This window comes from Rosa rugosa, chromosome 1 (assembly GCF_958449725.1).
Source record: "Rosa rugosa chromosome 1, drRosRugo1.1, whole genome shotgun sequence".
Taxonomy (NCBI): Eukaryota; Viridiplantae; Streptophyta; class Magnoliopsida; order Rosales; family Rosaceae; genus Rosa; species Rosa rugosa.
In genome coordinates, this window is record NC_084820.1 from 35,329,266 (window position 1) to 35,473,444 (window position 144,179).

The window sequence follows — 144,179 nt, forward strand, 5'->3', positions numbered from 1 at the left end:
AATCTGCTCTGTAGTTGGGCACTTAAATCCCTTGACATAGTAAAGATCCTTGAGGATTCTTATTTGTTCTGGAGTAGGAATCCACCTGGTACGGCTTCGCCAGAAATCCATGTTGGCACTACTTCCAGCTGCTTGGGTGTTTCCTCCCTCCTCTGTTGGTTGCTGTTGTTGTGGTTCCATTTGTTGCGGGGTTTGGAGCTCCATTAGTTGCAGAGTTCGTGGCTCTTGGGTCATGGGGTGAGAGGATGTGGAAATCGAGGAATACATGGTTTAGTGTTTGAGGGAGATTTTGTTAGAAGGATTGGAGTTGTTGAACTGGTGATTGGAGATCTGAGATTCTCAGAGGAAAGATGAGATCGAATCTTCAAATGGAAGAAAAGATCTGAGAAAGAAGGATTGAAGATTTGGAGGAAAATATTGAAGATCTGAAAGTTCAGAGGAAAGATGGGATTGAATCAACTAGATGGGAGAGAAGATCAGAAGAGAAGGATTGAAATTGATGAAGAAAGGATTTGAGAAGAGAAAGGCTGAAGAGTTGAGAGAGAAAGACTTGAGCTCGGAAGAAAATTTCTTTCTTTTGGAGTGAACAGTTTTTCTCCAGAATGCACCTATTTATAGAGCGAGGTGAGCAGATCTCCACCGTTGGATGAACGATTCCTGTGATTCATTCTACGCGTTGGATTAAAGTCGCCCCGAAACCCGGAAAAGCTGTTGGCGCGTGTTGAGCGTGTAAGGGGACAGGCCGAACCTCGAGACGCTGTGGCAGACAGCTTTAGCCGAAAGTGATTTGCTTTCCGTAAATCACGGAAGAGACGTGTCGTGGCACGTGGAGTGTACCGACAGTTTGTTGTTATTCTATCGCTTATGATAGAATAAATAAAAGAAGTTGCATGGATAGTAACGAGAGCAGCTGGTGCTCTAGTGGTTGAAGAGCAAGGCTCATGTACAAGAGGTCAGAGGTTCGAACCTTGCCTCTCGTTTATTTTTATTATGTTCGCTTATGACATAATAAGTAAAACATTTGTACACATTATATTAAGCACAGCTTGTGCTCCAGTGGTTGGTGGGCAAAGCCCTTGTGCAGCAGGTTAAGGTTTCGAACCTTGCCTCCCCCGTTATTTTATTTATGTCGCTTATGACATAATAAATATAACACGTGAGCATATATTAATGAAGGCAGCTCTTGCTTCAGTGGTTGGGAGCAAAACCTTCGTGTTTGAGGTCGGGAGTTCGAACCTTACCTCTTACAAATATTTTTGGATCTCGTATATGCTTGATATACGACGTATATACGGTATGTACGGTATACATACGTATATACGGTCTGTACGGTATGCATATGAATATACAGTTGTACGGTATGCATACGTATATACGATCTGTACGGTATGCATACGTATATACGGTATGTACAATTTCATACCGTAGCCGAGCTGGAAGTTGGTGGGCCGATTGGTAGGCCCAAATAGTAAGCCCAAATAGTAAGCCCAAATAGTAAGCCCGAATGGTAGGCCCAAATGGTAGGCCCAAATGGTAAGCCCAATTGTTCGGCCCGAATAGTAGGCCCAAATGTTAAACCCAAAGTGGTTTGGGCCGGTTCGAAATGTGGATGGTCCGATTTCTTCAGGCCCAATTGGCCAGCCCTAGTGCTTAGTCCAAGGATTGAGCAAGCCCAAGTCATCATCATTGGGTGACATAATTTATTGGCGTGCTTTTGGGGATGATTTGTTTTGAGTGATGCATCTCTATGGTTGTGAAGAGTGGTGCATGCTTAAGTTTTACTATGGAGATTTACCGTGATGCTAATTGAGTAGCGAAACACTTTGTGGGAGTGTTTACTGTGCTTGTATGCCAGTACAGAGTGATGATCTATGTGAAGATCTATGTGATGATCTATGTGAAGATCTATGTGAGGATCTATGAGATGATCCATGTGACGATTTTGTGTATGTGATGTGGAGTGTTGTTGAGCAGTTGTTGTGTGAGTTTACGTTTGTGATGAAAGGATTTAGTGGCCATAGGAATGTATTTTTATACAAAGGATTGTGGCTCTGTAGATTACTACAGATTTGGAAGAGATGGAGATTCTATGGTTAGGTCAACCTTAATCGAGAGGAATTGACTTACGCTCAAATTTCGGGACGAAATTTCTTTAAGGAGGGTAGACTGTAATACCCCGGAAAATCCAAATTAAATTCCGTGGATTTTTAGAAATGATTTCACGATAGTGGGAGCGAGTACGAGGCTCGGAGAAGTTGTGGAATTAGTTCGAACGATTTTATTTTCGAAAACGAACGTTTTTAGGGGGTCAACAAAGTTGACTTTTTATACGTTCAAAATTTGGGAAAACTTCCTTCATGAAAGTTGTAGAGCTCGTCGATACGAGTTCGTGGACATGTGGAACGCAATATTCGGAGTTCGTATGATTAAGTTATGAATTTTTGAAAATTGGGAATTTTCTATAAATAGGAAAATTCTGATTTTATTTTTCATTCAAGGACAAAAAATTCCTTTTTTTGCGGAATAGTCCCCCCCCCTCTCTCTCTCTCTCTCGCGCAAAGCCCTCCCCACGCTTGCCGACCCGCCGACCCGACCCGACGCCAGCGGCGCCGTCGCTCGTCCTCCGGCCACGACCCGGCCCTCCCCGAGGTCGCCTCGAGCCGCCCAGCCGCTCCCTGCCACCGCCTTGCCCCGCCGCTGCCCCCAGATGGAGATCGAAGCCCCCCCCGAAGCTAGAACCCGACCCGACCGGAAAACCACTTTTCCGGCGTTGCACGGGCCGATCCTCCCCATTTTCGTGATCTCCTCCTCCCCCTGATTATCCCCATGTAAGCCTTTCATCACGATTTTGTGTATAGAACGCTAGATCATGGTTTGACTTTTTCGACGTCCCTGATTTAATCTGAATCTGATCAGACGCACGAGATTAATCCAACTTCAACGCTTGATCTAGGACGATCTAGGCCAAACCAGACTTAGCTCCAGGTATGGAAGTCGATCACCCTTTCATTTTGAACCAGTTTGTAGTTGGTCACTTTGCCATCTGAGGTGGTTGACCGGCGTTGACCGCCGCGTTGACCGCCCACTGACCACCGCTTGTGGCGGCGCATCAGACCATATTTCGAGTTTTCATTATCTAGGCGATGATCTATGCATCCATACGAGCGTTTTGATATATAACATGGTCATGTTAGAAAAAGTTGATAAATAGTGGATTTTCGTTTTGACGTTACTATTTAACGTTTTTACGTTTATCTTCGGTTTACGATCTGTGAAGATCTGACCATCGGTTTTGCTTCAATTTTGGATATGTTGATCGTATGACTGTCCCGGTGACTTTGTGAGGTCACGGGCGAAGATCCGACCGTTGGATCTTCGTATAATTGAGAAATAGTGATTCGGAAGGCGATTCGTGAGAATCTGACCGTCGGATTTTCATATAATTTTGTGGAGATGTTAGTAAAGGCGATTCAGGAAGATCTGACCGTTGGATCTTCGTGATAATTTTGGAGGATGATCCTAAAGGCGATCCGTGAGGATCCGACCGTTGGATCATCATTAAATTCAGATCCGACCGTTGGATCATCGTTTAATTTGAATCTGAGCGTTGGATCGTCGTTTAATTACATATTTGAGTTGTTGGCTAAGTCAAGATCATTATTGGACTAGGTGATTGACGGTTTGAGTTGGTGGACGATTGTGGATCGTATTTTGAGCTGAATTGAAGACGCAGCGGGATTATCGAGGTGAGTAAACCTCACGTGGTTCATATTACGAATCCAATACAATTAATTGCTTTATTTTGTTGCAATCATATGAACTATTGTTGGTGTTACTAGACATTCCTGTGTGAATGTCTGTATATATATTATTACGTGAAATAATATGTATTGTTGGAGTTGTGTTGAGTTATTGTTGAGAAACAATATATTGTGAGAGATATTGAGTTTATTGTTGAGAAACAATATATTGTGAGAGGTGTTGAGTTTTATTGTTGAGGAACAATAAATTGTTGTGATCTGTGGAGATCACTAGGTCACGAGGTGACCATGGCATCTATTAGTGAATCACGCTCTCGTACCGGGCTGGTGGTTATTAATAGTATTAAATCGTAATCACGTCTGTGGCCGGACGAGTGGTTACGTTCAGTTAGAGCTCTAGTCTGTCTGCCAAATGTGGAGTGACCTTATGAGTGAAATTGAGAGTAACTCATAAGTGTCAATATATATATGGTAACCTTATGAGGGAAATTGAGAGTAACTCATAAGGGTCTATATATATATATGAGTCTGTCTACCAAATGTTGGGAAATCTTATGAGCGAATTTGAGAGTAACTCATAAGTGTCTATATATATATATGAGAGTGAGGGATCTTATGAGCTAAATTGAGAGTAACTCATAAGTGTCTACATATATATATGAGAGTGAGTGATCTTAGGGCAACTCCAACCATGGGATTCATTTGGGGGTGCTATTCTCATTTTAGCACCCCCTTGTTGCACTATTTATTGAAGACTCAATTCTCATCTCCAACCATGGGGGGTGCTATTTTCACTATTCTTGACTAAAATATAATATGAGTATAATTTTGATGAATATTATATTAAAAATATGTTAATTTAATTAAATAAGGTAAAAAAAATAATTTAACATTTTATCATAATATTTAAAAATTATGATAATTTATTTAATGAGCATTTTTTTTTGTTTTGTGCTTTCAATAAGTGGCCATGTTGTCATGATAAGTGGTCATGGCCTACTTTGGTTGTATTGTTGTGTGGTATGCTTTTACTTTGTGTTGTGTGCTTTTTATTTGTGTGGTTTGCTTTTATTTATAGAATTTCCTATAATTCACTGTTCCAACGGGTATATTTTTTCCCCCAATTTTCTGGTAATTTTTTTTATTTTTTTTGGAACAAAAAGGAAATAATAACTCTTCAATTAATAAGAGCCGTTCATCACTTTTTTTCCAAATAATCTGAACCATTGGATCTTGAATAGATCCGTTACAGTCAAAAAAAAAAAAAAAAAAGAGGTAACATCGGACCGTCCAAATTGATTTCTGCAACATCTGGACCGTGCATTTCATGACCGTTGGGGGTTCCAACGGTCACCAGGGGACAGCTGCGCAGGCGAGGGGCCCACGGTTGCAGACGGAAAGCTCGGAATCTTCTCTCTCCAGCGCGCGTTCCGAGCGTGCTCTCTCTTCCTTCTCCCTTTGGCGCGCGTTTCCTTCAATTTCTTCGTTCCGCGCGTTGGTTCGGCATGTGGGCTGAGACAGCAAGTGGGCTGGCCCCCATGCACAGTAATCAGTTCTGGTCTTGGAAAAGTCTCATATTTGAGACTACAAATGAGTCCAAGTCCTATATTTATAGGACCAGACCCCCCAAAAACAAAGGGTTGGAGATCAAAAGTCTCAAAATGGCCCAAAAATAGGTTTGGCACCCCAAGGTTGGAGTTGCCCTTATGAGCTAAATTGAGAGTAACTCATAAGTGTCTATATATATATATGAGAGTGAGAAAGTAACGTGGGTTTGTGGTAGTCTTGAAATCTAATAAATCAACAGTTCTTTCTTGTTTACTCATACTGGCTGTAAAAAGCTTACCGGGTTTTGTGTTGTTGCAACTCCCGGTACACTATTCAAATTGTGTAGCGGGTAATCCTACAGGACAGGAGAACCAGGACGGTGATCGTGCGGTTAGAGCAATTGTTAGAGTTTTACAACAATTGTAAGTTGTGAGGTGTGTTATGCTCATTTGAGCTTTATAATATATTGTGAGAGTGAATTGTAATAATGAACTCGAAGTTTCGAGATTTGGTTTTTTTGTAATTGTAATTATTCAGGTTTCGGATTTGAATTTATCATTCAAAATCCGGGGCGTGACAGTACCGTCTGGCTGAAAGACGTTAAATTCAAGCGCTGCTTGGGAGGCAACCCAATTCAGAAGTAGCTGTGAATGAGTCTACCTACACAGATTTGCTTTCTCTTTCCCTATTTCTTTTTATTTTTCAATTTTTTCTCTTTTGTTTTTATTTTAGGATTTGTTTTCATAAATGCCTTCTATCTATGCTTACTTGTTTCATTGCATGCTTATGATTGATTACATTGAGGACAATGCAATATTTAAGTGTGGGGGAAGGGATTTATACTTTTATCTTGAGTCATATATATTGAAAAATACAAAAAAATTGAAAGATGTCAAAAATTAAAAAATTTAGTTGCTTTTGTTTTTGTTTTGAGTCTTAGGATGCCCCTTCAACTGTCTAGGATGATTCTATATCTCTGAAATTATGGCTAAAAGAGGATCACAATGTTGAGATGATTTTAACATGGTATTCTTTGGTTAATTGAGATATATGAAAAATGTATGCATGTGTAGTGGATATGGATTTCGTGACCTTTGATAGGAGCATTTTAATGCGACGTTTTACTTGTTTTTCCCTACATTTTCTGCGCCATTTCCTTGAAAAATCCTTGTTTAGGAAAGTTTCCATTCTTTGATTGGGAAAGTTCCTATTTGTGTAAAGTTTCTATTTTCGTAGTTTTCATTTCTCATTTCTGGCAAGTTTCCATTTTCAGTTTAGGAAAGTTTCTATTTTTCATTTTTAGTAACTTTCTATTTTTCATTTTTAGTAAGTTTCTATTTTTCAAATTAGGAAAGTTTCTATTTTTCTTACTAGTTTCTATTTTCAGGACCTCCGAGCTAAAAAGTGGAAATGAACACACGAATGGAAAGAGGAGCTTGCGAACGTCAAGGGGAACAAAAATGAAGAACATTGGACCACACATTTGAGCAGAAATGAAGAAACAAGCTTTCCTAGTGCAACCAGGAAACCCTGCGAACTGGAGGAGAGCTTACCAATGAAGTTTCCAACGCAACTATGAAAAGAAATGAAAGAAATGAAGTGTTTTGCGTTGGAACATATGAAGACTTGAAGATGAAGCAACGTGGCCCAAGAACTCTCAAGAATGAAGTGGATTTTCGGCAAAATGGATCATGGCCCATCAAGGTCCAAGGGATTAGGGTTTGTGACGCATGTGAGAAACCCTAGAGGAGTTTTGCCGTCCAAAATGAAGAGAGAAACAAGGAAGTGGCGTCCAAAAATCAGAAATTAAAAGGAGATTTTCTAGGGAGATTTTCTAGGGCTATTTTTATGGAAATACATCAAGAGATAAACCCTAGAATATCTTTTGCCGTCCAAGCCAAGAGGAAAAGAAGGAATGAGCCGTGAATTAAAGAAGAAACCCTAGAGATTTCGGCAAGATGTTATTCTCTAGAGAGTTTTAAGGAAAGAAAATATGTGTGGAGACCAAGAAAAGGGCTACATGGCGTCTAGATACATTCCTAGAATCTCTAAGGGAGTTTTGGCCGAAATAAAAGAAAGAAAAATCAGAAATTATCTCAAGGATTTTGACCAAGATTATTTAGGGAATTAATATTGGAATTTTGTGATTGGTTGAACCACCTCATAGGGCTTATGTGGCAAGCAAGCATTGGAGGAAATTATGTGGAGCAAGCATCACATGCCGTGAGGTTTCTTAGGGTTTTACACGGCCTTGGAGACCAAGAAGCCGTCCCCTATATAGTCTCCCCTCTTCTCAACGTCAAAAGTTCCCACTTTTGCGTTTTACAACTTTAGAAAAAAATTCAGAAAAGCTCTCTAGCCTAGCCGTGCTCTTCTCCATCCTCTAAGGCAACCACGAAGTGCAAGCAAGGCCAAGGAAGAAGAAGACAAGCCGTGAACACCATCCATCCTCCACCTTGAAGATTGCTTTCGAAATTCAAGAGATCACATCACCTTTTGGTTCATCACCATCTCCATCTCTTGGTGTAATTCGATTCTTCCTTGTAACTTTGTTTGTATTTTCGTTGGTTATGCCTTAGTTGACACATATGTTTGAACAAGTATTGTTTTCTGAAATTTTATGATTAATAGTTAATTTTCAGATTCATACTTTGCGAATTATGGTTGCTTATGTGTGAGTGTTTGATTAAATTTGCATGATAGAAATCTTTTGTATGTTAATCTTAAAGGGTTCGAAACTTTTAGGGTTTTTATATAATTGGTGCTACGAATTTAAGAACATGAATCAACTTTTTGGTTTTGTGTTCTTGAATCAATAAGTAGTAAAGGTTTTGTACAAAAACCGAATTTAATCAAAGAAGATTGCAATTAGGTGGACTTTTTCATACTAAGTTGCACATTTGAATTGATAGCCTTTCTAGATGCTTAATGCGTTTAACATGTATGATTGACTAGCTTTCTAGGGCTTGAATGCATGTTTGATAGGATTAGTCTATGTGCTTTCACTTAGATTAATTAGCGTTGAAAGTAAAATATGGGAAATTGTTTGCTTTGAACGTTTCACATGATCAATTCCTCTTGCATGACTATGATGAACGATGATGAACTTGAATTAATTTTAATCATATGTTTCGATTTTGATCTTTGTTCTTGCATTCCATTTGTATTTTTTATGTTTTAGCATTTTAATTATTTTGTTAACTTAGTTTTATTTTCAGAAAAACCAAAATCAAAAACCCCCTTTTAATTCGTAAATAATGTGCATATATGTAAATATTATACTTTGTTTTAATTTTAATTGTCTAATTGTTTGACAATGACAGGTGTACCCTCAATCCCCGGAATAGAACGATCCCTACTTACTTATACTACTAATGACATTTCAGGGTTAAATTATGCGCTTGCTTTTAGCGTATCAATTTTTGGCGCCGTTGCCGGGGATTGAAAAATCATTTGTCATATTGTGAATATATTGTTTTGTTTATATTGTTATCGTAAAAAAAAAAAAAAAAAAAAAAAAAACAAAAACAAAAAACAAAAACAAAAAAAAAAAAAAAAATTTCGGAAAAAGCACTTGTTTATATTTGTACGAAATTTAGTTAGTTAATTACTTAGTTAATTAATTATTTAGGTTGTGATTTATATTGTTGAATACTAGTTTAATTGTGAGTTGTAAATTAAAGAAGGAATAGGTGAAGTCGTGTTTATTAATAATGGCCTAAACCCCTTATTGGTACCTAGTTCAGGTCCCTTAAGGTTGAGGGCGGCCTTTATTAACATTCATTGAACTGTCTTCACACTTAGGACCTTTTATATCCAAGTAAGTATAGCCTATGTGGGGTGGTGTCTAGGCTGGGGACAACGTTCATGACGGGTTCTGGATTCAGAAGTGCTACAAATGGGCGTAAACCTCAATGAGGGAGTAGCCTATGCCAAAATGGATCCTACCTCTTGTGTTCGCCCTCCCCTACCTGGCCATTTCAGTAAGGTTGCCCAACGGATGTAGGAGGGACTTTGTGTCTAGACGATTATACTTGGGCCGCACGTCCACTTGATTTACCGCTTGGAATTAAATTTGATATCAATAGTATTTATAACAAAAAGAAAATGTAAGAAATTGTTGTGGCACTTAAGGTATATTGGATTAAACATAATCTTGGAAGGGTAGCTGTTTCAGCCCCATTGCACAACGAGATTCCCTGTTCCCGTACCTAAGTGTTGAAAATAATTGTAAATAAAAGATTCAAAAAAAAAAAAAAAAAAAAAAAAAAAAAAAAAATTGTGAATAGTGACGTTTTGTATTTGTTTGGTTTGAAAGTTTTGTCTAATTTTACTTGTAAAGAAGAGGAAAACAATGAAAATTGAATTATGAATATTGTTATTTAATTGTTGTGAGTGTGTAAAATCGTATGAGTAGACAAGGGCCCTTTTGTTAATATTGGCCTTAACCCTTCATTTGTACCTTTCTAAGGTCTTATGAGGTTGAGGGCGGCCTTTATTAGCATTTGGAGAACAGTCTAACACATGAGTACTTTCCAAACTGAGTAAGGGGCATTACAGATGGTGTCTTAGGTTGAGACCCTGGGTGATGGGTTCAATTGGATCTCAGAGATACTATAGACTGTGCGTAAACCACAATGTGGAAGTAGCCAATAGGGGCGTAAACCTCAATGAGGGAGTAGCCTCCGTAGTATCACCAAAATGAGTCCTCCCTCTCACTTACCTCTTAATCTGGCTATCTGGCCTTCTGAAACCACGGAAAGAGACTTATGTCTAGGCGACTATCCCTATATCGTAGCTCACCAATAGTAGTGGTTTCTATTGGGCTCGACTTACAACTTGGAATCAATTGAGTTATTAACTATGTTTATAAGTTCTAAAAAAAATAAAATACTTGTACATACCCTTCACTTGTAAATTGGTTTGTTTCATACTTCTCTTACTTGTACAAACTTTGTAAGTCTCTTTTGTTGCATTGTGAATAGTGACGTTTTTGTATGAAAATATTAACTTGTATTTTGTTTGTTTTCGTAAGTCACTCACTTTTGTACATCTTAATGTTGTTTAGGAATTCCATGAATGTCCGAGTCCTCTAAACTCCCTACCATACGAGAGATTGAAGAAAGGCTCGCTCGTTTGAAAAATCCTCCTACACTTGAGTACAGAAGACCTTCTTCCTTGCAATTCAAAGAGTACAAGTTTAACGAGCAAGGGAAGAGAATCTATCCTTCTGAGGAATCTACATCACCTACACCTACCCCATCTCCTCCTTCACGTTCACCTTCACCTGTGATTTCGTCTAACTCTACACCACCACCTACACCACCACCTGAAGAAGTTCAAGAAGAGAGAATGGCATCCATTAGGGAACTATCCACAGCAACAGTTGAGGGAGGACCCCCTATAGGTATTGTGTACCCTGCCCCTGCTGCAGGAAGAAATGCAGAGTTTGAGCTGAAGAGTGGATTATTGCACCAACTCCCTAAGTTTCATGGGCTTCCTATGGAGGACGCCAACAAGCATCTTAGGGCATTTCAGGTTGTGTGTTCTAATATGCAACCACAAGGAGCAGATGAGAACATTCTAAGGATGAAAGCATTTCCATTTTCCTTAGCTGACAGAGCCAAAGATTGGCTATATGAGATTCCTGCTGGACGTATCACCTCTTGGGACACTATGAGGAAGGCCTTCTTGGAAAGATACTTCCCAGCTTCCAAGGTCATCACACTCAGGAAGAAGCTTAGTGGAATTGAACAAGCTCCAGATGAATCCTATTCTGCCTATTATGAGAGGTTCAATTCCTTACTTGCTCAATGTCCTCAACATCAGATGAAGGATGAGACCCTACTGACATGCTTCTATGAGGGACTCTTACCCTTAGAGAGGCAAATGCTTGATGCTGCAGCTGGAGGAGCTTTTGTGGACAAGTCGCCTGCAGAGGGAAAGGAACTTATTGAGAATCGTGCCCTCAACAGTCAACAATACGAGGGTGTAGGGCACTCCATTCGAAAGGTACATGAAGTGGGTAGGAACAATGCCATTGAGGATCAACTGAATAAGCTCACCTTGCTCATGAACCAAGTCATAAGTTCCAAAGGACCTAGTGCATCCATAGCTTGTGGGGTATGCTCTATGCAAGGGCATGTTACTGATCAATGCCCTCAACTCAATGAAAATGGAGGATGGGAATCTGCCAATGCTATTGGAGGATACCAAGGGGGATTTCAAGGAGGATATCAGGGAGGACCTCAACGTCCTAGACATGACCCTTATTCCAATACTTATAACCCAGGATGGAGGGACCATCCCAACTTCAAGTGGACCAACAATGACAATGTTCAGAATCCTCTTGGTGGGAACTTTCAACGTCCTCAAGGGCCTACTTTTCAACGTCCTCAAGCTCCTTACATGCCTCCTCCTCAACAGAACTCTGGGAATTCCAATTCCCATTATGATAAGACGTTGGAAGCCTTGACTACTTCTACACAAGCCTTGACAAACTCTACTCAGGCTTTGATCCAAGGACAACAGACCCATACTAAGGACATTGCAGAACTCAAGAAGCAGATGGGCCAAGTTGTGGATTTCATGAGCAAGATTCATGAGAATGGGAAGCTCCCTAGTATCACAATACCTAATCCTAAGGGTAATGTGGAGAATGCATCAGTTGTGACTACAAGGAGTGGAAGGCCATTTGTGGATCAACCCAAGCCACCCAAGAAAGCCCAAGTAAGCATAGAGATTGAGGAAGACCATGAACCCACAAAGTTGGGTATTGAAAAGGACCCTGCAACGTCCAAGGAAGAAGTCAAGGCGTCCTCACCACAAAAGGCCAAACCGGATATTCAAGGTATTAATTCTAACTTATCCAATTCGGTTATTACTAACCCTTCTTCTTCTTGCATGCCCTTTCCACGCAGATTTGCTAAATCCAAGAAGGATGAAAGTGACCAAGCTATCTTGGAAACTTTCAAGAAGGTACAAGTAAACTTACCCCTCCTAGAGGCCATCAAACAAGTCCCTAAGTATGCCAAGTTCCTTAAAGAGCTTTGCACTACTAGGAGAGTGAACCGTGAAAAGGAGGTGGTAAAGTGATAGGAGCATTTTAATGCGACGTTTTAACTGCATTTCCCTACATTTTCTGCGTTATTTCCTTAATAAAACTCTGTTTAGGAAAGTTTCCATTCTTTGATTGGGAAAGTTCCTATTTGTAGAAAGTTTCTATTTTTGTAGTTTCTATTTATCATTTTTAGTAAGTTTCCATTTTCAGTAGTTTCTATTTTTCATTTTTAGAAAGTTTCCCATTTTCAGTTTAGGAAAGTTGCCATTTTTCATTTTAGGAAAGTTTCTATTTTTCTTACTAGTTTCTATTTTCAGGACCTCCGAGCTAAAAAGTGGAAATGAACTCATAAATGGAAAGAGGAGCTTGCGAACGTCAAGGGGAGCAAAAATGAGGAACAATGGACCACTGAAATGAGCAGAAATGAAGAAAAGAAGTTCTCCTGCTTCAACCAGGAAACCCTGCGAAAGGGAGGAAAGCTTACCAATGAAGTTTCCAACGTTACCATGAAAAAGAAATGGAAGAATGAAGTGTTATGGCGTTGGAATGTATAAAGGCTTGAAGTTGAAGCAACAAGGCCCAAAAACTCTCAAGACTTATTGGATTTTCGGCAAAATGGATACAAGGCCCACAAAGCCCATGCAATTAGGGTTTGTGACGCATGGAACAAACCCTAGGAGAGTTTGCCGTGAAAATCAAGAGAGAAACAAGGAGTTTGCCGTGAGAAAAATCAGAAAATAAAAGAAGATTTCGGTTGAGATTTTCTAGGGCAAATTTTTATGGAAAGAAAATATTTTTGGGACACTTAAGAGTCTTTGCCGTGCAAAGAGAGAGAGAACAACGTGAGAATCAAGAAAAATCAAGAAGAAAACGTTGGGAGAAGAAATAGGGAGAGTTTTAAGGAAAGAAGAAGTGTGGACATCAAGAAAAGGTTCAAAACGTGTCTAGGTTCATCCCTATATTCCCTAAAGGAGTTTTGGCCGAATTTAAAGTATAAAATCAGAATATATCCATGGAATTTCGGCAAGATTATTTAGGGAATTAAATTGGAATTATATGATTGGTTGGACCACATCATAGGGCTTATTTGGCAAGCTATCATTGGAGGAAACTATGTGGCATTTTCAGATTAATTCCATGGAAAATAAAGAAGAAATACACGGCTTGGAGACCAAGTTTGCCGTCCCCTATATATTCCCTCTCCATTGTGACGTTTTAGCTCCTCTCCATACAATTTACAACTCAGAAAAATCAGAAAATCCCTCTAGCATAGCCGTGAGTTCTTCCATCCTCTAGAGCAAGCCACGAGTTCAAGCAAGGCCAAGGGAGAAGAAGAATTGCCGTGAGCATCATCATCCACCATCCACCATTGAAGACTTGCTTTCAAGCTTCAAGAGACCACAACGTTTATCATCCATCTTCATCATCATCCACGGTGTAATCCGATTCTCCTTTGTAACCTTTGCTTTGTATTTCGTTGGTTTTGTTCTAGTTGACATATGTGTTTGAATGATTATTAAATTCTGGAATTTTTTATGATTAATTGTTAATTTTCAGATTCATGTTTTGCGATTTATGGTTGCTTATGTGTGAGTGTTTGATTAAATTTGCATGATAGATAACTTTTGTATTTTAATCTTATGTGGTTGCAAACACCTAGGGTTTTTATATAATTGGTGCTACGAATTTAAGAACATGAATCAACTTTTTGGTTTTGTGTTCTTGAATCAATAAGTAGTAAAGGTTTTGTACAAAAACCGAATTTAATCAAAGAAGATTGCAATTAGGTGGACTTTTTCATACTAAGTTGCACATTTGAATTGATAGCCTTTCTAGATGCTTAATGCGTTAGACATGTATGATTGACTAGCTTTCTAGGGCTTGAATGCATGTTTGATAGGATTAGTCTATGTGCTTTCGCTTAGATTAATTAGCGTTGAAAGTAAAATATGGGAAATTGTTTGCTTTCTAACGTTTCACATGATCAATTCCTCTTGCATGACTATGATGAACAATGATGAACTTGAATTAATTTTAATCATATGTTTCGATTTTGATCTTTGTTCTTGCATTCCATTTATAATTTTATGTTTTTGCATTTTAATTGTTTTATTAACTTAGTTTTAATTTCAGAAAAACCAAAAATCAAAAACCCCCTTTTAATTCGTAAATAATGTGCATATGTGTGAATATTATACTTTGTTTTGATTTTAATTGTTTAATTGTTTGACAATGACAGGTGTACCCTCAATCCCCGGAATAGAACGATCCCTATTTATTCTATACTACTAATGACATTTCAGGGTTAAATTATGCGCTTGCTCATAGCGTATCAATTTTTGGCGCCGTTGCCGGGGATTGAAAAATCATTTGTCATATTGTGAATATATTGTTTTGTTTATATTGTTATCGTAGAAAAAAAAAAAAAAAAATTTCGGAAAAAGCACTTGTTTATATTTGAACGAAATTTAGTTAGTTAATTACTTAGTTAATTAATTATTTAGGTTGTTATTTATATTGTTGAATACTAGTTTAATTGTGAGTTGTAAATTAAAGAAGGAATAGGTGAAGTCGTGTTTATTAATATTGGCCTAAACCCCTTATTGGTACCTAGTTCAGGTCCCTTAAGGTTGAGGGCGGCCTTTATTAACATTCATTGAACTGTCTAACACACTTAGGACCTTTTACATCCTAGTAAGAATATCCTATGTGAGATGGTGTCTAGGCTGGGGACAACGTTCATGACGGGTTCTGGATTCAGAAGTGCTACAAATGGGCGTAAACCTCAATGAGGGAGTAGCCTATGCCAAAATGGATCCTACCTCTTGTGTTCGCCCTCCCCTACCTGGCCATTTCAGTAAGGTTGCCCAACGGATGTAGGAGGGACTTTGTGTCTAGACGATTATACTTGGGCCGCACGTCCACTTGATTTACCGCTTGGAATTAAATTTGATATCAATAGTATTTATAACAAAAGAAAACAAAAGAAAATGTTGTGACACTTAAGGTATATTGGATTAAACATAATCTTGGAAGGGTAGCTGTTTCAGCCCCATTGCACAACGAGATTCCCTGTTCCCGTACCTAAGTGTTGAAAATAATTGTAAATTAAAAAAAAAAAAAAAAAAAAGGAAAAAAAAAAAAAAAAAAAAAATAATTGTGAATAGTGACGATTTGTATCTGTTTGGTTTGAAAGTTTTGTCTAATTTTACTTGTAAAGGAAAAAGAAGAGGAAAACAATGAAAATTGAATTATGAATGTTGTTAATTATTTGATTGTTATAAGTGTGTAAAATCGTATGAGTAGACAAGGGCCCTTTTGTTAATATTGGCCTTAACCCTTCATTGGTACCTTTCTAAGGTCTTATGAGGTTGAGGGCGGCCTTTATTAGCATTTGGAGAACAGTCTTACACATGAGTACTTTCCAAACTGAGTAAGGGGCATTACAGATGGTGTCTTAGGTTGAGACCCTGGGTGATGGGTTCAAATTGGATCTCAGAGATACTATAGACTGTGCGTAAACCACAATGTGGAAGTAGCCAATAGGGGCGTAAACCTCAATGAGGGAGTAGCCTCCGTAGTATCACCAAAGTGAGTCCTCCCTCTCACTTACCTCTTAATCTGGCTATCTGGCCTTCTGAAACCACGGAAAGAGACTTATGTCTAGGCGACTATCCCTATATCGTAGCTCACCAATAGTAGTGGTTTCTATTGGGCTCGACTTACAACTTGGAATCAATTGAGTTATTAACTGTGTTTATAAGTTCTAAAAAAAAAAAAAAAAAAAAAAAAAAAAAAAAATATATACTTGTACATACCCTTTACTTGTAAATTGGTTTGTTTCATACTTCTCTTACTTGTACAAACTTTGTAAGTCTCTTTTGTTGCCTTGTGAATAGTGACGTTTTCTTGTATATAATATTAACTTGTATTTCTTGTACTTTGCAATTTACTAACTTACTATGAGGCGTTTGTGGAGCATGAAGTGGAGGATGTACCCCTCCAAAACGCCCCACAACCAGAGGATTAAATGGAGGTACAAGTCTAGGCTGAAAGACTATAAACATTAAGCGCTGCTTGGGAGGCAACCCAATTCAGAAGTAGCTGTGGAGGAGTCATCAACGCAGATTTGCTTTCTCTTCCCCTTTTACTTCTCCATTTTCTCTTTGTTTTAGTAGTTATTTTCGTAAATTTCATCCCTATATGCTTAAATGTTTCATTGCATGCTTATTCTTGATTACATTGAGGACAATGCAATATTTAAGTGTGGGGGAAGGGATTTATATTTTTGAGTCATATATTGAAAAAAAAATACAAAAAAAAAAAAAAAAAAAAAAAAAAAATCGAAAAGTGTCAGAAAAATAAAAAAAAATAAAAAAATTTCGTTGCTTTTGTTTTTGGTTTTGAGTCTTAGGATGCCTTTCAACTGTCTGGGATGATTCTATATCTCTGAAATCATGACTAAAAGCGGATCACAACATTGAGATGATTTTAACATGGTATTCTTTGGTTAATTGAGATGTGTGAAAAATATGTGCCTTGTAGTGGATATGGATTGCATGACCTTGGTACAGAATATGAGCATGTTAAGATGAGTTGTGATTCATAAAGCCCATGTGAGATAATTGAGCCATGTCCCTTTTTCTTGGAGTGAAATGAAAATATATTCTTAATTTCTTGGCGATGTTTTGATGATCTCATTATTCTTTCATCTTGATTGACTGCTTGCCATAGATTAAGTTTAATGGACTAGAGAATGCTAGAATTCGCTCTTGTGCTTGTTGAGACGTAATATCAATACATGGCCCTGATTCTGGAAGGGATAGAGGTTCTCTAGGAATTACCACCATTGCCAAATAAACTTGTGTCCCCATTTGTACCCGTCGTGGGACCCCCCTAGATAAGCCCCTTTGAGCCTACATTAAGCCTTTTCGTTCATCACCTTTAAATCCTTAACCATGAAGCTTAGTATAGTTACAACTCTACCCTTTGTTCTAAGAACTTAGTGGAGCTATCTTTTGAGACATACTACATGGGTTTGGTGCTAAAGATGAAGATTGAGAAGAGGTGAAAGTTCAAGTGTGGGGGTAAAAGTGTCCATAAAGAAAAGATATGTGAAAGCCGTGAAAAATGAAAAGAAAGAAAGAAAAATGTGTACGGCTAAAAAAGAAATAAAAAGAAAAATATATGGACTTTAATCCCCCATACTTAGTGATTTTGGAGTTTATTTTGAATTGAAGGCCCACTACAGAAAAATTTGGCCTTTGTCCATTTCACTAGAGTCAAGGGAAGTTTACATTGAAGATTGGGCCCAACATGATGATATTTGGCCCTCTTATATTACCTCTATGGGGTAGTGACGTTTTTTTTGCAATGCCTTGGTGGAATATTTCGAGATCTCTACATTCATATGAGCTCTACTAGGTTTTTAGGACACTTTGATAAATCCTTACCTTTCGTTTCTTTAAACCTTGAGCCTGAGCCCCATTACAACCCTTGAGAGAGGACTTTCTTGATCCTTAAGATGGGACAGCCCTTGATGTGGAGATGAGTTACAAGAGTTGAACCTATGGCAGTCCATTCGTGCAAGTAGTTGATATCCTTCATGAGATTTTTAAAAGAATATTTATGTGTTTTCGTTTCTTTATATGTGATACACTTTGTTTATCTTTCACATATACATGAGTGAATAAGCTTTTAAGCATTGCCATAATCTGAGAGAAGAAAGAGGGATATACTTGTGAGATTTGAATCATACTTGTCTGAAGCATGCTAAGCTTGAACCCATCACCATTGTTACAACCAAGTCCTACTTGTGTATGTGTGGATTACATGTTTTAATTAACTCTCGAATGCCTAAACATTAATTCTTGGTTGAGTGCTAATCTTGGTGTTGTGAAAGTAAGAGACTGCTGAGAAAAAAAAAAAAAAAGTTGAAGGGCAATAGAGTCATTGTATCTGTTTGAGTCTTTAAATTTTCGTTGAGTCTTAGTGTGTGTCTTAGTGTGATTTTGCTAAGGGACTAGCAAAAGCTAAGTGTGGGGGAATTTGATAGGAGCATTTTAATGCGACGTTTTAACTGCATTTCCCTACATTTTCTGCGTTATTTCCTTAATAAAACTCTGTTTAGGAAAGTTTCCATTCTTTGATTGGGAAAGTTCCTATTTGTAGAAAGTTTCTATTTTTGTAGTTTCTATTTATCATTTTTAGTAAGTTTCCATTTTCAGTAGTTTCTATTTTTCATTTTTAGAAAGTTTCCCATTTTCAGTTTAGGAAAGTTGCCATTTTTCATTTTAGGAAAGTTTCTATTTTTCTTACTAGTTTCTATTTTCAGGACCTCCGAGCTAAAAAGTGGAAATGAACTCATAAATGGAAAGAGGAGCTTGCGAACGTCAAGGGGAGCAAAAATGAGGAACAATGGACCACTGAAATGAGCAGAAATGAAGAAAAGAAGTTCTCCTGCTTCAACCAGGAAACCCTGCGAAAGGGAGGAAAGCTTACCAATGAAGTTTCCAACGTTACCATGAAAAAGAAATGGAAGAATGAAGTGTTATGGCGTTGGAATGTATAAAGGCTTGAAGTTGAAGCAACAAGGCCCAAAAACTCTCAAGACTTATTGGATTTTCGGCAAAATGGATACAAGGCCCACAAAGCCCATGCAATTAGGGTTTGTGACGCATGGAACAAACCCTAGGAGAGTTTGCCGTGAAAATCAAGAGAGAAACAAGGAGTTTGCCGTGAGAAAAATCAGAAAATAAAAGAAGATTTCGGTTGAGATTTTCTAGGGCAAATTTTTATGGAAAGAAAATATTTTTGGGACACTTAAGAGTCTTTGCCGTGCAAAGAGAGAGAGAACAACGTGAGAATCAAGAAAAATCAAGAAGAAAACGTTGGGAGAAGAAATAGGGAGAGTTTTAAGGAAAGAAGAAGTGTGGACATCAAGAAAAGGTTCAAAACGTGTCTAGGTTCATCCCTATATTCCCTAAAGGAGTTTTGGCCGAATTTAAAGTATAAAATCAGAATATATCCATGGAATTTCGGCAAGATTATTTAGGGAATTAAATTGGAATTATATGATTGGTTGGACCACATCATAGGGCTTATTTGGCAAGCTATCATTGGAGGAAACTATGTGGCATTTTCAGATTAATTCCATGGAAAATAAAGAAGAAATACACGGCTTGGAGACCAAGTTTGCCGTCCCCTATATATTCCCTCTCCATTGTGACGTTTTAGCTCCTCTCCATACAATTTACAACTCAGAAAAATCAGAAAATCCCTCTAGCATAGCCGTGAGTTCTTCCATCCTCTAGAGCAAGCCACGAGTTCAAGCAAGGCCAAGGGAGAAGAAGAATTGCCGTGAGCATCATCATCCACCATCCACCATTGAAGACTTGCTTTCAAGCTTCAAGAGACCACAACGTTTATCATCCATCTTCATCATCATCCACGGTGTAATCCGATTCTCCTTTGTAACCTTTGCTTTGTATTTCGTTGGTTTTGTTCTAGTTGACATATGTGTTTGAATGATTATTAAATTCTGGAATTTTTTATGATTAATTGTTAATTTTCAGATTCATGTTTTGCGATTTATGGTTGCTTATGTGTGAGTGTTTGATTAAATTTGCATGATAGATAACTTTTGTATTTTAATCTTATGTGGTTGCAAACACCTAGGGTTTTTATATAATTGGTGCTACGAATTTAAGAACATGAATCAACTTTTTGGTTTTGTGTTCTTGAATCAATAAGTAGTAAAGGTTTTGTACAAAAACCGAATTTAATCAAAGAAGATTGCAATTAGGTGGACTTTTTCATACTAAGTTGCACATTTGAATTGATAGCCTTTCTAGATGCTTAATGCGTTAGACATGTATGATTGACTAGCTTTCTAGGGCTTGAATGCATGTTTGATAGGATTAGTCTATGTGCTTTCGCTTAGATTAATTAGCGTTGAAAGTAAAATATGGGAAATTGTTTGCTTTCTAACGTTTCACATGATCAATTCCTCTTGCATGACTATGATGAACAATGATGAACTTGAATTAATTTTAATCATATGTTTCGATTTTGATCTTTGTTCTTGCATTCCATTTATAATTTTATGTTTTTGCATTTTAATTGTTTTATTAACTTAGTTTTAATTTCAGAAAAACCAAAAATCAAAAACCCCCTTTTAATTCGTAAATAATGTGCATATGTGTGAATATTATACTTTGTTTTGATTTTAATTGTTTAATTGTTTGACAATGACAGGTGTACCCTCAATCCCCGGAATAGAACGATCCCTATTTATTCTATACTACTAATGACATTTCAGGGTTAAATTATGCGCTTGCTTTGAGCGCATCATAAAGGTAAGTGAGAACGTTTCTGCCTTGATTCAGAGGAAGATTCCTCCAAAGTGTAAGGATCCTGGAAGCTTTACTATTCCATGTACTATTGGTAACTCCAGATTTAAGAATGCCATGCTAGATCTAGGTGCATCTGTTAATGTTATGCCCTACTCTGTTTATGAAACCCTAGGTCTAGGGGAACTTAAATCTGATAATGTTATCATTCAGTTAGCTGACAGATCCAATGCATACCCTAGAGGTTTGTTGGAGGATGTGCTTGTGCAGGTTAACCATCTTATCTTTCCAGCTGATTTTTATGTGTTGGAAATGGAGGACTCCCCTGTGAGTTCCACTCCTTTGCTTTTGGGACGTCCTTTCTTAAGGACAGCTAGGACAAAGATAGATGTGTATGCAGGTTCTCTCACCATGGAGTTTGATGGTGACGTTATTGGCTTCAACATTTTTGAAGCCATGAGGTATCCTCTTGATATAAATGACTGTTATTCTATTGATATTTTGGATGACCTTGCCCAGAAAATGTTTGAGGCCATGAATGAGGATACCCTAGCCACAACCCTCGAACAAGGAGTAGGGTACACAAAAGGTGGTGTGATACGTGCAAAAGCATCGCCAATTTAAACCCTGAAAAATATCATCGTTAGTATAGAGCAAATAGGGTATCGTTCAAAACCGGGGATTGAGGGTGCTAACATGTGAGAAACATATTAAAGAGAAAGAATATACACATTTACGAAATTGAAAGAACACTTTACAAGTTTTACAAAAATTAGAATTTACAAGTTACAAGCATGCTTAGAATTAGAACAACAAGAGTTAGAGAGAGAGCACTTACATTTAACATACGAAATTAGAAGACAACAATGAACAAAGAAAGCAACGAAATCACATATATATACTCACACAAATCGAAGCAAACAAAGAAAACCAAGTTAGAATGGGTTTTGGAAATCCTACTCCTATTTATACACAATTTACAAGTCCATATCACATAGGGAATCCATATACAACAAGGAAACAAAAATCCCTAAAGAACACCACCAAAAATCCCTAAGAAACACAATTCCTAAAAAACACCAAAGAAATCCCTATTTTTTAGCAATCCCTAAAAAACACAAAACAATTTCCTAAAAACCACTAAATTAATTCCTAGAAAACACTAACACATATTTACTATTCACGGAGTTACTATTCACGAATTTAAAAACATTTTGTTTTATTTTATTTATTATTTATATGAACATGCTACCTAAAAACTCTAAGTTAGTTTTAATTATTTACACAAACAAGAAAACATAACAAACGAAACAAGGGGGGGTTTTTGAAGATTTAAACTATAATTTTCGAAAACAAATAAAAGATTAAAAACATTTTATTTACATAGGTGGGAAAAGAAGAATTTTTGGAAAACAATTTATCAAGAACCTTTCAAGAACAACATATTCATGCATCCCTTAATCTTGTTAATTACCATGGAAAGATATCAACCAAGAAACAAAGTTACAAGCGCCCAATGTCCCTTATATGACTTCCCTTTACGCAATTGATCGACGAAGCGCCAAACCAACATATTTCAAATGCAAGTATCACACAATCGAAGCGACTCATAATCTCATGCATTCAAATCATTAAGAGCAAGTGAAAGTTTAGTCAATAAACATGCAAATTCAAGTACTCGAAGCGAATCTTTTCATTACATGCATAATCTGATCTCGACCTTTGTACAAAGCCTTTACTACTATATCGAATTAGGGTCCCGAAGCGTTTTACCTAATTACTAGCTCCAATTACATGCAATCATCCTAAGTTTCGAACCAAAGAACAAGAACATGCAAAAGTTATCTATAAAGCAAAACCAGATTATCAATCCATATTTCGGCAATTAATCAAGATCAAGAACACATAAACACATCAAACATAGAAAAGCATATCAAAATTGCATCCAAAAATCAGAAAGTTAACTCATGGTTTCGGTTTTACACATAAAGAAATCAAAACAGAAAAATACAAATACAAGAACACTAAACCGTAAAGAAAACATAGGGAAGATGGTATGAACAACCCTTGACTACGTCCCAAGGTCCAAAGCAGATCCAAGGCAGCAACACAAGGTAGAATTCACGGCTAGGAACTTGTAGATGCAAAAACCTGAAACTCAAGAGCAAACCGGTGAGAAACGAAATTGTGGAGAATAAATTGTTCCCCTTGAACGTCTAATACACAAGGTATATATAGTAGAACGTCCTAAGGCACTCCCAATTCGTTTCTACTTGGTTTCTCCAAAGTTGTGTTGATTTAGGACTTGTTTGGCACAAAGTAGATTTCCGGCAGTCTTGACCTCAGTGTACTAAAACGGCCATAACTTCCTCTAGAAAATAGATATCGACGAGCTGTAAAAAGTTCTAGAAACTAGACATCTGTAGCTTTCCAACCATATATAGATCATAATTTTCTGAGCTCTGAGTGATTTATGACACTCCGTTGAAGTTGACTGATCTGCACAGGCAGTAATCCGAATCTGTAATGGATTTGACTTTTAAAGCTTAACTTGAGTCCAATTCGAATTTCCTTCACATCACATGCCTCTCACATGTCTTCCACGCCTTGTTGAAGAATGAAACGTCAAGAACTCCCTAGAACCTTCAAGAATCTCACGGCAATTCCAATCCATACTCAACTAGAAATCCAAACTCCACATTGCTTTGAAATCCGAATTCCTTGTTGCTTTCTCTTCCATGTGCACGGCATATGATCTTCTTGAGACTTCTAGATTCTTCATGAACGTTCCAAGGCTCTCCTAGTATGAGTAGAACTCCATATGCAAGTAGGTTTCCTAGTTGAATCCTGCTTCCTTTTCCGAGATGCTTCTACACTCTTCCGGAACCTTCTTGAGTAATCCTTATCCAACAAGGACTCCTTGTCACACTAGTATTCCTTATCTGAGTAGAATTGGGTTTCCTTGTCCAACAGGGACTCCTAGTCCAAGTCAGCTTCAGACTCCTACTTCAACTGGGATTCCTTTTCCTAGTCAAACTGGGAAAACTTCCATTTCTTCATTTTTCTTCATTTCTGCGCCACTTGTTCCTTCCTTAGCCATTTTTGGACTTTGAGACTCCATTTTACCTGCAAAACACTAACTAAGTTAAATTGATCAAGAATAAGGAAATAACTTAGCAAAATATAGGGTTTAAACATTATAAACGTCGCATTTTATGCTCCTATCAAATTCCCCCACACTTAACTTTTGCTAGTCCCTTAGCAAAATCAACATAACAAACCAAAAAGACTAAGAAACAAAACAAAACAAAGAACTAACGAAAATACCAAGTATAGAAAACGAAAAACACAAGGACTCAAGACTCAAGAAAAACGTCAAAAACACTTAAACAAAATCAACACAAAAACATCACAAACAAAGACTCCAACGTTGACACACACAATGACTTCTAAGCCCTTTAACATATTGTCTCAGCAATCTCATACTTTCAAGTCGCCAAGATTAGCACTTAACCAAGCATCACATCTTCAAGATATTCGAGAGTTAATTACAAAATATAATCCACATATAAGCATGTAAGACTTGGGGGTAAACAATGGTGATGGGGGTTCTCAACACATTTCAAACAAGTCATGATTCAACCTCACATAGATATATCACTCTTTCTTCTCTCAGATTCAAGGTTCATGCTTAAAAGCTTACCACTCAAGTATATGTGAAAGATTACGAAGTAGATCACATACATAAGAAACGAAAGCATATATATTTTTTTCCAAAGATCTCATGAAAGATATCAACCACATGCACGAATGAACCCAAGCCATAAGTTCAATAGTTATAACTCATCTCCACATCAAAGGCTGTCCCATCTTAAGGATCAAAGAGGTCTTACAATCAAGGGTGTAATGGGGCCAAGGCTTAAGGTTAAAAGAAACGAAGGGATAGGAAAATCACAAAGTAACCTAAAAACCTAGCAGAGCACTTGTTGATGTAGAGAGACTATCTTCAAAATCCACCATGCTTAGCAAAACGTCATGTCTTCCTTTAAGGCTTATAAAAGGGCCAAGTGTCATCATGTTGGGCCCAAACTTCATTCTAACCTTCTTTGAACAAGTGTGAATAGGACAAAGACCAAATTCTTCAACAATGGGCCTTCAATTCAAAACAAACTCCAAATCCACAAAGTATAGGGGACTAAAATCCATAGAACTTAAACAAGAATACACATTTTTTTCTTTCATTTAATTGCCGAAACATATTCTTTTTCTTTCGAATTTTTTTATTTTTCTTTTCTTTTTCGGCAATTACATACAATTTTTCTTATGGACAAGTCTACCCCCACACTTGAACTTCTTCATGCCTTCAAAATTCATCCTTGACGCCAAAACTCCAAGCAAAGTCTCAAAATATGCTCCACTAAGTCTTTAGAACAAAGGGTATGGATATAACTATACTAAGGTTAAGGGTTAAGGAATTTTGAGGGTGATGAAAGAAAAGGCTTAATGTAGGCTCAAAGGGGTTAAACTAGGGGGGTCCCACGACGGGCACAAATAGGGACACAAGATATATTTGGCAATGGTGGTAAAAATCCTAAGTAAGTACCTTTATCCTTTCCAGAATCAGGGCCATATATTGATTATAAATGTCTCAACAAGCATAACAGTGAATTCTAGCATTCTATAGTCCATTAAAGAGCTATGGCATGTAGTCAATCAAGATGAAAGAATAATGAGATCAACAAAATCATCGCCAAGAAAATAAGAGTATAATCATTTTTTTCGTTAATCACTCACAAAGAAAGGGCACATGGCTCAAATTCTCACTTAGGGTTGTTATGAATCACAACTTATCTTCCACATGTTCATATTCTGTACCAAAGTTACGCATGCACCAAATCTACTACACATTCATATGCTTTTTCATAAATCATAATTAACCAAAGAATATCATCAAACATTATCTCAATCTTGTGATCCTCTTTTAGCCTTAATTTCAGAGATATAAGCACATCCTAGACAATTAAAAAGGGCATCCTAAGACTCAATCACAAAACAAAACAACACAAAAAAAAAAACAAAAAGATTTTTTTATTTTTTTATTTTTTTATTTTTTTTTATTTTTTGAACAGTGACGATTTTTTTTATTATTAATAAAGTGACGAAAATAATTTTTTTTTTTTTTTTTTTTTTTTTAAGACCACAAAACTAGCTATCTAAAAACAAAGTGAAACGTTAAACCCTTCCCCCACACTTAAATCATACATTGTCCTCAATGTATAAACAAGTATAAAGCATGCAAAACATCAATCAAGCATGGCAGAATAGTTAACGCAACAAACCTAAAAGAAAAACAAAGGCTACGAAAATAAAAGAGAAGGGAAGAGTGCAAGAGAGCAAATCTGCGTTGATGGCTCCTCCACAGCTACGGATGAAATGGGTTGCCTCCCATGCAGCGCTTAATGTTTAAAGTCTTTCAGCCTAGACTTGCACCTTCATTTATTCCTCTGGTTGTGGCGCCTCTTGGAGGGGTACATCCTCCACATTGTGCCCCACAAACGCCTCATAGTAAGGCTTAAAACATCATATATATATACATTCATACACATGGGCAACGAAAATTTTAGTGATTAGTTACAATCTTCTACAATTTTCGAAATAATCAACTTCAATAAGAGATCTTGTAAGTCAAAGTTTAGACGTGCGGCCCAGAGATTCTAATGTTAATACAAGTCTCCCCTCCTAAATCTTTTGGTAACTCTTTTCACACAGAGCCAGGTAGTAGAGGAACGATTTTGGCGGAGCTCAGCTCACTTGATTGACAGGGGACGAGACCCTTTGTCAGCACTTCTCGTATCCAATCAACCTAGACACTTTGTGCTACTAAGGTGCGCCTACTTGATAAAGAAGGTTGCTTGACAAGTATTAATAAAAGAACTCTCACCTATTCCGTTATGACTTACTTTCTTCTTACCAAAACCAATTATCTCGAAAATTGTCTAAGTATATGACTTTAATAAAACATCATGGACTATTGTTTTGGACGTGCGGCCCAAGTCCTTGTCTCCACACATATTTCTTCTCAAATCCTTTGGGCAACCTTACTGAAATGGCCAGTGCGGGGGAGGACGAGCACGAGAGGTAGAAACCATTTTGGCACAAGCTACTCCCACATTGTGGTTTACGCTCGTTTGATTGCCTTCTGGATTCAAAACCCGTCATGAACGTTGTCCCCTTCCTAGTCACCATCTCACATAGGCTATACTTACTAGGATAAGGGAAAAATTAAGTGCAAGACATTTTTCAAGTGTTGACAAAAACCGCCCACAACCTTAAGAGACCTAAATTAGGTGCTAATAAGGGGTTAAGGCTAATGTCAACAAAAGAGACTTCACCTATTCCATAATAGTTCATAATCCCTTACCAAAATCATACCTTAGTGGCGTTTTCATCACATGAAGACTTTTCAATCCCCGGCAACGGCGCCAAAAATTGATACGTGCAAAAGCATCGCCAATTTAAACCCTGAAAAATATCATCGTTAGTATAGAGCAAATAGGGTATCGTTCAAAACCGGGGATTGAGGGTGCTAACATGTGAGAAACATATTAAAGAGAAAGAATATACACATTTACGAAATTGAAAGAACACTTTACAAGTTTTACAAAAATTAGAATTTACAAGTTACAAGCATGCTTAGAATTAGAACAACAAGAGTTAGAGAGAGAGCACTTACATTTAACATACGAAATTAGAAGACAACAATGAACAAAGAAAGCAACGAAATCACATATATATACTCACACAAATCGAAACAAACAAAGAAAACCAAGTTAGAATGGGTTTTGGAAATCCTACTCCTATTTATACACAATTTACAAGTCCATATCACATAGGGAATCCATATACAACAAGGAAACAAAAATCCCTAAAGAACACCACCAAAAATCCCTAAGAAACACAATTCCTAAAAAACACCAAAGAAATCCCTATTTTTTAGCAATCCCTAAAAAACACAAAACAATTTCCTAAAAACCACTAAATTAATTCCTAGAAAACACTAACACATATTTACTATTCACGGAGTTACTATTCACGAATTTAAAAACATTTTGTTTTATTTTATTTATTATTTATATGAACATGCTACCTAAAAACTCTAAGTTAGTTTTAATTATTTACACAAACAAGAAAACATAACAAACGAAACAAGGGGGGGTTTTTGAAGATTTAAACTATAATTTTCGAAAACAAATAAAAGATTAAAAACATTTTATTTACATAGGTGGGAAAAGAAGAATTTTTGGAAAACAATTTATCAAGAACCTTTCAAGAACAACATATTCATGCATCCCTTAATCTTGTTAATTACCATGGAAAGATATCAACCAAGAAACAAAGTTACAAGCGCCCAATGTCCCTTATATGACTTCCCTTTACGCAATTGATCGACGAAGCGCCAAACCAACATATTTCAAATGCAAGTATCACACAATCGAAGCGACTCATAATCTCATGCATTCAAATCATTAAGAGCAAGTGAAAGTTTAGTCAATAAACATGCAAATTCAAGTACTCGAAGCGAATCTTTTCATTACATGCATAATCTGATCTCGACCTTTGTACAAAGCCTTTACTACTATATCGAATTAGGGTCCCGAAGCGTTTTACCTAATTACTAGCTCCAATTACATGCAATCATCCTAAGTTTCGAACCAAAGAACAAGAACATGCAAAAGTTATCTATAAAGCAAAACCAGATTATCAATCCATATTTCGGCAATTAATCAAGATCAAGAACACATAAACACATCAAACATAGAAAAGCATATCAAAATTGCATCCAAAAATCAGAAAGTTAACTCATGGTTTCGGTTTTACACATAAAGAAATCAAAACAGAAAAATACAAATACAAGAACACTAAACCGTAAAGAAAACATAGGGAAGATGGTATGAACAACCCTTGACTACGTCCCAAGGTCCAAAGCAGATCCAAGGCAGCAACACAAGGTAGAATTCACGGCTAGGAACTTGTAGATGCAAAAACCTGAAACTCAAGAGCAAACCGGTGAGAAACGAAATTGTGGAGAATAAATTGTTCCCCTTGAACGTCTAATACACAAGGTATATATAGTAGAACGTCCTAAGGCACTCCCAATTCGTTTCTACTTGGTTTCTCCAAAGTTGTGTTGATTTAGGACTTGTTTGGCACAAAGTAGATTTCCGGCAGTCTTGACCTCAGTGTACTAAAACGGCCATAACTTCCTCTAGAAAATAGATATCGACGAGCTGTAAAAATTTCTAGAAACTAGACATCTGTAGCTTTCCAACCATATATAGATCATAATTTTCTGAGCTCTGAGTGATTTATGACACTCCGTTGAAGTTGACTGATCTGCACAGGCAGTAATCCGAATCTGTAATGGATTTGACTTTTAAAGCTTAACTTGAGTCCAATTCGAATTTCCTTCACATCACATGCCTCTCACATGTCTTCCACGCCTTGTTGAAGAATGAAACGTCAAGAACTCCCTAGAACCTTCAAGAATCTCACGGCAATTCCAATCCATACTCAACTAGAAATCCAAACTCCACATTGCTTTGAAATCCGAATTCCTTGTTGCTTTCTCTTCCATGTGCACGGCATATGATCTTCTTGAGACTTCTAGATTCTTCATGAACGTTCCAAGGCTCTCCTAGTATGAGTAGAACTCCATATGCAAGTAGGTTTCCTAGTTGAATCCTGCTTCCTTTTCCGAGATGCTTCTACACTCTTCCGGAACCTTCTTGAGTAATCCTTATCCAACAAGGACTCCTTGTCACACTAGTATTCCTTATCTGAGTAGAATTGGGTTTCCTTGTCCAACAGGGACTCCTAGTCCAAGTCAGCTTCAGACTCCTACTTCAACTGGGATTCCTTTTCCTAGTCAAACTGGGAAAACTTCCATTTCTTCATTTTTCTTCATTTCTGCGCCACTTGTTCCTTCCTTAGCCATTTTTGGACTTTGAGACTCCATTTTACCTGCAAAACACTAACTAAGTTAAATTGATCAAGAATAAGGAAATAACTTAGCAAAATATAGGGTTTAAACATTATAAACGTCGCATTTTATGCTCCTATCATGGTGCCATTATCTCAAAGGAGGAATTGAAGGACACTTGTGAAGGAAAGATAATTGAAAACGTCTCCTTCCTTGAAGCATCCCCTTATGTAGGTAAGTCTAATTCTCCTTTGTCCATTCAGTTATCTACTAACAAGACTTTACCTTCAGTGGTCCAGGCCCCAGAACTTGAGCTTAAACCTCTTCCAGACCATTTGAAGTATGTCTACTTAGGAGACAAGGAGACCTTACCAGTGATAGTGTCCTCTGCGCTTACGACTCCACAAGAAGAGAAGTTGGTGGAGATGCTGAAGCAACACAAGACCGCCATAGGATGGACATTGGCGGACATCAAGGGAATTAGCCCTACAACTTGCGTCCATAGGATACTTCTAGAGGAGGGGTCTAAACCCACTAGAGAGGCTCAACGTCGTCTCAACCCTCCAATGATGGAAGTTGTGAAGAAGGAGGTTATCAAACTCCTAGATTGTGGGGTGATCTACCCCATTTCAGACTCCAAGTGGGTCTCTCCAGTTCAGGTTGTGCCCAAGAAATCTGGGGTAACTGTGGTGAAGAATGCTGAGAACGAACTGGTGCCCCAAAGGACAGTCACAGGTCACCGAGTGTGCATTGATTATAGGAAGCTCAACGCAACAACAAGGAAAGATCACTTTCCTCTTCCATTCATTGATCAGATGCTTGAGCGCCTAGCTGGACATGACTACTACTGCTTCTTGGATGGCTACTCAGGCTACAATCAGATTGCCATAGCCAATGAAGATCAAGAGAAGACAACCTTCACTTGCCCCTTTGGGACGTTTGCCTATAGACGTATGCCCTTTGGCCTTTGCAACGCTCCAGGTACCTTTCAGAGGTGTATGGTAAGTATCTTTTCAGATTATATTGAGAAAATCATAGAGGTATTTATGGATGACTTTTCAGTCTTTGGAAAGAATTTTGATGATTGTCTTAATAATCTGGAAATAATTCTAAAACGTTGCATGGAAACTAACCTTGTACTTAATTGGGAGAAATGCCATTTTATGGTTAAACAAGGAATAGTTTTAGGACATATTGTCTCTGCTAGGGGAATAGAGGTCGATAAGGCCAAGGTTGATATTGTGCGTTACTTACCCTCTCCCACTTCTGTGAGAGAGATTCGTTCTTTCCTTGGCCATGCAGGTTTTTGTAGGAGGTTTATCAAGGACTTCTCCAAGATTTCGAGACCTCTATGTCAACTGCTCCAGAAGGATGTGCCCTTTCACTTTGACAAGGAATGTCAAGCTGCTTTTGACAAGCTTAAGGAGTTGTTGACGTCAGCCCCCATCATGCTACCTCCAGATTGGTCCTTGCCCTTTGAGTTGATGTGTGATGCCTCTGACTATGCAGTTGGAGCTGTTTTGGGGCAAAGGAAGGACAAACGACCCTATGCCATCTACTACGCCTCAAGGACTCTGAATGATGCACAAATGAATTATTCCACTACAGAGAAAGAGCTCCTTGCAGTTGTTTTTGCCCTTGAAAAGTTTCGTTCCTACTTACTTGGTACCAAGGTAATTATTTATACTGACCATGCAGCTTTGAAGTACTTGATGACCAAGAAGGAGGCGAAACCAAGGCTTATCAGATGGGTCCTACTCTTGCAAGAGTTTGACGTTGACATCAAGGACAAGAAGGGTAGTGAAAACGTGGTAGCTGACCACTTGAGTCGTTTGGTACATGCAGAAGACCCTCTCCCTCTGGTGGAGACGTTTCCAGATGAGCAGCTTTTTGGACTTCAGGTAAGTGAACCATGGTATGCTGATATTGTGAACTATATTGTTTCTAGGAAGATTCCTGATACCATGTCACGTGCTCATAGAGATAGGCTTAAGAAAACTGTTAAGCAATATGTTTGGGATGAACCTTATTTGTGGAAATATTGCTCTGATCAACTGATTAGGAGATGTGTGCCTGAACATGAACATAATGCCATACTTTCGTTTTGCCATTCTAAAGCATGTGGGGGTCACTTTGGGTCTAAAAAGACTGCTTTTAAGGTGTTAGAGTCTGGGTTCTTTTGGCCAACGTTATTTAAGGATGCACATGCATATTGTTTAACTTGTGATAGATGCCAACGAACCGGAAATCTAAGTTCTAGAGATCAAATGCCATTGTCCAATATCATAACTGTTGAAATATTTGATGTCTGGGGCATAGATTTCATGGGACCTTTCCCTTCATCTTTTGGGTTTCTATATATCTTACTTGCAGTGGACTATGTTTCCAAATGGGTGGAAGCAAAGGCCACTAGAACTAATGACTCTAAGGTTGTTGCAGATTTTATCAAGTCTAACATCTTTAGCAGGTTTGGAATGCCTAGAGTTCTCATTAGTGATGGTGGATCCCATTTTTGCAATCGGACGATTGAGGCCTTGTTGAAGAAATATGATGTTACACATAAGGTTTCTACACCTTATCACCCCCAAACTAGTGGGCAGGCTGAGGTCTCAAATCGTCAGATCAAGGGGATATTGGAAAAGACTGTGAACCCCAACAGGAAGGATTGGTCCCTCCGCTTGGAGGATGCTTTGTGGGCCTACAGAACTGCATACAAGACTCCCATAGGTATGTCCCCATATCGTTTTGTCTATGGCAAACCTTGCCATTTACCTGTGGAGTTAGAGCACAAAGCTTGGTGGGCTGTGAAGCAGTTTAACATGGATATTGATGAAGCTGGGCTTCATAGGAAGCTGCAGTTGCAAGAGTTAGAGGAGATTAGGAATGATGCTTTCGAAAGTGCCAACATCTATAAAGAAAAGACTAAGGCATTCCATGATAAAATGATTCGAAGGAAGACTTTTGTTGTGGGTCAAAAAGTTCTTCTCTTCCATTCTCGTCTAAAACTCTTCCCAGGTAAACTTCGTTCTCGTTGGATTGGACCTTTTGTTATCACTAATGTGTTTTCTCATGGAGCTGTGCAGATAAAGAGTGAACAAACAGGTAACGAGTTCAAAGTGAATGGCCATCGCTTGAAGCCTTACTATGAGGCCTTTGTGGAACACGAAGTGGAGGAAGTACCCCTCCAAAACGTTCCACCTCTTGAGGATTAAATGGAGGTACAAGTCTAGGCTGAAAGAGTATAAACATTAAGCGCTGCTTGGGAGGCAACCCAATTCAGAAGTAGCTGTGGAGGAGTCATCAACGCAGATTTGCTTTCTCTTCCCCTTTTACTTCCCCATTTTCTCTTTGTTTTAGTAGCTATTTTCGTAAATTCCATCTCTATATGCTTAAGTGTTTCATTGCATGTTTATACTTGATTACATTGAGGACAATGCAATATTTAAGTGTGGGGGAAGGGATTTACATTTTGAGTCTTTTGAGTCATATTTTGAAAAAAATCAAAAAAATCGAATAATGTCAAAAATAAAAAACAAATTTTCGTTGGTTTTATTGAGTCTTTGCTTTTGTTTTGAGTCTTAGGATGCCCTTTCAACTATCTAGGATGATTCTATATCTCTGAAATCATGACTAAAAGAGGATCACAACATTGAGATGATTTTTACATGGTATTCCTTGGTTAATTGAGATATATGAAAAATGTATGCATGTGTAGTGGATATGGATCTCGTGACTTTGGTACAGAATATGAGCATGTTAAGATGAGTTTTGATTCATAAAACCCATGTGAGATAATTGAGCCATGTTCCTTTTTCTTGGAGTGAAATGAAAATATATTCTTAATTTCTTGGCGATGTTTTGATGATCTCATTATTCTTTCATCTTGATTGACTGCTTGCCATAGATTAAGTTTAATGGACTAGAGAATGCTAGAATTCGCTCTTGTGCTTGTTGAAACGTAATATCAATACATGGCCCTGATTCTGGAAGGGATAGAGGTTCTCTAGGAATTACCACCATTGCCATATAAACTTGTGTCCCCATTTGTGCCCGTCGTGGGACCCCCCTAGATAAGCCCCTTTGAGCCTACATTAAGCCTTTTCGTTCATCACCTTTAAATCCTTAACCATGAAGCTTAGTATAGTTACAACTCTACCCTTTGTTCTAAGAACTTAGTAGAGCTATCTTTTGAGACATATTACATGGGTTTGGTGCTAAGGATGAAGATTGAGAAGAGGTGAAAGTTCAAGTGTGGGGGTAGACTTGTCCATAAAGAAAAAAATATGTGAAAGCCGAAAAAGAAAAGAAAAGAAAAATGTGTACGGCTAAAAAGAAATAAAAAGAAAGAAATGTTTATGGATTAAGTCCCCTATACTTAGTGATTTTGGAGTTTCGCTTTAAATTGAAGGCCCACTACAGAAAAATTTGGCCTTTGTCCATTTCACTAGAGTCAAGGGAAGTTTACATTGAAGATTGGGCCCAACATGAAGACATTTGGCCCTTTTATGTGACCTATATGGGGAAGTGACGTTTTTTGAAATGCCTTGGTGGAATTTTCGAGATCTCTACATTTATATGAGCTCTACTAGGTTTTTAGGACACTTTGATAAATCCTTACCTTTCGGTTCTTTAAACCTTGAGCCTGAGCCCCATTACAACCCTTGAGAGAGAGGACCTTCTTGATCCTTAAGATGGGACAGCCCTTGATGTGGAGATGAGTTACAAGAGTTGAACCTATGGCAGTCCATTCGTGCAAGTAGTTGATATCCTTCATGAGATCTTTAAAAGAAAAATTATACTTGTGCTTTCGTTTCTTGCATTATGTGATATACTTGCTATCTTTCACATATACTTGAGTGTATAAGCTTTTAAGCATTGCCATGATCTGAGAGAAGAAAGAGGGATATACTTGTGAGATTTGAATCAAACTTGTTTGAAGCATGCTTAACAGAAACCATCACCATTGTTACAACCAAGTCCTACTTGTGTATGTGTGGATTACATGTTTTAATTAACTCTCAAATGCTTCACATTGATTCTTGGTTGAGTGCTAATCTTGGTGTTGTGAAAGTAAGAGATTGCTGAGACAAAAAGTTGAAGGGCAATAGAGTCTTTGTTTGTTTGAGTCTTTAATTTTCGTTGAGTCTTAGTGTGTGTCTGTGTTGTGATTTTGCTAAGGGACTAGCAAAAGCTAAGTGTGGGGGAATTTGATAGGAGCATTTTAATGCGACGTTTTACTTGTTTTTCCCTACATTTTCTGCGCCATTTCCTTGAAAAATCCTTGTTTAGGAAAGTTTCCATTCTTTGATTGGGAAAGTTCCTATTTGTGTAAAGTTTCTATTTTCGTAGTTTTCATTTCTCATTTCTGGCAAGTTTCCATTTTCAGTTTAGGAAAGTTTCTATTTTTCATTTTTAGTAACTTTCTATTTTTCATTTTTAGTAAGTTTCTATTTTTCAAATTAGGAAAGTTTCTATTTTTCTTACTAGTTTCTATTTTCAGGACCTCCGAGCTAAAAAGTGGAAATGAACACACGAATGGAAAGAGGAGCTTGCCAACGTCAAGGGGAACAAAAATGAAGAACATTGGACCACACATTTGAGCAGAAATGAAGAAACAAGCTTTCCTAGTGCAACCAGGAAACCCTGCGAACTGGAGGAGAGCTTACCAATGAAGTTTCCAACGCAACTATGAAAAGAAATGAAAGAAATGAAGTGTTTTGCGTTGGAACATATGAAGACTTGAAGATGAAGCAACGTGGCCCAAGAACTCTCAAGAATGAAGTGGATTTTCGGCAAAATGGATCATGGCCCATCAAGGTCCAAGGGATTAGGGTTTGTGACGCATGTGAGAAACCCTAGAGGAGTTTTGCCGTCCAAAATGAAGAGAGAAACAAGGAAGTGGCGTCCAAAAATCAGAAATTAAAAGGAGATTTTCTAGGGAGATTTTCTAGGGCTATTTTTATGGAAATACATCAAGAGATAAACCCTAGAATATCTTTTGCCGTCCAAGCCAAGAGGAAAAGAAGGAATGAGCCGTGAATTAAAGAAGAAACCCTAGAGATTTCGGCAAGATGTTATTCTCTAGAGAGTTTTAAGGAAAGAAAATATGTGTGGAGACCAAGAAAAGGGCTACATGGCGTCTAGATACATTCCTAGAATCTCTAAGGGAGTTTTGGCCGAAATAAAAGAAAGAAAAATCAGAAATTATCTCAAGGATTTTGACCAAGATTATTTAGGGAATTAATATTGGAATTTTGTGATTGGTTGAACCACCTCATAGGGCTTATGTGGCAAGCAAGCATTGGAGGAAATTATGTGGAGCAAGCATCACATGCCGTGAGGTTTCTTAGGGTTTTACACGGCCTTGGAGACCAAGAAGCCGTCCCCTATATAGTCTCCCCTCTTCTCAACGTCAAAAGTTCCCACTTTTGCGTTTTACAACTTTAGAAAAAAATTCAGAAAAGCTCTCTAGCCTAGCCGTGCTCTTCTCCATCCTCTAAGGCAACCACGAAGTGCAAGCAAGGCCAAGGAAGAAGAAGACAAGCCGTGAACACCATCCATCCTCCACCTTGAAGATTGCTTTCGAAATTCAAGAGATCACATCACCTTTTCGTTCATCACCATCTCCATCTCTTGGTGTAATTCGATTCTTCCTTGTAACTTTGTTTGTATTTTCGTTGGTTATGCCTTAGTTGACACATATGTTTGAACAAGTATTGTTTTCTGAAATTTTATGATTAATAGTTAATTTTCAGATTCATACTTTGCGAATTATGGTTGCTTATGTGTGAGTGTTTGATTAAATTTGCATGATAGAAATCTTTTGTATGTTAATCTTAAAGGGTTCGAAACTTTTAGGGTTTTTATATAATTGGTGCTACGAATTTAAGAACATGAATCAACTTTTTGGTTTTGTGTTCTTGAATCAATAAGTAGTAAAGGTTTTGTACAAAAACCGAATTTAATCAAAGAAGATTGCAATTAGGTGGACTTTTTCATACTAAGTTGCACATTTGAATTGATAGCCTTTCTAGATGCTTAATGCGTTTAACATGTATGATTGACTAGCTTTCTAGGGCTTGAATGCATGTTTGATAGGATTAGTCTATGTGCTTTCACTTAGATTAATTAGCGTTGAAAGTAAAATATGGGAAATTGTTTGCTTTGAACGTTTCACATGATCAATTCCTCTTGCATGACTATGATGAACGATGATGAACTTGAATTAATTTTAATCATATGTTTCGATTTTGATCTTTGTTCTTGCATTCCATTTGTATTTTTTATGTTTTAGCATTTTAATTATTTTGTTAACTTAGTTTTATTTTCAGAAAAACCAAAATCAAAAACCCCCTTTTAATTCGTAAATAATGTGCATATATGTAAATATTATACTTTGTTTTAATTTTAATTGTCTAATTGTTTGACAATGACAGGTGTACCCTCAATCCCCGGAATAGAACGATCCCTACTTACTTATACTACTAATGACATTTCAGGGTTAAATTATGCGCTTGCTTTTAGCGTATCAACCTTGGTACAGAATATGAGCATGTTAGGATGAGTTGTGATTCATAAAGCCCATGTGAGATAATTGAGCCCATGTTCCTTTTTCTTGGAGTGAAAAAAAATATATATTCTTAATTTCTTGGCGATGTTTTGATGATCTCATTATTCTTTCATCTTGATTGATTGCTTGCCATAGATTAAGTTTAATGGACTAGAGAATGCTAGAATTCGCTCTTGTGCTTGTTGAGACGTTATATCAATACATGGCCCTGATTCTGGAAAGGATAGAGGCACCCTAGGAATTACCACCATTGCCAAATGAGCTTGTGTCCCCATTTGTGCCCGTCGTGGGACTCCCTTAGATAAGCCCCTTTGAGCCTACATTAAGCCTTTTCATTCATCACCCTTAAAATCCTTAACCATGAAGCTTAGTATAGTTACAACCCTACCCTTTGTTCTAAGAACTTAGTGGAGCTATCTTTTGAGACATACTACATGGGTTTGGTGCTAAGGATGAAGATTGAGAAGAGGTGAAAGTTCAAGTGTGGGGGTAGACTTGTCCATGAAAAGAAAGATTATGTGATAGCCGTGAAAAATGAAAAAAAAAAAGAAAATGAAAAGAATGTGTACGGCTAGAAAAAAAATATATGTCCATGGATTTTAGTTCCCCATACTTAGTGATTTTGGAGTTTGCTTTGAATTGAAGGCCCACTATTGAAAAATTTGGTCTTTGTCCATTTCACTATAGTTCAAAGGAAGTTTAGAATGAAGATTGGGCCCAACATGAAGACATTAGGCCCTTTGATGTTACCTCTATGGGATTATGACGTTTTTGCAATGCCTTGGTGGATTTCTAGAAGTCTCTATATCTACATGAGCTCTGCTAGGTTTTTAGGACACTTTGTTAAATTCCTTACCTTTCGTTTCTTAAAACCTTGAGCCTTGGCCCCATTACAACCTTTGAGAGGACCTTCTTGATCCTTAAGATGGGACAGCCTTTGATGTGGAGATGAGTCACAAGAGTTGAACCTATGGCAGTCCATTTGTGCAAGTAGTTGATATCCTTCATGAGATCTTTAAAAGAAAAATTATATGTGCTTTCGTTTCTTCATACGTGATTTATTTGTTTATCTTTCACATATACTTGAGTGATATAAGCTTTTAAGCATTGCCATGATCTGAGAGAAGAAAGAGTGGATATACCTTGTGAGGATATGAATCATACTTGTCTGAAGCATGCTAAGCCCAACCCATCACCATTGTTACAACCAAGTCCTACTTGTGTATGTGTGGATTACATGTTTTAATTAACTCTCGAATGCTTAACATTGATTCTTGGTTGAGTGCTAATCTTGGTGTTGTGAAAGTAAGAGATTGCTGAGACAAAAAGTTGAAGGGAAATAGAGTCATTGTTTGTGTAGAGTCTTTAAATTTTCGTTGAGTCTTAGTTGAGTCTTTGTGTGATTTTGCTAAGGGACTAGCAAAAGCTAAGTGTGGGGGAATTTGATAGGAGCATTTTAATGCTACGTTTTAACTGCTATTTTCCTACATTTCCTGCGTTATTTCCTTAATAAAACTCTGTTTAGGAAAGTTTTCATTCTTTGATTGGGAAAGTTCCTAATTGTAGAAAGTTTCCGTTTTGTAGTTTCTATTTTCCATTTTTAGAAAGTTTCCATTTTAGTTTAGGAAAGTTTCCATTTCTTATTTTAGAAAGCTTCTATTTTCAGGTCTTTGGAATAAATAAGCTGAATTGAGTTCATAAATGGAAAGAGAAGCTTCATGAAGATGACATGGCAAGGAAATGACGTGGAAAATCAGAAAATATAATGCCAAGAGGAAATCAAGGAAGAGTTTTTAAAAAGGAAAATATATTTTCCTTGGGGATTAAATTTGCCGTGTAATACTTAAGGAAAAACAAGGTGACAACATGGGAATTAAAGATGATTGATTGAGGATTTCAAGGAGAGATTTTCTTGGGAGACAAAAATGGGAAGGAAATATTGTTGGAGGAATAATTTGGTGTGATTGCCAACGTGAAAATCAGAAATAATCAAGGAGATGATGCCAAGAGAGATTCAAGGGAGAAATAAAAGGAAAGAGAAAAAGGTGGAGACCAAGAAAAGCTGAAAACGTGTCTAGGTGCATCCCTAAATTCCCTAAAGGAATATTAGCCGAAATTCATGAAGAAAATCAGAATAATTTCAAGGAAATTCGGCAATTAAATATTAGGGAGGTATTTTAGAGAATTTTGATTGGTTGGACTACATCACAAAGCTTACTTGGCGAATTCTCATTGGTGGAAGCTATGTGGAAATTTGTGATTGCTTTGTGAACCCTAGCCGTGCTCCTATATATACCCACCTCTTTGACGTTGAAAAGAGTTCCATATCCCTTAGAAAAATTCAGAAAAATTATATTGTTGCCGTGAGCTTCTCCCATTTTCTCTCCATCCTCTAAAGCAAGCCACGGAGTTCAAGCAAGGCCGAAGGGAGAAGAAGGAGCCGTGACTATTCCTCCACCATCCACCATTGAAGACTTGCTTTCAAGCTTCAAGGATCACAACGAAAATCATTCATCCTCATCTTCCATCCACGGTGTAATTCGACCTCTACTTTGTAACCTTTGTTTGAATTTCGTTGGTTTGTTTTAGTTGACATTCATGATTGAACAAAGTTATTAATTTCTGGAATTTTATATGATTGAATGAAATTTTCAGATTCATATTATTGTTCTTCGAGAGTTGCTTATGTGGGTTTGTTTAATTAAATTTGCGTTATAGATAACTTTTGTATTTTAATCTTATGTGGTTGCAAACACTTAGGGTTTCGATATAATTGGTGCTAGGTTTAAGAACATGAAATCGACTTTTCGTTTTGTGTAAACTTGAATCAAAGTAGTAAAGGTTTTGTACAAAGATCGAATTTAATTAACGAGGATTGCAATTAGGTGGACTTTTCCATACTAAGTTGTACACTTGAGTTGATAGCCTTTCTCTATGTGTAATGTGTTAAACATGACATGATTGACTAGCTTTCTAGGGTTTGATTGCATGTTTGATAGGATTAATCTAGGTGCTTTCGCTTAGGTTAATTAGCATTGAAAAGTAAAAAATGGGAATTCATTTGCTTTCGAATGTTTCACATGATCAACTCCTTTCTCATGACTTAGATGAACAATATTAGGGTTTGAATCAATTTTAATCATAAGTTTCGGTTTTGATCTTTGTTCTCTCATTCCATTCGTATTTTTATGTTTTTGCATTTTAATTGTTTTGTTAACCTAGTTTTATTTTCGAAAAACCAAAAACAAAATCCCCCCTTTTCGTGTAAAATGTTTATAGTTGTGAATATATTTGTGAAAATTATACTTTGTTTTAATTTTAATTGTTTAATTGTTTGACAATGACAGGTGTACCCTCAATCCCCGGAATAGAACGATCCCTATTTGCTTATACTACTAACGATATTTCAGGGTTAAATTGCGCGCTTGCTTTTAGTGTGTCATCACTCTTTATCTGCACAGCTCCATGAGAAAACACATTAGTGATAACAAAAGGTCCAATCCAACGAGAACGAAGTTTACCTGGGAAGAGTTTGAGACGAGAATGGAAGAGAAGAACTTTTTGACCCACAACAAAAGTCTTCCTTCGAATCATTTTATCATGGAATGCCTTAGTCTTTTCTTTATAAATGTTGGCACTTTCGAAAGCATCATTCCTAATCTCCTCTAACTCTTGCAACTGCAGCTTCCTATGAAGCCCAGCTTCATCAATATCCATGTTAAACTGCTTCACAGCCCACCAAGCTTTGTGCTCTAACTCCACAGGTAAATGGCAAGGTTTGCCATAGACAATGCGATATGGGGACATACCTATGGGAGTCTTGTATGCAGTTCTGTAGGCCCACAAAGCATCCTCCAAGCGTAGGGACCAATCCTTCCTGTTGGGGTTCACAGTCTTTTCCAATATCCCCTTGATCTGACGATTTGAGACCTCAGCCTGCCCACTAGTTTGGGGGTGATAAGGTGTAGAAACCTTATGAGTAACATCATATTTCTTCAACAAGGCCTCAATCGTCCGATTGCAAAAATGGGATCCACCATCACTAATGAGAACTCTAGGCATTCCAAACCTGCTAAAGATGTTAGACTTGATAAAATCTGCAACAACCTTAGAGTCATTAGTTCTAGTGGCCTTTGCTTCCACCCATTTGGAAACATAGTCCACTGCAAGTAAGATATATAGAAACCCAAAAGATGAAGGGAAAGGTCCCATGAAATCTATTCCCCAGACATCAAATATTTCAACAGTTATGATATTGGACAATGGCATTTGATCTCTAGAACTTAGATTTCCGGTTCGTTGGCATCTATCACAAGTTAAACAATATGCATGTGCATCCTTAAATAACGTTGGCCAAAAGAACCCAGACTCTAACACCTTAAAAGCAGTCTTTTTAGACCCAAAGTGACCCCCACATGCTTTAGAATGGCAAAACGAAAGTATGGCATTATGTTCATGTTCAGGCACACATCTCCTAATCAGTTGATCAGAGCAATATTTCCACAAATAAGGTTCATCCCAAACATATTGCTTAACAGTTTTCTTAAGCCTATCTCTATGAGCACGTGACATGGTATCAGGAATCTTCCTAGAAACAATATAGTTCACAATATCAGCATACCATGGTTCACTTACCTGAAGTCCAAAAAGCTGCTCATCTGGAAACGTCTCCACCAGAGGGAGAGGGTCTTCTGCATGTACCAAACGACTCAAGTGGTCAGCTACCACGTTTTCACTACCCTTCTTGTCCTTGATTTCAACGTCAAACTCTTGTAAGAGTAGGACCCATCTGATAAGTCTTGGTTTCGCCTCCTTCTTGGTCATCAAGTACTTCAAAGCTGCATGGTCAGTATAAATAATTACCTTGGTACCAAGTAAGTAGGAACGAAACTTTTCAAGGGCAAAGACAACTGCAAGGAGCTCCTTCTCTGTAGTGGAATAATTCATTTGGGCATCATTTAGAGTCCTTGAGGCGTAATAGATGGCATAGGGTCGTTTGTCCTTCCTTTGCCCCAAAACAGCTCCAACTGCATAGTCAGAGGCATCACACATCAACTCAAAGGGCAAGGACCAATCTGGAGGTAGCATGATGGGGGCTGACGTCAACAACTCCTTAAGCTTGTCAAAAGCAGCTTGACATTCCTTGTCAAAGTGAAAGGGCACATCCTTCTGGAGCAGTTGACATAGAGGTCTCGAAATCTTGGAGAAGTCCTTGATAAACCTCCTACAAAAACCTGCATGGCCAAGGAAAGAACGAATCTCTCTCACAGAAGTGGGAGAGGGTAAGTAACGCACAATATCAACCTTGGCCTTATCGACCTCTATTCCCCTAGCAGAGACAATATGTCCTAAAACTATTCCTTGTTTAACCATAAAATGGCATTTCTCCCAATTAAGTACAAGGTTAGTTTCCATGCAACGTTTTAGAATTATTTCCAGATTATTAAGACAATCATCAAAATTCTTTCCAAAGACTGAAAAGTCATCCATAAATACCTCTATGATTTTCTCAATATAATCTGAAAAGATACTTACCATACACCTCTGAAAGGTACCTGGAGCGTTGCAAAGGCCAAAGGGCATACGTCTATAGGCAAACGTCCCAAAGGGGCAAGTGAAGGTTGTCTTCTCTTGATCTTCATTGGCTATGGCAATCTGATTGTAGCCTGAGTAGCCATCCAAGAAGCAGTAGTAGTCATGTCCAGCTAGGCGCTCAAGCATCTGATCAATGAATGGAAGAGGAAAGTGATCTTTCCTTGTTGTTGCGTTGAGCTTCCTATAATCAATGCACACTCGGTGACCTGTGACTGTCCTTTGGGGCACCAGTTCGTTCTCAGCATTCTTCACCACAGTTACCCCAGATTTCTTGGGCACAACCTGAACTGGAGAGACCCACTTGGAGTCTGAAATGGGGTAGATCACCCCACAATCTAGGAGTTTGATAACCTCCTTCTTCACAACTTCCATCATTGGAGGGTTGAGACGACGTTGAGCCTCTCTAGTGGGTTTAGACCCCTCCTCTAGAAGTATCCTATGGACGCAAGTTGTAGGGCTAATTCCCTTGATGTCCGCCAATGTCCATCCTATGGCGGTCTTGTGTTGCTTCAGCATCTCCACCAACTTCTCTTCTTGTGGAGTCGTAAGCGCAGAGGACACTATCACTGGTAAGGTCTCCTTGTCTCCTAAGTAGACATACTTCAAATGGTCTGGAAGAGGTTTAAGCTCAAGTTCTGGGGCCTGGACCACTGAAGGTAAAGTCTTGTTAGTAGATAACTGAATGGACAAAGGAGAATTAGACTTACCTACATAAGGGGATGCTTCAAGGAAGGAGACGTTTTCAATTATCTTTCCTTCACAAGTGTCCTTCAATTCCTCCTTTGAGATAATGGCACCACCTTTTGTGTACCCTACTCCTTGTTCGAGGGTTGTGGCTAGGGTATCCTCATTCATGGCCTCAAACATTTTCTGGGCAAGGTCATCCAAAATATCAATAGAATAACAGTCATTTATATCAAGAGGATACCTCATGGCTTCAAAAATGTTGAAGCCAATAACGTCACCATCAAACTCCATGGTGAGAGAACCTGCATACACATCTATCTTTGTCCTAGCTGTCCTTAAGAAAGGACGTCCCAAAAGCAAAGGAGTGGAACTCACAGGGGAGTCCTCCATTTCCAACACATAAAAATCAGCTGGGAAGATAAGATGGTTAACCTGCACAAGCACATCCTCCAACAAACCTCTAGGGTATGCATTGGATCTGTCAGCTAACTGAATGATAACATTATCAGATTTAAGTTCCCCTAGACCTAGGGTTTCATAAACAGAATAGGGCATAACATTAACAGATGCACCTAAATCTAGCATGGCATTCTTAAATCTGGAGTTACCAATAGTACATGGAATAGTAAAGCTTCCAGGATCCTTACACTTTGGAGGAATCTTCCTCTGAATCAAGGCAGAAACGTTCTCACTTACCTTTACCACCTCCTTTTCACGGTTCACTCTCCTAGTAGTGCAAAGCTCTTTAAGGAACTTGGCATACTTAGGGACTTGTTTGATGGCCTCTAGGAGGGGTAAGTTTACTTGTACCTTCTTGAAAGTTTCCAAGATAGCTTGGTCACTTTCATCCTTCTTGGATTTAGCAAATCTGCGTGGAAAGGGCATGCAAGAAGAAGAAGGGTTAGTAATAACCGAATTGGATAAGTTAGAATTAATACCTTGAATATCCGGTTTGGCCTTTTGTGGTGAGGACGCCTTGACTTCTTCCTTGGACGTTGCAGGGTCCTTTTCAATACCCAACTTTGTGGGTTCATGGTCTTCCTCAATCTCTATGCTTACTTGGGCTTTCTTGGGTGGCTTGGGTTGATCCACAAATGGCCTTCCACTCCTTGTAGTCACAACTGATGCATTCTCGACATTACCCTTAGGATTAGGTATTGTGACACTAGGGAGCTTCCCATTCTCATGAATCTTGCTCATGAAATCCACAACTTGACCCATCTGCTTCTTGAGTTCTGCAATGTCCTTAGTATGGGTCTGTTGTCCTTGGATCAAAGCCTGAGTAGAGTTTGTCAAGGCTTGTGTAGAAGCAGTCAAGGCTTCCAACGTCTTATCATAATGGGAATTGGAATTCCCAGAGTTCTGTTGAGGAGGAGGCATGTAAGGAGCTTGAGGACGTTGAAAAGTAGGCCCTTGAGGACGTTGAAAGTTCCCACCAAGAGGATTCTGAACATTGTCATTGTTGGTCCACTTGAAGTTGGGATGGTCCCTCCATCCTGGGTTATAAGTATTGGAATAAGTGTCATGTCTAGGACGTTGAGGTCCTCCCTGATATCCTCCTTGAAATCCCCCTTGGTATCCTCCAATAGCATTGGCAGATTCCCATCCTCCATTTTCATTGAGTTGAGGGCATTGATCAGTAACATGCCCTTGCATAGAGCATACCCCACAAGCTATGGATGCACTAGGTCCTTTGGAACTTATGACTTGGTTCATGAGCAAGGTGAGCTTATTCAGTTGATCCTCAATGGCATTATTCCTGCCCACTTCATGTACCTTTCGAATGGAGTGCCCTATACCCTCGTATTGTTGACTGTTGAGGGCACGATTCTCAATAAGTTCCTTTCCCTCTGCAGGTGACTTGTCCACAAAAGCTCCTCCAGCTGCAGCATCAAGCATTTGCCTCTCTAAGGGTAAGAGTCCCTCATAGAAGCATGTCAGTAGGGTCTCATCCTTCATCTGATGTTGAGGACATTGAGCAAGTAAGGAGTTGAACCTCTCATAATAGGCAGAATAGGATTCATCTGGAGCTTGTTCAATTCCACTAAGCTTCTTCCTGAGTGTGATGACCTTGGAAGCTGGGAAATATCTTTCCAAGAAGGCCTTCCTCATAGTGTCCCAAGAGGTGATACGTCCAGCAGGAATCTCATATAGCCAATCTTTGGCTCTGTCAGCTAAGGAAAATGGAAATGCTTTCATCCTTAGAATGTTCTCATCTGCTCCTTGTGGTTGCATATTAGAACACACAACCTGAAATGCCCTAAGATGCTTGTTGGCGTCCTCCATAGGAAGCCCATGAAACTTAGGGAGTTGGTGCAATAATCCACTCTTCAGCTCAAACTCTGCATTTCTTCCTGCAGCAGGGGCAGGGTACACAATACCTATAGGGGGTCCTCCCTCGACTGTTGCTGTGGATAGTTCCCTAATGGATGCCATTCTCTCTTCTTGAACTTCTTCAGGTGGTGGTGTAAGTGGTGGTGAAGGTGAAAGAGGGGAAGTAATTTGTGGTGATGGTAAGTTAGGCGAAATCAAAGGTGATGGTGAAAGTGGTGGAGATGGAGTTGGTGTAGGTGATGTGGATTCCTCTGAAGGATCTAAGATTCTTTTCCCTTGCTCGTTGAATGTATATGGCTTGAATTGCAAGGGAGAAGGTCTTCTGTACTCAAGTTGTGGAGGATTCTTCAAACGAGCAAGTCTTTCTTCAATCTCTCGTATGGTAGGGAGTTTAGAGGACTCGGACATTCATGGAATTCCTGAACAACATTAAGATGTACAAAAATGAGTAACTTATGAAAACAAACAAAATACAAGTTAATATTTTCATACAAAAACGTCACTATTCACAATGCAACAAAAGAGACTTACATTTTGTACAAGTAAGAGAAGTAAAAACAAAACACTTTACATGTGAAGGGTATGTACAAGTATTTTATTACTATTTTTTTTTTTTTTTTAGAACTTATAAACATCGTTAATAACTCAATTGATTCCAAGTTGTAAGTCGAGCCCAATAGAAACCACTACTATTGGTGAGCTACGATATAGGGATAGTCGCCTAGACATAAGTCTCTTCCCGTGGTTTCAGAAGGCCAGATAGCCAGATGAAGAGGTAAGTGAGAGGGAGGACTCATTTTGGTGATACTACGGAGGCTACTCCCTCATTGAGGTTTACGCCCCTATTGGCTACTTCCACATTGTGGTTTACGCACAGTCTATAGTATCTCTGAGATCCAATTTGAACCCATCACCCAGGGTCTCAACCTAAGACACCATCTGTAATGCCCCTTACTCAGTTTGGAAAGTACTCATGTGTTAGACTGTTCTCCTAATGCTAATAAAGGCCGCCCTCAACCTCATAAGACCTTAGAAAGGTACCAATGAAGGGTTAAGGCCAATATTAACAAAAGGGCCCTTGTCTACTCATACGATTTTACACACTCATAACAATCAAATAATTAACAACATTTATAAATCAATTTTTTTTTTTTTTTTACTTTTTTTTTTCTTTTCCTTTACAAGTATATTAGACAAATTACACACAAAACTTTCACACAAAACACATGTACAAAACGTCACTATTCACAATTATTTTTTTTTTTTTCCGATTTTTTTTTATTTATTTATTTATTTATTTATTTATTTTTTTTTTTTTTTTTATTTACAATTATTTTCAACACTTAGGTACGGGAACAGGGAATCTCGTTGTGCAATGGGGCTGAAACAGCTACCCTTCCAAGATTATGTTTAATCCAATATACCTTAAGTGCCACAACAATTTCTTACATTTTCTTTTTGCTATAAATACTATTGATATCGAATTTAATTCCAAGCGGTAAATCAAGTGGACGTGCGGCCCAAGTATAATCGTCTAGACACAAAGTCCCTCCTACATCCGTTGGGCAACCTTACTGAAATGGCCAGGTAGGGGAGGGCGAACACAAGAGGTAGGATCCATTTTGGCATAGGCTACTCCCTCATTGAGGTTTACGCCCATTTGTAGCACTTCTGAATCCAGAACCCGTCATGAACGTTGTCCCCAGCCTAGACACCATCTCACATAGGATATTCTTACTAGGATGTAAAAGGTCCTAAGTGTGTTAGACAGTTCAATGAATGTTAATAAAGGCCGCCCTCAACCTTAAGGGACCTGAACTAGGTACCAATAAGGGGTTTAGGCCAATATTAATAAACACGACTTCACCTATTCCTTCTTTAATTTACAACTAACAATTAAACTCGTGTTCAACAATAAAAATAACAACCTAAGTAATTAATCTAAAATTCGACAATTACAAAATAATTAACAAGTCATATTTTTTTTTTCTTTCGGTCACATTAAAAACAAAACACATATATTAACAATATAACAAATGATTTTTTTCAATCCCCGGCAACGGCGCCAAAAATTGATGCGCTTAGAGCAAGCGCATAATTTAACCCTGAAATATCGTTAGTAGTATAAGCAAATAGGGATCGTTCTATTCCGGGGATTGAGGGTACACCTGTCATTGTCAAACAATTAAACAATTAAAATTAAAACAAAGTATAATATTCACACATATGCACATTATTTACGAATTCAAAGGGGGTTTTTGATTTTGATTTTTCCGAAAATAAAACTAAGTTAACAAAATAATTAAAATGCTAAAACATAAAAATACAAATGGAATGCAAGAACAAAGATCAAAATCGAAACATATGATTAGAATTAATTCAAGTTCATCATTGTTCATCATAGTCATGCAAGAGGAGTTGATTATGTGAAACGTTAAAAGCAAACAATTCCCCATATTTTACTTTCAATGCTAATTAATCTAAGTGAAAGCACATAGACTAATCCTATCAAACATGCATTCAAGCCCTAGAAAGCTAGTCAATCATACATGTTTAACGCAATAAGCATCTAGAAAGGCTATCAACTCAAATGTGCAACTTAGTATGAAAAAGTCCACCTAATTGCAATCTTCTTTGATTAAACTCGGTTTTTGTACAAAACCTTTACTACTTATTGATTCAAGAACACAAAACCAAAAAGTTGATTCATGTTCTTAAATTCGTAGCAACATTCACATAAAAACCCTAAATGTTTCGAACCATTCAAGATTATCATACAAAAGATTTCTACCATGCAAATTTAATCAAACACTCACACAAAAGCAACCATGAATCGCAATATATGAATCTGAAAATTAACAATTAATCATAAAATTTCAGAAACCAAAACTTGTTCAAACATATGTGTCAACTAAGGCAAAACCAACGAAAATACAAACAAAGTTACAAGGAGAATCGGATTACACCGTGATGAAGGTGAGATGAATGAAGTGATGATGTGGTCTCTTGAATTTCGAAAGCAATCTTCAAGGTGGAGGATGGATGGTGTTCACGGCTTGTCTTCTTCTTCCTTGGCCTTGCTTGCACTTCGTGGTTGCCCTAGAGGGTGGAGAAGAGCACGGCTAGGCTAGGGAGTTTTCTGAATTTTTCTAAAGTTGTAAATTGTATGGAAGAGAGGAACCTTTGACGTTGAGAGAAGAGAGGAATATATAGGGGACGGCTTCTTGGTCTCCAAGGCCGTGTAAAACCCTAGAGAAACTCACGGCAATTCTTGTTAACTCCACATAATTCCCTCCAATGAAATCTTGCCAAGTAAGCCCTATGATGTGTCTCAACCAATCACATAATTTCCTAGAATATTTCCCTTGATTTTCTTGCCGAAATACCATGACAATAATCTGATTTTATCTCTTGTATTTCGGCCAAAACTCCTTTAGAGATTCTAGGAATGAATCTAGTCACCTTTTGGGAGCTTTTTGTGTTCAACACATCTTCTCTTTCCTTTTATTTCTCCCTCAAAAATCTTCATCGAAATCTCTTTTTATTTTCTGATTTTTCCCACGGCAAAACCCTAGTTTCTCTCTTCATTTTGGACGGCAACTCCTCTAGGGTTTCTCTTGACTTGGACGGCAATCTTCTAGGGTTTGTCTCCAAGTAAATCTCTTTCCATAAAAATAGCCCTAGAAAATCTCAACCGAAATCTTCTAGGTTGTTCTTGATTCTCACGCCATCTCCTTGTTTCTCTCTTCGGTTTTCACGGCAAAACATCTCTAGGGTTAGGGTTTTGCGTCACAAACCCTAGTGTCATGGGCTTAGATGGGCCTTGGTCCATTTTGCCGAAAACCCATTTCATTCTTGAGAGTTCTTGGGCCACGTTGCTTCATCTTCAAGTCTTCATATTTTCCAACGCAAAACACTTCATTTCTTTCATTTCTTTTCATAGTTGCGTTGGAAACTTCATTGGTAAGCTCTCCTCCAGTTCGCAGGGTTTCCTGGTTGCACTAGGAAAGCTTGTTTCTTCATTTCTACTCAAATGTGTGGTCCAATGTTCTTCATTTTTGTTCCCCTTTGACGTTCGCAAGTTCTTCTTTCCATTCGTGTGTTCATTTTTTCCACTTTTTAGCTCGGAGGTCCTGAAAATAGAAACTAGTAAGAAAAATAGAAACTTTCCTAATTTGAAAAATAGAAACTTACTAAAAATGAAAAATAGAAAGTTACTAAAAATGAGAAATAGAAACTTGCCAGAAATGAGAAATGAAAACTATAAGAATAGAAACTTTCTAAAAATGGAAAATAGAAACTAAGAAAAATGGAAACTTTCTACAAATAGGAACTTTCCCAATCAAAGAATGGAAACTTTCCTAAACAGAGTTTTACTAAGGAAATGGCGCAAGAAATGTAAGGAAATGCAGTTAAAACGTCGCATTAAAATGCTCCTATCATTTAATCCTCTGGTTGTGGGGCGTTTTGGAGGGGTACATCCTCCACTTCATGCTCCACAAACGCTGAGTAAGTTAGTAAATTGCAAAGTACAAGAGATACAAGTTAATATACAAGAAAACGTCACTATTCATTATATACAAGGAGACGTCATTATTCATTATATACAAGGAAACGTCACTATTCACAATTTTTTTTTTTTTTTTCTCTTTTATTTACAATTACTTTCAACACTTAGGTACGAGAACAGGGAATCTTGTTGTGCAATGGGACTGAAACAGCTACCCTTCCAAGATTATGTTTAATCCAATATACCTTAAGTGTCACAACATTTTTTACATTTTCTTTTGTTATAAATATTATTGATATCAAATTTAATTCCAAGCGGTAAATCAAGTGGACGTGCGGCCCAAGTATAATCGTCTAGACACAAAGTCCCTCCTACATCCGTTGGGCAACCTTACTGAAATGGCCAGGTAGGGGAGGACGAACACAAGAGGTAGGATCCATTTTGGCATAGGCTACTCCCTCATTGAGGTTTACGCCCATTTGTAGCACTTCTGGATCCAAAACCCGTTATGAACGTTGTCCCCTTCCTAGACACCATCTCACATAGGATATTCTTACTAGGATGTAAAAGGTCCTAAGTGTGTTAGACAATTCAATGAATGTTAATAAAGGCCGCCCTTAACCTTAAGGGACCTGAACTAGGTACCAATAAGGGGTTTAGGCCAATATTAATAAACACGACTTCACCTATTCCTTCTTTAATTTACAACTCACAATTAAACTCGTATTCAATAATAAAGATAACAACCTAAGTAATTAATCTAAATTTTGACAATTACAATATAATTAACAAGTAAAATATTTTTTTTTTTTTTTTTTTTTTTCGATCACAATATAAACAAAACAAATATTCACAAAGTGACAAATGATTTTTCAATCCCCGGCAACGGCGCCAAAAATTGATACGCTAATTGCAAGCGCATAATTTAACCCTGAAATGTCGTTAGTAGTATAAAGTAAATAGGGATTGTTCTATTCCGGGGATTGAGGGTACACCTGTCATTGTCAAACAATTAAACAATTAAAATTAAAACAAAGTATAATATTCACACATATACATTATTTACGAAAAAGGGGGTGTTTTTGATTTTGGTTTTCTTCGAAAATAAAATTAAGTTAACAAAACAATTAAAATGCAAAAACATAAAAATAAAGATGGAATGAGAGAACAAAGATCAAAAACCGAAACATATGATTAAAATTGATTCAAACCCTAATATTGTTCATCTAAGTCATGAGAAAGGAGTTGATCATGTGAAACGTTAGAAAGCAAACAATTTCCCATATTTTACTTTTCAATGCTAATTAATCTAAGTGAAAGCACAAAGACTAATCCTATCAAACATGCATTCAAGCCCTAGAAAGCTAGTCAATCATGACATGTTCAACGCATAAAGCACATAGAAAGGCTATCAACTCAAGTGTACAACTTAGTATGGAAAAGTCCACCTAATTGCAATCCTCGTTAATTAAATTCGATTTTTGTACAAAACCTTTACTACTTTTCGATTCAAGAACACAAAACCAAAAAGTTGATTCATGTTCTTAAATTGTAGCACCATTCATATCGAAACCCTAAGTGTTTGCAACCACATAAGATTAAAATACAAAAGTTATCTATAACGCAAATTTAATTAAACAAACCCACATAAGCAACTTTCGAAGAACAATATATGAATCTGAAAATTTCTCAATTAATCATAAAATTCCAGAAATTAATAATTGTTCAAACACATATGTCAACTAGTTCATAACCAACGAAATTCAAAGCAAAGGTTACAAAGAAGAGGTCGAATTACAACGTGAGATGAAGATGGTGATGAACGAATGATGTGGTAGTCTCTTGAATCTCGAAAGCAAGCTTCAAGGATGGTGGTGGATGATGATGCTCACGGCAATTCTTCTTCTCCCTTGGCCTTGCTTGAATTCCGTGGAGATGACTAGAGGATGGAAGAACTCACGGCTATTCTAGAGAACTTTTCTGATTTTTTCTAAAGTGTAAATTGTATGGAAGAGAGGGGCCAGCAAAACGTCACAATGGAGAGGGAATATATAGGGGACGGCAAACTTGGTCTCCAAGCCGTGTATTTCTTCTTTATTTTCCATGGAATTAATCTGAAAATGCCACATAGTTTCCTCCAATGATAGCTTGCCAAATAAGCCCTATGATGTGGTCCAACCAATCATATAATTCCAATTTAATTCCCTAAATAATCTTGCCGAAATTCCATGGATATATTCTGATTTTATACTTTAAATTCGGCCAAAACTCCTTTAGGGAATATAGGGATGAACCTAGACACGTTTTGAACCTTTTCTTGATGTCCACACTTCTTCTTTCCTTAAAACTCTCCCTATTTCTTCTCCCAACGTTTTCTTCTTGATTTTTCTTGATTCTCACGTTGTTCTCTCTCTTTGCACGGCAAAGACTCTTAAGTCTCCCAAAAATATTTTCTTTCCATAAAAATTTGCCCTAGAAAATCTCAACCGAAATCTTCTTTTATTTTTCTGATTTTTCACGCCATTCCTTGTTTCTCTCTTGATATTCACGGCAAACTCTCCTAGGGTTTGTTCCATGCGTCACAAACCCTAATTGCATGGGCTTTGTGGGCCTTGTATCCATTTTGCCGAAAATCCAATAAGTCTTGAGGGTTTTTGGGCCTTGTTGCTTCAACTTCAAGCCTTTATACATTCCAACGCCATAACACTTCATTCTTCCATTTCTCTTTCATGGTAACGTTGGAAACTTCAGTGGTAAGCTTTCCTCCCTTTCGCAGGGTTTCCTGGTTGAAGCAGGAAAACTTCTTTTCTTTATTTCTGCTCATTTCTGTGGTCCATTGTTCCTCATTTTTGCTCCCCTTAACGTTTGCAAGCTCCTCTTTCCATTTGTGAGTTCATTTCCACTTTTTAGCTCGGAGGTCCTGAAAATAGAAACTAGTAAGAAAAATAGAAACTTTCCTAAAATGAAAAATGGCAACTTTCCTAAACTGAAAATGGGAAACTTTCTAAAAATGAAAAATAGAAACTACCAAAATAGAAACTTTCTACAAATAGGAACTTTCCCAATCAAAGAATGGAAACTTTCCTAAACAGAGTTTTATTAAGGAAATAACGCAGAAAATGTAGGGAAATACAGTTAAAACGTCGCATTAAAATGCTCCTATCACTACACCACCACCTAAAGTAGGAGAACGAATGGCATCTATAAGGGAACTCTCCACAGCATCTGTCCAAGGAGGACCCCCTACAAGTATTGTGTACCCTGCCCCTGCAGCAGGAAGACAAGCAGAGTTTGAGCTTAAGAGTGGATTGTTGCACAAGCTCCCTATGTTTCATGGCCTTAATATGGAGGACGCCAACAAGCATATCAGAGAATTTCAGTCTGTGTGTGCAAACATGCAACCACAAGGAGCAGATGAAAACATTCTGAAGATGAAGGCATTTCCATTCTCCTTAGCTGACAGAGCCAAAGATTGGCTATATGAGATTCCTGCTGGACGTATTACTTCATGGGAAACAATGAGGAAGGCCTTCTTGGAAAAATACTTCCCAGCTTCAAAGGTCATCACACTCAGGAAGAAGCTCAGTGGAATTGAGCAAGCCCATGATGAATCCTGTGGTGCCTACTATGAGAGGTTCAATTCCTTACTTGCACAATGCCCTCAACATCAGATGAAGGATGAGACCCTACTTACTTGCTTTTACGAAGGACTCTTACCCTTGGAAAGGCAAATGCTTGATGCTGCAGCTGGAGGAGCTTTTGTGGACAAGTCACCTGCAGCTGGGAGGGAACTTATTGAAAATCGTGCCCTAAACACTCAACAATATGAGGGTGTGAGACAAACCACTCGTAGGGTCAATGAGGTGAGCACTAGTCCTGCCATTGCGGATCAATTGAGCAAACTCACCCTTCTTGTGAACAAAGTGGCGACTACTCAAGGCCAAGGAGGACCTTCTGCTTGTGGGGTATGCTTTACCCAAGGACATCCTACGGATCAATGTCCTCAACTAAGTGAGAATGGTGGTTGGGAATCTGTGAATGCCATAGGAGGATACCAAGGAAATCAAGGAGGTCCCCCACGTCCAAGGTATGATCCATATTCGAATACCTATAACCCTGGATGGAGGGACCACCCCAACTTCAAGTGGACCAACAATGAGAATGTTCAGAACCCTCTTGGTGGGAGTTTCCAACGTCCTCAAGGACCTTCATCTCAAGGACCTTCTTTTCAAAGGCCTTAAATGCCTCCTCAACAGCACTCAGGGAATTCCAATTCCCACTATGACAAGACAATTGAGGCATTGACTAATTCTACTCAGGCATTGACTAGTGCCACACAGACTTTGCTACAAGGACAACAGAACCACACCAAGGACATTGCTGACCTTAAGAAGCAGATGGGACAAGTGGTGGACTTCATGACCAAGTTTCATGAAACTGGTAGTGATAGGAGCTTTAATGCGACGTTTTACTTGCTTTTCCCTACATTTCTTGCGTTATTTCCTTATTAAAACTCTGTTTAGGAAAGTTTCCATTCTTTGAATGGGAAAGTTCCTATTTGTAGAAAGTTTCTATTTTTGTAGTTTCTATTTATCATTTTTAGTAAGTTTCCATTTTTCATTTTTAGAAAGTTTCCCATTTTCAGTTTAGGAAAGTTACCATTTTTCATTTTAGGAAAGTTTCTATTTTTCTTATTAGTTTCTATTTTCAGGACCTCCGAGCTAAAAAGTGGAAATGAACTCACAAATGGAAAGAGGAGCTTGCGAACACCAAGGGGAGCAAAAATGAGGAACAATGAGCCACAGAAATGAGCAGAAATGAAGAAAAGAAGTTTTCCTGCTTCAACCAGGAAACCCTGCGAAAAGGAGGAGAGCTTACCAATGAAGTTTCCAACGCAACCATGAAAAAGAAATGGAAAAATAATGTGTTTTGACGTTGGAGGGTGACAAAGCTTGAAGTTGAAGCAACAAGGCCCAAGAACTCAAAGATTGAATTGGATTTTCGGCAAAATGGATCAAGGCCCAACAAGGCCCATGAAATTAGGGTTTGTGACGCAAAACCTAAACCCTAGAAGAGTTTGCCGTCCAAAGCAAGAGAGAAAGTAGGGTTTGCCGTGAGAAAAAATCAGAAAATAAGAAGAGATTTCAATGGAGATTTCTTAGGGAGCTTTTAAAGGAAAGAGAATATGTGTTGAACACAAAAAGCTCTCAAAGGAGTCTAGATTCGTCCCCTATATTCTCTAAATATATTGTTGCCGAAATTGGTGAAGAAAATCAGAAAATATCTCTATATATTTCGGCAAGATTATTTAGGGAATTAACATTGGAATTTTGTGATTGGTTGGACCACCTCATAGGGCTTATTTGGCAAGATATTATTGGAGGAAATTATGTGGAATTTTCAGATTAATTCCATGAGGTTTACACGGCTTGGAGACCAAGTTGGCCGTGCTCCTATATATACTCCCCCTTTCTCAACGTCAAGGTCTCCTCTCCATACAATTTACAACTTAGAAAAATCAGAAAATCCTTTTAGCATAGCCGTGAGTTTCTCCATCCTCTAGAGCAAGCCACGAGTTCAAGCAAGGCCAAGGAAGAGAAGAAGAAGCCGTGACCTATTCCTCCACCATCCACCATTGAAGACTTGCTTTCAAGCTTCAAGGATCACAACGAAAATCATTCATCTTCATCTTCCATCCACGGTGTAATTCGACCTCTACTTTGTAACCTTTGCTTTGAATTTCGTTGGTTTTGTTCTAGTTGACATATGTGTTTGAATGAATATTAATTTCTGGAATTTTTATATGATTGAATGAAATTTTCAGATTCATATTATTGTTCTTCGAGAGTTGCTTATGTGGGTTTGTTTAATTAAATTTGCGTTATAGATATCTTTTGTATTTTAATCTTATGTGGTTGCAAACACTTAGGGTTTTGATATGAATGTTGCTAGGTTCAAGAACATGAAATCAACTTTTTGTTTTGTGTAAACTTGAATCAAAGTAGTAAAGGTTTTGTACAAAGATCGAATTTAATTAACGAGGATTGCAATTAGGTGGACTTTTCCATACTAAGTTGTACACTTGAGTTGATAGCCTTTCTAGGTGTTTATTGCGTTGAACATGTCATGCTTGACTAGCTTTCTAGGGCTTGAATGCATGTTTGATAGGATTAGTCTTTGTGCTTTCACTTAGATTAATTAGCATTGAAAAGTAAAATATGGGAAATGGTTTGCTTTCTAACGTTTCACATGATCAACTCCTTTCTCATGATTTAGATGAACAATATTAGGGTTTGAATCAATTTTAATCATATGTTTCGGTTTTTGATCTTTGTTCTCACATTCCATTTGTATTTTTATGTTTTTGCATTTTAATTGTTTTATTAACTTAGTTTTATTTTTGAAAACGAAAACCAAAAATCCCCCCTAATTTCGTGTACAATGTTTATAATTGTAAATATCTTTGTGAATATTATACTTTGTTTTAATTATAATTGTTTAATTGTTTGACAATGACAGGTGTACCCTCAATCCCCGGAATAGAACGATCCCTATTTGCTTATACTACTAACGATCTTTTCAGGGTTAAATTATATGCTTGCTTTGAGCGTATCAATTTTTGGCGCCGTTGCCGGGGATTGAAAAATCATTTGCCATATTGTGAATAATATGTTGTTTTGTTTATTTTGTTATCGTTAAAAAAAAAAAAAAAAAAAAAAAAAAAAAAAAACACTTGTTTATACTTTACGAAATTTAGTTAGTTAATTACTTAATTAATTAGGTTGTTATTTATATTGTTGAACACGAGTTTAATTGTTAGTTGTAAATTAAAGAAGGAATAGGTGAAGTCGTGTTTATTAATATTGGCCTAAACCCCTTATTGGTACCTAGTTCAGGTCCCTTAAGGTTGAGGGCGGCCTTTATTAACATTCATTGAACTGTCTTCACACTTAGGACCTTTTATATCCAAGTAAGTATAGCCTATGTGAGGTGGTGTCTAGGAAGGGGACAACGTTCATAACGGGTTCTGGATTCAGAAGTGCTTACAAATGGGCGTAAACCTCAATGAGGGAGTAGCCTATGCCAAAATGGATCCTACCTCTTGTGTTCGTCCTCCCCTACCTGGCCATTTCAGTAAGGTTGCCCAAAGGATGTAGGAGGGACTTAGTGTCTAGACGATTATACTTGGGCCGCACGTCCACTTGATTTACCGCTTGGAATTAAATTTGATATCAATAATATTTATGACAAAAAGAAAATGTAAGAAATTGTTGTGACACTTAAGGTATATTGGATTAAACATAATCTCGGAAAGGAAGCTGTTACAGCCCATTGCACTCTGAGATTCCCTGTTCCCGTACCTAAGTGTTGAAAATAATTTTAAAATAAAAGAAGAAAAAGAGAAAAGAAACCGAAAAAAAAAAAAAAAAAAAAAAATTTATTAGATGAATAGTGACGTTTTGTACTTTGTGTGAAAGTTTTGTGTTTATATTTTGTCTAATTATATTTGTAAAGAATTATACTTAAAGAAAATAAAATGGAGTTATAAATTTTGTTAATTACTTAATTGTTGTGAGTGTGTAAAATCGTATGAGTAGACAAGGGCCCTTTTGTTAATATTGGCCTTAACCCTTCATTCGTACCTTTCTAAGGTCGTATGAGGTTGAGGGCGGCCTTTATTAGCACTTGGAGAACAGTTTAACACATGAGTTACTTTTCAAGCTGAGTAAGGGGCATTACAGATGGTGTCTTAGGTTGAGACCCTGGGTGATGGGTTCAAATTGGATCTCAGAGATACTATAGACTGTGCGCGTAAACCACAATGTGGAAGTAGCCAATAGGGGCGTAAACCTCAATGAGGGAGTAGCCTCCGTAGTATCACCAAAATGAGTCCTCCCTCTCACTTACCTCTTAATCTGGCTATCTGGCCTTCTGAAACCACGAAAAGAGACTTATGTCTAGGCGACTATCCCTATATCGTAGCTCACCAATAGTAGTGGTTTCTATTGGGCTCGACTTACAACTTGGAATCAATTGAGGGATTAACGATGTTTATAACAATTCCTTGTAAAAAGAAAAATACTTGTACATAACCTTCACATGTAAATTGTTTTGTTTATACCTTTTTCACTTATACAAATTTTTTTTTTTTTTTTTTTTTTTTACGTTTCATTTTTCTTGTATATAATGAATAGTGACGTTTTCTTGTATACAATATTAACTTGTATTTCTTGTACTTTCACTACTAGAAAAAACGGCTATGAGGACTCTCAATAAGGACACACAATTTATTTAGTGTCCTTAAATGTTATTTAGGACACCCTTCATTTGAATGAAAGCGGGACCGTGAAATAAAGGATACCAACAAGGCAACAAGGACACCTATGGTCCAAAGAAGTCATTCGTTTTGGCTCCCCAATTTTCACATTCCCTCCTCATCCAATTTTCAGATTCCCTCCTCCAATTTTCAGTTCCCCCCCCCCCTCCCCCATAAAAAGTAAAAGAATCTTTATTAGACGCAGCAGCTCTCAGATTCTTCTTCTCCCAATAACTTCGAGAGTCCAGACCCTCGTTCCTTTTGACCCTATTTCTCCTCCCCAGCACCGCTACGATGACGGCGACCGAGAGAGAGGACGCCGTATGACGTAGCACCGCCATCACCGATTACCGCAAGAGGTCACTCCAGCACAAGGAGCTCGATTTCCGAGTCCGCGCAGGTCAGATTCGCCCCCAAACCCTCTTCTATCCAACTACAAATGTTCTCAATTTGTTCAACTTTTAGTCTTTTTGCTCTAGGGTTTTCGATTCCGATTTTTAATGTAGTCGATTTTGTGTCCTAGCTGTTAAGTTTGGTTGATGTAGTTTCTGGGCAGTGGGTCTCTTGGCTGTCGCAGTAAAGTGGACAAAGAAAAACCAACAGCAGGCGCTCGAGTTGTTTTGGATATGACTATCTGACTATCATGAGCGCTCTTCCAAGAGAGGTAATTACGATTCTATTATTAATGATGTGAATTGATATTGTGTATGTCTACCCTTGAACATTCTTGCTTAATGACTTGCAGGTTGACGCAGTAGTGTATGATATGTTTCATGAAGATCCGGGTAATGTTAGCTACTCTGCTGTGGGAGGGCTAGGAGATCAGATCCGAGAGCTTAGGGAATCTATTGATTGGCTGGGTCATTGCCACCAAACCCTCCAATCCTCCATATAGTAGATTGGCTGGGTAGTGGTAAACAATTCTGGTGAGGAAGAAAACAAGGAAAAGACAATGGTTATCTAAAGCTTGACTTGTACGAGAATTATGTTATCTAAAGTTGGGTCACTGCATATTTATCTCACTAGGAATCTAATTTCATGGTATAATTTCTTCATTTTGTTTATGTTTTTACTAGCCTTTCTGTTTATACTTTTGAAGTATGTCATTAGTTATAATATCAGTTGTCAGAGATTCTGCTTAGTGCTTATTTACTTGGGGTAGATGCCATGGATAATTGTGTCATTTGTTTATTTTTGGATTTCATAGTGATTCGAATGGATGCTAAGGGTTACTACTTTTTCTTTTCATTTACAAATGCATTAGAGTTATCTGTTTTGTTATTGTTCGTTATTGTCTTCGCTATTGTGATGTGAGATCAATATATTGTAAGCTGCAGCATAACATAATGTTTGCTATAGTCTCTACCTAATTTCATTTTTCCTGCAGCTTTGTTGTTGGTTGGGAATTGCGGGGATCAGCTGTGTATAAGGTAAGCTTATTTGGGGTGAATACTGTTGAGTTTTTGATTCATGGGTTACTTGATTTAGTGCTGGATGTGTTGGATGAGGAATTTATATATGTTTGAGGTCTCGAATATATAAATTACTGATTATATAAAGTTCTGAAATCAGTAATATCAACTATATAGAAAACTATACTCAGGATACAGCCGCAAATGCTGGTCTACCTGTTTGGAGGTTCAAGTTTATACAAGCAGTATGTGAAATCTCCCTTTTGGCATTATGATTGTATGGCTATAGTAATATGATTCTCTGATGGATAGTTTATATTTTCTTAAACCATTCAAAGCACAAGATATCACTTTTTTAAGAAAAAAGTTTATACTTTCTTTAAAAAGTGATATCTTGTGCTTTGAACAGTTCAAGGCCTATTGGCAATGATGTAATTAGCATTTATTTGGGAACAACTAATTGCCTTTGTATTGTGTTCTGGAACTCAAGCAGGTATAGGCTCCGGCAGTTCTTGTAACTCTACTTGGTGCATTGAATATAATAGGTAAGTTTTAGATATGTTTGAGGTCATTTATGTGCTGGTTTATGATGGAAGGTAGTTTGTTTAGTGACTTTTTTAAGTGTTTTGGCTCAGTATATCAGTTTGAGTTTCCTTGTTCATATTTATAAGTATTGTGAGCTATGGATGTGATTTGGTTTGCTGTGCAGGGATGACTATTCTTGTTATGGATAATCCTCTGGAAAGGTATAATTTTCTTGTGAGATCAGTTGTTATTTCAATTGTATGAGCATGTGTCACTTTCACAAAATTGGATAGTATAGTTCAAATGAGAGAGAAATGATTTCTGACTTACATTTTTCATGGAATGTTTACAACCCATATTGTTGGGATTGCTATAGGTGCAGAACAAATTAGGGGGTTGGAAAAATAATTGAAAGAGTACCATCTGATGTTCCCAAGTTCATAAGGAGAGGTATTTTCCCCATATGACTTACTTGAATCAAAGTCCATACTCTCTAGTGGCAATGTATGGTCATCTTGTGGTCAGTTCAATATGCATTTTTTGTTTTTCATGTTACCATAATTTTGTATTGCTTTGGTACTATTGAGATATGTAATCTATGAGATTATAATGATAAGCTGTACCATGAGTTTAACATGTGGAAAACTAATGTCACTTCTTCAAACTATTTTCATGATCATTTCCTCAACATAGTTTCCGTGGTCTGAAGTCTCAACATACCCTTCTTAACAATTCGATATTTAGTATACTAATATAGTAATATACTAACATAGTTTCCAGTGTTTAGTTTTTATTTTATTTACCATTCCATTTGCATTGTCCTGCTTCCTCACTTACAAGAGGGTTATCTTGTATATTTTTGGCAGTGTTTTGTATAGCTGCTTTGACTGTGAGACAAATTGTAGTTGTCAACTCTGATTAGAAGCTTGACTTCAGCTGCCAAATGATTGGCATATGGCAAAGATATCATGTATTTCTTACCTTGCAAACTGATATAAATTTAGTGCTTTTAGATTAGCTTTGCGGAATGATATTAGTGTTTTTTTAGTAGGTTCAGAGTTGAATATATTTGTTAAATCTTTGTTTCTGAGATTGTCTTTCTGACTATGTATTATATGATTGCAGATATGATTGCAAGGTGATGGGAGGTTCAAGTTCAATCTTCTTGCAAGGGAAGGAGAGGGCTGGAAATTCTGAGACATTGAGTCTAAAGCTAGGAAGTGACATTATTTTGACTGAAAAGGTTAGAAAGTTCTATCTCTCATATAAACATTGTTTTGTGAATTGAAGGCTTGAATTAGAAAGTTCTGTGCTCAATTTGTGGGTCAGTTTGGATTTGAAGTGATTTTAGGGTTTTCAATTGAGTAATTGGTGAGCAAACGATATGAGTTTGAGAATTTGACTTCATGAACTCTCATTTTTCTGAATTCAATTTTACTTGAAATTATAGAAACTGCAATCTGCTTCAGAAAAATTAGATAGGATTGGTTGAGTGGCACAGTGAACATTTAATTGATAGACGATCTTGCTTTTATTTTGGTTATACCTAGTCTGGTTTATAATGTCTTCTTGCATAATCTACACTAATATAGACTCCAAGAAAAGTTCAACTTAATTCAGGTTGCAACTTCACTTCATTCAGATTCTGACTCTTTTGTGAATATATAAAATGAATAAGGAGAGAATATGTAGCCTTTGCTGTAATTCACCACCTCTTTTGTGTTAGTATCAATGGATTTAATAACGTGATGACTTTGGGGTTCTAGTTATTCATCTATATGATGTGATTGTCATTCATACAGTTGTTAATGTCCTCATTGCATACTAATATGTTGTGTTCTTTTTATCTGGACTTGGGTTTATTTTGATGCTGATATTGATATTTATCAATTGTACTTGTACCTCTTCTATCTTAATTCATTAAATTTATTGTTTTCTTAAGGTTCAACCCTGCGGTGGTATTTGGAGTGACAACTGCTCTTTGAAAATGGGAAGAAGACGCCCCTTCATACTTGCAGGATCTCTCATTATCTCTGTTGCCATAAGTCAATCATTGCAATTCTAGAGCTGCGTGCTAGGTGGGGGAACAAGTAAATATTCTTATTCACTTGTTCTTCTTAGTGTGTACTAGTGCATTCATTAAAGCATTATGGATTACTTATATGCCTCATGCTTGAATGATGTTATAAAAAAATTAGCAATGATGGAAAGTTGCTTGTTTCTTTTTCTTTTCTACAGGAACTCAGCTAGCTTTCATGAATTTTGTTTTTTGGGGAATTGCAGGTGATGTAAAAAACTAGTGTTAGTGTAGTCTATCTCAAATACTAAATATTTATTCATGGTTGATATCCAATCAAAAGATTAGTATTCATTAGTTATTTTTTCAAGTTCATTTTGTAGTCACTTCAAAATTATTTTGTATGTATATTAATGTATTTTGGTGAGTAATATTGTATTTTTGGTGGTTTTAAGATGCTTTGATATATTTTTTTTGGATACTTTTCATCTTTTAAGGACACAGTTTATGTGTCCTTATAAGCTGAGGATGACACTTCCATTTTGTTTTGAGGACACAAGAAATGTGTCCTAATAGGGAAAAGAGGACACATTTCTAAGATATGAGAAAACATTTTATGTATCCTCTAATGGATACAAGGACACTTATTTTGCATCTTTGAGGACATTGTTTAAGTGTCCTAGGAGGGAAAAGAGGACACATTTATATTGATATGAGAACACATTTTTTGTGTCCTCTAATAGATTCTAGGACACTTATTTTTCACTTTTGAGGACACTGTTTATGTGTCCTAGAAGGGAAAAGAGGACACTGTTTCGGTGTCCTTGTAAAAGACTTACAATGACTCCCGGATAGAGGACTCTTTTTTTAAAGAGTCCTTGTATGTATTTAAGGACACTGTTTCAATGTCCTTAAATGGTGTTTTTCTAGTAGTGTTTGCAATTTACTAACTTACTATGAGGCGTTTGTGGAGCATGAAGTGGAGGATGTACCCCTCCAAAACGCCCCACAACCAGAGGATTAAATGGAGGTACAAGTCTAGGCTGAAAGACTATAAACATTAAGCGCTGCTTGGGAGGCAACCCAATTCAGAAGTAGCTGTGGAGGAGTCATCAACGCAGATTTGCTTTCTCTTCCCCTTTTACTTCTCCATTTTATCCTTGTTTTTAGTAGCTATTTTCGTAAATTCCATCTCTATATGCTTAAGTGTTTCATTGCATGCTTATGATTGATTACATTGAGGACAATGCAATATTTAAGTGTGGGGGAAGGGATTTATATTTTGAGTCTTTTATTTTTGAGTCATATATTGAAAAATACAAAAAAAAAATCGAAAAATGTCATAAAAGTAAAAATTTCGTTGCTTTTGTTTTTGTTTTGAGTCTTAGGATGCCCTTTCAGCTGTCTAGGATGATTCTATATCTCTGAAATCATGACTAAAAGAGGATCACGAAATTGAGATAACTTAAAATGGTATTCTTTGGTTAATTGAGATATATGAAAAATATGTGCCTTGTAGTGGATATGGATTTCGAAACTTTGGTACAGAATATGAGCATGTTCAGATGAGTTTTGATTCTTATAAACCCATGTGAGATAATTGAACCATGTTCCTTTTTCTTGGAGTGAAATGAAAAATATATCCTTAATTTCTTGGCGATGTTTTGATGATCTCATTATTCTTTCATCTTGATTGACTACTTGCCATAGATTAAGTTTGATGGACTAGAGAATGCTAGAATTCGCTCTTGTGCTTGTTGAGACGTTATATCAATACATGGCCCTGATTCTGGAAAGGATAGAGGCACCCTAGGAATTACCACCATTGCCAAATGAACCTGTGTCCCTAATTGTGCCCGTCGTGGGACTCCCCTAGATAAACCCCTTTGAGCCTACGTTAAGCCTTTTCTTTCATCACCCTTAAAATCTTTAACCTAAGCCTTAGTATAGCTATAACCCTACCCTTTGTCCTAAGGACTTAGTGGAGCTAAATTGAGATTTTACTTGAAGATTTGACGTCAATATTGAAGAATAAGAAGAGGTGAAAGTTAAAGTGTGGGGGTAGACTTGTCCATGAAAAGAAAAAAAAAATATGAGAAAGCCGAAAAAATGAAAAGAAAAGAAAAATGTACACGGCTAGAAAAGAAAAGAAAGAAATATCTATGGATTTTAGTCCCCCATACTTAGTGATTTCGGAGTTTACTTTAAATTGAAGGCCCACTACAGAAAAATTTGGCCTTTGTCCATTTCACTAGAGTTCAAGGGAAGTTTACAATGAAGATTGGGCCCAACATGAAGACATTTGGCCCTTTTATGTTACCTCTAGGGGAAAGTGACGTTTTTGCAATGCCTTGGTGGAATATTTCGAGGTCTCTACATTTATATGAGCTCTGCTAGGTTTTTAGGACACTTTGATAAATCCTTACCTTTCGTTTCTTTAAACCTTGAGCCCTAGCCCCATTACAACCTTTGAGGGGACCTTCTTGATCCTTAAGATGGGACAGCCCTTGATGTGGAGATGAGTTACAAGAGTTGAACCTATGGCAGTCCATTCGTGCAAGTAGTTGATATCCTTCATGAGATCTTTAAAGAAATTTATACTTGTGCTTTCGTTTCTTGCATTATGTGATATACTTGCTATCTTTCACATATACTTGAGTGTATAAGCTTTTAAGCATTGCCATGATCTGAGAGAAGAAAGAGTGGATATACCTTGTGAGGAATTGAATCAAACTTGTTTGAAGCATGCTTAACAGAAACCATCACCATTGTTCCAACCAAGTCCTACTTGTGTATATGCGGATTATATGTTTTAATTAACTCTCGAATGCCTAAACATTGATTCTTGGTGAAGTGCTAATCTTGGTGTTGTGAAAGTAAGAGATTGCTGAGACAAAAAGTTGAAGGGCAATAGAGTCTTTGATCGTGTAGAGTCCTTAATTTTCGTTGAGTCTTAGTGTGTGTCTTAGTGTGATTTTGCTAAGGGACTAGCAAAAGCTAAGTGTGGGGGAATTTGATAGGAGCTTTAATGCGACGTTTTACTTGCTTTTCCCTACATTTCTTGCGTTATTTCCTTATTAAAACTCTGTTTAGGAAAGTTTCCATTCTTTGAATGGGAAAGTTCCTATTTGTAGAAAGTTTCTATTTTTGTAGTTTCTATTTATCATTTTTAGTAAGTTTCCATTTTCGGTAGTTTCTATTTTTCATTTTTAGAAAGTTTCCCATTTTCAGTTTAGGAAAGTTACCATTTTTCATTTTAGGAAAGTTTCTATTTTTCTTATTAGTTTCTATTTTCAGGACCTCCGAGCTAAAAAGTGGAAATGAACTCACAAATGGAAAGAGGAGCTTGCGAACACCAAGGGGAGCAAAAATGAGGAACAATGAGCCACAGAAATGAGCAGAAATGAAGAAAAGAAGTTTTCCTGCTTCAACCAGGAAACCCTGCGAAAAGGAGGAGAGCTTACCAATGAAGTTTCCAACGCAACCATGAAAAAGAAATGGAAAAATAATGTGTTTTGACGTTGGAGGGTGACAAAGCTTGAAGTTGAAGCAACAAGGCCCAAGAACTCAAAGATTGAATTGGATTTTCGGCAAAATGGATCAAGGCCCAACAAGGCCCATGAAATTAGGGTTTGTGACGCAAAACCTAAACCCTAGAAGAGTTTGCCGTCCAAAGCAAGAGAGAAAGTAGGGTTTGCCGTGAGAAAAAATCAGAAAATAAGAAGAGATTTCAATGGAGATTTCTTAGGGAGCTTTTAAAGGAAAGAGAATATGTGTTGAACACAAAAAGCTCTCAAAGGAGTCTAGATTCGTCCCCTATATTCTCTAAATATATTGTTGCCGAAATTGGTGAAGAAAATCAGAAAATATCTCTATATATTTCGGCAAGATTATTTAGGGAATTAACATTGGAATTTTGTGATTGGTTGGACCACCTCATAGGGCTTATTTGGCAAGATATTATTGGAGGAAATTATGTGGAATTTTCAGATTAATTCCATGAGGTTTACACGGCTTGGAGACCAAGTTGGCCGTGCTCCTATATATACTCCCCCTTTCTCAACGTCAAGGTCTCCTCTCCATACAATTTACAACTTAGAAAAATCAGAAAATCCTTTTAGCATAGCCGTGAGTTTCTCCATCCTCTAGAGCAAGCCACGAGTTCAAGCAAGGCCAAGGAAGAGAAGAAGAAGCCGTGACCTATTCCTCCACCATCCACCATTGAAGACTTGCTTTCAAGCTTCAAGGATCACAACGAAAATCATTCATCTTCATCTTCCATCCACGGTGTAATTCGACCTCTACTTTGTAACCTTTGCTTTGAATTTCGTTGGTTTTGTTCTAGTTGACATATGTGTTTGAATGAATATTAATTTCTGGAATTTTTATATGATTGAATGAAATTTTCAGATTCATATTATTGTTCTTCGAGAGTTGCTTATGTGGGTTTGTTTAATTAAATTTGCGTTATAGATATCTTTTGTATTTTAATCTTATGTGGTTGCAAACACTTAGGGTTTTGATATGAATGTTGCTAGGTTCAAGAACATGAAATCAACTTTTTGTTTTGTGTAAACTTGAATCAAAGTAGTAAAGGTTTTGTACAAAGATCGAATTTAATTAACGAGGATTGCAATTAGGTGGACTTTTCCATACTAAGTTGTACACTTGAGTTGATAGCCTTTCTAGGTGTTTATTGCGTTGAACATGTCATGCTTGACTAGCTTTCTAGGGCTTGAATGCATGTTTGATAGGATTAGTCTTTGTGCTTTCACTTAGATTAATTAGCATTGAAAAGTAAAATATGGGAAATGGTTTGCTTTCTAACGTTTCACATGATCAACTCCTTTCTCATGATTTAGATGAACAATATTAGGGTTTGAATCAATTTTAATCATATGTTTCGGTTTTTGATCTTTGTTCTCTCATTCCATTTGTATTTTTATGTTTTTGCATTTTAATTGTTTTATTAACTTAGTTTTATTTTTGAAAACGAAAACCAAAAATCCCCCCTAATTTCGTGTACAATGTTTATAATTGTAAATATCTTTGTGAATATTATACTTTGTTTTAATTATAATTGTTTAATTGTTTGACAATGACAGGTGTACCCTCAATCCCCGGAATAGAACGATCCCTATTTGCTTATACTACTAACGATCTTTTCAGGGTTAAATTATATGCTTGCTTTGAGCGTATCAGGTAGGCTTCCGAGCAACACAATTCCAAACCCAAAAGGAGGCTTTGAAGGCCCAACCAACTGAGGACGAGATGAAACCAAGTCTAGGCTGAAAGACTATAAACATTAAGCGCTGCTTGGGAGGCAACCAAATTCAGAAGTAGCTGTGGAGGAGCCTTCAACGAAGATTTGCTTTTTCCTCCCTACTTCTCCATTTTGTATCTTTTGTTTTTCTTTGTACTTTATTTTCGTAAATTTCATCCCTATATGCTTAAGTGTTTCATTGCATGCTTATAATTGATTACATTGAGGACAATGCAATATTTAAGTGTGGGGGAAGGGATTTACATTTTTTAGTCTTTTATTTTGAGTCATATATTGAAAAATACAAAAAAATAGAAAAATGTCAAAAAAATAAAAATAAAAAATTTTCGTTGCTTTTGTTTTTGTTTTGAGTCATAGGATGCCTTTCAACTGTCTAGGATGATTCTATATCTCTGAAATTATGGCTAAAAGAGGATCACAATATTGAGATGATTTTTAACATGGCATTCTTTGGTTAATTGAGATATATGAAAAAGATATGCCTTGTAGTGGATATGGATTTCGAAACTTTGGTACAGAATATGAGCATGTTAAGATGAGTTTTGATTCATATAAACCCATGTGAGATAATTGTGCCCACGTCCCTTTTCTTGGAGTGAAATGAAAAATATATTCTTAATTTCTTGGCGATGTTTTGATGATCTCATTATTCTTTCATCTTGATTGACTGCTTGCCATAGATTAAGTTTAATGGACTAGAGAATGCTAGAATTCGCTCTTGTGCTTGTTGAGACGTGATATCAATATATGGCCCTGATTCTGGAAGGGATAGAGGCACCCTAGGAATTACCACCATTGCCAAATGAACCTGTGTCCCTAATTGTGCCCGTTGTGGGACTCCCCTAGATAAACCCCTTTGAGCCTACGTTAAGCCTTTTCTTTCATCACCCTTAAAATCTTTAACCTAAACCTTAGTATAGCTATAACCCTACCCTTTGTCCTAAGGACTTAGTGGAGCTAAATTGAGACTTTACTTGAAGATTTTTGGCGTCAATATTGAAGAATAAGAAGAGGTGAAGGTTCAAGTGTGGGGGTAGACTTGTCCATGAATGAAAAATGTATGAAAAAGCCGAGAAAAGAAAAAGAAAAAAAAATGAAAATATGTAAACGGCTAAGAAAAAGAAAAATATGTGTCTATGGATTTTAGTCCCCCATACTTAGTGATTTCGGAGTTTAATTTGAATTGAAGGCCCACTACAGAAAAATTTGGCCTTTGTCTACTTCACTAGAGTTCAAGGGAAGTTTACAATGAAGATTGGGCCCAAAATGAAGACATTAGGCCCCTTTATAACACCCCCATGGGATTGTGACGTTTTTGCATACTTGGTGGATTTCTAGAAGTCTCTCTACACCAACATGAGCTCTATTAGGTTTTTAGGACACTTTGCTAAATCCTTACCTTTCGTTTCTTTAAACCTTGAGCCTTGGCCCCATTATAACCCTTGAGAAGACCTTCTTGATCCTTAAGATGGGACAGCCCTTGATGTGGAGATGAGTTACAAGAGTTGAACCTATGGCAGTCCATTCGTGCAAGTAGTTGGTATCCTTCATGAGATCTTTAAAGAAAATTATACTTGTGCTTTCGTTTCTTGCATTATGTGATATACTTGCTATCTTTCACATATACTTGAGTGTATAAGCTTTTAAGCATTGCCATGATCTGAGAGAAGAAAGAGTGGATATACCTTGTGAGGAATTGAATCAAACTTGTTGAAGCATGCTTAACAGAAACCATCACCATTGTTCCAACCAAGTCCTACTTGTGTATACGTGAATTCTGTGTTTTAATTAACTCTCGAATGCCTAAACATTGATTCTTGGTAAAGTGCTAATCTTGGTGTTGTGAAAGTAAGAGATGATACGCTCAAAAGCAAGCGCATAATTTAACCCTGAAATGTCATTAGTAGCATAGAATAAATAGAGATCGTTCTATTCCGGGGATTGAGGGTACACCTGTCATTGTCAAACAATTAAACAATTAAAATTAAAACAAAGTATAATATTCACAAAGATATTTACAATTATAAACATTGTACACGAAATTAGGGGGGGATTTTTGGGTTTGGTTTTTCTTCGAAAATTATACTAAGTTAACAAAATAATTAAAATGCAAAAACATAAAAATACAAATGGAATGCAAGAACAAAGATCAAAATCGAAACTCATGATTAAAATTGATTCAAGTTCATCATTGTTCATCATAGTCATGCAAGAGGAATTGATCATGTGAAACGCTAAAAGCAAACAATTTCCCATATTTTACTTTCAACGCTAATTAATCTAAGTGAAAGCACATAGACTAATCCTATCAAACATGCATTCAAGCCCTAGAAAGCTAGTCAATCATACATGTTTAACGCAATAAGCATCTAGAAAGGCTATCAATTCAAATGTGCAACTTAGTATGAAAAAGTCCACCTAATTGCAATCTTCTTTGATTAAATTCGGTTTTTGTACAAAACCTTTACTACTTATTGATTCAAGAACACAAAACCAAAAAGTTGATTCATGTTCTTAAATTCGTAGCACCAATTATATAAAAACCCTAGATGTTTGCAACCACATAAGATTAAAATACAAAAGTTATCTATCATGCAAATTTAATCAAACACTCACACATAAGCAACCATAAATCGCAAAACATGAATCTGAAAATTAACAATTAATCATAGAATTTCAGAATTCGAAACTTGTTCAAACACATGTGTCAACTAGGGCATAACCAACGAAAATTACAAAGCAAAGGTTACAAGGAGAATCGGATTACACCAAGAGATGGAGATGGGATGAATGGTCTCTTGAATTTCGAAAGCAATCTTCAAGGATGGTGATGGATGATGTGCACGGCTTGTCCTCTTCTTCCTTGGCCTTGCTTGAACTTCGTGGTTGCCCTAGAGGATGGAGAAGAACACGGCTAAGCTAGAGAGAGTTTTCTGATTTTTTCTAAAGTTGTAAAACGCAAAAGTGGGAACCTCTGACGTTGAGAAGAGGGGAGATTATATAGGGGACGGCTTCTTGGTCTCCAAGGCCGTGTAAAACCCTAGAGAAACTCACGGCAATTCTTGTTAACTCCACATAATTCCCTCCAATGAAATCTTGCCAAGTAAGCCCTATGATGTGTCTCAACCAATCACATAATTTCCTAGAATATTTCCCTTGATTTTCTTGCCGAAATACCATGACAATAATCTGATTTTATCTCTTGTATTTCGGCCAAAACTCCTTTAGAGATTCTAGGAATGAATCTAGTCACCTTTTGGGAGCTTTTTGTGTTCAACACATCTTCTCTTTCCTTTTATTTCTCCCTCAAAAATCTCCATCGAAATCTCTTTTTATTTTCTGATTTTTCCCACGGCAAAACCCTAGTTTCTCTCTTCATTTTGGACGGCAACTCCTCTAGGGTTTCTCTTGACTTGGACGGCAATCTTCTAGGGTTTGTCTCCAAGTAAATCTCTTTCCATAAAAATAGCCCTAGAAAATCTCAACCGAAATCTTCTAGGTTCTTCTTGATTCTCACGCCATCTCCTTGTTTCTCTCTTTGGTTTTCACGGCAAAACATCTCTAGGGTTAGGGTTTTGCGTCTCAAACCCTAATGTCATGGGCTTAGATGGGCCTTGGTCCATTTTGCCGAAAATCCACTTCATTCTTGAGAGTTCTTGGGCCACGTTGCTTCATCTTCAAGTCTTCATATTTTCCAACGCAAAACACTTCATTTCTTTCATTTCTTTTCATAGTTGCGTTGGAAACTTCATTGGTAAGCTCTCCTCCAGTTCGCAGGGTTTCCTGGTTGCACTAGGAAAGCTTGTTTCTTCATTTCTGCTCAAATGTGTGGTCCAATGTTCTTCATTTTTGTTCCCCTTTGACGTTCGCAAGCTCTTCTTTCCATTCGTGTGTTCATTTCCACTTTTTAGCTCGGAGGTCCTGAAAATAGAAACTAGTATGAGAAATAGAAACTTTCCTAATTTGAAAAATAGAAACTTACCAAAAATGAAAAATAGAAAGTTACTAAAAATGAAAAATAGAAACTTGCCAGAAATGAGAAATGAAAACTATAAGAATAGAAACTTTCTAAAAATGGAAAATAGAAACTAAGAAAAATGGAAACTTTCTACAAATAGGAACTTTCCCAATCAAAGAATGGAAACTTTCCTAAACAGAGTTTTACTAAGGAAATGGCGCAAGAAATGTAAGGAAATGCAGTTAAAACGTCGCATTAAAATGCTCCTATCAAGAGATTACTGAGACAAATAGTGAAGGGCAATAGAGTCTTTGTTTGTTTGAGTCTTTAATTTTCGTTGAGTCGTAGTCGTGTCTATGTTGTGATTTTGCTAAGGGACTAGCAAAAGCTAAGTGTGGGGAAACTTACTAAAAATGATAAATAGAAACTACAAAAATAGAAACTTTCTACAAATAGAAACTTTCCCAATCAAAGAATGGAAACTTTCCTAAACAGAGTTTTATTAAGGAAATAACGCAGAAAATGTAGGGAAATGCAGTTAAAACGTCGCATTAAAATGCTCCTATCACTTGTACTTGCTCAACACGGGCGTGCTCTTCCTCTTCTTCCTCTTCTGTGTCTGCAACGTCCTCTTCAGTGACCTCCTCTTCTTCCTCTTCAGAGACTTGTTCTTCTCCTTCTTCAGAATGGTCAGGTTTGTTGATCTCCTCGGTTGATCTAGTTGAGGAGTTATAACCTGAAAAGCTAGAGTCCTGAGAATCCCTCCTTTCTAGAGGAGGGCGGTCTGAAAAAGTGAGTTCTGCCCTTTCCTTAGCATGTTCCAATTTCTCAAAGAGCTCCTTAGTCTTATCAGAGACAGTGGACATTCAGGGACCTTTAAGACCAAATTGATGCGGCTAAAATAGCCTCACAATTTAACCCTGCAAAATGTAGTTGTCAGTATAGGATAAGCAGGGATCGTTCAGTCCGGGGATTGTAGGGTACACCTACACAAAAAGGTCAATTAACAAATAAAAGAATAAAATGGGGGTTTGGAATTTGGTTCCTAATCTACTTAAAATAAAAACAAAACAAATAAAACTATATACAATGATCGACTTCCCTAACCTAGACCAATACCACTCAGAAATTCATTTCAACATGCTACAAAAATGTGCCCATCTTAAACGCTTAGATAAGAGCCCAAATGAAAAGCCTCAGCGGATCAATCCATTTATCTGATTCGTTCTAATGTAGGCTTGGATCGGAAAAGTCCTTACCAAGCCTAATACTACTAATTTTTGAAAACACTCAGCGTAGTCCTCTTAAGTAGTAGTATTATCTAACCCTCGAATCAACTCACACGTGCAAATTAACCATTACACATAGAATTTAACACGTAATTTCCAGAATCGTTTAATCATTAAAGCATGATTTTTACCACTTTTTAGAACTAATTACTACTTGTTTAACTCAGCGTCTTAACAAATAACAATTACTCTTGGCAAATTAAGCAAACACACAAGAACTCTCACCGTTATTCTAGCATGCAAACTTATGAACCTAACTCTGAAAATTACCTAAACACATAAAAGGGCACAAGATTGTAACATGCATCATAAAAGAATTCTCGAAATTAACTCAATAATAAACTGAAAATCTAAAAAATATTAATAAAAATATTCTGAAAATCTCATGTCTCCAATTACACAACTCGCAAATCCAAACACACAAAACCGAAACAACAATTGTAAGTAGAGTCATAGTTACACTTTGAAGCTTTCCTCAGCGGCTTAGCAACAAGGTGATGAACTCGTCTCTGCTATGGTGGTGGAGCGTCCTTGACTCAGCGCCTAAGAACTTCGTAGATTGATGGATGGATGGTGGTCACGGTCTTGTAGTTGTTGGAAGTTTAAGGAGTGAATTGGGCAGTCTTGGAATAGTATTTGGCCAGGAAGTGATAGACAAGGAACTGATCTTGGTCAGGAAGTGATAGACAAGGAACTGATCTTGGTCAGGAAGTGATGGAAATTCTGTTCTGGACGTTGCCTATTTATAGGGGAGCATTGGTTGGCTTTTGTCGATCATACCCTTCATCATTGGACGGATGGGATTGCATCATAATTCCTTTAATTTTCCAACTGAAAACGTCTCCTTTATGGCCTTAACTCCTCTCATAATGGGGTCTTTTAACAGCTGAAACGTCTTTCTCCTTTATTCCCGAACTGAAAACGTCTTTCTCTTTTATTTATTTTCCAGCTGAAACGTCTTTCTCCTTTATTTCCCTTCTTCATTGCTTGGTCAAACGTCTTAAATTTCCTACAAAAAGGTGGAGAATATCAGATTTTTTTAAGAGAAAATAAAGGGAATTAATGTAAAGACCGCAAAAACGTCGACGGTAAGGAATCCTGATCCCGTTAGGATTTTTTTTCATAAATTTCGCATTTTGCGCCTATTTTACGCCAAACACTGTACAAGACTCTTAAACTGACTCGATGACTCAAAACACGAAACTTAAGGGAGAAACAAGTCTAAAATGGGGCATATACTCAATAATATCGTCGCACTTTATGCTCCTATCAAATACCCCACACTTAGCTTTTGCTAGTCCCTTAGCAAAACAGAAATACAAAACAAAACAAAGACTCGACAAAAAGCAAGTAAATGACTCTACTACCCCTAACTGTTGTCTCAGAGACTCCAAACTCATGGCTTTCACGTTAAACACTTAATCAAAATCGCATAGATAATTCCATGGTTAATAAACATGTAACGCTCATATGACTAAGTAAGATGTGGAGAACTTAAGTTATACAGTGAATGATAGCATGTTTCGAACAAGTCCAATCCAAACTCACAAGGCATACTCTCAATTTTTCTCTCAGAAATGGCTATGCTTAAAAGCTTCACACTCAAGTATATGCAAGAGAACAAATTGTAAGGCAACAAACAACTTGCATATTTCATCAATAAACGCATTTTGTGAAGAATTATTAAAGACCTCAAGAAATGACTAAGTGCACAAATGGACCTAAACCATAAGCTCGACTGCGTACCTGACTCCACTAACCAAAGACTGCCCATCTCAAGGATCAAGTCAGCACTTAAAATAGGTTGTAATGGGGCTAAGCTAGGGTTTTCGAAATGAAGATTAAGGATACAAAAATCCTAAGGACCTAGCAGAGCATATATGGACCACCTTATGTCATCATTTTTGTAGACCAAATATCATTGTTTTGGGCCAAACCTTCACTCTAACCAACATGGGAATGGACAAAGGCATAATTTTCAACTTTGAGCCTTCTACAAATTTGAAAGTCCAAAACCACACTTCAACAATTTCCCAAGAGTTTTCTTTTCAATTTTTCTTCTCTTTTGCCACTTTTCTTTCTTTCTTTCTTTTTCATTTTCATTTTCTTTCAATTTTTTTTTATGGAAAATTTTTTTTTTCTCTTCTTTTTTTTTTCTTGGATTTTCCCCACCCCACACTTGTCTTTCATCGTCACCCCTACACATTATGTCATGCTCTACTAAGTCCCTAGGACAAGGGTAGAGATATCCTGTACTAAGCTCATGGTAGGGTAGTGAGGGTGATGAAACAAAGGTTTTAAACGTAGGCTCAAAGGGGTTCACTCTAAGGAGTCCCACGACGGGCACAATTGGGGACACATGCTTGTTTGGCTATGGTGGTTACCCTAATGCCTTCTATCCTATCCAGGATCAGTGCATATTATGGCATACAAGTTTTGACAGTCACAACAGCCGAGTTCTAGTACTCTCTAGTCCATTAAAATCTATGGCACATGATCATTGGATTTTCAAAGAATGATGAGGTTTTGCAAATACAGCCACGAAATTCTAGAATTATCAATTAAGCACTCGAAAAGAAAGCATTTTAGCTCAAAAGCTCACTTAGGGTCAAATGAATCAGACTTAATCCTAGCATGCTTAATGAACCAAGTTACAATCCTATCTCAAATCTTCATACAAGTATCACAACGTCGATTAACCACAGAATTCAATTAAGTCCTATTTCGATTGTGAAAACCTTCAGCCATGAATTCAGAGACATGTTCATCCTAGACGTTAGGAGCATCCTAAGACTCAAACAAACAAAAAGACTATAAAACCAACAAAATAATTATTATTATTTTTTTTTTTTTTTAAACTGAAAAAATTCTGAAAATAAAGGTGTAAACCCACCCCATACTTAGAATCTACATTGTCCTCAATGTAGGCAAAAAAATAATAATAATAATAATAAAATATGGTATATAGACCCTAAATATGGGAAGGGTAAAATAAACAAACAAACAAACAAAGACACAAGTACAATTCAACCTAAGCAAGTGAAGTGATAGAAATGTCAAACTCTCGTTGATGGCTCCTCCACAGCTTCTGTTGAAATGGGTTGCCTCCCATGCAGCGCTTAATATTTATAGTCCTTCAGCCGGGACTCTTCTCCTTGTTCACACGTCATGGGGTGCCTCCTGGAGGGGTATCTCTTCCAATGTGTGCCCCACGAAGGACTCATAGTAGGGCTTGAGACGATGCCCATTTACCTTGAACTCCTTCCCCGTCTTCTCACTCTTGATCTCTACAGCACCATGAGCAAACACATTTGTAACTATAAATGGGCCAACCCAACGAGAACGAAGTTTACCAGGGAATAGCTTAAGTCTGGAATGGAATAACAGAACTTTCTGGCCCACTTGGAAGCTTTTTCCGCGGATCATTTTGTCATGGTAGGCCTTTGTCTTCTCCTTGTAGATCCATGAAGCATCGTAGGCCTCATTCCTTATCTCCTCAAGCTCATTTAGCTGTAGCTTCCTATGTAGGCCCGCTTCATCATAATCCATGTTGAACTTCTGGACAGCCCACCAAGCCTTGTGCTCTAGCTCCACTGGAAGGTGGCATGCCTTTCCGTAGGCCAACCTAAAGGGAGACATCCCAATAGGCGTCTTGTAGGCTGTTCTGTAGGCCCACAATGCATCATCTAATCTCTGGCTCCAATCCTTCCTTGTTGGGCCCACTGTCTTTTCGAGTATCCTCTTGATCTCCCTGTTGGACACCTCTGCTTGGCCACTGGTCTGAGGGTGGTAGGGCGTGGACACCTTATGGGTTACCCCATACTTCTTCAGCAAAGCCTCGATTGTCCGGTTGCAAAAATGAGAACCTCCATCACTGATCAGCACACGTGGCACACCAAACCTGGAAAATATGTTAGTTTTCAAGAAACCTGCAACCACTTTTGAATCGTTAGTCCTGGTGGCTTTTGCTTCCACCCACTTTGATACATAGTCCACAGCCAATAGTATATATAAACAGCCATTAGACGAAGGAAATGGGCCCATAAAGTCAATGCCCCAAACATCGAAAATTTCTACAGTTATTATTGGGCTCATGGGCATTTGATCTTTTGGGCCAAGATTACCAGTCCGTTGGCATCTATCACAAGAAATACAAAACAAGTTTGCATCCTTGAAGATAGTGGGCCAATAAAATCCACAGTCTAAGACCTTCAAGGCCGTTCTACGAGGCCCAAAGTGGCCTCCACAAGCCTCACTATGGCAAAATGACAGAATTGACCTATGCTCAGACTCTGGGACACATCTCCTAATGACTTGGTCACTACAATGTTTCCATAAATAGGGCTCATCCCAAATAAAGTGCCTAGCCATTTTCTTCAATTTATCCTTACTAGCTTTGGAAAGTGTGTCAGGAAATGTCCTAGTGACTAAATAGTTAACTATATCCGCATACCAGGGCACACTAACCTCTATCCCAAAGAGCTGCTCATCTGGGAAAGTTTCCTGTAGGGGCTGGATGTCCTCCTCATGTACTATCCTGCTCAAATGGTCCGCCACCACATTCTCGCTTCCCTTCTTGTCCTTGATCGCTAGGTCAAACTCCTGCAGCAGCAAGATCCATCTAATCAATCTGGGCTTGGCCTCCTTCTTGATCATCAGATATCTCAAGGCTGCATGGTCAGAGTAAACAATTACTTTAGAGTGCAATAAATAAGAACGAAACTTATCTAAAGCAAAGACTACAGCCAAGAGTTCTTTTTCAGTGGTGGAGTAGTTGAGCTGGGCGTCGTTGAGGGTCCGAGAAGCATAGTAAATAGCATAGGGCTTCTTATCCTTCCTCTGGCCCAACACAGCTCCAACAGCATAGTCTGATGCATCACACATAAGCTCGAAGGGTAGACTCCAATCCGGTGGGCACATGATGGGGGCCGTGGTCAACAACTCCTTGAGCTTTTCAAATGCCTTCTTGCAATCCTCATTGAACACAAAGGGCACGTCCTTTTGCAATAGGGCACACATAGGTCTCGCCACCTTGGAGAAGTCTTTGATGAACCGCCTGTAAAATCCTGCATGGCCAAGAAAAGAGCGTACCTCCCTCACAGTTGTGGGGGAGGGTAAGTGACGTACAAGATCAACCTTAGCCTTATCTACCTCAATGCCCCTAGCAGATATTATGTGTCCTAACACTATCCCTTGTGTCACCATGAAGTGACACTTCTCCCAATTCAGCACAAGGTTAGTTTCTACACACCTCTCAAGTATCAATCCTAGATTCTCTAAACAAGTATCAAAATCTTTACCGAAGACACTAAAGTCGTCCATAAAGACTTCAATAATATTTTCAATGTATTCTGAGAAAATGGAAAGCATACATCTTTGGAAAGTACCTGGTGCGTTGCATAAGCCGAAGGGCATGCGCCTATAAGCAAAGGTCCCAAAGGGGCACGTGAAGGTCGTCTTCTCCTGATCCTCGTGGGCTATGCAGATCTGGTTGTACCCACTATATCCGTCCAAGAAGCAATAGTAGGAATGGCCCGCTAAGCGCTCCAACATCTGGTCAATAAAAGGCAAGGGCATATGATCCTTCCTCGTTATGGCATTCAGCTTCCGGTAGTCGATACATACCCTATGACCAGTCACTAATCTCTGGGGCACTAGCTCATTATCCTCGTTCTGTACCACTGTCACCCCAGACTTCTTGGGCACCACTTGCACTGGAGAGACCCACTTACTATCAGAAATGGGGTAGATCACCCCACAATCTAGCAACTTGATCACCTCGTCTTGGACCACCTTCATCATGGGCGGATGTAGACGCCTTTGGGCTTCTCTTGTGGGCTTGGCGCCATCTTCTAACAGGATCCGGTGGACACACGTGGTTGGGCTGATCCCCTTGATATCTGCTAGAGTCCAACCAATGGCAGTCTTGTGCTTCTTCAACACGTCCACCAACTTCCTTTCTTGCTCTACCTCCAGCGTTGACGATATGATCACTGGGAGGGTCTCCTTTTCTCCTAGGTACGCGTACTTCAAATGCTCAGGGAGTACCTTCAATTCCAACTTGGGTGCCTGAACAATAGAGCGTAGCATTTTATTAGTAGAAACCGGAATTGACAAATAGGAAATTGACCTCTTTATAGGCTGAGCCTCCAGTGAGGCCACAGTCTTGATCACTCTAGGCTCCTCAACGTCCCACTCAACCTTGGGGATAGGTACCCCATTTGCATCATATCTGACCCCCTCCTCTAGGGTCAGAGCCAATTCATCCTCAACCATTGCTTCAGAAAAAACCTGCGCGAGTGAATCAACTACATCAATAGCAAAGCACGGTTTCAAGTCAGAAACAGGGTACCTCATGGCTTCAAGAATGTTGAAGCGTATAACATCACCATCAAACTCCATGGTGAGAGTCCCTTTGTACACGTCGATCTTCGTTCTTGCAGTCCTCATAAAGGGACGCCCTAAAAGTAATGGAGTGGTATTTAGGGGTGATTCCTCCATGTCCAATACGTAGAAATCCGCAGGGAATATCAGATGGTTTACCTGCACAAGAACATCCTCAACATACCCTTGAGGGTATTTGTTAGACCTATCAGCAAGTTGAATGACAACATTATCCCTTTTAAGAGGGCCTAGACCTAGGGACACATACAAATTATAAGGCATAACATTTATGGATGCCCCTAAGTCTAACATCACATTTTCAAACCTGGTGTCACCAATGATACAGGGAACAGAAAAACTCCCTGGGTCCTTCAACTTTGGGGGTAGTTTCCTCTGGATAACGGCTGATACCGTCTCGCTCATTTTCACCACCTCTTTCTCTCTTGTCTGCCTCCTTGTGGTGCATAACTCCTTCAAGAACTTGGCGTATTTAGGCACTTGTTTGATGCACTCAATCAGGGGCATATTCACTTGAACCTTCTTGAAGATTTCCAAGATCTCTTGATCAGATTTATCTTTCTTCGTCTTGGCAAACCTGCTTGGGAAAGGTATAGAAACAACTGGGTTAGTCTTAACTAAACCACTAGAGTTAGGAATTGTACCTTTGGGTGCCTCAGCTTGGGGCACGTTAACTTCCATCCTTGATGTAGCTAGGTCCTTCTCAACATCCTCCTTAGACACCTCCACAACGTCTTCTTCTTCATTATGGGCCGCTTGGGTCTTCTTGTGGGCTCTGGGAGGGTCAACTAGTACACGTCCACTCCTAGTGATGATGGCTTGGGCGTGCTCATTCCTTGGGTTAGGCACTGTGTTGCTTGGTAGCTTCCCTGTTTCAGCAATCCGACCCATGAAATCCACCACTTGGCCCATTTGATTCTTGAGCTCTGCAATATCCTTTGAATGGGTCGCCTGTCCTACAACCAAAGCTTGAGTAGCCGTGTTAAGTTGTTGTTGCCCCGCAGCAAGGGACTTCAACAGTTTATCATAATTAGGGACACTCAAAGTATTAGAAACAGGAGGTGGAGGGACAGAATTGGGAATACCAAAAGTTTGAGGTACCTGAGGCCTCAAAAACAAACCTGGTGGGCGCTGAGAATTCTGACCTGGGCCTTGAGGTGGTCTCAAGGTGTTATCATTGTTGGCCCAACGAAAGTTGGGGTGATCTCTGAGCCCAGGATTGTACGTATTGGAGTAAGGGTTGTACCTCGGGCCGCCTTGACCTCCATGATACCCTAGGGCGTTAACAGATTCCCATCCTTCTGGAGAGGCAAGCTGGGGACATTTATCAGTGGGGTGCCCTTGAGTCGAGCACATCCCACACACTTGAGCCATTGCTCCTCCTCCATTACCGTTTAAGACTTGAGACAGCAGAGTAGACATCTTGTTGACCTTGTCTTCAAGAGCAGAGTTAGTGGACACCTCATGTACCCTCCGTTGAGAGGAAAGCACCCCCTCATATTGCTGATAGTTTAGTGCACGATTAGTAAGTAGTTCCCTTGCATCAGCAGGTGTCTTATCCATAAAGGACCCTCCAGCAGCAGCATCTAACAGACCACGCTCATTAGCGGTGAGTCCTTCATAAAAATAGGTAAGGAGGGACCCCTCACTCATCCCATGGTTAGGGCATGATGCTACAAGGCTCTTAAACCTGTCCCAATAATTGCAGAAATTCTCCTCATGTCCTTGCGTGATTCCACTAATCTGCTTCCTCAAAACAGTGACCTTTGAGGCAGGAAAGTACTTCGTAAGGAACTCGCCCTTCATCCTATCCCAAGTGTTGATAGTCCCAGCAGGCAGCTCAAATAGCCAAGTCTTGGCCTTGTCCTCCAAAGTAAAGGGGAATGCCTTCATCTTCAAGATATTGATATCAGCTCCTTTAGGGCACATACTCCCACAGACAAACTCGAACTCCTTGAGATGCTTATTGGTGTCTTCACTACTCATCCCATGAAACTTGGGTAGGTGATGCAGAAACCCACTCTTTAACACAAAATCATCATTAAGCCCCTCTCCTGGTTCTGGATAGGCAATGCATAAGGGCGCAGCACCCCCACCTGTAGGATTAGACAGTTGCCTAATAGTCTCAGCCATTGGTGCTTGTACTTGCTCAACACGGGCGTGCTCTTCCTCTTCTTCCTCTTCTGTATTCGCAACGTCCTCTTCAGTGACCTCCTCTTCCTCCTCTTCAAAGACTTGTTCTTCTCCTTCTTCAGAATGGTCAGGTTTGTTGATCTCCTCGGTTGATCTAGTTGAGGAGTTATAACCTGAATAGTTAGAGTCCTGAGAATCCCTCCTTTCTAGAAGAGGGCGGTCTGAAAAAGTGAGTTCTGCCCTTTGCTTAGCACGTTCCAATTTCTCAAAGAGCTCCTTAGTCTTATCAGAGACAGTGGACATTCATGGACCTTTAAGACCAAATCAAGTGTTAGTAACATATACAAGGTTCGAAATACAAACATTATGTCTTTCCTACTTTCTAAGTTACTTTTACATTTACATACTTAGGTACTGGAACAGAGGACCTCGTTTGTGCAATGGGACTATAGAACAGCTACCCTCGACAAGGTCATGTTTCATCCAATATACCTTAAGCATGTCACATAACATTTTTTATTTTTTTTTATCTTTTTTTTTTTTTAAGTTTAAGTTTGTTATAAACTTAGTTAATATCTCAATTGATTTCAAGTTGTAAGTCGAGCCCAATAGAAACCACTACTATTGGTGAGATACGATATAGGGATAGTCGCCTAGACATAAGTCTCTTTCCGTGGTTTCAGAAGGCCAGATAGCCAGATTAAGAGGTAAGTGAGAGGGAGGACTCATTTTGGTGATACTACGGAGGCTACTCCCTCATTGAGGTTTACGCCCCTATTGGCTACTTCCACATTGTGGTTTACGCACAGTCTATAGTATCTCTGAGATCCAATTTGAACCCATCACCCAGGGTCTCAACCTAAGACACCATCTGTAATGCCCCTTACTCAGTTTGGAAATTAACTCATGTGTTAGACTGTTCTCCAAATGCTAATAAAGGCCGCCCTCAACCTCAAGAGACCTTAGAAAGGTACTAATGAAGGGTTTAGGCCAATATTAACAAAAGGGCCCTTGTCTACTCATACGATTTTACACACTTACAACAATTAAGTATTTAACTAAATTCATGACAACATACAATTTACAAAAATTAAGTATATTAATCTAAGTGAAACACATACAATTTACAACATGCTTTAAAAAAAAAACTCATTCTACAATTTACAATATGCTTAAAAACTTCTACAAATTGTACAACAATTATAAAAGACATGCTTAATTTCGTAACACTCATAAAACTTAAACTAAATCACAATTATAGCTTGGCCAAACATAAATCGCAATTTGTCACCATTCCACAAGTGTAGTACAAAAATTTAGCATGCATTCTATATACAACAAAATCGATGACACTTTATATGTTAGGGATTTTAACAATCCCCGGCAACGGCGCCAAAAATTGATGGCTTGAAATAGCCTCACAATTTAACCCTGCAAAATGTAGTTGTCAGTATAGGATAAGCAGGGATCGTTCAGTCCGGGGATTGTAGGGTACACCTACACAAAAAGGTCAATTAACAAATAAAAGAATAAAATGGGGGTTTGGAATTTGGTTCCTAATCTACTTAAAATAAAAACAAAACAAATAAAACTATATACAATGATCGACTTCCCTAACCTAGACCAATACCACTCAGAAATTCATTTCAACATGCTACAAAAATGTGCCCATCTTAAACGCTTAGATAAGAGCCCAAATGAAAAGCCTCAGCGGATCAATCCATTTATCTGATTCGTTCTAATGTAGGCTTGGATCGGAAAAGTCCTTACCAAGCCTAATACTACTAATTTTTGAAAACACTCAGCGTAGTCCTCTTAAGTAGTAGTATTATCTAACCCTCGAATCAACTCACACGTGCAAATTAACCATTACACATAGAATTTAACACGTAATTTCCAGAATCGTTTAATCATTAAAGCATGATTTTTACCACTTTTTAGAACTAATTACTACTTGTTTAACTCAGCGTCTTAACAAATAACAATTACTCTTGGCAAATTAAGCAAACACACAAGAACTCTCACCGTTATTCTAGCATGCAAACTTATGAACCTAACTCTGAAAATTACCTAAACACATAAAAGGGCACAAGATTGTAACATGCATCATAAAAGAATTCTCGAAATTAACTCAATAATAAACTGAAAATCTAAAAAATATTAATAAAAATATTCTGAAAATCTCATGTCTCCAATTACACAACTCGCAAATCCAAACACACAAAACCGAAACAACAATTGTAAGTAGAGTCATAGTTACACTTTGAAGCTTTCCTCAGCGGCTTAGCAACAAGGTGATGAACTCGTCTCTGCTATGGTGGTGGAGCGTCCTTGACTCAGCGCCTAAGAACTTCGTAGATTGATGGATGGATGGTGGTCACGGTCTTGTAGTTGTTGGAAGTTTAAGGAGTGAATTGGGCAGTCTTGGAATAGTATTTGGCCAGGAAGTGATAGACAAGGAACTGATCTTGGTCAGGAAGTGATAGACAAGGAACTGATCTTGGTCAGGAAGTGATGGAAATTCTGTTCTGGACGTTGCCTATTTATAGGGGAGCATTGGTTGGCTTTTGTCGATCATACCCTTCATCATTGGACGGATGGGATTGCATCATAATTCCTTTAATTTTCCAACTGAAAACGTCTCCTTTATGGCCTTAACTCCTCTCATAATGGGGTCTTTTAACAGCTGAAACGTCTTTCTCCTTTATTCCCGAACTGAAAACGTCTTTCTCTTTTATTTATTTTCCAGCTGAAACGTCTTTCTCCTTTATTTCCCTTCTTCATTGCTTGGTCAAACGTCTTAAATTTCCTACAAAAAGGTGGAGAATATCAGATTTTTTTAAGAGAAAATAAAGGGAATTAATGTAAAGACCGCAAAAACGTCGACGGTAAGGAATCCTGATCCCGTTAGGATTTTTTTTCATAAATTTCGCATTTTGCGCCTATTTTACGCCAAACACTGTACAAGACTCTTAAACTGACTCGATGACTCAAAACACGAAACTTAAGGGAGAAACAAGTCTAAAATGGGGCATATACTCAATAATATCGTCGCACTTTATGCTCCTATCACAAATCAAGTGTTAGTAACATATACAAGGTTCGAAATACAAACATTATGTCTTTCCTACTTTCTAAGTTACTTTTACATTTACATACTTAGGTACTGGAACAGAGGACCTCGTTTGTGTAATGGGACTATAGAACAGCTACCCTCGACAAGGTCATGTTTAATCCAATATACCTTAATGACACGCTTTGAGCAAGCGCATAATTTAACCCTGAAATATCGTTAGTAGTATAAGCAAATAGGGATCGTTCTATTCAGGGGAATGAGGGTACACCTGTCATTGTCAAACAATTTAAACAATTAAAATGAAAACAAAGTATAATATTCACACATATATACACTATTTACGAAAAAGGGGGGATATTTTTGATTTTGGTTTTCTGAAAATAAAACTAAGTTAACAAAACAATTAAAATGCAAAAACATTAAACTACAAATGGAATGAGAAAACAAAGATCAAAACCAAAAATATGATTAAAATCGACTCAAGTTCTAACATTGTTCATCAAAGTCATGCAAGAGGAGTTGATCATGTAAATTGTTAGAAAGCAAACAATTCCCATATTTTACTGTTCAATGCTAAATTAATCTAAGTGAAAGCACAAAGACTAATCCTATCAAACATGCATTCAAGCCCTAGAAAGCTAGTCAATCACACATGTTTAACGCAATAAACACCTAGAAAGGCTATCAACTCAAGTGTGCAACTTAGTATGAAAAAGTCCACCTAATTGCAATTTCTCTTTGATTAAATCCGATTTTTGCACAAAACCTTTACTACTTTTCGATTTAAGAACACAAAACCAAAAAGTTAATTCATGTTCTTAAATTCGTAGCACCAATTATATAAAAACCCTAAAAGTTTCGAACCAATTAGAATTAACATACAAGAGATATCTATCATGCAAATTTAATCAAACACTCACACAAAAGCAACAATGAATCGCAATAAAAGAATCTGAAAATTCTTCAATTAATCATAAAATTTCAGAATCAATAACTTTGTTTAAACATATATGTCAACTAGTTCATAACCAACGAAATTCAAAGCAAATGTTACAAAGGAGAATCGGATTACACCGTGGATGAAGATGAGATGGATGATTCACGTTGTGGTTTCTTGAAACTCGAAAGCAAGCTTCAAGGATGAGTATGGGAGGTGATGCTCACGGCTTCTCTTCTTCTTCTTTGGCCTTGCTTGAACTCGTGGAGATGACTAGAGGATGGAGAGGGGACTTCAAAAGCTCACGGCAAAGAGAAGTATTTTCTGATTTTTTCTCAAGTTAAACGCAAAGGAGGGGAACCCTAGACGTTGAGAATGAGAGAGTATATATAGGGGACGGCATACTTGGTCTCCAAGCCGTGCAATCTTCTTTAATTCTCACGGCAATTACTTGATAACTCCACATAATTTCCTCCAATGGTAGCTTGCCACATAAGCCCTATGAAGTGGTGCAACCAATCACATAATTCTCTAGAATATCTCCCTATTATTTAGTTGCCGAAATACCTTGATAATATTCTGATTTTCTACTTCAATTTCGGCCAACTTCCTTTAGAACTTCTAGGAATCAATCTAGACGTCAATTGAGAGCTTTTTGTGTTCAACACATATTCTCTTTCCTTTTATTTCTCCCTTGAATATCTTTTTGCCGAATTCTCTAGGGTTTTCTTTTGGTTCACAGGGCAAATCCCTTCTTTTCCTCTTGGCTTGTGATAGGAGCATTTTTATGCAACGTTTTAATAGTTATTTTCCCATATTTTACTTAGTTATTTCCTTTACTTAATCATTTTTAATTTAGTTTCTATTTTCTAGGTACATCGAATAAATGGAGAAGAAATGAGCTTAAAGGCAGAAGGGATGCAGAAATGAGCTGAAATGAAGAAATGGAGTTTTCCTAGTCCGACTAGGAATCCCAGTCAACGCAGGAATCCTGATGAGGCTAGGAAACCTAAAGGCATTAGGAGACCACATGACTTGAAGATGACGTGGAAGATATTCTGGGAGATTAAATCTGATTTTTGCATGGGAAATCAAGGAGATTACGTTGAGAAAATCAAGGGAGAGTTTCAAGGGATTGCAACAAGCAGAAAGGCTCAAAACAAGTCCAGATTCGTTCCTTAATTCCCTCAAGATATGTTGGCTGAAATTAGAGAATAAAATCTGCAATTTTAATGTGGAAATCAAGAGAAAATCAAGGGGAAGATGTTAAGGATAAAGCCATGGAGAGATTTAAGGGAGAAAAGGTCCAAAACAAGTCCCGATTCATTCCTATTTTCACTCAAGATTATTTTGGCCGAAAATTAAGAGAAAAATCAGATAAAATCTTGGGAAAATCAGCAATAATATATTTGGAAAGATTAGGGATTGATTTTGGAGCTTCCTGATTGGTTGAATGACATGGCAGAGCTGACGTGGCATTAATTCATTGGTTGGAGCTGTGTGGTGCAACCAGAAAATTCCTTGGAAATTAAATTCATGAAGCCTTGCCTTCCCCTATATATAGCTGATAGGAGCATTTTAATGCGACGTTTTAACTGCATTTCCTTACATTTCTTGCGTCATTTCCTTAGTAAAACTCTGTTTAGGAAAGTTTCCATTCTTTGATTGGGAAAGTTCCTATTTGTAGAAAGTTTCCATTTTTCTTAGTTTCTATTTTCCATTTTTAGGAAGTTTCTATTTTTGTAGTTTTCATTTTTCATTTCTGGCAAGTTTCTATTTTTCATTTTTAGTAACTTTCTATTTTTCATTTTTAGTAAGTTTCTATTTTTCAAATTAGGTAAGTTTCTATTTTTCATACTAGTTTCTATTTTCAGGACTTCCGAGCTAAAAAGTGGAAATGAACGCACGAATGGAAAGAGGAGCTTGCGAACATCAAGACGAACAAATATGAGAGAAAACGGGCCACACATTTGAGCAGAAATGAAGAAACAAGCTTTCCTAGTGCAACCAGGAAACCCTGCGAAATGGAGGAGAGCTTACCAATGAAGTTTCCAACGCAACTATGAAAAGAAATGAAAGAAATGAAGTGTTTTGCGTTGGAAAATAAGAAGGCTTGAAGATGAAGCAACGAAGCCCAAGAACTCTATGGATTTTCGGCAAATTGGACCAAGGCCCATCATAGCCCATGACATTAGGGTTTGTGACGCAAAACCCTAACCCTAGAGATGTTTTGCCGTGAAAACCAAAGAGAGAAACAAGGGAGATGGCGTGAAAATCAGAAATTAAAAGAAGATTACGCAAGAGATTTTCTAGGGTAATTTTAATGGAAAGATAAACCCTAGGAGACTCTTGCCGTCCAAGCCAAGAGGAAAAGGAGGAAGTTGCCGTGATATTCATGAAGAAACCCTAGAGAATTCGGCAAAAAGATATTCTAGGGAGAGTTTTATGGAAAGAAAAAGTGTGGACATCAAGAAAAGCACCAAAAGGCGTCTAGATTCATTCCTAGAAACCCTAAGTATATTTTGGCCGAAATTGCAAGAAGAAAATCAGAAAATAATCAAGGGAATTCGGCAAGAATATATTAGGGAATCTCCATGGAGTTTTGTGATTGGTTGGATGACACACTAGGGCTTATTTGGCAATCTCTCATTGGTGGAAGCTATGTGGAATTATTAACTTAATTCCTTGGAAAATAAATCAGAAAATATGTGCTTGGGGACCAAGTTTGCCGTGCTCCTATATATACTCCTTTATTCACAACGTCAAGGGTTCCTCTCCCCATACAATTTACACTTTGAGAAAAATTCAGAAAACTCTCTAGCCTAGCCGTGCTCTTCTCCATCCTCTAGGGCAACCACGAAGTGCAAGCAAGGCCAAAGGAGAAGAAGACAAGCCGTGAACACCATCCATCCTCCACCTTGAAGATTGCTTTCGAAATTCAAGAGACCACCACATCAATCGTTCATCACCATCTCCATCTCTTGGTGTAATTCGATTCTCCCTTGTAACTTTGTTTGTATTTTCGTTGGTTATGCCCTAGTTGACACATATGTTTGAACAAGTATTGTTTTCTGAAATTTTATGATTAATTGTTAATTTTCAGATTCATGTTTTGCGATTTATGGTTGCTTATGTGTGAGTGTTTGATTAAATTTGCATGATAGAAATCTTTTGTATGTTAATCTTAAAGGGTTCGAAACTTTTAGGGTTTTTATATAATTGGTGCTACGAATTTAAGAACATGAATCAACTTTTTGGTTTTGTGTTCTTGAATCAATAAGTAGTAAAGGTTTTGTACAAAAACCGAATTTAATCAAAGAAGATTGCAATTAGGTGGACTTTTTCATACTAAGTTGCACATTTGAATTGATAGCCTTTCTAGATGCTTATTGCGTTAAACATGTATGATTGACTAGCTTTCTAGGGCTTGAATGCATGTTTGATAGGATTAGTCTATGTGCTTTCACTTAGATTAATTAGCGTTGAAAGTAAAATATGGGAAATTGTTTGCTTTAAGCGTTTCACATGATCAATTCCTCTTGCATGACTATGATGAACAATGATGAACTTGAATCAATTTTAATCATGAGTTTCGATTTTGATCTTTGTTCTTGCATTCCATTTGTATTTTTATGTTTTTGCATTTTAATTATTTTGTTAACTTAGTTTTATTTTCAGAAAAACCAAACCCAAAAATCCCCCCCTAAATTCGTGTACAATGTTTATAATTGTAAATATCTTTGTGAATATTATACTTTGTTTTAATTTTAATTGTTTAATTGTTTGACAATGACAGGTGTACCCTCAATCCCCGGAATAGAACGATCCCTATTTACTTTATACTACTAATGACATTTCAGGGTTAAATTATGCGCTTGCTCAGAGCGTATCAATAGCCCCTATGCTAGACACCATCAACCAACAACAACAACACCACACACTTTCATTCAGAAAATCCTCCATAACGTCATAAGCTCTCTCTCTCTCTCTCTCCATCCTCTAAAGCAAGCCACGGAGTTCAAGAAAGGCCGAAGGGAGAAGAAGGAGCCGTGATTATTCCTCCACCATCCACCATTGATGACTTGCTTTCAAGCTTCAAGGATCACAACGAAAATCATCCATCCTCATCTTCCATCCACGGTGTAATTCGACCTCTACTTTGTAACCTTTGTTTGAATTTCGTTGGTTTGCTTTAGTTGACATTCATGATTGAACAAAGTTATTATTCTGGAATTTTTATGATTAATTGAGAATTTTCAGATTCTATTATTGTGATTCGAGAGTTGCTTATGTGGGTTTGTTTAATTAAATTTGCGTTATAGATAACTTTTGTATTTTAATCTTATGTGGTTGCAAACACTTAGGGTTTCGATATAATTGGTGCTAGGTTTAAGAACATGAAATTGACTTTTCGTTTTGTGTAAACTTGAATCAAAGTAGTAAAGGTTTTGAGCAAAGATCGAATTTAATTAACGAGGATTGCAATTAGGTGGACTTTTCCATACTAAGTTGTACACTTGAGTTGATAGCCTTTCTTTATGTGTAATGCATTAAACATGACATGATTGACTAGCTTTCTAGGGTTTGATTGCATGTTTGATAGGATTAATCTAGGTGCTTTCGCTTAGATTAATTAGCATTGAAAAGTAAAAAATGGGAATTCATTTGCTTTCGAATGTTTCACATGATCAACTCCTTTCTCATGACTTAGATGAACAATGTTAGGGTTTGAATCAATTTTAATCATAATTTCGGTTTTGATCTTTGTTCTCTCATTCCATTTGTATTTTTATGTTTTTGCATTTTAATTGTTTTGTTAACTTAGTTTTATTTTCGAAAAACCAAAAACAAAATCCCCCCTTTTCGTGTAAAATGTTTATAATTGTAAATATCTTTGTGAATATTATACTTTGTTTTAATTTTAATTGTTTAATTGTTTGACAATGACAGGTGTACCCTCAATTCCCGGAATAGAACGATCCCTATTTGCTTATACTACTAACGATATTTCAGGGTTAAATTATGCGCTTGCTTTTAGCGTATCAGCTTGGACGGCAAGGAGTCTCCTAGGGTTTATCTTTCCATAAAAATTACCCTAGAAGATCTCAACCGAAATTCTCTTTGATAATTTCTGATTTTCACGCCACTTCCTTGTTTCTCTCTTAGAATTTCACGGCAACAACATCTCTAGGGTTAGGGTTTTGCGTCACAAACCATAATGTCATGGGCTTTGATGGGCCTTGATCCATTTTGCCGAAAATCCAGAGTTCTTGGGCCTCGTTGCTTCATCTTCAAGCCTTCTCATTTTCCAACGCAAAACACATTGTTTTTCCATTTCTTTTTCATAGTTGCGTTGGAAACTTGCTAGGGAAGCCTTCCTCCATTTCGTAGGATTTCCTGGTTGGACTAGGAAAGCTTATTTCTTCATTTCTGCTCAAATGTGTGGGCCGTTTTCTCTCATATTTGTTCGTCTTGATGTTCGCAGGTTCCTCTTTCCATTCGTGCGTTCATTTCCACTTTTTAGCTCGGAGGTCCTGAAAATAGAAACTGTATTAAAAATAGAAACTTTCTAAAAATGAAAAACAGAAACTTACTAAAAATGAAAAATAGAAACTTTCTTAAACTGAAAATGGAAACTTGCCAGAAATGAGAAATGAAAACTACAAAAATGGAAACTTTCTACAATAAGGAACTTTCCCAATCAAAGAATGGAAACCCAAAACAAGGATTTTTCAAGGAAATGGCGCAGAAAAATGTAGAGAAATGCAGTTAAAACGTCGCATTAAAATGCTCCTATCGCTTAAGCATGTCACACAACATTTTTTTTTTTTTTTTTCTTTTTTTTTAAGTTTAAGTTTGTTATAAACTTAGTTAATATCTCAATTGATTCCAAGTTGTAAGTCGAGCCCAATAGAAACCACTACTATTGGTGAGATACGATATAGGGATAGTCGCCTAGACATAAGTCTCTTTCCTTTGTTTCAGAAGACCGAATGGCCAGATTAAGAGTTAAGTGAGAGGGAGGACTCATTTTGGTGATACTACGGAGGCTACTCCCTCATTGAGGTTTAGGCCCCTATCGGCTACTCCCACATAGTGGTTTACGCACATTCTATAGTATCTCTGAGATCCAATTGAACCCATCACCCAGGGTCCCAACCTAAGACACCATCCGTATGCGCCCCTTACTCAGCTGGGAAATTAACTTATGTGTTAGACCGTTCTCCAAGTGCTAATAAAGGCCGCCCTCAACCTCAAGAGACCTTAGCAAGGTACTAATGAAGGGTTTAGGCCAATATTAACAAAAGGGCCCTTGTCTACTCATACGATTTTACACACTCACAACAATTAAGCATTTAACTAAATTCATGACTACCTAAGTATATTAATCTAAGTGAAACACATACAATTTACAACATGCTTAAAAAAAAAAAAAAAAAAAAAAAAAAAAACTTCTACAAATTGTACAACAATTATAAAAGTCATGCTTAATTTCGTAACACTCATAAAACTTAAACTAGATCACAATTATAGCTTGGCCTAACATAAATCGCAATTTGTTACCATTCCACAAGTGTAGTACAAAAATTGAGCATGCGTTCTATATACAACAAAATCGATGACACTTTAAGTGTTAGGAATTTTAACAATCCCCGGCAACGGCGCCAAAAATTGATGCGGCTAAAATAGCCTCACAATTTAACCTTGCAAAATGTAGTTGTCAGTATAGGATAAGCAGGGATCGTTCAGTCCGGGGATTATAGGGTACACCTACACAAAAAGGTCAATTATCAAATAAAAGAATAAAATGGGGGTTTTGAGATTTGGTTCCTAATCTACTTAAAATAAAAACAAAACAAATAAAACTATATACAATGATCGACTTCCCTAACCTAGACCAATACCACTCAGAAATTCATTTCAACATGCTACAAAACTGTGCCCATCTTGAATGCATAGATAAGAGCCCAAATGAAAAGCCTCAGCGGATCAATCCATTTATCTGATTCGTTCTAATGTAGGCTTGGATCGGAAAAGTCCTTACCAAGCCTAATACTACTAATTTTCGAAAACACTCAGCGTAATTCTCTTAACTAGTAGTATTATCTAACCCTCGAATCAACTCACACGTGCAAATTAACCATTACACATAAAATTTAACACGTAATTTCCAGAATCGTTTAATCATTAAAGCATGATTTTTACCACTTTTTAGAACTAATTGCTACTTGTTTAACTCAGCGCCTTAACAAATAACAATTACCCTTGGCAAATTAAGCAAACACACAAGAATACTCAGCGTGATTCTAGCATGCAAACTTATTAACCTAACTCTGAAAATTACCTAAACACGTAAAAGGGCACAAGATTGTGACATGCATCATCAAAGAATTCTCGAAATTAACTCAATAATAAACTGAAAATCTCAAAAATATTAATAAAAATATTCTGAAAATCTCATGTCTCCAATTACACAACTCGCAAATCCAAACACAAAACTGAAAGAAAAATTGTAAGTAGAGTCATAGTTACACTTTGAAGCGTCCTTGCTATGGTGGTGGAGCGCCCTTGACTCAGCGGCTTGGCAACAAGGTGATGAACTCGTCTCTGCTATGGTGGTGGAGCGTCCTTGACTCAGCGCCTAAGAACTTCGTAGAATGATGGATGGATGGTGGTCACGGTCTTGTGAGTGATGGAAGTTTAAGGAGTGAATTGGGCAGAGTCTCGGAAAAGTTTTTGGCCGGGAAGTGATAGGCCGGGAAGTGATAAGCCGGGAAGTTATGGAAATTCTGTTATGGATGTTGCCTATTTATAAGGGAGCATTGGTTGGCTTTTGTCGATCATACCCTTCATCATTTGGACGGATGGGATTGCATCATAATTCTTTTAATTTCCCAACTGAAACATCTCCTTTATGGCCTTAATTCCTCTCATAATGGGGTCTTTTAACAGCTGAAACGTCTTTCTCCTTTATTTATTTTCCAGTTGAAACATCTTTCTCCTTTATTCCACAACTGAAAAACGTCTTTCTCCTTTATTTCCCTTCTTCATTGCTCGGTCAAATGTCTTAAATGCTTTATTTTATGACTCCATCATTGCTGTTTCCAAGAGTTCCACCAGCCAAGGTTTCCTACAACAAGCAGGAGAATATCAGAATTTTCTAGAAAAAATAAAGGGAATTAAAATGTAAAGACTGCAAAAATAGTCGACAGTGAGGAATCCTGATCCAGCTAGGATTTTTCATGAATTTATCTTTTTCCGCTTATTTCACGCCAAACACTCTACAAGACTCTTAAAATGACTCGATGACTCAAAACACGAAACTTAAGGGAGAAACAAGGCTAAAATGGGGCATATACTCAATAATATCGTCGCACTTTATGCTCCTATCACAAATTAAAGCAAACTCCAAATCCATTAAGTATAGGGGACTAAAATCCATAAACTTAACACAATAACACACATTTTTTTCATCTAATTGCCGAAAACATATTCTTGTTTTTTTTTTTTTTTTACCATTTCATTTTTTTTTTCTTCTTTCTTTCGGCAATTACATACAATTTCTTTCATATGGACAAGTCTACCTCCACACTTGAACTTCTTCATGTCTTCAAAATTCATCATTGACTCCAAAACTCCAAGCAAAGTCTCGAAAATATGCTCCACTAAGTCTTTAGAACAAAGGGTAAGGATGTAACTATACTAGGGTTAAGGGTTAAGGAATTTTGAGGGTGATGAAAGAAAAGGTTCAATGTAGGCTCAAAATGGTTAAACTAGGGGGGTCCCACGACGGGCACAAATAGGGACACAAGATATATTTGGCAATGGTGGTAAAATCCTAAGTAAGTACCTTTATCCTTTCTAGAATCAGGGACATATATTGATCATAAACGTCTCAACAAGCATAACAGTGAATTCTAGCATTCTCTAGTCCATTAAACTTAATCTATGGCATGTAATCAATCAAGATGAAAGAATAATGAGATCAACAAAATCATCGCCAAGAAAATAAGAGTATAATTCATTTTTCATTAATCACTCACAAAGAAAGGGCACATCGCTCAAATTCTCACAAGGGTTATTATGAATCACAACTTATCTTCCACATGTTCATATTCTGTACCAAAGTTACGCATACACCATATCTACTACACATTCATATGCTTTTTATAAGTCATAATTAACCAAAGAATATCATCAAACATTATCTCAATCTTGTGATCCTCTTTTAGCCTTAATTTCAGAGATATAAGCTCATCCTAGACAGTTAAAAAGGGCATCCTAAGACTCAAAACAAAAACAAAAACAAAAATAAAAAGAAATAATTTTTTTTTTTTAAGACCACAAAACTACCTATCTAAAAACAAAGTAAAACGTTAAACCCTTCCCCCACACTTAAATCATGCATTGTCCTCAATGTATAAACAATTATAAAGCATGCAAAGCATCAATCACACATGGCATAAGAGATAACGCAAGAACCTAAAAACAAAACAAAATTTACGAAAATAAAAGAGAAGGAAAGAGTTCAAGAAAGCAAATCTGCGTTGATGGGTCCTCCACAGCTACGGTTGAAATGGGTTGCCTCCCATGCAGCGCTTAATGTTTAAAGTCTTTCAGCCTAGACTTGTACCTCCATTTATTCCAATGTACACACACAACCAAACAGCACAAGTATGATTATATACAAGACCAACGAAATTTTATGTATATATTTACAAGTTTGACAATTTTTACAATCTTTAAGTAGTTAACTGGAATAAGGAGTCGTGAATCAAGGTATAGACACACGGCCCAAAGATTCTAATTTTAATACAAGTCTCCCTTCCCTTTATCTTTTGGTAACTCTTTTCACACAGAGCCAGGTGGTAGAGGAACGATTTTGGCGGAGCTCAGCTCACTTGATTAGCAGGGGACGAGACCCTTTGCTAGCACTTCTCGTATCCAATCAACCTAGACACCCTGTGCTAATAAGGTGCGCCTACTTGATAAAGAAAACTTTGACAAGTATTAACAAGAGAATATTTCACCTAGTCATTATGACTCACAACTTCTTACCAAACCCAACTATTTTAGAAAATTGTCTAAGTATATGACTTCAACAAGACATCATGAACTATTCTTTTGGACGTGCGGCCCAAGTCCTTGCCTACACACAAATTTCCTTTCAAATCCTTTGGGCAACCTTACTGAAATGGCCAGGTGGGGGAGGACGATCACGAGAGGTAGAATCCATTTTGGCATGAGCTACTCCCACATAGTGGTTTTGGATCATTTGAATGCACTTCTGGAAAAAAAAACCTGTCATGAACGTTGTCCCCTTCCTAGACACCATCCCACATAGGCTATACTTACTTAGATAAGAAAATTTATAAGTGCAAGACATTTTTTTTAAGTGTTAATAAAAGCCGCCCTCAACCTTAAGAGACCTGAATCAGACACTAATAAGGGGTTAAGGTTAATATCAACAAAAGAGACTTCACCTATTCCATAACAGTTCATAATCCCTTACCAAAATCATACCTTAGTGGCGTTTTCAGCACATGAAGATTTTTCAATCCCCGGCAACGGCGCCAAAAATTGATACGTGCAAAAGCAATCGCCAATTTAACCCTAAAAAATGTAGTTGTTAGTATAGAATAAGCAGGGATCGTTCAAGCCGGGGATTGAGGGTACTTACATGTGAAACGAAAATAAGAGAAAGAATTTACAAGACAAACGAAAATAATAAGTATATATAGACAACAATTCGAAATTTACAAAGAATCCAAGTTAGAATTAAATTAGTAATCATACTCCTACTAGAATACATCTTACAAGTCATAGTCATATTAGAAAATCCACATACAACAAGGATTACTAGTTATACACTAATTAGGAATACAAATACAAGTAGGAAACAACATCCCTAAATTTAAGGAACCAATCCCTAGAAAATAGGAGTAAACCCTAAAAAATAGGAAGACATCCCTAAAAATTAGGAAACCCTAACAAACACAAAACAAATTCCTAAAAACCACCAAAACAATTCCTAGAAAACACCAACACATATTTACTATTCACGGAGACACTATTCACGAATTTTTAAAAACATATTTTCAGATTATTTATTTTATTAACTACATTAACATGCTACCTAAAAACTCTAAGTTAATTTTAATTATTACACATATACAAGAAAAAGTAAAGATGGGGGGTTTTTGAAGATTGAAAACATAAATTTTCAGAAAACAAATAAAAAAAAACAAAAATCATTTCTATACAAAGGTGGGAAAAGAAGAATTTTTGGAAAACAATTTATCAAGAACCATTCAAGAACAATTCATTCATGCAATCTTTAATCTTTGTAGTTACCATGGAAAGATATCGACCAAGAAACAAAGTTACAAGCGACCAATGTCCCTTATTTGACTTCCCTTTACACAGTTGATCAAGCAACGCACTTAATCCAACATATTTCAAACGCAGGTATCACACAATCGAAGCGACTCATAATCTCATGCATTCAAATCATTAAGAGCAAGTGAAAGTTTAGTCAATAAACATGCAAATCCAAGTACTCAACGCAAGTCAATTCATCACATGCATAATCTGATTTCGACCTTTGTCCAAAGCCTTTACTTCCATATTGAATTAGGGTTACAACGCATAAACCTAATTACTAGCTCCAATTACATACAATCACTCTAAGTTGGCCACCAAAGAACAAGAACATGCAAAAGTTTTCTATAAAACAAAACCAGATTATCAATCCATATTCGGTAACTAACAAGAATCAAAGACACATAAATGAATCAATCATAGAAAATAACATCAAAATAGAATTCAAAAATAAAATTGCATACTCAAAAGTTTAGATTCACACATAGAAAATCCAAAGCAGAAATTCTATCTAACAAATACCAAACCGTGAATATATGTATGGTAAAGCATATGAACAACCCTTAATTACGTCCCAAAGACCCAAAGCAGCTCCAAGGTGTCGCAACAAGTGAAGAACACGGCAATGGAGGAAGATGGCACGGCAAAGCTCTTTGAAGATTGTGAAAACCTGAAAACTAGAGAGAACAAGTGAGAAATCGATATTGTGGAGAAAAGTGTTCCCCTTGAGATGTCATAAACACTAGGTATATATAGGAGAATGTCTCAAAGCTCTCCCAATCTGTTTCTACTTGACTTCTCCAAGTTCTTGTTGATTTAGGACTTTGTTGACACAAAACAGATTTCCGGCAGAATTGACCCTAGTGTACTAAAACGGCCATAACTTTCTCTAGAAAATTGATATCGAAAAAACGTAAAACGCTCTGGAAACTAGACATCCGTAGCTTTCCAATCATATAAAGATCATAATTTTCTGAGCTCGGAGCTATTTTCAGCGCTCCGTTGAAGTTGACTGATCTGCACAGGCAGATTTCCGAATTTGTAATGGATTTGACTTTAAAGCATAACTTGTGTCCAATTAGGTTTTCCTTCACATCACGTGTCTTTCACATGTCCTTCACGCCACTTCTAGATGCTTCATGAATTCTCCTTAAGCTCTCCTAGTGCAAGTAGAACTCCATATGCAAGTAGGTTTCCTAGTCAAATACTGCTTCCTTTTGCCGAAATATTCTGGACTCTTCCGGAACCTTCTTGAGTAATCCTTATCCAACAGGGACTCTTTGTCACACTAGGTTTCCTTATCTAAATAGAATTGGTTTCCTTGTCCAAGTAGAACTCCTAGTCCAACTGGGATTCCTTCTCCGAGTCAAACTGGGAAAACTTCCATTTCTTCATTTCTTTCCATTTCTGCGCCACTTGTGCCTTCCTTAGCCATTTTTGGACTTTGAGACTCCATTTACACCTGCAAAATACTAACTAAGTTAAATTGATCAAGTTAAAGGAAATAACTTAGCAAAATATACGGAGTTAAACATTATAAACATGACATTTATGCTCCTATCAAATTCCCCCACACTTAGCTTTTGCTAGTCCCTTAGCAAAATCAACATAACAAACCAAAAAGACTAAGACACAAAACAAAGACTAACGAAAATAAACTAAGTATAGAGAACGAAAACAAAAAGACTCAAGGACAAAAGAAAAATGTCAACAACACTTGGACAAAAACAAAAACAAAAACGTTGACAAACACAATGACTCCAACGTTGACTCACAAAATGACTTCTAAGTGATAGGAGCATTTTAATGCGACGTTTTACTTGCTTTTCCCTACATTTCTTGCGTTATTTCCTTATTAAAACTCTGTTTAGGAAAGTTTCCATTCTTTGATTGGGAAAGTTCCTATTTGTAGAAAGTTTCTATTTTGTAGTTTCTATTTTTCATTTTTGGAAAGTTTCCATTTTCAGTTTAGGAAAGTTGCCATTTTTCATTTTAGGAAAGTTTCTATGTTTCTTACTAGTTTCTATTTTCAGGACCTCGAAGCTAAAAAGTGGAAATGAACTCACAAATGGAAAGAGGAACTTGCGAACACCAAGGGGAGCAAAAATGAGATGAAATGAATTGACCACACAATTGAGCAGAAATGAAGAAATGAAGCTTTCCTGGTCCAACCAGGAAATCCTGTTCGAAAAAGGAAACTGTGTGAAGCAAAACTCTGAAGCCCATTGAGATGTGTGATCGAAATTATGATGGACATGACGTTCGAGACATCAAGGCTTGAAGAGGACGCAAGAAGGCCCAAGAATTATCAAGCAAGATGGACTTTCGGCAAAAGTGGATAAAGCCCATGTAAACTAGGGTTTTGTGACGTCAAGAGAAAAATGTGGAGACTTAAGAGTTTTGCCGTCCAAAGCAAGAGGAAATCAAGGAAGAGTTTTTAAAAAGGAAAATATATTTTCCTTGGGGATTAAATTTGCCGTGTAATACTTAAGGAGAAAAACAAGGTGACAACATGGGAATTAAAGATGATTGATTGAGGATTTCAAGGAGAGATTTTCTTGGGAGACTTTTATGGGAAGGAAATATTGTTGGAGAAATAATTTGGTGTGATTGCCAACGTGAAAATCAGAAATAATCAAGGAGATGACGCCAAGAGAGATTCAAGGGAGAAATAAAAGGAAAGAGAAAAAGGTGGAGACCAAGAAAAGCTGAAAACGTGTCTAGGTGCATCCCTAAATTCCCTAAAGGAATATTGGCCGAAATTCATGAAGAAAATCAGAATAATTCCAAGGAAATTCGGCAATTAAATATTAGGGAGGTATTTTAGAGAATTTTGATTGGTTGGAACACATCACAAAGCTTACTTGGCGAATTCTCATTGGTGGAAGCTATGTGGAAATTTCTGATTGCTTTGTGAACCCTAGCCGTGCTCCTATATATACCCACCTCTTGATGCGCTCGAAGCAAGCGCATAATTTAACCCTGAAATGTCATTAGTAGTATAAAGTAAATAGGGATCGTTCTATTCCGGGGATTGAGGGTACACCTGTCATTGTCAATCAATTAAACAATTAAAATTAAAACAAAGTATAATATTCACAAAGATATTTACAATTATAAACATTGTACACGAAATTAGGGGGGATTTTTGGTTTTGGTTTTCAAAAATTAAATTAAGTAAACAAAATAATTAAAATGCAAAACATAAAAATAAAGAGGGAATGAAAGAACAAAGATCAAAATCGAAACATATGATTAAAATTAATTCAAGTTCATCATTGTTCATCATAGTCATGCAAGAGGAATTGATCATGTGAAACGCTTAAAGGAAACAATTTCCCATATTTTACTTTCAACGCTAATTAATCTAAGTGAAAGCACATAGACTAATCCTATCAAACATGCATTCAAGCCCTAGAAAGCTAGTCAATCATACATGTTTAACGCAATAAGCATCTAGAAAGGCTATCAATTCAAATGTGCAACTTAGTATGAAAAAGTCCACCTAATTGCAATCTTCTTTGATTAAATTCGGTTTTTGTACAAAACATTTACTACTTATTGATTCAAGAACACAAAACCAAAAAGTTGATTCATGTTCTTAAATTCGTAGCACCAATTATATAAAAACCCTAGGTGTTTGCAACCACATAAGATTAAAATACAAAAGTTATCTATCATGCAAATTTAATCAAACACTCACACATAAGCAACCACAAATCGCAAAACATGAATCTGAAAATTAACAATTAATCATAGAATTTCAGAATTCGAAACTTGTTCAAACACATGTGTCAACTAGGGCATAACCAACGAAAATTACAAAGCAAAGGTTACAAGGAGAATCGGATTACACCAAGAGATGGAGATGGGATGAATGGTCTCTTGAATTTCGAAAGCAATCTTCAAGGATGGTGATGGATGATGTGCACGGCTTGTCCTCTTCTTCCTTGGCCTTGCTTGAACTTCGTGGTTGCCCTAGAGGATGGAGAAGAACACGGCTAAGCTAGAGAGAGTTTTCTGATTTTTTCTAAAGTTGTAAAACGCAAAAGTGGGAACCTCTGACGTTGAGAAGAGGGGAGATTATATAGGGGACGGCTTCTTGGTCTCCAAGGCCGTGTAAAACCCTAGAGAAACTCACGGCAATTCTTGTTAACTCCACATAATTCCCTCCAATGAAATCTTGCCAAGTAAGCCCTATGATGTGTCTCAACCAATCACATAATTTCCTAGAATATTTCCCTTGATTTTCTTGCCGAAATACCATGACAATAATCTGATTTTATCTCTTGTATTTCGGCCAAAACTCCTTTAGAGATTCTAGGAATGAATCTAGTCATCTTTTGGGAGCTTTTTGTGTTCAACACATCTCTCTTTCCTTTTATTTCTCCCTCAAAAATCTCCATCGAAATCTCTTTTTATTTTCTGATTTTTCCCACGGCAAAACCCTAGTTTCTCTCTTCATTTTGGACGGCAACTCCTCTAGGGTTTCTCTTGACTTGGACGGCAATCTTCTAGGGTTTGTCTCCAAGTAAATCTCTTTCCATAAAAATAGCCCTAGAAAATCTCAACCGAAATCTTCTAGGTTCTTCTTGATTCTCACGCCATCTCCTTGTTTCTCTCTTTGGTTTTCACGGCAAAACATCTCTAGGGTTAGGGTTTTGCGTCTCAAACCCTAATGTCATGGGCTTAGATGGGCCTTGGTCCATTTTGCCGAAAATCCACTTCATTCTTGAGAGTTCTTGGGCCACGTTGCTTCATCTTCAAGTCTTCATATTTTCCAACGCAAAACACTTCATTTCTTTCATTTCTTTTCATAGTTGCGTTGGAAACTTCATTGGTAAGCTCTCCTCCAGTTCGCAGGGTTTCCTGGTTGCACTAGGAAAGCTTGTTTCTTCATTTCTGCTCAAATGTGTGGTCCAATGTTCTTCATTTTTGTTCCCCTTTGACGTTCGCAAGCTCTTCTTTCCATTCGTGTGTTCATTTCAACTTTTTAGCTCGGAGGTCCTGAAAATAGAAACTAGTATGAGAAATAGAAACTTTCCTAATTTGAAAAATAGAAACTTACCAAAAATGAAAAATAGAAAGTTACTAAAAATGAAAAATAGAAACTTGCCAGAAATGAGAAATGAAAACTATAAGAATAGAAACTTTCTAAAAATGGAAAATAGAAACTAAGAAAAATGGAAACTTTCTACAAATAGGAACTTTCCCAATCAAAGAATGGAAACTTTCCTAAACAGAGTTTTACTAAGGAAATGGCGCAAGAAATGTAAGGAAATGCAGTTAAAACGTCGCATTAAAATGCTCCTATCACCTCTTTGACGTTGAAAAGGGTTCCAGATCCCTTAGAAAAATTCAGAAAAATTATATTGTTGCCGTGAGCTTCTCTCATTTTCTCTCCATCCTCTAAAGCAAGCCACGGAGTTCAAGCAAGGCCGAAGGGAGAAGAAGGAGCCGTGACTATTCCTCCACCATCCACCATTGAAGACTTGCTTTCAAGCTTCAAGGATCACAACGAAAATCATCCATCCTCATCTTCCATCCACGGTGTAATTCGACCTCTACTTTGTAACCTTTGTTTGAATTTCGTTGGTTTGCTTTAGTGTCAATTCATGGTTTGCTTTTGTTCTCTCATTCCATTTGTGTTTTTATGTTTTTATGTTTTATTTGTTTTGTTAACTTAGTTTTATTTTCGAAAAACCAAAAACAAAATCCCCCTTTTTCGTGTACAATGTTTATATTTGTGAATATCTTTGTGAATATTATACTTTGTTTTAATTTTAATTGTTTAATTGTTTGACAATGACAGGTGTACCCTCAATCCCCGGAATAGAACGATCCCTATTTGCTTATACTACTAACGATATTTTCAGGGTTAAATTATGCGCTTGCAAAAAGCGCATCAATTTTTGGCGCCGTTGCCGGGGATTGAAAAATCATTTGTTACTTTGTGAATATTATGTGTTGTTTATATTGTGACCGAAAAAAAAAAAAAATTTACTTGTTAATTATTTTGTAATTGTCGAATTTTAGTTAATTAATTACTTAGGTTGTTATTTATATTATTGAATACAAGTTTAATTGTGGGTTGTAAATTAAAGAAGGAATAGGTGAAGTCGTGTTTATTAATATTGGCCTAAACCCCTTATTGGTACCTAGTTCAGGTCCCATTCATTGAACTGTCTTCACACTTAGGACCTTTTATATCCAAGTAAGTATAGCCTATGTGAGATGGTGTCTAGGAAGGGGACAACGTTCATAACGGGTTCTGGATTCAGAAGTGCTTACAAATGGGCGTAAACCTCAATGAGGGAGTAGCCTATGCCAAAATGGATCCTACCTCTTGTGTTCGTCCTCCCCTACCTGGCCATTTCAGTAAGGTTGCCCAAAGGATGTAGGAGGGACTTAGTGTCTAGACGATTATACTTGGGCCGCACGTCCACTTGATTTACCGCTTGGAATTAGATTTGATATCAATAATATTTATGACAAAAGAAAATGTAAGAATATGTTGTGATACATTAAGGTATATTGGATTAAACATAATCTTGGAAAGGTAGCTGTTACAGCCCATTGCACTCCGAGATTCCCTGTTCCCGTACCTAAGTGTTGAAAATAATTGTAAAATAAAAGAAAAAAAAAAAAAAAATTTGATTGTAAATAGTGACGTTTTGTACATTTGTTTTTTGTGAAAAATTTGGTACATATTTTGTCTAATTATATTTGTAAAGAAATAGATTAAAGGAAATAAAAATGGAGTTATGAATTTCGTTAAATACTTAATTGTTGTGAGTGTGTAAAATCGTATGAGTAGACAAGGGCCATTTTGTTAATATTGGCCTTAACCCTTCATTTGTACCTTCCTAAGGTCTTATGAGGTTGAGGGCGGCCTTTATTAACATTTGGAGAACAGTTTAACACATGAGTTAATTTCCAAGCTGAGTAAGGGGCAATACAGATGGTGTCTTAGGTTGAGACCCTGGGTGATGGGTTTAAATTGGATCTCAGAGACACTATAGACTGTGCGTAAACCACAATGTGGAAGTAGCCAATAGGGGCGTAAACCTCAATGAGGGAGTAGCCTCCGTAGTATCACCAAAATGAGTCCTCCCTCTCACTTACCTCTTAATCTGGCTATCTGGCCTTCTGAAACAAAGGAAAGTGACTTATGTCTAGGCGACTATCCCTATATCGTAGCTCACCAATAGTAGTGGTTTCTATTGGGCTCGACTTACAACTTGGAATCAATTGAGATATTAACTATGTTTATAACGTCTCCATGTAAAAATAAAATACTTGTACATAACCTTCACTTGTAAATTGGTTTGTTTTATACTTCTCTTACTTGTACAAACTTTGGAAGTTTCTTTTGTTGCATTGTGAATAGTGACGTTTTATTGTATAAATTATTAATTTGTATTTCTTTGTTAATTATAGTCACTAACTTTATTAAATGGAAGTACAAGTCCAGGCTGAAAGACTATAAAAATCAAGCGCTGCTTGGGAGGCAACCCAATTCAGAAGAAGCTGTGGAGGAATCTTCAACGTAGATCTGCTTCTTCTTCCCTATTTCCTTTATTTTGTATCTTTTGTTTTTCTTTGAGTCTTTGTTTTCGTAAATTCCATCTCTTTATGCTTAAGTGTTTCATTGCATGCTTATAATTGATTACATTGAGGACAATGTAATATTTAAGTGTGGGGGAAGGGATTTATATTTTCATCTTGAGTCATATATGAAAAATACAAAAAAATCGAAAAATGTCAAAAATTAAAAAATTTCGTTGCTTTTGTTTTTGTTTTTGTTTTTGTTTTTGTTTTTTGTTTTTTGTTTTTTGTTTTTGTTTTGAGTCGTAGGATGCCCTTTCAACTGTCTAGGATGATTCTATATCTCTGAAATTATGGCTAAAAGAGGATCACAACATTGAGATGATTTTAACAAGGTATTCTTTGGTTAATTGAGATATATGAAAAATGTGTGCATGAGTAGTGGATATGGATCTCGTGACCTTGGTACAGAATATGAGCATGTTAAGATGAGTTTTGATTCATAAAGCCCATGTGAGATATTTGAGCCACGTCCCTTTTTCTTGGAGTGAAAATGAAAAATATATATTCTTAATTTCTTGGCGATGTTTTGATGATCTCATTATTTTTTCATATTGATTGATTGCTTGCCATAGATTAAGTTTAATGGACTAGAGAATGCTAGAATTCACTCTTGTGCTTGTTGAGACGTATATCAATACATGGCCCTGATTCTGGAAGGGATAGAGGCACCCTAGGAATTACCACCATTGCCATATAAACTTGTGTCCCTATTTGTGCCCGTCGTGGGACCCCCCTAGATAAGCCCCTTTGAGCCTACATTAAGCCTTTTCGTTCATCACCCTTAAAATCCTTAACCATGAAGCTTAGTATAGTTACAACCTTACCCTTTGTTCTAAGAACTTAGTGGAGCTATCTTTTGAGACATGCTACATGGGTTTGGTGCTAAGGATGAAAATTGAGAAGAGGTGAAAGTTCAAGTGTGGGGGTAGACTTGTCCATAAAGAAAAAAATATGTGAAAGCCGTGAAAAATGAAAAGAAAAGAAAAAAAATTGTGTACGGCTAGAAAAGAAAAGAAAGAAATATTTATGGATTTTAGTCCCCCCTACTTAGTGATTTTGGAGTTTGCTTTGAATTGAAGGCCCATTACAGAACAATTTGGCCTTTGTCCATTTCACTAGTGTTCAAGGGAAGTTTACATTGAAGATTGGGCCCAACATGAAGACATTAGGCCCTTTTATGTTACCTCTAGGGGAAAGTGAGGTTTTTGCAATACCTTGGTGGAATATTTCGAGGTCTCTACATTTATATGAGCTCTGCTAGGTTTTTAGGACATTTTGATAAATCCTTACCTTTCATTTCTTTAAACCTTGAGCCTTGGCCCCATTACAACCTTTGAGAAGACCTTCTTGATCCTTAAGATGGGACAGCCTTTGATGTGGAGATGAGTTACAAGAGTTGAACTTATGGCAGTCCATTCGTGCAAGTAGTTGGTATCCTTCATGAGATCTTTTGAAAGAAAATTATATTCACAAAGTGCTTTTCGTTTCTTATATATGTGAGCTATTTGAATGCCTTAAAATATGTTCTCTCACATATACTTGAGTGATTATAAGCTTTTAAGCATTGCCATGATCTGAGAGAAGAAAGAGTGGATATACTTTGTGAGATTTGAATCGTACTTGTCTGAAGCATGCTAAGCTTAAACCCATCACCATTGTTACAACCAAGTCCTACTTATGTATGCGCGGATTATATGTTTTAATTAACTCTTGAATGCTTAAACATTGAATCTTGGTTGAGTGCTAATCTTGATGTTGTGAAAGTAAGAGATTGCTGGGACAAAAAGTTGAAGGGCAATAGAGTCATTATTTTTGTAGAGTCTTTAAATTTTCGTTGAGTCTTAGTGTGTCTTAGTGTGATTTTGCTAAGGGACTAGCAAAAGCTAAGTGTGGGGGAATCTGATAGGAGCATTTTAATGTGACGTTTTACTTGCTTTTCCCTACATTTCTTGCGTTATTTCCTTATTAAAACTCTGTTTAGGAAAGTTTCCATTCTTTGATTGGGAAAGTTCCTATTTGTAGAAAGTTTCTATTTTTCATTTTTGGAAAGTTTCCATTTTCAGTTTAGGAAAGTTGCCATTTTTCATTTTAGGAAAGTTTCTATTTTTCTTACTAGTTTCTATTTTCAGGACCTCGAAGCTAAAAAGTGGAAATGAACTCACAAATGGAAAGAGGAACTTGCGAACACCAAGGGGAGCAAAAATGAGATGCAAATTAAGGACCACACAATTGAGCAGAAATGAAGAAATGAAGCTTTCCTGGTCCAACCAGGAAATCCTGTTCGAAAAAGGAAACTGTGTGAAGCAAAACTCTGAAGCCCATTGAGATGTGTGATCGAAATTATGATGGACATGACGTTGGAGACATCAAGGCTTGAAGAGGACGCAAGAAGGCCCAAGAATTATCAAGCAAGATGGACTTTCGGCAAAAGTGGATAAAGCCCATGTAAACTAGGGTTTTGTGACGTCAAGAGAAAAATGTGGAGACTTAAGAGTTTTGCCGTCCAAAGCAAGAGGAAATCAAGGAAGAGTTTTTAAAAAGGAAAATATATTTTCCTTGGGGATTAAATTTGCCGTGTAATACTTAAGGAGAAAAACAAGGTGACAACATGGGAATTAAAGATGATTGATTGAGGATTTCAAGGAGAGATTTTCTTGGGAGACTTTTATGGGAAGGAAATATTGTTGGAGAAATAATTTGGTGTGATTGCCAACGTGAAAATCAGAAATAATCAAGGAGATGACGCCAAGAGAGATTCAAGGGAGAAATAAAAGGAAAGAGAAAAAGGTGGAGACCAAGAAAAGCTGAAAACGTGTCTAGGTGCATCCCTAAATTCCCTAAAGGAATATTGGCCGAAATTCATGAAGAAAATCAGAATAATTCCAAGGAAATTCGGCAATTAAATATTAGGGAGGTATTTTAGAGAATTTTGATTGGTTGGAACACATCACAAAGCTTACTTGGCGAATTCTCATTGGTGGAACCTATGTGGAAATTTCTGATTACTTTGTGAACCCTAGCCGTGCTCCTATATATACCCACCTCTTTGACGTTGAAAAGGGTTCCAGATCCCTTAGAAAAATTCAGAAAAATTATATTGTTGCCGTGAGCTTCTCTCATTTTCTCTCCATCCTCTAAAGCAAGCCACGGAGTTCAAGCAAGGCCGAAGGGAGAAGAAGGAGCCGTGACTATTCCTCCACCATCCACCATTGAAGACTTGCTTTCAAGCTTCAAGGATCACAACGAAAATCATCCATCCTCATCTTCCATCCACGGTGTAATTCGACCTCTACTTTGTAACCTTTGTTTGAATTTCGTTGGTTTGCTTTAGTGTCAATTCATGATTGAACAAAGTTATTATTTCTTGAATTTTTATGATTAAATGAGAATTTTCAGATTCTATTATTGTAATTCGAGAGTTGCTTATGTGGGTTTGTTTAATTAAATTTGCATTATAGATAACTTTTGTATTTTAACCTTATGTGGTTGCAAACACTTAGGGTTTCGATATAATTGGTGCTAGGTTTAAGAACATGAAATCGACTTTTCGTTTTGTGTAAACTTGAATCAAAGTAGTAAAGGTTTTGAGCAAAGATCGAATTTAATTAACGAGGATTGCAATTAGGTGGACTTTTCCATACTAAGTTGTACACTTGAGTTGATAGCCTTTCTTTATGTGTAATGCATTAAACATGACATGATTGACTAGCTTTCTAGGGTTTGATTGCATGTTTGATAGGATTAATCTAGGTGCTTTCGCTTAGATTAATTAGCATTGAAAAGTAAAAAATGGGAATTCATTTGCTTTCGAATGTTTCACATGATCAACTCCTTTCTCATGACTTAGATGAACAATATTAGGGTTTGAATCAATTTTAATCATATGTTTCGGTTTTTGATCTTTGTTCTCTCATTCCATTTGTGTTTTTATGTTTTTATGTTTTATTTGTTTTGTTAACTTAGTTTTATTTTCGAAAAACCAAAAACAAAATCCCCCTTTTTCGTGTACAATGTTTATATTTGTGAATATCTTTGTGAATATTATACTTTGTTTTAATTTCAATTGTTTAATTGTTTGACAATGACAGGTGTACCCTCAATCCCCGGAATAGAACGATCCCTATTTGCTTATACTACTAACGATATTTTCAGGGTTAAATTATGCGCTTGCAAAAAGCGCATCAATTTTTGGCGCCGTTGCCGGGGATTGAAAAATCATTTGTCACTTTGTGAATATTATGTGTTGTTTATATTGTGACCGAAAAAAAAAAAAAAAAATTTACTTGTTAATTATTTTGTAATTGTCGAATTTTAGTTAATTAATTACTTAGGTTGTTATTTATATTATTGAATACAAGTTTAATTGTGGATTGTAAATTAAAGAAGGAATAGGTGAAGTCGTGTTTATTAATATTGGCCTAAACCCCTTATTGGTACCTAGTTCAGGTCCCATTCATTGAACTGTCTTCACACTTAGGACCTTTTATATCCAAGTAAGTATAGCCTATGTGAGATGGTGTCTAGGAAGGGGACAACGTTCATAACGGGTTCTGGATTCAGAAGTGCTTACAAATGGGCGTAAACCTCAATGAGGGAGTAGCCTATGCCAAAATGGATCCTACCTCTTGTGTTCGTCCTCCCCTACCTGGCCATTTCAGTAAGGTTGCCCAAAGGATGTAGGAGGGACTTAGTGTCTAGACGATTATACTTGGGCCGCACGTCCACTTGATTTACCGCTTGGAATTAGATTTGATATCAATAATATTTATGACAAAAGAAAATGTAAGAATATGTTGTGATACATTAAGGTATATTGGATTAAACATAATCTTGGAAAGGTAGCTGTTACAGCCCATTGCACTCCGAGATTCCTTGTTCCCGTACCTAAGTGTTGAAAATAATTGTAAAATAAAAGAAAAAAAAAAAAAAATTTGATTGTAAATAGTGACGTTTTTATGCACCTGTGGTATCGTCCAACCCTTCTCCACCACCTTCACCACCACCTGAAGAAGTGAAGGAAGAGAGAATGGCCTCTATTAGGGAACTCTCCACAGCAACTGTCCAAGGAGGACCCCCTACGGGCATCATATACCCTGCCCCTGCAGCAGGAAGACAGGCAGAGTTTGAGCTTAAGAGTGGATTGTTGCACAAGCTCCCTATGTTCCATGGCCTTAATATGGAAGACGCCAACAAGCATATCAGAGAATCCAATCTGTGTGTGCTAACATGCAACCACAAGGAGCAGATGAAAACATTCTGAAGACGAAGGCATTTCCCTTCTCCTTAGCTGACAGAGCCAAAGATTGGCTATATGAGCTTCCTGCTGGACGTATCACTTCATGGGAAACAATGAGGAAGGCCTTCTTGGAAAAATACTTCCCAGCTTCAAAGGTCATCACACTCAGGAAGAAGCTCAGTGGAATTGAGCAAGCCCATGATGAGTCCTATGGTGCCTACTATGAGAGGTTCAATTCCTTACTTGCACAATGCCCTCAACATCAGATGAAGGATGAGACCGTACTTACTTGCTTTTACGAAGGACTCTTACCCTTGGAAAGGCAAATGCTTGATGCTGCAGCTGGAGGAGCTTTTGTGGACAAGTCACCTGCAGCTGGGAGGGAACTTATTGAAAATCGTGCCCTAAACACTCAACAGTATGAGGGTGTGAGATAAACCACTCGTAGGGTCAATGAGGTGAGCACTAGTCCTGCCATTGCGGATCAATTGAGCAAACTCACTCTTCTTGTGAACAAGGTAGAGACTACTCAAGGCCATGGAGGACCTTCTGCTTGTGGGGTATGCTTTACCCAAGGACATCCTACGGATCAATGTCCTCAACTAAATGAGAATGGTGGTTGGGAGTCTGTGAATGCCATAGGAGGCTATCAAGGGAACCAAGGAGGTCCCCCACGTCCAAGGTATGATCCATATTCAAATACCTATAACCCTGGATGGAGGGACCACCCCAACTTCAAGTGGACCAACAATGAAAATGTTCAGAACCCTCTTGGTGGCAGTTTCCAACGTCCTCAAGGACCTCCCTATCAAAGACCCTACATGCCTCCTCAACACAACGTAGGAAATTCAAATTCCCACTATGATAAGACGATAGAGGCATTGACTAATTCCACTCAGGCATTGATGATAGGAGCATTTTAATGCGACGTTTTAACTGCATTTCCCTACATTTTTCTGTGCCATTTCCTTGAAAAATCTCTGTTTAGGAAAGTTTCCATTCTTTGATTGGGAAAGTTCCTATTTGTAGAAAGTTTCTATTTTTGTAATTTCTATTTATCATTTTTAGTAAGTTTCCATTTTTCGGTAGTTTCTATTTTTCATTTTTAGAAAGTTTCCCATTTTCAGTTTAGGAAAGTTGCCATTTTTCTTATTAGTTTCTATTTTCAGGACCTCCGAGCTAAAAAGTGGAAATGAACTCACAAATGGAAAGAGGAGCTTGCGAAAGTCAAGGGGAGCAAAAATGAGAAACAATGGACCACAGAAATGAGCAGAAATGAAGAAAAGAAGTTTTCCTGCTTCAACTAGGAAACCCTGCGAAAAGGAGGAAAGCTTACCAATGAAGTTTCCAACGTTACTATGAAAAAGAAATGGAAAAATAAAGTATTATGGCGTTGGAAGGTATACAGGCTTGAAGTTGAAGCAACAAAGCCCAAGAACTCTCAAGACTTGTTGGATTTTCGGCAAATTGGATAAAAGCCCACAAGAGCCCATGGAACTAGGGTTGTGACGCAAGAGTAAACCCTAGAGATGTTGTTGCCGTGAAATTCCAAGAGAGAAACAAGGAGATGGCGTGAAAAATCAGAAAATATAAAGAAGATTTCGATTGAGATTTTCTAGGGCAATTTTTATGGAAAGATAAACCCTAGGAGACTCCTTGCCGTCCAAGCCAAGAGGAAAAGAAGGGATTGCCGTGAAATATCAAGGAGAAACCCTAGAGATTTCGGCAAAGTGATATCCTCTAGAGAGTTTTAAGGAAAGAAAATTGTGTGAAGACCAAGAAAAGCTCAAAAGGAGTCTAGATTCGTCCCCTATATTCTCTAAATATATTGTTGCCGAAATTGGTGAAGAAAATCAGAAAATATCTCTATATATTTCGGCAAGATTATTTAGGGAATTAACATTGGAATTTTGTGATTGGTTGGACAACTTCATAGGGCTTATGTGGCAAGCTACCATTGGAGGAAATTATGTGGAGTTATCAAGTAATTGCCGTGAGAATGCTTGGAGAAGTGCACGGCTTGGAGACCAAGTATGCCGTCCCCTATATATACTCTCTCATTCTCAACGTCTAAGCCCTTCCATTACGTTTTACAACTTCGAAAAATAAGAAAATCCCCTTAGCATAGCCGTGAGTTTCTCCATCCTCTAGAGCAAGCCACGAGTTCAAGCAAGGCCAAGGAAGAGAAGAAGGAGCCGTGATCTATTCCTCCACCATCCACCTTTGAAGCTTGCTTTCGAGTTTCAAAGAATTCATCTTTATTCACCCATTATCATCTTCCATCCACGGTGTAATTCAATCTCTACTTTGTAACCTTTGCTTTGAATTTCGTTGGTTTTGTTCTAGTTGACATATGTGTTTGAATGATTATTAAATTCTGGAATTTTATATGATTGAATGAAATTTTCAGATTCATATTATTGTTCTTCGAAAGTTGCTTATGTGGGATTGTTTAATTAAATTTGCGTTATAGATAACTTTTGTATTTTAATCTTATGTGGTTGCAAACACTTAGGGTTTCGATATAATTGGTGCTAGGTTTAAGAACATGAAATCGACTTTTCGTTTTGTGTAAACTTGAATCAAAGTAGTAAAGGTTTTGTACAAAGATCGAATTTAATTAAAAAGGATTGCAATTAGGTGGACTTTTTCATACTAAGTTGCACACTTGAGTTGATAGCCTTTCTAGGTGCTTATTGCGTTGAACATGTCATGATTGACTAGCTTTCTAGGGCTTGAATGCATGTTTGATAGGATTAGTCTTTGTGCTTTCACTTAGATTAATTAGCATTGAAAAGTAAAATATGGGAAATTGTTTGCTTTTAACGTTTCACATGATCAACTCCTCTTTCATGACTTAGATGAACAATGTTAGGGTTTGAATCAATTTTAATCATAATTTCGGTTTTGATCTTTGTTCTCTCATTCCATTTGTATTTTTTATGTTTTTGCATTTTAATTGTTTTGTTAACTTAGTTTTATTTTCGAAAAACCAAAAACAAAATCCCCCCTTTTCGTAAATAATGTTTATACTTGTGAATATCTTTGTGAATATTATACTTTGTTTTAATTTTAATTGTTTTAATTGTTTGACAATGACAGGTGTACCCTCAATCCCCGGAATAGAACGATCCCTATTTGTTTATACTACTGATACGTGCAAAAGCATCGCCAATTTAAACCCTGAAAAATATCATCGTTAGTATAGAGCAAATAGGGTATCGTTCAAAACCGGGGATTGAGGGTGCTAACATGTGAGAACAAATTAATAAAACAATATACAAGTTACGAAAATTATAAGAACATTTACAAGTTTACACAAAAATTACAAGTTTACAAGGAAAGAATTATGAAACAACAAAGAGTTAGAGAGAGAGAGCATACATACATTCACACGAATTAGAGAGCAAAGGAATGAGAGAGCAACAAAAATATACAAGTATATATATATATATAAGATCGAAAATTAGAGAGAAAACTAAGTTAGAAAAGGTTTTGGAAATCCTACTCCTATTTATACACAATTTACAAATCCATATCACATTGGGAATCCATATACAACAAGGAAACAAAAATCCCTAAAGAACACCACCAAAAATCCCTAAGAAACACAATTCCTAAAAAACACCAAAGAAATCCCTATTTTTAAGCAATCCCTAAAAAACACAAAACAATTTCCTAAAAACCACTAAATTAATTCCTAGAAAACACTAACACATATTTACTATTCACGGAGACACTATTCACGAATTTTAAAAACATTTTTTTATTTTATTATTTTATTATCTATGTTAACATGCTACCTAAAAACTCTAAGTTAATTTTAATTATTTACAAATATACAAAAACACATAACATAAAGATGGGGGGGTTTTAAAGATTGAAAACATAAATTTCGAAAACAAATAAAAGATTAAAAACATTTTATTTACATAGGTGGGAAAAGAAGAATTTTTGGAAAACAATTCATCAAGAACAATTCAAGAACAACATATTCATGCATCCCTTAATCTTGTTTATTACCATGAACGCCATCAACCAAGACACAAAGATCAAAGCAACCAATGTCCCTTTTAACTTTCTTTCTTAAGTCAAATCGAAATAGCAAAGCACCAAATCAATTTTATTTTGAAAACCCGAACACACACATACGTTGCAAATTCGTTTTCAAATCATTAAGTTCAAGAAAGAATTGATGAACATGCAAATCCAAGCGCGTCACAACTATTCATCACATGCATAATCTGATTTCGACTCAAAGCAAGCCTTTACTACTTTTTCGAATTAGAGTTACAAAGCATAAACCTAATTACTAGCAAATTACATGCAAGTCATCCTATTATGTTTGTCAGACCAAGTGAATCGTTAACATGTAATGAAGCACAAAATTCAGATTATCATTTTATCAATTTCGGCAATTAACAAAAGTCAAGAACACTTAAACACGTTAAACATGAAAAGCACATCAAAATTGAATCTAAAAATCAGTTTGTCACATCATAGTTTCGGTTTAAACAACAGAAATTCCAAAGCAGAAATTCTAACTACAAGAAAGCCACAACCGTGAAAATACATGAAAAGATTATGGTGTGGACAACCCTTGATCACGTCCCAAGGTCCAAAGCAGATCCAAGATGGTGCACAAGTGATGATCACGGCTAGGAAGGTGGATGGTCACGGCTATGCTCCTTGAAGATTGCAAAAACCTGAAAACTAGAGAGAACAAGTGAGAAATCGAAATTGTGGAGAATATTCTGTTAACCTTTAGGCGTCTAATACACTAGGTATATATAGGAGAACGTCTAAAGGTACTCCCAATTCGTTTCTACTCGGTTTCTCCAAAGTTGTGTTGATCTAGGACTTGTTTGGCACAAAGCAGATTTCCGGCAGACTTGACCTCAGTGCACTAAAACGCCATAACTTCTTCTAGAAAATAGATATCACTGAGCTGTAAAAAGTTCTGGAAACTAGACATCTGTAGCTTTCCAACCATATAAAGATCATAATTTTCTGAGCTCCGACCGATTAATGGAACTCCGTTGAAGTTGACTGATCTGCACAGGCAGTAATCCGAATCTGTAATGGATTTGACTTTTAAAGCACAACTTAAGTCCAACTCGGTTTCCCTTTGCATCACATGCCTCTCACATGTCTTCCACGCCTTATTGAAGAATGAAACGTCAAGAACTTCCTAGAACCTTCAAGAATCTCACGGCAATTCCAATCCATACTCAACTAGAAATCCAAACTCCACATTGCTTTGGGAATTTGATAGGAGCATTTTAATGCGACGTTTTAACTGCATTTCTCTACATTTTTCAGCGCCATTTCCTTGAAAAATCCTTGTTTTGGAAAGTTTCCATTCTTTGATTGGGAAAGTTCCTATTTGTATAAAGTTTCTATTTTTGTAGTTTTCATTTCTCATTTCTGGCAAGTTTCCATTTTCAGTTTAGGAAAGTTTCTATTTTTCATTTTTTAGTAACTTTCTATTTTTCATTTTTAGTAAGTTTCTATTTTTCAAATTAGGTAAGTTTCTATTTTTCATACTAGTTTCTATTTTCAGGACCTCCGAGCTAAAAAGTGGAAATGAACTCATAAATGGAAAGAGGAGCTTGCGAACATCAAGGGGAACAAAAATGAAGGACATTGGACCACAGAAATGAGCAGAAATGAAGAAAAGAAGTTTTCCTAGTCCAACCAGGAAACCCTGCGAAATGGAGGAAGGCTTCCCTAGCAAGTTTCCAACGCAACCATGAAAAAGAAATGGAAAAATAATGTGTTTTGCGTTGAAAAATGAGAAGGCTTGAAGATGAAGCAACGTGGCCCAAGAACTCTATGGATTTTCGGCAAAATGGATCATGGCCCATCAAGGCCCAAGGGATTAGGGTTTGTGACGCATGGAATAAACCCTAGGATGTTGTTGCCGTGAAATCCCAAGAGATAAACAAGGGAAAGTGGCGTGAGAATCAAGAAGAACCTAGAAGATTTCGGTTGAGATTTTCTAGGGCTATTTTTATGGGAAGAAATATACTTGGAGACTTACCCTAGAAGGTTTTTCCGTGAAGAATGAAGAGAGAAACAAGGGAGGCAACGTAAACCCTAGCTTTGGACGGCAAAGAGATATTCTCTAGAGAGTTTTCAGGAAAGCCAAAGTGTGGAGATCAAGAAACGGCCAAAAAGGAGTCTAGATTCATCCAATATTTTCTCTAAAGATATTGTTGCCGAAATTGGTGAAGAAAATCAGAAAATATCTCTATATTTCGGCAATAATATATTCAGGGAATTAATATTGGAATTTTGTGATTGGTTGGAACACATCATAGGGCTTATGTGGCAAGCAAGCATTGGAGGAAAATTATGGAGAATTAACAAGTAATTGCCGTGAGACTTTTGAGAAGTGCACGGCTTGGAGACCAAGTTTGCCGTGCTCCTATATATACTCCCCTCTTCTCAACATCAAGGGTCCCATTCTTTACGTTAGACACTTGAGAAAAAAATCAGAAAACTCTCTCTAGCCTCGCCGTGCTCCTCTCCATCCTCTAGGGCAACCACGAAGTGCAAGCAAGGCCAAGGAAGAAGAAGACAAGCCGTGAACACCATCCATCCTCCACCTTGAAGATTGCTTTCGAAATTCAAGAGACCACATCATCACTTCATTCATCTCACCTTCATCACGGTGTAATCTGATTCTCCTTGTAACTTTGCTTTGTATTTTCGTTGGTTTTGCCCTAGTTGACACACATGTTTGAACAAGTGTTGATTTCTGAAATTTTATGATTAATTGTTAATTTTCAGATTCATATATTGCGATTTATGGTTGCTTTTGTGTGAGTGTTTGATTAAATTTGCATGATAGAAATCTTTTGTATGGTAATCTTGAATGGTTCGAAACATTTAGGGTTTTTATGTGAATGTTGCTACGAATTTGAGAACATGGATCAACTTTTTGGTTTTGTGTTCTTGAATCAATAAGTAGTAAAGGTTTTGTACAAAAACCGAATTTAATCAAAGAAGATTGCAATTAGGTGGACTTTTTCATACTAAGTTGCACATTTGAGTTGATAGCCTTTCTAGGTGCTTATTGCGTTAAACATGTATGATTGACTAGCTTTCTAGGGCTTGAATGCATGTTTGATAGGATTAGTCTATGTGCTTTCACTTAGATTAATTAGCATTGAAAGTAAAATATGGGGAATTGTTTGCTTTTAACGTTTCACATGATCAACTCCTCTTGCATGACTATGATGAACAATGATGAACTTGAATCAATTTTAATCATGAGTTTCGACTTTGATCCTTGTTCTCACATCCCATTGATGTTTTTTATGTTTTTACATTTTAATTATTTAGTTAACTTAGTATTTATTTTCGGAAGAAGAAAACCAAAAACAAAATCCCCCCTTAATTTCGTAAATAGTGTTTATAGTTGTAAATAATTCTTGTGAATTTTATACTTTGTTTTAATTTTAATTGTTTAATTGTTTGATAATGACAGATGTACCCTCAATCCCCGGAATAGAACGATCCCTATTTACTTTATACTACTAATGACTTTTCAGGGTTAAATTATGCGCTTGCTTTGAGCGTATCAAAGTTTCTATTTTTCATTTTTGGTAAGTTTCTATTTTTCATTTTTAGAAAGTTTCTATTTTTAATATAGTTTCTATTTTCAGGACCTCCGAGCTAAAAAGTGGAAATGAACTCATGAATGGAAAGAGGAGCTTGCAAACGTCAAGGCGAGCGAATATGAGACAAAATGGGCCACACAATTGAGCAGAAATGAAGAAATAAGCTTTCCTAGTCCAACAAGGAAATCCTACGAAATGGAGGAAGGCTTCCCTAGCAAGTTTCCAACGCAACTATGAAAAAGAAATGGAAAAACAATGTGTTTTGCGTTGGAAAATGAGAAGGCTTGAAGATGAAGCAACGAGGCCCAAGAACTCTATGGATTTTCGGCAAAATGGATCAAGGCCCATCAAAGCCCATGACATTAGGGTTTGTGACGCAAAACCCTAACCCTAAATATGTTTTGCCGTGAAAACCAAATGGGAGAGAGAGAAGGTGGCGTGAAAATCAAAAGAAGAATAAAAGATTACACAAGAGATTTTCTAGGGTGAAGTTTATGGAAAGAATTCATTCCTAGAAACCCTAAGCATGTTTTGGCCGAAATATCAAGAAGAAAATCAGAAAATATTCAAGGAATTTCGGCAAGAATATATTAGGATATCTTCTTGGAGTTTTATGATTGGTTGAATGACACACTAGGGCTTACTTGGCAATTTCTCATTGGTGGAAGCTATGTGGAATTATTAATTTAATTCCTTGGAAGAAAATCAGAAAACTCACGGCTTGGAGACCAAGTTTGGCCGTTCCCTATATATACTCATCTCCTCTAGACGTCAAGGGTCTCTTCCATACAATTTACACTTTAGAAAAAATCAGAAAAGTTCTCTAGAATAGCCGTGAGTTCTTCCATCCTCTAGAGCAAGCCACGAGTTCAAGCAAGGCCAAGGGAGAAGAAGAATTGCCGTGAGCATCATCATCCACCACCATCCTTGAAGCTTGCTTTCGAGATTCAAGAGACCACCACATCAATCGTTCATCACCATCTCCATCTCACGTTGTAATCTGATTCTCCTTTGTAACCTTTGCTTTGATTTCGTTGGTTTTGCTCTAGTTGACATATATGTTTGAATGAATATTAATTTCTGGAATTTTTTATGATTGAATGAAATTTTCAGATTCATATTATTGTTCTTCGAAAGTTGCTTATGTGAGTTTGGTTAATTAAATTTGCTTTATAGATATCTTTTGTATTTTAATCTTATGTGGTTGCAAACACTTAGGGTTTTTGTATGAATGGTGCTACAATTTAAGAACATGAATCAACTTTTTGGTTTTGTGTTCTTGAATCGAAAAGTAGTAAAGGTTTTGTGCAAAAACCGAATTTAATTAAAGAGAATTGCAATTAGGTGGACTTTTCCATACTAAGTTGCACACTTGAGTTGATAGCCTTTCTATGTGTTTCATGCGTTAAACATGTCATGATTTACTAGCTTTCTAGGGATTGAATGCATGTTTGATAGGATTAGTCTTTGTGCTTTCACTTAGATTAATTAGCATTGAAAAGTAAAATATGGGAAATTGTTTGCTTTCTAACATTTCACATGATCAACTCCTTTCTCATGACTTAGATGAACAATGTTAGGGTTTGAATCGATTTTAATCATAGTTTCGGATTTGATCTTTGTTCTCTCATTCCATCATTATCTTTATGTTTTTGCATTTTATTTGTTTTACTTATTTAGTTTTATTTTCGAAAATCAAAACCAAAAATCCCCCCCTTTTCGTAAATATGTATATATTTTGTTATATCTTTGTAAATATTATACTTTGTTTTAGTTTTAATTGTTTAATTGTTTGACAATGACAGGTGTACCCTCAATCCCCGGAATAGAACGATCCCTATTTGCTTATACTACTAACGATATTTCAGGGTTAAATTATGCGCTTGCTAAAAGCGTATCATAATGGAGGAGGAGCAATGGCTCAAGTGTGTGGGATGTGCTCGACTCAAGGGCACCCCACTGATAAATGTCCCCAGCTTGCCTCTCCAGAAGGATGGGAATCTGTTAACGCCCTAGGGTATCATGGAGGTCAAGGCGGCCCGAGGTACAACCCTTACTCAAATACATACAATCCTGGGCTCAGAGATCACCCCAACTTTCGTTGGGCCAACAATGATAACACCTTAAGACCACCTCAAGGCCCAGGTCAGAATTCTCAGCGCCCACCAGGTTTGTTTTTGAGGCCTCAGGTACCTCAAACTTTTGGTATTCCCAATTCTGTCCCTCCACCTCCTGTTTCTAATACTTTGAGTGCCCCTAAATATGATGAACTGTTGAAGTCCCTTGCTGCGGGGCAACAACAACTTAACACGGCTACTCAAGCTTTGGTTGTAGGACAGGCGACCCATTCAAAGGATATTGCATAGCTCAAGAATCAAATGGGCCAAGTGGTGGATTTCATGGGTCGGATTGCTGAAATAGGGAAGCTACCAAGCAACACAGTGCCTAACCCAAGGAATGAGCACGCCCAAGCAATCATCACTAGGAGTGGACGCGTACTAGTTGACCCTCCCAAAGCCCACAAGAAGACCCAAGCGGCCCATAATGAAGAAGAAGACGTTGTGGAGGTGTCTAAGGAGGATGTTGAGAAGGACCTAGCTACATCAAGGGTGGAAGTTAACGTGCCCCAAGCTGAGGCACCAAAAGGTACAATTCCTAACTCTAGTGGTTTAGTTAAGACTAACCCAGTTGTTTCTATACCTTTCCCAAGCAGGTTTGCCAAGACAAAGAAAGATAAATCTGATCAAGAGATCTTGGAAATCTTCAAGAAGGTTCAAGTGAATATGCCCCTGATTGAGTGCATCAAACAAGTGCCTAAATACGCCAAGTTCTTGAAGGAGCTATGCACCACAAGGAGGCAGACAAGAGAGAAAGAGGTGGTGAAAATGAGCGAGACGGTATCAGCCGTTATCCAGAGGAAACTACCCCCAAAGTTAAAGGACCCAGGGAGTTTTTCTGTTCCCTGTATCATTGGTGACATCAGGTTTGAAAATGTGATGTTAGACTTAGGGGCATCCATAAATGTTATGCCTTATAATTTGTATGTGTCCCTAGGTCTAGGCCCTCTTAAAAGGGATAATGTTGTCATTCAACTTGCTGATAGGTCTAACAAATACCCTCAAGGGTATGTTGAGGATGTTCTTGTGCAGGTAAACCATCTGATATTCCCTGCGGATTTCTACGTATTGGACATGGAGGAATCACCCCTAAATACCACTCCATTACTTTTAGGGCGTCCCTTTATGAGGACTGCAAGAACGAAGATCGACGTGTACAAAGGGACTCTCACCATGGAGTTTGATGGTGATGTTATTGATACGTGCAAAAGCAATCGCCAATTTAACCCTGAAAAATGTAGTTGTTAGTATAGAATAAGCAGGGATCGTTCAAGCCGGGGATTGAGGGTGCTAACATGTGAGAAACAAATTAAAGAAAAGAATATACAATTTACGAAATCAAAAGAACACTTTACAAGTTTTACGAAAACTAGAGTTTTACAAATTACAATCATACATAAAATTAGAACAACAAGAGTTAGAGAGAGAGCACTTACATTTAACATACGAAATTAGAAGACAATGAACAATAGAGAGCAACGAAAATAACATATATATACACATAGAATTCGAAAGAAAGAGAGAAAACAAGTTAGAAAAGGTTTTGGACATCCCACTCCTATTTATACATCACATAGGGAATCCATATACAACAAGGATACATATTATTGACCAAGTCAAACAAGAAATCCTAAGTCAAAACTAACTCTAACTACTTTTCCTAAAAAACACCAAAGCATCCCTAAAATTTAGGAACACCTAAAAAACACAAAACAAAACCCTAAAAACCTCTAAATTAATTCCTAGAAAACACTAACACATATTTACTATTCACGGAGTTACTATTCACGAATTTTTAAAAACATTTTTTTTATTTATTAATTTATTTTATATGAACATGCTACCTAAAAACTCTAAGTTAATTTTAATTATTTACACAAACAAGAAAAAGTAAAGATGGGGGGTTTTTGAAGATTGAAAACAGAAATTTTAGAAAACATTAAAGAACAAAAACGTTTTATTTACAAAGGTGGGAAGAGAAGAATTTTCAAAGAACAATTTATCAAGAACCATTCAAGAACAACATATTCATGCATCCCTTTATCTTTCTTTTAATTACCATGGAAAGCTATCAACCAAGACACAAAAGATCAAAGCAACCAATGTCCCTTTTAACTTTCTTTCTTAAGTAAATCGAATTAGCAAAGCACCAAATCAATTTTATTTTGAAAAGTTCGATATCAATAATGAAAAATCCCGTTTTCAAATCATTAAGTACAAGAAAGAATCAATAGACATGCAAATCCAAGCACTCAAAGCAAGTCAAAACTCATCATCACATGCATAATCTGATTTCGACTCAAAGCAAGCCTTTACTACTTATTCGAATTAGAGTTACAAAGCATAACCTAATTACTAGCAAGTTACATGCAATTCTTCCTAATTGTTTGTCAGACTTAGTGAATCGTTAACATGTACTGAAGCATAAAACCAGATCAACAATCCATATATTCGGCAATTAATCAAGACAAAGGACACACAAACACATCAATCATGAGAAGAACATCAAAATTATACTTCGAAAACAGTTTTGTCACATCATAGTTTCGGCTTACACAACAGATTTTCCAAAGCAGAAATTCTAACTACAAGAAAGCAAAAACCGTGAAAATACATGATGAGATTATGGTGTGGACAACCCTTGATCACGTCCCAAGGTCCAAAGCAGATCCAAGATGGTGCACAAGTGTTGATCACGGCTAGGAAGGTGGATGGTCACGGCCTTTCTCCTTGAAGATTGCGAAACCTGAAAAACTAGAGAGAACAAGTGAGAATACGAAATTGTGGAGAAAATTGTTACCCTTGAGACGTCAAATACACTAGGTATATATAGGAGAACGTCTCAAGGCACTCCCAATTCGTTTCTACTTGACTTCTCCAAGTTCTTGTTGATCTAGGACTTGTTTGGCACAAAACAGATTTCCGGCAGTCTTGACCTCAGTGCACTAAAACAGCCATAACTTCTTCTAGAAAATAGATATCGACGAGCTGTAAAAATTTCTGGAAACTAGACATCTGTAGCTTTCCAACCATATAAAGATCATAATTTGCTGAGCTCTGAGCGATTTTCTATACTCCGTTGAAGTTGACTGATCTGCACAGGCAGATTTCCGAATCTGCAATGGATTTGACTTTTAAAGCACAACTTAAGTCCAACTCGGTTTTCTGATAGGAGCATTTTAATGCTACGTTTTAACTGCTATTTCCCTACATTTCCTGCGTTATTTCCTTAATAAAACTCTGTTTAGGAAAGTTTCCATTCTTTGATTGGGAAAGTTCCTAATTGTAGAAAGTTTCCGTTTTGTAGTTTCTATTTTCCATTTTTAGAAAGTTTCCATTTTAGTTTAGGAAAGTTTCCATTTCTTATTTTAGAAAGCTTCTATTTTCAGGTCTTTGGAATAAATAAGCTGAATTGAGTTCATAAATGGAAAGAGAAGCTTCATGAAGATGACATGGCAAGGAAATGACGTGGAAAATCAGAAAATATAATGCCAAGAGGAAATGAAGGAAGAGTTTTTAAAAAAGGAAAATATATTTTCCTTGGGGATTAAATTTGCCGTGTAATACTTAAGGAAAAACAAGGTGACAACATGGGAATTAAAGATGATTGATTGAGGATTTCAAGGAGAGATTTTCTTGGGAGACTTTTATGGGAAGGAAATATTGTTGGAGGAATAATTTGGTGTGATTGCCAACGTGAAAATCAGAAATAATCAAGGAGATGACGCCAAGAGAGATTCAAGGGAGAAATAAAAGGAAAGAGAAAAAGGTGGAGACCAAGAAAAGCTGAAAACGTGTCTAGGTGCATCCCTAAATTCCCTAAAGGAATATTAGCCGAAATTCATGAAGAAAATCAGAATAATTTCAAGGAAATTCGGCAATTAAATATTAGGGAGGTATTTTAGAGAATTTTGATTGGTTGGAACACATCACACGGATTACTTGGCATTCTATGATTGGTTGGACTACATCACAAAGCTTACTTGGCGAATTCTCATTGGTGGAAGCTATGTGGAAATTTGTGATTGCTTTGTGAACCCTAGCCGTGCTCCTATATATACCCACCTCTTTGACGTTGAAAAGAGTTCCACATCCCTTAGAAAAATTCAGAAAAATTATATTGTTGCCGTGAGCTTCTCTCATTTTCTCTCCATCCTCTAAAGCAAGCCACGGAGTTCAAGCAAGGGCGAAGGGAGAAGAAGGAGCCGTGACTATTCCTCCACCATCCACCATTGAAGACTTGCTTTCAAGCTTCAAGGATCACAACGAAAATCATCCATCCTCATCTTCCATCCACGGTGTAATTCGACCTCTACTTTGTAACCTTTGTTTGAATTTCGTTGGTTTGTTTTAGTTGACATTCATGATTGAACAAAGTTATTATTTCTGGAATTTTTATGATTAAATGAGAATTTTCAGATTCTATTATTGTAATTCGAGAGTTGCTTATGTGAGTTTGTTTAATTAAATTTGCTTTATAGATATCTTTTGTATTTTAATCTTATGTGGTTGCAAACACTTAGGGTTTCGATATAATTGGTGCTAGGTTTAAGAACATGAAATCGACTTTTCGTTTTGTGTAAACTTGAATCAAAGTAGTAAAGGTTTTGAGCAAAGATCGAATTTAATTAACGAGGATTGCAATTAGGTGGACTTTTCCATACTAAGTTGTACACTTGAGTTGATAGCCTTTCTTTATGTGTAATGCATTAAACATGACATGATTGACTAGCTTTCTAGGGTTTGATTGCATGTTTGATAGGATTAATCTAGGTGCTTTCGCTTAGATTAATTAGCATTGAAAAGTAAAAAATGGGAATTCATTTGCTTTCGAATGTTTCACATGATCAACTCCTCTCTCATGACTTAGATGAACAATGTTAGGGTTTGAATCAATTTTAATCATAAGTTTCGGTTTTGATCTTTGTTCTCTCATTCCATTTGTATTTTTATGTTTTTGCATTTTAATCGTTTTATTAACTTAGTTTTATTTTCGAAAAACCAAAAACAAAATCCCCCCATTTCGTGTAAAATGTTTATAGTTGTGAATATCTTTGTGAATATTAGACTTTGTTTTAATTTTAATTGTTTAATTGTTTGACAATGACAGGTGTACCCTCAATCCCCGGAATAGAACGATCCCTATTTGCTTATACTACTAACGATATTTCAGGGTTAAATTGCGCGCTTGCTCTGAGCGTGTCATTTTGCTTCACATCACATGCTTCTCACACGTCTTCCACGCCTTTTTGAAGAATGAAACGTCAAGAACTCCCTAGAACCTTCAAGAATCTCACGAAATTCCAATCCTTACTCAACTAGAAATCCAAACTCCACATTGCTTTGAAATCCGAATTCCTTGTTGCTTTCTCTTCCATGTGCACGACATATGACCATTTGAGTGGGACGTTGGATATGATGCCAATTCATTTGAGTGGGACGTTGACAAACTCCCATTTGCATCATATCCAACCCCCTCCCTTGAGTCTTCTAGATACTTCATGAACGTTCCAAGGCTCTCCTAGTATGAGTAGAACTCCATATGCAAGTAGGTTTCCTAGTTGAATACTGCTTTCTTTTCCGAGATGCTTCTACACTCTTCCGGAACCTTCTTGAGTAATCCTTATCCAACAGGGACTCCTTGTCATACTAGTATTCCTTATCTGAGTAGAATTGGGTTTCCTTGTCCAAGTAGAACTCCTAGTCCAAGTCATACTAGTATTCCTACTCCAACTGGGATTCCTTTTCCTAGTCAAACTGGGAAAACTTCCATTCCTTCATTTCTTTCCATTTCTGCGCCACTTGTGCCTTCCTTAGCCATTTTTGGACTTTGAGACTCCATTTACACCTGCAAAACACTAACTAAGTTAAATTGATCAAGATAAAGGAAATAACTTAGCAAAATATAGGGTTTAAACATTGTAAACGTCGCATTTTATGCTCCTATCAGTTATACGCTTCAACATTCTTGAAGCCATGAGGTACCCTGTTTCTGACTTGAAATCGTGCTTTGCTATTGATGTAGTTAATTCACTCGCGCAGGTTTTTTCTGAAGCAATGGTTGAGGATGAATTGGCTCTGACCCTAGAGGAGGGGGTTGGATATGATGCAAATGGGGAACCTATCCCCAAGGTTGAGTGGGACGTTGAGGAGCCTAGAGTGATCAAGACTGTGGCCTCACTGGAGGCTCAGCCTATAAAGAGGTCAATTTCTTATTTGTCAATTCCGGTTTCTACTAATAAAATGCTACGCTCTATTGTTCAGGCACCCAAGTTGGAATTGAAGGTACTCCCTGAGCATTTGAAGTACGCGTACCTAGGAGAAAAGGAGACCCTCCCAGTGATCATATCATCAAGGCTGGAAGTATAGCAAGAAAGGAAGTTGGTGGACGTGTTGAAGACGCACAAGACTGCCATTGGTTGGACTCTAGCAGATATCAAGGGAATCAGCCCAACCACGTGTGTCCACCGGATCCTGTTAGAAGATGGCGCCAAGCCCACAAGAGAAGCCCAAAGGCGTCTACATCCGCCCATGATGAAGGTGGTCCAAGATGAGGTGATCAAGTTGCTAGATTGTGGGGTGATCTACCCCATTTCTGATAGTAAGTGGGTCTCTCCAGTGCAAGTGGTGCCCAAGAAGTCTGGGGTGACAGTGGTACAAAACGAGGACAATGAGCTAGTGCCCCAGAGATTAGTGACTGGTCATAGGGTATGTATCGACTACCGGAAGCTGAATGCCACAACGAGGAAGGATCATATGCCCTTGCCTTTTATTGACCAGATGTTGGAGCGCTTAGCGGGCCATTCCTACTATTGCTTCTTGGACGGATATAGTGGATACAACCAGATCTGCATAGCCCACGAGGATCAGGAGAAGACGACCTTCACGTGCCCCTTTGGGACCTTTGCTTATAGGCGCATGCCCTTCGGCTTATGCAACGCACCAGGTACTTTCCAAAGATGTATGCTTTCCATTTTCTCAGAATACATTGAAAATATTATTGAAGTCTTTATGGACGACTTTAGTGTCTTCGGTAAAAATTTTGATACTTGTTTAGAGAATCTAGGATCGATACTTGAGAGGTGTGTAGAAACTAACCTTGTGCTGAATTGGGAGAAGTGTCACTTCATGGTGATACAAGGGATAGTGTTAGGACACATAATATCTGCTAGGGGCATTGAGGTAGATAAGGCTAAGGTTGATCTTGTACGTCACTTACCCTCCCCCACAACTGTGAGGGAGGTACGCTCTTTTCTTGGCCATGCAGGATTTTACAGGCGGTTCATCAAAGACTTCTCCAAGGTGGCGAGACCTATGTGTGCCCTATTGCAAAAGGACGTGCCCTTTGTGTTCAATGAGGATTGCAAGAAGGCGTTTGAAAAGCTCAAGGAGTTGTTGACCACGGCCCCCATCATATGTCCTCCGGATTGGAGTCTACCCTTCGAGCTTATGTGTGATGCATCAGACTATGCTGTTGGAGCTGTGTTGGGCCAGAGGAAGGATAAGAAGCCCTATGCTATTTACTATGCTTCTCGGACCCTCAACGACGCCCAGCTCAACTACTCCACCACTGAAAAAGAACTCTTGGATGTAGTTTTTGCTTTAGATAAATTTCGTTCTTATTTATTGCACTCTAAAGTAATTGTTTACTCTGACCATGCAGCCTTGAGATATCTGATGATCAAGAAGGAGGCCAAGCCCAGATTAATTCGATGGATCCTGCTGCTTCAGGAGTTTGACCTAGAGATCAAGGACAAGAAGGGAAGCGAGAATGTGGTGGCGGACCATTTGAGCAGGATAGTACATGAGGAGGACGTCCAGCCCCTACAGGAAACTTTCCCAGATGAGCAGTTCTTTGGGATAGAGGTTAGTGTGCCCTGGTATGCGGATATAGTTAACTATTTAGTCACTAGGACATTTCCTGACACACTTTCCAAAGCTAGTAAGGATAAATTGAAGAAAATGGCTAGGCACTTTATTTGGGATGAGCCCTATTTATGGAAACATTGTAGTGACCAAGTCATTAGGAGATGTGTCCCAGAGTCTGAGCATAGGTCAATTCTGTCATTTTGCCATAGTGAGGCTTGTGGAGGCCACTTTGGGCCTCGTAGAACGGCCTTGAAGGTCTTAGACTGTGGATTTTATTGGCCCACTATCTTCAAGGATGCAAACTTGTTTTGTATTTCTTGTGATAGATGCCAACGGACTGGTAATCTTGGCCCAAAAGATCAAATGCCCATGAGCCCAATAATAACTGTAGAAATTTTTGATGTTTGGGGCATTGACTTTATGGGCCCATTTCCTTCGTCTAATGGCTGTTTATATATACTATTGGCTGTGGACTATGTATCAAAGTGGGTGGAAGCAAAAGCCACCAGGACTAACGATTCAAAAGTGGTTGCAAGTTTCTTGAAAACTAACATATTTTCCAGGTTTGGTGTGCCACGTGTGCTGATCAGTGATGGAGGTTCTCATTTTTGCAACCGGACAATCGAGGCTTTGCTGAAGAAGTATGGGGTAACCCATACGGTGTCCACGCCCTACCACCCTCAGACCAGTGGCCAAGCAGAGGTGTCCAACAGGGAGATCAAGAGGATACTCGAGAAGACAGTGGGCCCAACAAGGAAGGATTGGAGCCAGAGATTAGATGATGCATTGTGGGCCTACAGAACAGCCTACAAGACGCCTATTGGGATGTCTCCCTTTAGGTTGGCCTACGGAAAGGCATGCCACCTTCCAGTGGAGCTAGAGCACAAGGCTTGGTGGGCTGTCCAGAAGTTCAACATGGATTATGATGAAGCGGGCCTACATAGGAAGCTACAGCTAAATGAGCTTGAGGAGATAAGGAATGAGGCCTACGATGCTTCATGGATCTACAAGGAGAAGACAAAGGCCTACCATGACAAAATGATCAGCGGAAAAAGCTTCCAAGTGGGCCAGAAAGTTCTGTTATTCCATTCCAGACTTAAGCTATTCCCAGGTAAACTTCGTTCTCGTTGGGTTGGCCCATTTATAGTTACAAATGTGTTTGCTCATGGTGCTGTAGAGATCAAGAGTGAGAAGACGGGGAAGGAGTTCAAGGTAAATGGGCATCGTCTCAAGCCCTACTATGAGTCCTTCGTGGGGCACACATTGGAAGAGATACCCCTCCAAGGGGCACCCCAGAACGTGTGAACAAGGAGAAGAGTCCTGGCTGAAGGACTATAAATATTAAGCGCTGCATGGGAGGCAACCCATTTCAACCGAAGCTGTGGAGGAGCCACCAACGAGAGTTTGACATTTCTATCCCTTCACTTGCTTAGGTTGAATTGTACTTGTGTCTTTGTTTGTTTGTTTGTTTATTTACCCTTCCCATATTTAGGGTCTATATACCATATTTTTTTGCCTACATTGAGGACAATGTAGATTCGAAGTATGGGGTGGGTTTACACCTTTATTTTCAGAATTTTTTTTCAGTAAAAAAAAAAAAAACAAAAAAAAAAAAACAAAAATTATTTTGTTGGTTTTATAGTCTTTTTGTTTGTTTGAGTCTTAGGATGCCCCTAACGTTTAGGATGAACATGTCTCTGAATTCATGGCTGAAGGTTTTCACAATCGAAATAGGACTTAATTGAATTCTGTGGTTAATCGACGTTGTGATACTTGTATGAAGATTTGAGATAGGATTGTAACTTGGTTCATTAAGCATGCTAGGATTAAGTTTGATTCATTTGACCCTAAGTGAGCTGTTGAGCTAAAATACTTTCTTTTCGAGTGCTTAATTGATAATTTCATAATTTCGTGGCTGTATTTGCAAAACCTCATCATTCTTGGAAATCCAATGATCATGTGCCATAGATTTTAATGGACTACAGAGTACTAGAACTCGGCTGTTGTGACTGTCAAAACTTGTATGCCATAATATGCACTGATCCTGGATAGGATAGAAGGCATTAGGGTAACCACCATAGCCAAACAAGCATGTGTCCCCAATTGTGCCCGTCGTGGGACTCCTTAGAATGAACCCCTTTGAGCATACGTTGAAAACCTTTGTTTCATCACCCTCACTACCCTACCATGAGCTTAGTACAGGATATCTCTACCTTTGTCTTAGGGACTTAGTAAAGCATGACATAGTATGTAGGGGTGACGATGAAAGACAAGTGTGGGGTGGGGAAAATCCAAGAAAAAAAAAAAAAAAAAAAAATTTGCCATAAAAAAAAAAAATGAAAGAAAATGAAAATGAAAAAGAAAGAAAGAAAAACGGCAAAAGAAAACTCTCGGGAAATTGTTGAAGTGTGGTTTTGGACTTTCAAATTTGTAGAAGGCTCAAAGTTGAAAATTAGGACTTTGTCCGTTTCCATGTTGGTTAGAGTGAAGGTTGGGTTCAAAACAATGATAATTGGCCCACAAAAATGGTGACATAAGGTGGTCCATATATGCTCTGCTAGGTCCTTAGGATTTTTGTATCCTTAATCTTCATTTCGAAAACCCTAGCTTAGCCCCATTACAACCTGTTTCAAGTCCTTACTTGATCCTTGAGATGGGCAGCCTTTGGTGAGTGGAGTCAGTTACGCAGTCGAGCTTATGGTTTAGGTCCATTTGTGCACTTAGTCATTTCATGAGGTCTTTAAAAAAAAAATTCTTCACAAAATGCTTTTATTGATGAAATATGCAAGTTGTTTGTTGCCTTACAATATGTTCTCTTGCATATACTTGAGTGTGAAGCTTTTAAGCATAGCCATTTCTGAGAGAAAAATCGAGAGTATGCCTTGTGAGTTTGGATTGGACTTGTTCGAAACATGCTATCATTCACTGTATAACTTAAGTTCTCCATATCTTACTTAGTCATATGAGTGTTACATGTTTATTAACCATGGAATTATCTATGCGATTTTGATTAAGTGTTTAACGTGAAAGCCATGAGTTTAGAGTCTCTGAGACAACAGTTAGGGGCAGTAGAGTCATTTACTTGCTTTTTGTCGAGTCTTTGTTCTGTTTTGTATTTCTGTTTTGCTAAGGGACTAGCAAAAGCTAAGTGTGGGGTATTTGATAGGAGCATAAAGTGCGACGATACTATTGAGTATATGCCCCATTTTAGCCTTGTTTCTCCCTTAAGTTTCGTGTTTTGAGTCATCGAGTCATTTTAAGAGTCTTGTAGAGTGTTTGGCGTGAAATAAGCGGAAAAAGATAAATTCATGAAAAATCCTAGCTGGATCAGGATTCCTCACTGTCGACTATTTTTGCGGTCTTTACATTTTAATTCCCTTTATTTTCTCTAGAAAATTCTGATATTCTCCTGCTTGTTGTAGGAAACCTTGGCTGGTGGAACTCTTGGAAACAGCAATGATGGAGTCATAAAATAAAGCATTTAAGACATTTGACCGAGCAATGAAGAAGGGAAATAAAGGAGAAATACGTTTTTCAGTTGTGGAATAAAGGAGAAAGATGTTTCAACTAGAAAATAAATAAAGGAGAAAGACGTTTCAGCTGTTAAAAGACCCCATTATGAGAGGAATTAAGGCCATAAAGGAGATGTTTCAGTTGGGAAATTAAAAGAATTATGATGCAATCCCATCCGTCCAAATGATGAAGGGTATGATCGACAAAAGCCAACCAATGCTCCCTTATAAATAGGCAACATCCAGAACAGAATTTCCATCACTTCCCGGCTTATCACTTCCCGGCCAAAAACTTTTCCGAGACTCTGCCCAATTCACTCCTTAAACTTCCATCACTCACAAGACCGTGACCACCATCCATCCATCATTCTACGAAGTTCTTAGGCGCTGAGTCAAGGACGCTCCACCACCATAGCAGAGACGAGTTCATCACCTTGTTGCCAAGCCGCTGAGGAAAGCTTCAAAGTGTAACTATGACTCTACTTACAATTTTTATTTCGGTTTTGTGTGTTTGGATTTGCGAGTTGTGTAATTGGAGACATGAGATTTTCAGAATATTTTTATTAATATTTTTGAGATTTTCAGTTTATTATTGAGTTAATTTCGAGAATTCTTTGATGATGCATGTCACAATCTTGTGCCCTTTTACGTGTTTAGGTAATTTTCAGAGTTAGGTTAATAAGTTTGCATGCTAGAATCACGCTGAGTATTCTTGTGTGTTTGCTTAATTTGCCAAGGGTAATTGTTATTTGTTAAGGCGCTGAGTTAAACAAGTAGCAATTAGTTCTAAAAAGTGGTAAAAATCATGCTTTAATGATTAAACGATTCTGGAAATTACGTGTTAAATTCTATGTGTAATGGTTAATTTGCACGTGTGAGTTGATTCGAGGGTTAGATAATACTACTAGTTAAGAGAATTACGCTGAGTGTTTTCGAAAATTAGTAGTATTAGGCTTGGTAAGGACTTTTCCGATCCAAGCCTACATTAGAACGAATCAGATAAATGGATTGATCCGCTGAGGCTTTTCATTTGGGCTCTTATCTATGCATTCAAGATGGGCACAGTTTTGTAGCATGTTGAAATGAATTTCTGAGTGGTATTGGTCTAGGTTAGGGAAGTCGATCATTGTATATAGTTTTATTTGTTTTGTTTTTATTTTAAGTAGATTAGGAACCAAATCTCAAAACCCCCATTTTATTCTTTTATTTGTTAATTGACCTTTTTGTGTAGGTGTACCATACAATCCCCGGACTGAACGATCCCTGCTTATCCTATACTGACAACTACATTTTGCAGGGTTCAATTGTGAGGCTATTTTAGCCGCATCAAAGATGACGCCAAGAGGTATTCTAGGGAGAAATAAAAGGAAAGAGAAAAAGGTGGAGACCAAGAAAAGCTCAAAAGAAGTCTAGATACATTCCTTAATTCCCTAAAGGAAGTTTGGCCGAATTGAACTATAAAAATCAGAAATTATCTCAAGGTATTTCGGCCAAGATTTCTAGGAAATTAAAAGATAATTTTGTGATTGGTTGGACCACCTCATAGGGCTTATGTGGCAAGCAAGCATTGGAGGAAATTATGTGGAGTTATCATGTTAATTTCGTGGAAAATAAAGGAGTGCACGGCTTGGAGACCAAGTTGGCCGTGCTCCTATATATACTCCCCCTTTCTCAACGTCAAGGGTGGCCCCTCCATACAATTTATACTTTAGAAAAAAAATCAGAAAATCTTCTTAGCATAGCCGTGAGTTTCTCCATCCTCTAGAGCAAGCCACGAGTTCAAGCAAGGCCAAGGAAGAGAAGAAGGAGCCGTGACCTATTCCTCCACCATCCACCTTTGAAGCTTGCTTTCGAGTTCAAAGGATTCATCGTTATTCATCCATCATCATCTTCCATCCACGGTGTAATTCTACCTCTACTTTGTAACCTTTGCTTTGTATTTCGTTGCTGTTGTTCTAGTTGACATATGTGTTTGAACAATTGTTAATTTCTGGAATTTTTATGATTAATTGAGAATTTTCAGATTCATATATATTGTGATTCGAAAGTTGCTTATGTGAGTTTGTTTGATTAAATTTGCGTTATAGATATCTTTTGTATTTTAATCTTATGTGGTTCAAAACACTTAGGGTTTTGATATGAATGTTGCTAGGTTTAAGAACATGAAATCGACTTTTCGTTTTGTGTAAACTTGAATCAAAGTAGTAAAGGTTTTGTACAAAGATCGAATTTAATTAACGAGGATTGCAATTAGGTGGACTTTTCCATACTAAGTTGTACACTTGAGTTGATAGCCTTTCTCTATGTGTAATGCGTTAAACATGACATGATTGACTAGCTTTCTAGGGTTTGATTGCATGTTTGATAGGATTGATCTAGGTGCTTTCGCTTAGGTTAATTAGCATTGAAAAGTAAAATATGGGAAATTATTTGCTTTCGAATGTTTCACATGATCAACTCCTTTCTCATGACTTAGATCAACAATGTTAGGGTTTGAATCAATTTTAATCATAATTTCGGTTATGATCTTTGTTCTCTCATTCCATTCGTATTTTTTTGTTTTTGCATTTTAATTGTTTTGTTAACTTAGTTTTATTTTCAAAAAACCAAAAACAAAATCCCCCCTTTTTTGTGTAAAATGTTTATAGTTGTGAATATCTTTGTGAATATTATTACTTTGTTTTAATTTTAATTGTTTAATTGTTTGACAATGACAGGTGTACCCTCAATCCCCGGAATAGAACGATCCCTATTTGCTTATACTACTAACGATATTTTCAGGGTTAAATTATGCGCTTGCAAAAAGCGTGTCAATTTTTGGCGCCGTTGCCGGGGATTGAAAAATCATTTGTCACTTGATAGGAGCATTTTAATGCGACGTTTTAACTGCATTTCTCTACATTTTTCTGCGCCATTTCCTTGAAAAATCCTTGTTTTTGGAAAGTTTCCATTCTTTGATTGGGAAAGTTCCTTATTGTAGAAAGTTTCCATTTTGTAGTTTTCATTTCTCATTTCTGGCAAGTTTCCATTTTCAGTTTAGGAAAGTTTCTATTTTTCATTTTTAGTAAGTTTCTATTTTTCAATTTTAGAAAGTTTCTATTTTTAATACAGTTTCTATTTTCAGGACCTCCGAGCTAAAAAGTGGAAATGAACGCACGAATGGAAAGAGGAGCATGCGAACATCAAGACGAACGAATATGAGAGAAAACGGCCCACACATTTGAGCAGAAATGAAGAAATAAGCTTTCCTAGTCCAACCAGGAAATCCTACGAAATAGAGGAAGGCTTCCCTAGCAAGTTTCCAACGCAACTATGAAAAAGAAATGGAAAAACAATATGTTTTGCGTTGGAAAATGAGAAGGCTTGAAGATGAAGCAACGAGGCCCAAGAACTCTATGGATTTTCGGCAATTGGATCAAAGCCCACTAAAAGCCCATGCAATTAGGGTTTGTGAAGCATGGAACAAACCCTAGGAGAGTTTGCCGTGAAAATCAAGAGAGAAACAAGGAGTTTGCCGTGAGAAAAATCAGAAAATAAGAAAAGATTTCGATGGAGATTTCTTAGGGAGATTTTAAAGGAAAGAGAATATGTGTTGAACACAAAAAGCTCTCAAAGGAGTCTAGATTCGTCCCCTATATTCTCTAAATATATTGTTGCCGAAATTGGTGAAGGAAATCAGAAAATATCTCTATATATTTCGGCAAGATTATTTAGGGAATAAACATTGGAATTTTGTGATTGGTTGGAACACATTATAGGGCTTATGTGGCAAGCAAGCATTGGAGGAAATTATGTGGCATTTTCAGATTAATTCTATGTGATTTACACGGCTTGGAGACCAAGAAAGCCGTCCCCTATATAATCCCTCTCATTCTCAACGTCTGGGCTCCTCTTCCATACAATTTACACTTTAGAAAAAATCAGAAAAGTTCTCTAGAATAGCCGTGAGTTCTTCCATCCTCTAGAGCAAGCCACGAGTTCAAGCAAGGCCAAGGGAGAAGAAGAATTGCCGTGAGCATCATCATCCACCACCATCCTTGAAGCTTGCTTTCGAGATTCAAGAGACCACCACATCAATCGTTCATCACCATCTCCATCTCACGTTGTAATCTGATTCTCCTTTGTAACCTTTGCTTTGATTTCGTTGGTTTTGCTCTAGTTGACATATATGTTTGAATGAATAATTAATTTCTGGAATTTTATGGTTGAATGAGAATTTTCAGATTATATTATTGTTCTTTGAGAGTTGCTTATGTGGGTTTGTTTAATTAAATTTGCATTATAGATAACTTTTGTGTTTTAATCTTATGTGGTTGCAAACACTTAGGGTTTTGATATGAATGATGCTACAATTTAAGAACATGAATCAACTTTTTGGTTTTGTGTTCTTGAATCGAAAAGTAGTAAAGGTTTTGTACAAAAACCGAATTTAATTAAAGAGAATTGCAATTAGGTGGACTTTTTCATACTAAGTTGCACACTTGAGTTGATAGCCTTTCTAGGTGTTTATTGCGTTGAACATGTCATGATTGACTAGCTTTCTAGGGCTTGAATGCATGTTTGATAGGATTAGTCTTTGTGCTTTCACTTAGATTAATTAGCATTGAAAAGTAAAATATGGGAAATTGTTTGCTTTTAACGTTTCACATGATCAACTCCTTTCTCATGACTTAGATGAACAATATTAGGGTTTGAATCGATTTTAATCATATGTTTCGGTTTTTGATCTTTGTTCTCTCATTCCATCTTTATTTTTATGTTTTTGCATTTTAATTGTTTTGTTAACTTAGTTTATTTTCGGAAAAACCAAAATCAAAAACCCCCTTTTTCGTGTACACTGTTTATAATTGTGAATATCTTTGTGAATATTATACTTTGTTTTAATTTTAATTGTTTAATTGTTTGACAATGACAGGTGTACCCTCAATCCCCGGAATAGAACGATCCCTATTTACTTTATACTACTAATGACATTTCAGGGTTAAATTATGCGCTTGCTTTGAGCGCATCAATTTTTGGCGCCGTTGCCGGGGATTGAAAAATCATTTGTCACTTTGTGAATAATATGTTTTGTTTATATTGTGACCGAAAAAAAAAAAAAAAAAACAAAAATATATATTACTTGTTAATTATTTGTAATTGTCGAAATTTACTTAGTTTAATTAATTAGGTTGTTATTTATTTTATTGAACACGAGTTTAATTGTTAGTTGTAAATTAAAGAAGGAATAGGTGAAGTCGTGTTTATTAATATTGGCCTAAACCCCTTATTGGTACCTAGTTCAGGTCCCTTAAGGTTGAGGGCGGCCTTTATTAACATTCATTGAACTGTCTTCACACTTAGGACCTTTTATATCCAAGTAAGTATAGCATATGTGAGATGGTGTCTAGGAAGGGGACAACGTTCATAACGGGTTCTGGATTCAGAAGTGCTTACAAATGGGCGTAAACCACTATGTGGGAGTAGCCTATGCCAAAATGGATCCTACCTCTTGTGTTCGTCCTCCCCTACCTGGCCATTTCAGTAAGGTTGCCCAAAGGATGTAGGAGGGACTTAGTGTCTAGATGATAGGAGCATTTTAATGCGACGTTTTACTTGCTTTTCCCTACATTTCTTGCGTTATTTCCTTATTAAAATTCTGTTTAGGAAAGTTTCCACTCTTCGAAGGGGAAAGTTCCTATTTGTAGAAAGTTTCTATTTTTGTAGTTTCTATTTATCATTTTTAGTAAGTTTCCATTTTCGGTAGTTTCTATCTTTCATTTTTAGAAAGTTTCCCATTTTCAGTTTAGGAAAGTTGCCATTTTTCATTTTAGGAAAGTTTCTATTTTTATTGATAGTTTCTATTTTCAGGACCTCGGAGCTAAAAAGTGGAAATGAACTCACAAATGGAAAGAGGAGCTTGCGAACACCAAGGGGAGCAAAAATGAGATGCAAAGGACCACACAATTGAGCAGAAATGAAGAAATGAAGCTAGCTTTCCTGGTCCAACCAGGAAATCCTGTTCGAAAGAGGAAACTGTGTGAAGCAAAACTCTGAAGCCCATTGAGATGTGTGATCGAATTTATGATGGACATGACGTTGGATACATCAAGGCTTGAAGAGGACGCAAGAAGGCCCAAGAATTATCAAGCAAGATGGACTTTCGGCAAAAGTGGATAAAGCCCATGTAAACTAGGGTTTTGTGACGTCAAGAGAAAAATGTGGAGACTTAAGAGTTTTGCCGTCCAAAGCAAGAGGAAATCAAGGAAGAGTTTTTAAAAAGGAAAATATATTTTCCTTGGGGATTAAATTTGCCGTGTAATACTTAAGGAGAAAAACAAGGTGACAACATGGGAATTAAAGATGATTGATTGAGGATTTCAAGGAGAGATTTTCTTGGGAGACATTTATGGGAAGAAAATATTGTTGGAGGAATAATTTGGTGTGATTGCCAACGTGAAAATCAGAAATAATCAAGGAGATGATGCCAAGAGAGATTCAAGGGAGAAATAAAAGGAAAGAGAAAAAGGTGGAGACCAAGAAAAGCTGAAAACGTGTCTAGGTGCATCCCTAAATTCCCTAAAGAAATATTAGCCGAAATTCATGAAGAAAATCAGAATAATTCCAAGGAAATTCGGCAATTAAATATTAGGGAGGTATTTTAGAGAATTTTGATTGGTTGGAACACATCACACAGATTACTTGGCATTCTATGATTGGTTGGACTACATCACAAATCTTACTTGGCGAATTCTCATTGGTGGAAGCTATGTGGAAATTTCTGATTGCTTTGTGAACCCTAGCCGTGCTCCTATATATACCCACCTCTTTGACGTTGAAAAGGGTTCCACATCCCTTAGAAAAATTCAGAAAAATTATATTGTTGCCGTGAGCTTCTCTCATTTTCTCTCCATCCTCTAAAGCAAGCCACGGAGTTCAAGCAAGGCCGAAGGGAGAAGAAGGAGCCGTGACTATTCCTCCACCATCCACCATTGAAGACTTGCTTTCAAGCTTCAAGGATCACAACGAAAATCATCCATCCTCATCTTCCATCCACGGTGTAATTCGACCTCTACTTTAAAAACATTTTAATTGTTTTGTTAACTTAGTTTTATTTTCGAAAAACCAAAAACAAAATCCCCCCTTTTTTGTGTAAAATATTTATAGTTGTGAATATCTTTGTGAATATTATTACTTTGTTTTAATTTTAATTGTTTAATTGTTTGACAATGACAGGTGTACCCTCAATCCCCGGAATAGAACGATCCCTATTTGCTTATACTACTAATGATATTTTCAGGGTTAAATTATGCGCTTGCAAAAAGCGTATCACTTTTCATATTTCTGGTTCAAGGTTCAGCTGGAGACGAGAAGAAGGATTGGCTTTTTGTATTTCTGGGTAAGAAGTTGCTAGTCGTTCAACTTATTTTTGACTTGAATATTTATGTTACTTGCTATGCCAGTAGTAACGTACTCTTATTCTCGTTGGGTTTGGGGAATTTGAAATTGAATATATATGGATGCCAAAATTTTTTTATTTTATCTTTGCCAAAACAGTACTCTTGTTAGGAGCAGTATGATTGAGTTCATTGATATTCTTGCTGTTCTAATGTGCCAAAATATGTCCCTGCACAAACAAGCCAATTTATTTATTTGTTTGGATTGTCGGTATTGTTATTATTATCCTCTAATGTTTGGTTTTTGATATAAATGTGTATATATAATGTAAAGGGAGGAGCTGGAAAGTAACGACATTGTAGTTGATGACTGGTGATGCGCTCAAAGCAAGCGCATAATTTAACCCTGAAATATCGTTAGTAGTATAAGCAAATAGGGATCGTTCTATTCCGGGGATTGAGGGTACACCTGTCATTGTCAAACAATTAAACAATTAAATTTAAAACAAAGTATAATATTCACAAAGATATTCACAACTATAAACATTTTACACAAAAAAGGGGGGATTTTGTATTTGGTTTTCAAAAATTAAACTAAGTAAAGAAAACAAATAAAACACAAAAACATAAAAACACAAATGGAATGAGAGAACAAAGATCAAAAACCGAAACATATGATTAAAATTGGTTCAAACCCTAATATTGTTCATCTAAGTCATGAGAAAGGAGTTGATCATGTGAAACGTTAAAAGCAAACAATTTCCCATATTTTACTTTTCAATGCTAATTAATCTAAGTGAAAGCACCTAGATCAATCCTATTAAACATGCATTCAAGCCCTAGAAAGCTAGTCAATCATACATATTCAACGCAAGAAACACATGGAAAGGCTATCAACTCAAGTGCACAACTTAGTATGGAAAAGTCCACCTAATTGCAATCCTCGTTAATTAAATTCGATCTTTGTACAAAACCTTTACTACTTTGATTCAAGTTTACACAAAACGAAAAGTCGATTTTATGTTCTTAAACCTAGCAACATTCATATCAAAACCGTAAGTGTTTGCAACCACATAAGATTAAAATACAAAAGATATCTATAACGCAAATTTAATTAACCAAACTCACATAAGCAACTTTCGAAGAACAATATATATGAATCTGCAAATTCTCAATTAATCATAAAAATTCCAGAAATTAATATTCATTCAAACATATATGTCAACTAGAACAAAACCAACGAAATACAAAGCAAAGGTTACAAAGGAGAATCGGATTACACCGTGGATGATGATGAAGATGGATGATAAACGTTGTGGTCTCTTGAAGCTTGAAAGCAAGTCTTCAATGGTGGATGGTGGATGATGATGCTCACGGCAATTCTTCTTCTCCCTTGGCCTTGCTCGAACTCGTGGCTTGCTCTAGAGGATGGAAGAACTCTCGGCTATTCTAGAGAACTTTTCTGATTTTTTCTAAAGTGCAAATTGTATGGAAGAGAGCCTCCTAGACGTTGAGAATGATAGAGTATATATAGGGGACGGCATACTTGGTCTCCAAGCCGTGAGTTTTCTGATTTTCTTCCAAGGAATTAAATTAATAATTCCACATAGCTTCCACCAATGAGAAATTGCCAAGTAAGCCCTAGTGTGTCATTCAACCAATCATAAAACTCCAAGAAGATATCCTAATATATTCTTGCCGAAATTCCTTGAATATTTTCTGATTTTCTTCTTGATATTTCGGTCAAAACATGCTTAGGGTTTCTAGGAATGAATTCTTTCCATAAACTTCACCCTAGAAAATCTCTTGTGTAATCTTTTATTCTTCTTTTGATTTTCACGCCACCTTCTCTCTCTCCCTTTTGGTTTTCACGGCAAAACATCTTTAGGGTTAGGGTTTTGCGTCACAAACCCTAATGTCATGGGCTTTGATGGGCCTTGATCCATTTTGCCGAAAATCCATAGAGTTCTTGAGCCTCGTTGCTTCATCTTCAAGCCTTCTCATTTTCCAACGCAAAACACATTGTTTTTCCATTTCTTTTTCATAGTTGCGTTGGAAACTTGCTAGGGAAGCCTTCCTCCATTTCGTAGGATTTCCTGGTTGGACTAGGAAAGCTTATTTCTTCATTTCTGCTCAAATGTGTGGGCCGTTTTCTCTCATATTCGTTCGTCTTGATGTTCGCATGCTCCTCTTCCCATTCGTGCGTTCATTTCCACTTTTTGAGCTCGGAGGTCCTGAAAATAGAAACTAGTATGAAAAATAGAAACTTACCTAATTTGAAAAATAGAAAGTTACTAAAAATGAAAAATAGAAAGTTACTAAAAATGAAAAATAGAAAGTTACTAAAAAATGAAAAATAGAAACTTTCCTAAACTGAAAATGGAAACTTGCCAGAAATGAGAAATGAAAACTACAAAAATAGAAACTTTATACAAATAGGAACTTTCCCAATCAAAGAATGGAAACTTTCCAAAACAAGGATTTTTCAAGGAAATGGCGCAGAAAAATGTAGAGAAATGCAATTAAAACGTCGCATTAAAATGCTCCTATCAAATTCCCCCACACTTAGCTTTTGCTAGTCCCTTAGCAAAATCACACTAAGACACACACTAAGACTCAACGAAAATTAAAGACTCAACATATAACAGACTCTATTGCCCTTCAACTATTTGTCTCAGCAATCTCTTACTTTCACAACACCAAGATTAGCACTTTACCAAGAATTAATGTTTAGGCATTCGAGAGTTAATTAAAACACATAATTCACATATACACAAGTAGGACTTGGTTGGAACAATGGTGATGGTTTCTGTTAAGCATGCTTCAAACAAGTTTGATTCAATTCCTCACAAGGTATATCCACTCTTTCTTCTCTCAGATCATGGCAATGCTTAAAAGCTTATAAACACTCAAGTATATGTGAGAGAACATATTTTAAGGCATTCAAATAGCTCACATTTTAAGAAACGAAAAGCACTTTGTGAATATAATTTTTTCAAAAGATCTCATGAAGGATATCAACTGCTTGCACGAATGGACTGCCATAGGTTCAACTCTTGTAACTCATCTCCACATCAAAGGCTGTCCCATCTTAAGGATCAAGAAGGTCCTCTCAAAGGTTGTAATGGCTAAGGCTCAAGGTTTAAAGAAACGAAAGGAAAGGATTTATCAAAGTGTCCTAAAAACCTAGTAGAGCTCATATAAATATAGAGACCTCAAGAATTCCACCAATGCATTGCAAAAACGTCACTTCCCATAGAGGTAACATAAAAGGGCCAAATGTCTTCATGTTGGGCCCAATCTTCAATGTAAACTTCCCTTGAAGTCTAGTGAAATGGACAAAGGCCAAATTTTTCTGTAGTAGGCCTTCAATTCAAAACAACCTCCAAAATCACTAAGTATGGGGGACTAAAATCCATAAATATTTCTTTCTTTTCTTTTCTAGCCGTACAAATTTTTCTTTTCTTTTCATTTTTCACGGCTTTCACATATTTTTTTCTTTATGGACAAGTCTACCCCCACACTTGAACTTTCACCTCTTCTCAATCTTCATCCTTGCCACCAAATCCATGTAGTAAGTCTCAAAAGATAGCTCTACTAAATTTTTAGAACAAAGGGTAAGATTGTAACTATACTAAGGTTCAAGGGTTAAGGATTTTAAGGGTGATGAAAGAAAAGGCTTAATGTAGGCTCAAAGGGGCTTATCTAGGGGGGTCCCACGACGGGCACAAATGGGGACACAAGTTTATTTGGCAATGGTGGTAATTCCTAAGGTGCCTCTATCCTTTCCAGAATCAGGGCCATGTATTGATATCACGTCTCAACAAGCACAAGAGCGAATTCTAGCATTCTCTAGTCCATTAAACTTAATCTATGGCAAGCAGTCAATCAAGATGAAAGAATAATGAGATCATCAAAACATCGCCAAGAAATTAAGAATATATTTTTCATTTCACTCCAAGAAAAAGGAACATGGGCTCAATTATCTCACATGGGCTTTATGAATCACAACTCATCCTAACATGCTCATATTCTGTACCAAGGTCATGCAATCCATATCCACTACAAGGCACATATTTTTCACATATCTCAATTAACCAAAGAATACCATGTTAAAATCACCTCAATGTTGTGGTCCTCTTTTAGTCATGATTTCAGAGATATAGAATCATCCCAGACAGTTGAAAGGCATCCTATGACTCAATAGAAACAAAAGCAACGAAATTTTTTTATATTTCTGACACTTTTCAATTTTTTTGTATTTTTCCATATATATGACTCAAAAAATAAAAGACTCAAAATATAAATCTCTTCCCCCACACTTAAATATTGCATTGTCCTCAATGTAATCAAGACTAAGCATGCAATGAAACACTTAAGCATATAGGGACGAAATTTACGAAAATAACTATTAAAACAAAGGGAAAATGGAGAAGTAAAAGGGGAAGAGAAAGCAAATCTGCGTTGATGACTCCTCCACAGCTACTTCTGAATTGGGTTGCCTCCCAAGCAGCGCTTAATGTTTATAGTCTTTCAGCCTAGACTTGTACCTCCATTTAATCCTCTGGGTGTGGGGCGTTTTGGAGGGGTACATCCTCCACTTCTTGCTCCACAAACGCCTCATAATAAGGCTTTAGGCGATGGCCATTCACTTTGAACTCGTTACCTGATTGTTCACTCTTTATCTGGACAGCTCCATGAGAGAAAACATTAGTAATAATGAAAGGCCCAATCCAACGAGAACGAAGCTTACCTGGGAAGAGTTTGAGACGAGAATGGAAAAGAAGAACTTTTTGGCCCACAACACGAATCATTTTATACAAGTTAGTAAAGTACAAAATACAAGAAATACAAGTTAATACTTTATACAAGAAAACGTCACTATTCATTATACACAAGAAAAGTGAAACGTAAAAAAAATTTGTACAAGTGAAAAAGGTATAAACAGAACAATTTACACATGAAGGTTATGTACAAGTCTTTCCTTTTTTTTTTTTTTTTTTAGAAGTTATAAACATAGTTAATAACTCAATTGATTCCAAGTTGTAAGTCGAGCCCAATAGAAACCACTACTATTGGTGAGCTACGATACAGGGATAGTCGCCTAGACATAAGTCTCTTTCCGTGGTTTCAGAAGGCCAGATAGCCAGATTAAGAGGTAAGTGAGAGGGATGACTCATTTTGGTGATACTACGGAGGCTACTCCCTCATTGAGGTTTACGCCCCTATTGGCTACTTCCACATTGTGGTTTACGCACAGTCTATAGTATCTCTGAGATCCAATTTGAACCCATCACCCAGGGTCTCAACCTAAGACACCATCTGTAATGCCCCTTACTCAGTTTGGAAAGTAACTCATGTGTTAGACTGTTCTCCAAGTGTTAATAGAGGCCGCCCTCAACCTCATAAGACCTTAGAAAGGTACGAAAGAAGGGTTAAGGCCAATATTAACAAAAGGGCCCTTGTCTACTCATACGATTTTACACACTCACAACAATTAAGTAATTAACAAAATTTATAACTCCATTTTTCTTATGTTTAATTCTATTTCTTTACAAGTATAGTTAGACACAAAACTTTCACACAAAACACATATACAAAACGTCACTATTTACAACAACTTCTTTTTTTTTTTTTTTTTTTTTTTTTTTTACGTTTTCTTTTCTCTTTTTCTTCTTTTATTCTTAAAAATTATTCTCAAC